At 34.4% G+C, this 144,179-nt stretch overlaps 12 protein-coding genes and 1 non-coding gene across 17 annotated transcripts; 6 read left to right on the top strand and 7 right to left on the bottom strand.

Moving 5' to 3' along the window:
• Nucleotides 1-20,181: 20,181 nt before the first annotated feature.
• LOC110611073 (NAC transcription factor 56) lies at nucleotides 20,182-22,292 on the top strand. Its single transcript, XM_021751185.2, has 3 exons — nucleotides 20,182-20,613; nucleotides 20,721-21,028; nucleotides 21,128-22,292. Exons 1-3 carry the CDS (start codon nucleotides 20,430-20,432, stop codon nucleotides 21,665-21,667), a joined length of 1,032 nt encoding a protein of 343 aa, XP_021606877.1. The 5' UTR covers nucleotides 20,182-20,429; the 3' UTR covers nucleotides 21,668-22,292.
• A 3,106-nt stretch (nucleotides 22,293-25,398) lies between these two features.
• Nucleotides 25,399-26,021, top strand: LOC110612112. Its single transcript, XM_021752787.2, has one exon. The coding sequence runs from the start codon at nucleotides 25,555-25,557 to the stop codon at nucleotides 25,873-25,875; it is 321 nt and encodes a 106-aa protein (XP_021608479.1). The 5' UTR covers nucleotides 25,399-25,554; the 3' UTR covers nucleotides 25,876-26,021.
• Nucleotides 26,022-29,884: 3,863 nt separating this feature from the next.
• LOC110610435 lies at nucleotides 29,885-33,777 on the bottom strand. Its single transcript, XM_021750356.2, has 7 exons — nucleotides 33,212-33,777; nucleotides 31,638-31,778; nucleotides 31,438-31,551; nucleotides 31,140-31,313; nucleotides 30,907-31,022; nucleotides 30,280-30,364; nucleotides 29,885-30,161 (listed from the first exon to the last, which is right to left on the bottom strand). The coding sequence occupies exons 1-7, from the start codon at nucleotides 33,698-33,700 to the stop codon at nucleotides 30,156-30,158; spliced, it is 1,125 nt and encodes a 374-aa protein (XP_021606048.1). The 5' UTR covers nucleotides 33,701-33,777; the 3' UTR covers nucleotides 29,885-30,155.
• A 3,292-nt stretch (nucleotides 33,778-37,069) lies between these two features.
• Nucleotides 37,070-43,274, bottom strand: LOC110610544 (peptidyl-prolyl cis-trans isomerase CYP37, chloroplastic). 3 transcript variants are annotated; one of them, XM_021750512.2, is made up of 12 exons: nucleotides 43,009-43,274; nucleotides 41,806-42,066; nucleotides 41,638-41,727; nucleotides 41,099-41,194; nucleotides 40,468-40,575; nucleotides 40,249-40,298; nucleotides 39,310-39,412; nucleotides 38,347-38,400; nucleotides 37,861-38,019; nucleotides 37,643-37,765; nucleotides 37,442-37,491; nucleotides 37,070-37,345 (listed from the first exon to the last, which is right to left on the bottom strand). In XM_021750512.2, the coding sequence occupies exons 1-12, from the start codon at nucleotides 43,201-43,203 to the stop codon at nucleotides 37,234-37,236; spliced, it is 1,401 nt and encodes a 466-aa protein (XP_021606204.1). In that variant the 5' UTR covers nucleotides 43,204-43,274; the 3' UTR covers nucleotides 37,070-37,233. The 3 variants fall into 3 exon arrangements, with proteins under 3 accessions (XP_021606204.1, XP_021606206.1, XP_021606205.1); XM_021750514.2 differs by having other exon boundaries at nucleotides 41,806-42,074; nucleotides 43,009-43,142; XM_021750513.2 differs by lacking the exon at nucleotides 38,347-38,400.
• Nucleotides 43,275-45,738: 2,464 nt separating this feature from the next.
• Nucleotides 45,739-74,815, top strand: LOC110610996 (trafficking protein particle complex II-specific subunit 130 homolog). 2 transcript variants are annotated; one of them, XM_021751087.2, is made up of 21 exons: nucleotides 45,739-46,069; nucleotides 46,896-47,125; nucleotides 47,339-47,520; nucleotides 55,926-56,103; nucleotides 56,461-56,560; nucleotides 64,735-64,895; nucleotides 65,751-65,840; nucleotides 65,956-66,117; nucleotides 66,454-66,515; nucleotides 66,734-66,824; nucleotides 67,307-67,470; nucleotides 67,595-67,805; nucleotides 69,305-69,850; nucleotides 69,965-70,177; nucleotides 70,439-70,832; nucleotides 70,937-71,027; nucleotides 71,194-71,278; nucleotides 71,482-71,671; nucleotides 73,413-73,717; nucleotides 74,118-74,208; nucleotides 74,325-74,815. In XM_021751087.2, exons 1-21 carry the CDS (start codon nucleotides 46,006-46,008, stop codon nucleotides 74,498-74,500), a joined length of 3,786 nt encoding a protein of 1,261 aa, XP_021606779.1. In that variant the 5' UTR covers nucleotides 45,739-46,005; the 3' UTR covers nucleotides 74,501-74,815. The 2 variants fall into 2 exon arrangements, with proteins under 2 accessions (XP_021606779.1, XP_021606780.1); XM_021751088.2 differs by having other exon boundaries at nucleotides 45,740-46,069; nucleotides 56,461-56,551.
• Nucleotides 74,816-75,950: 1,135 nt separating this feature from the next.
• Nucleotides 75,951-76,022, bottom strand: TRNAQ-CUG. Its single transcript has one exon. It is a non-coding gene; the product is annotated as a tRNA-Gln (tRNA).
• A 2,383-nt stretch (nucleotides 76,023-78,405) lies between these two features.
• On the bottom strand, nucleotides 78,406-79,680 carry LOC122723378. The gene has a single exon (XM_043955508.1). It carries the CDS (start codon nucleotides 79,485-79,487, stop codon nucleotides 78,819-78,821), a length of 669 nt encoding a protein of 222 aa, XP_043811443.1. The 5' UTR covers nucleotides 79,488-79,680; the 3' UTR covers nucleotides 78,406-78,818.
• Nucleotides 79,681-80,454: 774 nt separating this feature from the next.
• LOC110612361 lies at nucleotides 80,455-82,568 on the bottom strand. Of its 2 annotated transcripts, none has more exons than XM_021753128.2 (4): nucleotides 82,465-82,568; nucleotides 82,015-82,150; nucleotides 81,146-81,745; nucleotides 80,455-81,063 (listed from the first exon to the last, which is right to left on the bottom strand). In XM_021753128.2, exons 3-4 carry the CDS (start codon nucleotides 81,702-81,704, stop codon nucleotides 80,681-80,683), a joined length of 942 nt encoding a protein of 313 aa, XP_021608820.1. In that variant the 5' UTR covers nucleotides 81,705-81,745; nucleotides 82,015-82,150; nucleotides 82,465-82,568; the 3' UTR covers nucleotides 80,455-80,680. The 2 variants fall into 2 exon arrangements, with proteins under 2 accessions (XP_021608820.1, XP_021608821.1); XM_021753129.2 differs by having other exon boundaries at nucleotides 82,342-82,482.
• Nucleotides 82,569-100,010: 17,442 nt separating this feature from the next.
• On the top strand, nucleotides 100,011-109,945 carry LOC110611599 (probable disease resistance protein At4g27220). Its single transcript, XM_043955091.1, has 4 exons — nucleotides 100,011-100,747; nucleotides 102,939-105,000; nucleotides 105,098-105,151; nucleotides 106,793-109,945. The coding sequence occupies exons 2-4, from the start codon at nucleotides 102,941-102,943 to the stop codon at nucleotides 109,686-109,688; spliced, it is 5,010 nt and encodes a 1,669-aa protein (XP_043811026.1). The 5' UTR covers nucleotides 100,011-100,747; nucleotides 102,939-102,940; the 3' UTR covers nucleotides 109,689-109,945.
• Nucleotides 109,946-110,265: 320 nt separating this feature from the next.
• Nucleotides 110,266-114,731, bottom strand: LOC110611954 (PAP-specific phosphatase HAL2-like). The gene is made up of 4 exons (XM_021752540.2): nucleotides 114,215-114,731; nucleotides 112,045-112,732; nucleotides 111,037-111,397; nucleotides 110,266-110,623 (listed from the first exon to the last, which is right to left on the bottom strand). The coding sequence occupies exons 1-3, from the start codon at nucleotides 114,369-114,371 to the stop codon at nucleotides 111,094-111,096; spliced, it is 1,149 nt and encodes a 382-aa protein (XP_021608232.1). The 5' UTR covers nucleotides 114,372-114,731; the 3' UTR covers nucleotides 110,266-110,623; nucleotides 111,037-111,093.
• A 2,964-nt stretch (nucleotides 114,732-117,695) lies between these two features.
• Nucleotides 117,696-118,050, top strand: LOC122723186. The gene has a single exon (XM_043954597.1). The coding sequence runs from the start codon at nucleotides 117,780-117,782 to the stop codon at nucleotides 117,984-117,986; it is 207 nt and encodes a 68-aa protein (XP_043810532.1). The 5' UTR covers nucleotides 117,696-117,779; the 3' UTR covers nucleotides 117,987-118,050.
• Nucleotides 118,051-137,325: 19,275 nt separating this feature from the next.
• On the top strand, nucleotides 137,326-138,160 carry LOC110611211 (phytohormone-binding protein). Its single transcript, XM_021751389.2, has 2 exons — nucleotides 137,326-137,595; nucleotides 137,705-138,160. The coding sequence occupies exons 1-2, from the start codon at nucleotides 137,415-137,417 to the stop codon at nucleotides 137,986-137,988; spliced, it is 465 nt and encodes a 154-aa protein (XP_021607081.1). The 5' UTR covers nucleotides 137,326-137,414; the 3' UTR covers nucleotides 137,989-138,160.
• A 117-nt stretch (nucleotides 138,161-138,277) lies between these two features.
• On the bottom strand, nucleotides 138,278-139,420 carry LOC110612270. Its single transcript, XM_021753005.2, has 2 exons — nucleotides 139,189-139,420; nucleotides 138,278-139,065 (listed from the first exon to the last, which is right to left on the bottom strand). Exons 1-2 carry the CDS (start codon nucleotides 139,418-139,420, stop codon nucleotides 138,278-138,280), a joined length of 1,020 nt encoding a protein of 339 aa, XP_021608697.1.
• Nucleotides 139,421-144,179: the final 4,759 nt, after the last annotated feature.

A 144,179-nucleotide genomic window follows, 5' to 3' on the forward strand; every position in this document is an offset into this window, starting at 1 on the left:
CTGGGGGATTAGGGAAAAGGGGTGAGCTACTAGAGCCCAGTGAGCAGAATAATAGAAAACAACATTTAAAAATCTCATGCCATCATGTAATGCAACACATCACAACAAATCACATCTCGGATGGTATTGTCACCAATAGTCCTCTACATTCCAAAGTGCCGGGACGTAGAATGGGTACAACCTGGACTTTCTCTTACATAGTGCCAGGGACGTAGAATGGGTACAACCTGGACTTCCATACCATATCATGCCGTAACATCATCATACCATATGAGGACTAAAGGATCATCCAATAACCAATCCACATCAACATCATAAATGCAATGCAACATATTCGTGATTTCTAATGCAAACAACCTAATTCATCACATGGCATTCATGATGCATGAACATGCTCAAAACCTTATATTTTATTTGCTTTAAATCGTAAAGGTTTATTCTACTCACCTCTTGGCTAGCTCTGACAAAGACTGAAGCAGCTAACTCACTGCTGAGGTCCTCGGTTCCTCAGGTCCGAACCTACACAGGTGGACTCAAATGAGGGACCAACAACTAGAACATAACTCTAAAAACATCCCCCAAAGACCCCCTAAAACACCTCAAAACAATCATACAAAACATGCAAAGGAAGGCTGAACAGGGCAGGTTCGGCGGCACCTTCGGCGGTCGAAAGTCCCAGACAGAGACGAAAGTCTCTTTTCGGGGGCAACTTCGGCAGCCGAAAGGCCTGCCTCCCCAGCCATGTTCGGCGGCCGAAAGTTCCTTCGGCTGCCAAACCTGGTTTCTGCCAAAGGGCAGAAACTTGGCTCCTTTATGCACATTTGCCTCCCACAACTTCCAATCATGCATATAACTCATTCAAATCATGCAAATATACACACATTGGCTCCTAGGGGCTTCAAACTAACTTAAACCCCAATTACAACACACATCAACAACACAAATCCAACATACATTGCTCAAAACATAACATTAACTCAAAAACCTAACTATGAGCTAAACATGCATTCTACCCCATAGATCTTGCATAAAACTTACTTTAAACATGAAATGAGCTTAAGATCGGCTCTTACCTCTTGAAGATCGAGAGAGAGACGTCCTAAACTCGGAGGTGGGAGATTTTGAGTTCTTGAACCTCAAAGCTCCAAAACTTGCTCAAATCTCTTCAAAACGACATAAACCTTGTTAAAACATGAAGGATTGAAGGAAAATCATCAAAAACGAACCATGGAGGAGCAAGAACTCACCGTGGCCGAAAATGGGGAGAAAGCTCGCCCGTTTCGGCCATGGAGCTCTTATATAGGGGTTGGCCAGTTCACGTTCGGGGGCCGAACGTGCCCCCACATCTCATGCATGTTCGGCGGCCGAACATGAGGTTCGGCGGCCGAACCTGGTTTCTTTCAAACCAAACTTTCGGAGGCCAAAAGTGCTCCCAAAACCTATCCACGTTCGGCGGCCGAACATGACTTTCGGCGGCCGAACCTGGTAAAGGTTCCATGGTCTTTTTCATTTGAAAACTCAAATTCATTCTTACTTAAAAATCATTAAAACATGAAAACATTTGTGAAAACATGATTTTACCCTTCTAGAGGTCTCCGACATCCGAGATTCCACCGGACGGTAGGAATTTCGATACTGGAGTCTAGCCGGGTATTACACTTAAGGGCAAAAAGCCTAGAAGAAATGCAAGAGTAAAAAATGCTCGAAAGTAGAATTAGGGCTAGGAGCCCGAAAGACGTTTAAAGGCAAAAAGCCCGAAAGATACACAAGAGCAAAAATGCTCAGAAGTGGAATTAAGGATAAGAGCTCGGAATAATATAGAGATTCAAAAGAGCTCGAACGAAAATAAGAGCCCAATAAAGAAGCTGAAACACTCATGAAAAACACTCAAGGCTAAAAACCCCAAAGATGATATAAGTGTTAAAAGCTCGAAAAAATAATTCAGGCACTAAAAAGAATAAGAGGTCCTTTCTAAAAGGAGTGTGAATTAATAACATAAAAAGAAAAGGTGAAATATACCACGACCTTTCGAAATTTTTACAACATAGACCAAAGGTTCCATACATCAACTTACAATAGTTTTAATATGATCTTTATCAAATAATTTATCTATTACTTTTTTTGTTTATATAAATTTTAAGTATTGTCATCTCGACATGCCATCATGACAAAGACAAGTCATAAATGACCTGCCGACCTAACGAGACATTAAGATCTCATATAAACGACAAGGCTGACTATGCTCAATAAGAAAAAAAATTCAACAAAAGAACAAAAATGAATATTAACAATGAAAAGCGATCAAGAAGAGAAAGCAACTTGATTAATAAAAAGATGTGTTACAAAAACTAAAAGCTATATACTGGCAAGGGCAATGCAAAAACAAGCCTGCCATATATTTACAAATAAAAAAAAAAAAACTCTTAAGCTTCCTCAGAGGAAGCAAGTTCACCAGCTAGATCAGGCTCAATCCCGGAGATGGCAAGAGTAGCATGAGCAGCCTCAACAGTCGAGTCTATAAGAATAACATCTCTCAGAGGAGAAACTTGGGCATCTATGGCTTCTGGTGCAGTAGGATTGACAATCATCTAATCAGCTGCATCACCATCCTTCCCTAAGGCACCACGAGAAGAGATGGCAGGGGCTTTGGAAGTCAAGGTCTTCAAGACAAGGGTTTTGGCAGACCTCTTAATTGGCAAGTCGTCAAGACCATACTACACGTCCTCACCATCAGAATCACACTCAGCTAGTCGAAGAGAACTAAGAGGCTTGCTCAGTTCATCACGAGCCTTTAACCCAAATTATAGCCACTAGCATAAAAACGCACAGAAAAATTAAGAATCTTGGACTTATGCTCATTAGATTGCAAGTATTTCTTATACATGGTCCTGACGATGCCCTCGGTTTTCTTGCTCATATCCACTATCGCCGCCTCATATTCCTTACAATAGGCAGAGAGCTAAATTACCTCCAGTTTATACTGATTCTTCATAGTTTCACTGGTGCGAGCATCCTCTCGAGACTTTTTCAAGTGATGATGAGCCTGCTTCAAATCTTCAGACATCTTTAAAAGCTCACCCTCAAATTGGGAAGTCCATGAAAGAAAGCCCTTAACTTTCAGCTCTGCATCAACTTGGATCTGGGACAATCGAGCTGTCGCTTCAGGCTGCTCCTTCATTAATGGACTCTCCAATTGGGCAGCACGATTAGGGATGGCAACGGGTAGGGTACCCTCGAAATTGAGAATACCCAAATCCAAACCCGATTATATGTAAAATTCCCAAATCCGTCCCAAACTCATTTAGTATTTTAATTTTAATACCCGTACCCGTCCCAAATCCGTTTAACAATACTCGCACAATACCCGAACCCGACCGAACCCGATTTTTTTTACTTCAATTCAATGACAAAAAATTTAAAGATTTGGATATTATAACCCAAATAACAAACCTGAATTAGAAAATTTAGATATACTAAAACAAAATAAATATATTACAAATTCATAATAATACAACCATTAATCAATTATCTATCCAACATAAAATTTTGAACAAATGAAATGTTCCAAAAGTTCATTAAACTACATTGATTGAATATAAAATATATTCAATTGACTATTTCAATCTCCAATATCAAATTGTGCTTGAAAACCTTCAAAAAAATAAATACAGAAAAATTAGAATATTACAGTTGTAAAATAATACACATTATCATAAAAAATAATGGAATAAAAATCAAACTTACATATTAAAATTGTGAAATGCATGATTTAATTCACATCATCCTCAGCATCCCATAAACAAGATATACTCTCATTTGAACAACCAGCTATATAGTAATATAGAAAAAATTATTAACATTTATCAGCTTTACATTAAAATAAAATAAAATAAAAATAAGAGTTTATTGTTGTAATTACCTTCAATTTTTTACCATAACCAATTTTGTGAGCACATCAATGCTTCCAAAGTATCTTCATGGAGTCTACTTTTATGAATACTAACAACTCTACCTCCAGTACTAAAAGCAGACTCAGATGCAACTGAAGACACAGGTACAACCAAAAAATCTCTAGCAATCATTTGTAATGTAGGATATTTTATCCCATTTGTCTTCCACCAATTAAGAATATCAAATTCTTGCATCCATGGTAAAACAGGCTCTTCAAGATAATGATCTAATTCAGATTTCACATGAACACTAGTGGAAGAAGAGTTAAGAAATGCAACTAGATTACTAAAGTCTTTCTTCAAAGAACCTTGATTTTCTGAAATTGAAGTAGGTGGAACTGAAGATGAACTTTGAGATTTTGGCTTGAAAGCTCGAGATTGGTAATCATTAAGTAAGTTGTAACAAGTAACCTTAACTTGTTCAATCTCATTCGATGCATCATCACCATAAATCATTGAAAAATAGTATTCCACCACTTTTATCTTATATCGTGGATCCAATATGACAGCAACAGCCAAAACAATGTGAACCACACTCCAATATTTTTCAAAATTTTCAAACATTCTGGCAGACATTGACTTTATAACATCATCATCAGAACTCATCCATTCCACTATTGAATTTCGCAATTGGCAAATGGAAATGAAAAAACAATTAGAAGTTGGATATTTTCTCCCAGAAAATATTTCAGTGATACTATGAAAAGTTTCTAATTTTTCTGCAACTCTTTTTGCCATTTCCCAATCATCATAAGTAGGCACATCCTTGTAACTCTTTTCCCTAATTTTCAATCTAGGAAAAACATCTTTGTACTCAATTGCAGTTTGAAGCATATGATATGTTGAGTTCCATCTTGTTTTACAATCTAAACTCAACTTTTTTGTACAAGTAATCTTCAATTGTCTAGCCATTTCTTCAAATTTTTCTACTCGTTGAGGAGAAGCTACCCAAAATACTACACTATCCCTAATCCTTGAAAGTGAACTCTCAATAGTGGCTAACCCATCCTTAACAACAAGATTTAAAATATGTGCACAACACCTCATATGCAATACAGCCCTATCACATAAAAGATCACCAAACAATTTATTAATCACAATAGAAACCATACCATCATTAGTAGAACAATTATCTACAGTGATTGTAGAAATTTTGGTCTCTATATTCCACTTGCTAAAAGCCTCCATTAGATATTTGGCAAGCTCCTCCTTAGTATGAGGTGTTGGGACATACACAAATCTACATAATAAAAATAAGAAAAAATTAATAAAATATCAAGTTAAATCTTATTGAAAACAAATCTTCATAATAACAAAGATAGAGAGATAAGAAATTTACCGCAAAATCCAATTTTGTAGCACCCAAGAGTCATCAATATAATGTGCTGTGATAGACATGTAGCCTTTCTTTTGATTTGATGTCCACATATCAGTAGTGATTGCTATTCGAATCTTGAGTTTCTCCAAAGATTTGTATAATTTATTAAACTGAAGATCGTAGATATCCAAAACATCTTTCTTAATGGTATTTCGAGAAACCATTTTGAAGAGTGGTTGAAGGCTGGCAACAAACTTTCTAAATCCCACATGTTCAGTGATGGAAAGTGGATACTCATGTAATATAATGGCACATGCTAACTCCCTTCTTGATTTTTCTTGATCAAATGTAAATTTTCCAAAATGCACTTTTCCATCACTTCTTTTATCCATAGAAATCTGCTTTTGCTTCTCTAGACATTTGACTATGTCTTGATTGCCTTTCTTTGCACATTTCTCTATATGATTGTGCAAAGACTTAGTCCTATTTTTGCTATTAGCTTTGAGGCTTGCCTTACAATGATTACAAATTGCCCAATCATCCCCACTATGATGGACTTTTTCAAAATGATCCCAAACAATTGATGTCAACTTCCTTTTCTTTCCCAAATTACTAATTGGAGGAACACTAACAGTTGGATTTGTATTGGTTGGCAATGAATGAGAGGGATTGATTGGTGTCGATGGCTCTAATTGAGAATGGGTGGAACTATTAGCGGGCTGAGTGGTTGAAGAAGGTTGAGAGGGCTGAGTGGTTGAAGAAGGTTGAGAAACAGTAGTAGCTTTACAACTCGCTACAGTTTCAGAACTATTAAACGTTGACATTTTAAATATCCTAAATATGAAGAACAATAACATGTATTAGCAAACAATACATAACCACAAGAACAAATAACATATAGTAACTTAATCAACAAATAAATTTATTTAAGTCAATATATAACCACAAACTAAAATAACTACTCCAGTTCACCTAGTTAATTCTATTTACAACACTACTTGAAAAGTTAGTGCAATATTCATTGTGTTATGGAGGAGAAAGTCTCTCCTTGATTTGCATTATTATATCATTAAGCCAAGTTTTTACTCATTACTACTTGGACTCTTCCACAAATATCTGTGCAACATGATGTCAAATTAATGCAAATTTCTGATATTAGAATAATTGTAATAATGCTAGGTTATTCATAGTACTTCTTAATAAAACTACTCCATCAAACAATCTAAAACTAATGCAGTGAGTGCTATGATCGTAATTTAGTCCAATACTACTCTTAATTAAATCTGACATCTAGCAGAACTAGATCCAATTCATAGAATCACAAAATTCACTCAAAACTGAAGCCTGTTCCCACAGAAGCATAAGAAATTAAGAACACCCAAGGTCATATGCATAGAAGAACAAAAAGATTTTTCCAGAAGCCAAGGAAAACCAGATCATGGAAGCCACTAAGGTTCATTTGGGTAATGCTAATTGATATGCTAGGAAATTACTACTCCAGGTTCAGATATTAAGATTTAAGACCAAGCCAGTAACACTCTGAAGGAAAAATCAACAAGAAGAAATGAATAAACTACTCATAGAAGTTGCACAGATCAATACCTAAGCCTGTGATGTCAAACAATTAGCCTCCCAATCAATTTTCGTTACACTAGGCTGAAGAAAAGAAAAAAAGAGAGAGGAGGCGAGAGGACAAACAGCAAAAAACCAAACAGAAACATAACAAAATAGCTTCTCAAAGCACAGATGCCAGACTCAAATAATGGCACGCATCCAACAATATCCAGATGCCAGACTCAGGTAAAACAAAAAAACACCATATACGGGTTTTTTAAAAGCTAACTCTCTAGTCTCTATCCAAATGAAAAAAGCAATTTGCACCAACCCAGAGATAGAGCAAAATCTCATACAAGGAAACTACAAGAACAAGATTAAAAATGCTAATATCATGCCAATTCAATAATACACAAAGCGCACAAGTGATAAATAAAAAAAATAAAAAGAAAAAGAAACCTCACGAGCAGCTTGCAGACTCTGTATTTTTAGTTTGTGGGATTACTATTCCTATAGCTGAATGCTTATCCGGTCTTGTTAGAATATCCGTTGTTTGCCTTGGAGCTCTTCAATTAGACGCAGTTGCTCTTGCTTATTGGGAATTACCGCTGCACGTAACCGGTGTGGGAGTATGAGAATGCGCTCTTATCAATACAGGGATGCGAAAGGAATTCCTTGAAGGTAGTACTCAAGGGATGGGGAAAAGGGAGATATCGCTAACTGGGAAGGGAGAAGATTTATGGTAGTTGGGGAGAAAAAGGAGACGTCGCCGGTGTCGGGGCTGCTGGCAGTGAAGTGAGGGAGAGAGTCGATTGGGAATTATGGGAAGGGAAGCGGGAGAGAGGCGCCGACAGAGAGAGAGAAGTGTATGAAGTGAAATGAAAGAAGGAAATTTAGGGATTAGGGTTAGTTTTGTTAGTATAACTAACCGGGTTCGGGTAACGGATATCCGATCACCTAACTCCGAACCCTACCCGAATCCGAGACGGGTAAAATTTTTCAAATCTGAATCCGCCCAAATCCGTTTTGTCAAAACCCAAATCCGTCCTAATAGGATTTGAGCGGATCGAGTACCCGTGAAAACCCGCCCGCTTGCCATCCCTAAGCACGATCATTCTAAAGATGGCTCTGCTCAAGATGCTTTAGACCGAATCTCAGCTCATCAAAATATTGATATGACAAAATATTCATCTAAAGCATGTCATGCGTTGTCACCATATGATGGAACCACGTGGCAAAATCCTAATAACCCATGATCCTCGGTCACTCAAGTCTCACCCATAAGAAAGAAGACCCAGTTAGCATGATGGTTAGTACTTGGAACAATAGAAAACTCACCTCGTGTGTCTGATCTAGCCTCTCATGACATCTAGTTACCGTTAAAAGATATTATACAGCATATCCTTATTATATCTATAATCACGAGATCTCTTATCCATTAGCCAATACTAGTCGAATTCCCAGGGAAGTTACTAACTAACCCTATTTTATTACAGTATAAAAATAAAGCATGTACAGAGTTTAAAGTACACATTCTTACACACTATTTTTAAGGTCAAGCAATCTACTTACACTCACCCTCTTTGATAACTACTAACTTGAGCATTGGAGTGGCTGCCCATAGACGTTAACCATCTCGCCTTATTTTTTTTTTTTTATAAATTGACAGGTCATTTTTAGCTCTTTTTCGACTACATCATTTGGTTCCATTACCGAAATCCCATTGAGTTTTCTTATTCATTTGGGATAAATCCGGCCTGGTGTTTCCATTCACCTCTTTTTTTAGAATCTTTTTTTCATCCCTCACTCTTAAGATGGCTGAAAACTCATGAGTTGTTATAAAATCTGCTGTTAATAGGGGAGCCATTGTCTCCTCCATTCCTGGTAGTGGATAGGACACTCTTCCCATGGTCAATGAGGCAAACCTCAATAACTTGAATGACGAGCAGATGATGCAATATATCAAGAAGCTACAAGCAACTCTCGAGTAGTATAAGTCTTGGGAGGAGACCTCATTCATGACTCTTAGAATAAGGGAGGAAGCATCTTTTGAAACTCCAAAGACTCAGATAGGGGCAGTTCACACGCAGTCCAAAGGTAAAGCAAAAGTGGAGGATGAGGAATCATCGAATGAGGGCCCAAGAGACGTTGACTAAAAGTTGGTTCATGCCATACAAAGGTACCAAAAGGAATAGGAGGAAGATTATGACCTGGATAATGTCTCGCCTCTTTCAGAAGAAATCCTCGCAGAGACCTTTCCCACAAAGTTCAAACTGCCAGTTTGGACAAGTACGATGGGATGGCAGACCCAAGAGCCATCTGGCTGTCTTTCGGACTACGATGCAGCTTTAGGATATCAATGATTTCATGCTGTACCGATTTTTTCCATCGAATCTCACAGGTTTGGCCAAAAAATGGTACCAACATCTGAGTCCAAATTCTATCAATAACTTTATTCAACTTACTAATACTTTTTAAATCTAAATTTATTACTTGTATACCTCCAAAAAAGCTCTCATCGGACTTGTGTAAGATCTAACAAGGTGAGAGTGAGTCTTTAAAGAGTTTTATCTCACATTTTAATGTTGAAGCGATATAGATTGAAGAATTAAATCATGAAATAGTTTGTGAGGCATTGAAGAAAGAGACTCACAATATAAAGTTTATGAATTCATTAATCAAGAACCTAACGGCCACCTATTAGCAGTTGATGGACAAGACTAAAAAATATATATGATTAGACAATGAAGTCCAGGCACTAATAGAGGATAAGAAGATAAGTGAGAGTAAAATCTAGAAACTAGAAAGGTGAGATTATGAAGAAGATAGGAAGAATTATCTCGTATCATGAGGGAGGGAAGAACGAGATAAGTACAGGAACTACACTCCATTAAATGACTCACGTATACATATTTTGATGTGGATAAAAAAAATTACAAAAGGGTCAGATGGCCTTCTAAGCTCAACCCTAATAAAGCAACCATATAAGAGATAACGAAGTATTTTCGATTTTATGAAGATCATGGGTATGCTATAGAAGAATTCATGCAACTAAAAAATGAGATTTAAAGATTCATTAGAGATGGAACTTTGAGAAGATCTATTAGAAAAGACAGGGAAGAAAAGAAGTCAGAACCTAAGGTAAGAACACCGATTAGTTCTAATGAAAATGAACCCGCACTAGTTATTTACATAATTATAGGGGGACCAAGTGGCACTGAGGGAACAAGCATTAATCAACATGGTCACGTACAGAGGTAAAACGTCATAGATATTAACCTCCCAAGCCAAACTTTGAGACTTTAGTATACAGGATCTAGTACTTAACGGTTTGAGATAACAAGAGGGCATGCCGGGTTTGGTAAGTTGAGCGAGAACTGAAAGGGACCATACAAAATCTCTAAAGTTACTCGTTCTGATACTCATAAGTTGGTCAAATTAGATGATTGAGTCATTTAATTCATTCTTGGAGTATTTGTAATTCCTAGAGTCATTTTTAGGAGTAGTTATAATTCCAAAAATGTTTTTTCATATATATTAAGAAATACAATTTTCTTTAACTTTTCAATTATACCCATTTTAAATATATTAATTTTTATTAAATATTAAAAAATATTTTGAGAGATTTTTTGAAAATAAAATAATTAAATAGGATTATAATAATCAATTTATATGTTATTATAATTAAAAAAAATAATTTTAAAATAAAAAAATTGACAAAAATTATTACACAGAGGAGTATAAACTAAATCACAAACATAGTAAATAAGTTAAATGTAACTTGAGCTCACGACTCGATTTAAACTTAATAAAATATGATGTATGAGAGGTCAATTTTTACAGATCTCCATAGATTTTTAGTCTAAAGTCATAGATTTTATTTGAAACCACTATTATTTTATATTTCAAATTTATATAATCTGGTCTGTTCAAAATTTTTTTAATATAAACTATAAATGTTATTTTGACTAAATTTATATGATTTTATAGTGTAAATAAATAGATTTTATGTAGATTCTATTATTACTTTATACTGTGCATTAATATAAAGCCCTTCTAGCTCAAATTTAAGCGTAAGTTCAGCCAAAAAAATTGAAATTCAATAAAAAATTAACAAATTAAAATTAAACTCTTTAAATTTTAACTTGAGCAACTGAGTTGAGTCATTTACAGATCAGTTTCATCTCCTTGATGAATAAGACAAGCAACATGAGCAACTGAGTTGAGTCATTTACAGATCAGTTTCATCTCCTTGATGAGTAAGACAAGCAACATCGTTGGAGTCATAGGTTGTAGTACATGGGCCCATCCAGATTCGTTATTTAAGATATCTCTGTCTAATCCGATCAATTTAATATCGAATTTTTACAAGCCATGGGTCGGTGAGTTGTCCACGCTTGCAATTAATTACTTTCCACATCAATTTTTAAATGCTCATATTAAATAAATATTATTAAAAATGTTGAGTATTGATTTGATTTAGTGTTTTTTTTTTTTTTGGAATTGATTTTGATTACGTGTTAAGAAAGATGATCCTAGAAAGTCGACGGGTATTTAAGTTAGGGAATCCTATTACAAGTTCCTTGAATTTTAACATTATTTACAAGTGAATATATATATATTTAAAAAAAAAACCCAATGTATTAAGTTTTTCTATAGACTAAAAAATAAAGTTAAAATAATAAATTTCATATTATATTTTTTAAATATATTATCTATTGATATTATTTCACTATTAAATTAATTTTTAATCTAATAAAATTTAAATAAAAATATAGCAATAATGTGGTCGAAACGAAACGGTATTGCAATTGATCAGCCTGTAAGAAAGAGAAAGTAAAGTAGTTGGTGTCTACAACAACCACTCCGACGCTCAAGTCCGTAAAATGGAGAAAATGATGAAAGTATGGAATTACTTAGAATTCAAGAGAAAGTGAAGTGTTTAGCGCCTAGCGCTTATGACCGCCACTCTGACGTTCAAATACGTAAAATAGAGAAAAAGATGAAAGTATGAAATTACTTAAAATTCAAGAGTAGTTGTATAAGAATTAAACACTTTTATCTCTGCAATCATTAGCTTTTATACTGTAGGAAGATGAAGTAAATTATATTATTTCCCGGAGATCTAGTTGGTGTCGGCTAATTGATAGGAGATCCTACTAGCTGATTGATCGGAGATCCCATGATTACAGATGTAATGGAGATCTGTTGAATTATATCTGTTAATGGTAATTTGCGTGAAGACTCGATCTATCCAGGAGAGGGTGAGCCTTGATGAAGAACTGGGTGCTATGGTGTCTATATTTTTTTCCATCGGTGAGACCGCATATCAGCTTATCAAACATTGCTACATGACCCTATCTTATGGTGACACTCATGGCTTACTTTGGGTGATTGTTGTGTAACATCAGAGGTCTCCCTACTGGTCTTTGATTCTTCATATTGGAAGGTGGCAATTGTTTTCATGATCTGGGGCATGTGGCTCATTTAAATTGATCTTTTCCTGCTCACGTCGTTTTGCCTGCTTCTACCCATAAATGATGACTGTCTTTTTCTACGAGCCGCATTCAAAATCTGCCATCAAAGTCGTCATATAAAAATCTTACTTTTGCTTGCAACTGACTTCTATGTTTTTAGGAAAGCCTTGACCACTTCTCTCATTTTTACACTTAAGGTAATTCCTATTTGCTTTCAGCTTTATAACATGAATAGGAACACTTCTTCTTCTGCTTCTGGGGGAAGTCCTGCTTTAAGCTTCTCCTTTGATGGTCCCATTCGTGCTTTGGCTCCCATCATTCTGCTAAGGGCGGCCCCCATGGTGAAGGCAATCTGATCAGCAACATCCCTTCTATACTGATGGATAGAGATATAGATTGTCTTCACGACAACTATCACATCTCTTGAGAAATCTTTCGGGTCTTTGCTCCATCCTAGAGCATTCGCACAGATGACTAGATCCCTGCAGAGGATACTATCATAGTTTATGAAGAGCAGTTGAAGGTGGATCTTCGGTTCCCTTTGGATCCTTTTTTTACTAAGATCCTCTGATTCCATAAGTTTTCAATTGCCCAACTGCATCCCAATAATTGGAGAATCTTAATGGCCTTCTAGTTCATTTTTTCAACAACAACATTGAGTCGAGTGATGCTCTCTTCTTCCAGTTATACCAGCTGGGTACGCAAAGAAATGAAGAGTTATAGTTTTCCAGTGGGAGGAAATGCCAGACATTATTTGATCGGATACCTTTTTCCCTAAAGCGCTGGAACAACAAGTTTTTATCCTCCGCCACCGGGTGTTTGGGGGGTTTTGGTACACTTCGAACGGGTTGGAACATATGGGTGGAGCTGAGAAAGAATGGGATCCAACCACGGAAGAATGAGAAAGAGGCTCTGGACTTCCTCTCGATGATGGCCATATCCCAGAAGATAGACATCCTCAAGGCGGTAAGGAACTCCGTTCTGTCAACCCCAGGCGAGCCAAGCTCCGGATCCTCACTCGCCCAACCTTCCTTGCCTTGGGGAAAGCACCTCTCTAGCCAACGAGTATGGTATTTCTCTTTCTAGCACTTTTTGTATTTCAAATTGCCTTACTTACTCACTTTTTGTTTTGTGCAGATATGATTGGGTCAAAGAACAAATTTATGAGGCAACACGCATTGCCTGTAAGGGCAAAGCTGTTGTTGGAACGTCCACGCTCCACCCAAGCATGTCCATCGCGTCGAGAAAATCATCATGCTTCCTCCTCCTCCTCCGCCTCCTGTGACTAAAGAATTGACTCCCATTCAGCCCGAGTCTTCTATAAGGGATCTTCCTTCTACAGCCCCTACTCAAACCGATGCTCCACAAGAAGAAGTTGATGTTGGAGCCACATAGCCTCGGGGTATCCAGCACCTGGCATTGGCTTTGACCCATTCCACTTCCTTTCTAGAGGAGCCTCACCTATCTGTTCTAATCGCCAAGAGTGCTCTAAGGCTCGGGGACTGCCATCGATTGAATAAGGCCGAACCAATGACCACTATGACAACATTATACACTTTTCCATGAAGAGTGCTCTTTGTGCCTACATGGCTAAGGAGTGCAACAAGGCTCTGAGGCAAGAGCTTGGGGCACAGGATACAGACAAAAAACTCCCACTGGAGGAGTGCACGAGGCTGAAAGCTCGAGTTGAGGAGGTGGAGGTCACCATGAAAGAGACTTTGGAGTCGATGAACAAGCTCCAGGCGGACTTGGACCAGGCAAATACTTCAAAGTCAACCCTTGAGAATTGGGCAAAAGCAGCCGAGGATCAAATGGCCATACTTCAGCACCAAGTCTAGAAGCTACAGTTTTAGATTGAGGAGAATCGGGTTGGCTCCAACAGAATTGCTGAATTAGAGGCCGAGCTTCAAGAGAAGGTGGCCTGGGGAGGAGAGATGTTCCTCAAGGGCCAAGACTCTATCAGGAAGGAGCTAATGAAGTAGTTTCCTTCTGAGGACTTTACTTGGACAGATGACAACTTTCTGGAGGAGGAGGGAGAGGACGAGCAAGAGAAGAAAAGGATTGACAATATTGATTGAGTCTCTACAGAAAATGTAATAGTTATAGGACACACTGATGTAAAAGAGACTCGGGAAGAAAAACCTGAAGTCATCCCTTATCCTATGTAATCTTATGAGATTTTAATGAAAAATATCTTTTCTCATATCTTTTTATTATTTTTATTAAGTGCTTGTATGATCAGTACTTGTCTGTAACCCTCTTCCATTTATTGCCAAGCAAGACTTCAATAATTTCTAAAAAATTGCTACGCAGTCAACACCCAACCATAACACCCAGTCACTAGTCTAACTAGTGCCTTCTTCATGGCCATAAAATAAATAACTTGAAAATTTTAAAGATCGAAGCCAATACCCGGATATGTGGCCTGGTGGATACCCACCTTGTGGCCTAAGTATGAAATGCCTTATAGATTTTTTGTGAAATGGGACTAATATTTGATCGCGTGGCCTGGCAAATACCAGCCTTGTGCTCTTGGCATAAAATTTCTTAGAAACTTTTTATGAAGTGGAACTAACATCTAGTCATGTGGCCTAGCAGATACCCGCCTTATGGCCTAGCGGATACCCGCCTTATGGCCTTAGCATAAAATGTCTTAGAAATTTTTATATGAAACTAACACCTGGTCATTGAGTCTGGCGGATACCCATCTTGTGGCTTAGCATAAGATGTCTTGTTCAGAGGGACCAACACTCGGATTATGGTCTGACAGAATTCGCCTTGTAGCCTGGCATAAGATGCCTTGTTTAACGGGACTAACACTTGGATTATGGCATAGTGAAACCTATCTTATGGCCTGAACATAGAATGCCTTGTTTAGTGGGACTAACACCCGGATTGTGGCCTGATAGAACCCACCTTGTGACCTGGCATAAGATGCCTTGTTTAGTGGGACTAATACTCGGATTGTGACTTGACATCAAATACCTTGTTTAGCAGGACTAACACTCAGATTATGGTCTGACAGAACCCACTTTGTGGCCTGGTATCTAATGCCTTGTTTAGCAAGACTAATGGTCTAGCGAAACCCGCCTTGTAGTCTGGTATTAAATGCCTTGTTTAGCGGGACTAACACTCGAATTGTGACTTGACATAAAATGCCTTGTTTAGCGGGACTAACACCTAGATTATGAACCTAGCGGATACCCGTCTTATGGCTTTTAATGATCTTTTATCTTTTTGAAGAAGACAATCCCATCATTTCTTGTCACTGAAGAACAACACATAAAAAATATATTATTTATTATTGATAAAATTTCTTTAGATTACAAATATTTCAGGAGTGAAAAATGACTCAGCTATCTAATTTGGCCAACTTATAAGACCCTGGGCAAATAATCTTCGAGACCCTAAATGGTCCTTTTCAGTTTTCGCCCAACTTATCAGACCCGGCATTACCGCTTATTACATCTATTCTTTTAAGGGTTAAGTCTCCTACATTAGAAACACATGACTTGACTCTTCTGTTGAACATTCGAGATATTTTCTCCGGTTCGTTTATTTTTCCTTACCATCGCTAGGTCCTTCTGCAATTACATAAATAACCCCTATAGGTTCACGGTCAGGGGTAGTTTCAGGAGTTGTTACCTCGGGTTCGGACCTTCTCTCTTTTCTATTCTTTCTGATAAACTTTCAAAGTGTGTCGTCCCTTATTAATATCTCAATCTCGTCTTTTAGCTACCGACACTCCTCCGTTGTGTGTTTGTAGTCTTCATGAAAACGATAGTACTTGGTCCTATCTCGCCTTTTGGCTCCCTCAAGGTTGAGCTTGGGAGGCCACCTGACCTCCTTGTCGTTTTTTCTAATTCATATTAGAATATGTGTTCGTGAGTAATTCAATGGAGTACAATTCTTATACTTACTTTGGTCATCCCTTCCCCGGGAGACTGGGTAACTTATGTGGTCACCTTCATATGTTCGCCTCTCTGACTTTTGGTTTTATTTTTGACTCATCCTTTTATTCTCTCTCAATGCTTGGACTTCGTCATCCAGCCTGATGTACTTTTGGACTTTGTCCATTAGCTGTTGGTATGTAGCGGTCGGGTTCTTGATTAGGGAATCCATGAACTTGACATTACGTGCTCCTTTCTTTAATGTTTCACATGCTATCTCATGATTTAATTCCTCCACTTATATTGCTTCTACATTAAATCTTGAGATAAAGCTCCTTAAAGACTCATCCTCTCCTTGGCAAATCTTCTGTAAGTCACAGGAGAGCTTTTTAGGAGGTATACAAGTGATAAACTTGGACTTAAATAACATAGTGAATTGTGTAAAGTTTTGAATTAAATCTGGGCTCAGATGTTGGTACCATTTATGAGCCAAACCTGTGAGTTTCAACCGAAACAATCGGCACAACACGAAGTCATTAACATTCTGAAGCTGCATGGTTGTCCTAAAGATTGTCAGGTGACTTCTAAGATCTGTTATTCCATCATATTTATCCAAGCTTGGTAGCTTGAACTTGGTTGGGAAAGTTTCTGCTAAGATTTCTTCTGATAGGGGCGAGGCATTGTCTAGGCCATAGTTCTCCTCCTGCTCCTTTTGGTACCTTTGAATAACTCATAGCAGTTTCCAATGAATGTCCTTCGGAGCTTCATCTGATGACTCCTCTTCCTTGAACTTGGCCTTCCTTCGGACCGTGTCTGGATTGCCTCTGTTCGAGTCCTTGGAGGTATTAACGAAGGCTTCTTCCCTTCCCCTGGGAATCATGAATGATGCCTCCCTCCGAACTTTATATTGCTTTATAGTAGTCTGCAACCTTTTGATGTATTGGAGCATTCGCTTATTACTCAGATTTTTTAGTTCTGCTTCATTGACCATAGAAGGTGTGTTTTTTCATTGCTAGGAGTGAAAGAAATGATAGCGACCTCATTAGTTGCAACCTTAGCAACAGCTCGTAAATTGCCAGCTATTTCGAGAGAGAAAAAAGATAGATTTCTTTTTAAAAGAAAAGGGATAAGAGACTGATTTTAATCCAAATGAATAGAGAGAATTCAATAGATTTTTCAGCAATGGAACCAAATGATGTAGTCGAAACGAAACTGTACTGTGATTGGACAACCTGCAAGGAAGAGAAAGTGAGGTGGTTGGTGTCTATAGCAACCACTCCGACGCTCAAGTCAATAAACTGGAGAAGAAAGTGATAGTATGAAATTACTTAGAATTCAAGAGTAGTTGTATAAAAATTGTGTACCTTTATCTCTACGATCGTTAGTTTTTATACTGTAGAAAGACGAAGATAATTATAGTATTTTTCGGAGATCCGGTTGTTATCGGCTAATTAACAGGAGATTACACCGATTAATTGAATGAGGATCTCGTGATTACAGGCATAAAGAGAATCTACTAGATTGTAACTACTAACGATAATTCTATGTGAAAATTCAACCTATGTAAGAGAGACTTAGATAGAGCGAACCTTGATGAAAAATCAATACTATAGTATTTAGGTTTTCCTTTTCACGAATAAAACATATCGATTTATCAACCTTTTATCATGTAGTTTTGTTATATAGTAACAGGTCATGGTTTACTTTTTAACTATTTCTGTCCAACACAAACACAAGTAAGAAGCTAATAATTAACATGAAAAGGGTAAAATAATAAATTCCTCATATTTACTTTTATCGATTATTTAATTATTTTAAAATAATAATATATTTTTGCATACCTAAAATACACTCATCTCTTCTACTTTTATCAATTATTGATTTTTTTAATAAGAGATTAGCGAATTGAACCAAAAATCTTTCAAATTTTAATATAATATATTTACTGTCGAGTCAAATTTGTTAGTGCTTTCTCCCTCCCTGTTGATTAAACAGAACCTAAAGATTTGAATACCTAAGAATGCGATTTAAGCTTTTAAAAAACAAAAACTCCAAAAGGGACTAGGCAAAGCTCTTTTCAATCAACAGATTCTAGAGAGTACACTATATATAATCCCACATTTCTACAATTGCACTCTAATTTCAAACAGAATTTATTCATCTCCACCAACATCTTTTTGATGTAATTCAAAAATTAATTATTTAATTTTTTTATTTTTAAATAATATCTATTTTTTCATTTATATTAGTTATTTAGTCTAATTTATTAATTATTTGAACTAAATTATTATTATTTTAAAATTCTTAAAATTAAATAATAATTATACGGGTTAAGTCGTTGTTGTTTTGAAATTATATTAACACTAAATAGCTATGTTTAGAAAGTACAGACACTAATTAAAGATATTAGCATTTTATTTATTTTATATATATTAACAGTTTAAATAATCAGAATGATTAAATAATTAACAGTTGAATTATTGAGTTTTTTTTTTAAAATAAAAATCACCAAATAATTAATTTATTAAATTATATAAATTAAATAGTAAACTTCTCTTAATTAAATTGGTGTAGATTTCATTATAAAAAAAAAATACATACATGTATTCGTCAATTTGAATTGGAATTAATTTCAATTTTTTTCAAATATGTAAGACAAAATAAAAAAAATTATGGTAAAAAAATAAATTAAAATAAATAAATATAAAAAAATAAATAATGTGTTTTTTAAATATTGAAAAAATTATTTAACCTATTTAATTAATGGAGTACAAGAGATGACAAATAATGGGGTCCATTTGGTCGATGAGGGTAGCAGCAGTGGAGCCCGCACAAAATCTATGTGTATATTTTTGGCACATCCAACAACCCAACAGTTATCAGGCTACAGAGTTTTGATTCAGTGTTTCCAAAGCCATACTACCGCATCTTTTATTTCCCTACTTTTTTGTCTACCATGGAATCATAATCTTGGTTTGAAGCAATTTAATTCCAAAGTAAATAATTAAAATAAATTAATATTTAATTAAAAAAGAACTAAATTCTTTTATTTTAAATAATAAATAAAAAATATATAATTAAATTTTATTATTAGAAAATTCTGAATTACAACTATACTACCCACTTTCTCTCGAATTTTATTTCCATGAAATTTGTGTAGAATGGTTCTCCAAGAGAAAGTATACTATTATTAAAATTAAATTTTTATTTTTTAATAAACTTGAATCGGAACTTTTTAAAACTCCGGTAGAGTGACACGTCATCCGACCCACTCATATTCTATTGAACTCAACAAGTAAGCGTCTCTCCTATAATCGAATAGGATAAATAGTGCTATTTCATAAGAATGACTTGACATGACCTGAAATCTTTTGACAAGATTGACTTGCATTCATGCTTTGATGATTTATTTAATACTCCTGTCAAACAACAGCATGATGCTACGTACCTTTAGCATTAGATAATCACTTATTCAAGAGGTATTTGCATTCAATTAAATAATATTTAATTTTTTATTAAAAGCAAACTATAGAGAAGAAAGTTCGACCGTCACACTAAGGAGTCTCGGCAGAAAATATGATTGAAGATGGTCTAAAGAGGCCTCAAAAGATGGCTTTGATTAAGGTGGACAAAAGACACAGATAGAAAGAGAGGTGCGTAATGTATGGATTGGAGGGTCCCCTTCGCATTTGTGGGTTTTTTGCATAACAAAAGCATGACATCTGAAGCGTAAACCTTTTCGATCCCCACCTCACTCGTCCCCCTCTCTCTGCTTTTTTTGATTTTTTTTTATCTTCTTGTTGCTTTGTGTTGCTCTGTGGTCCTTCTCCCCACGTGTCCTTCCGTTGCACGTTTTCGAATTACACGTGTCACCCTATCAACCGTTAGTTTCCCACTTGGCGTCATTATCATCACCATACCTGTTACCTGATCACCTCCTCACCTTTCTCTCTTCACTAACCACTGCATCTTCTTCTATTCAACCTTTGCATGAATTTAGGCAGAATAGCATGGCTAATTAGGTAAAAATACAGTCTACGGAAATGACTAATATGCCCTTACTTTCATTACATGTCTATTGGTAACTTGTCTCTAGTATATAATCATCTCTGGTACTTTGTTATCAGCCCATCTTGGCCCCCATTTCAACAGATTTTAACATGCTCTTCTCTCAAAACCCCTCAAAATCGCACCTGCCAATCTCTCCGATTCAACACTTCTAAGGCTCGCCAAGTACCTAATGGAGAGCACTGACTCGTCTTCCGGCTCGCAACAGCCTAACCTCCCACCGGGGTTCAGGTTCCATCCTACTGATGAAGAACTTGTAGTTCACTACCTCAAGAAAAAGGCCTCCTCTGCTCCTCTTCCTGTAGCAATTATCGCAGAAGTTGACCTTTACAAGTTTGATCCCTGGGAATTACCGGGTGCGTTTGATGGCTAGCTATGTATAAATTGATGATTATGTTACTGTTTTTATGCTCTAGACTGTGAATAATACTAAGAGTTGTATTGGGTTGTTGTGGGTTTTCAGCGAAGGCGACTTTCGGCGAGCAAGAATGGTACTTTTTTAGTCCTAGAGATCGGAAGTACCCCAACGGTGTGAGGCCAAACAGGGCAGCAACTTCAGGGTATTGGAAAGCCACCGGAACTGATAAGCCGGTATTAACTTCTGGGGGTACTCAAAAGGTTGGTGTTAAGAAAGCTCTTGTTTTCTACGGAGGGAAGCCCCCGAAAGGGATCAAGACCAATTGGATCATGCATGAGTACAGATTAGTAGATAACAAAGTCAGTAACAAGCCCCCAGGATGTGACTTGGGTAACAAGAAAAACTCCTTAAGGGTAAATTACTAGTAACTTTTTGCGTTTATGGTTCTTGATTATACGTGTTAATCCATGGAAAATGATTGTTCTTTTTTCTTGTTTTTTCCGTCTGTTCAGCTTGACGATTGGGTGTTGTGTCGAATATACAAGAAAAATAACACACATCGACCAATGGATCACGACAAAGATGATTCTATGGAGGATATGCTTGGATCGATACCACCTTCGATATCAATTGGTACCCAACAGAATACGAAATTGCAGCTCTTAACAGGCACAAACTATGGAGCATTGGTTGAAAATGAGCAGAATTTGTTCGACGGAATGCTAAGCAACGATGGTATTAGCAACACTAACTCTCTCTCTCACTTGGCCTCTTCAACCGCTAGACCTGCAGAGCTATCTATGCTTCCTCTCAAAAGAACACTTCCATCTCTTTATTGGAACGATGAAGACGAGGACGGACCTTCATCAAGCAAGAGGTTTCATGGGGATAATGGAGATGGTGTGAGGACTGATGGGAACAGTTCCATGGCCCCTCTGCTTAGCCAGCTGCCACAAACACCACCGTTGCACCAACAGACAATGCTGGGGTCTATTGGAGATGGAATTTTTAGGCCACCATACCAGCTTTCAGGCCTGAATTGGTACTCTTGAGTCTCGATTCATTTCAAGATGGAGGAAGCTAGTTGTGATATTCATATGTAGAGTGTTTGATTAGCTCTATTCAGGATAGCAAGGACTCATAAATCATAATCAGCAAAATGACATGTTATATACTTGTTCATAAGTATACAGTTGCAACTAGTTGTATCAGCTTCAGATTGGGATTGTTGAGGTTTCAGTTGTTAGGGATGAGATCAGAGAGTAATTCATTGGTCTCCAGCATCTTCAAGGTGACACGTAGCTGCCGGTTTCAGGTGAGGCCATCGATACTCTCATTTATATGTGTACACTTACATATAGGTTCATGTATATAATATAAAGTTCATAAGGCATACATATTTGGTTGTTATAATTAGGAACTCAAAGGGAAAAGTTGAGATCTTCATCTTCATGTAGAAAATTAAATAAATTTGATAAATGATATATGTATATATTTTTTTTGCTTTTGGGTGTATACGTTTAACCTTGTATAACTGTCATTATTAGTTAATCAATTTAAGATATTATAATTCTTGGTCGTTTTTCATGTTTGTTCTGCATATGATGGTTAACAAGATCGTCTACTGAATTGCTTTTGATCAATCAATCATACTTGCATGTAAAGAAATCATTTTTTTTTTCTTTCTTTTTTTCTTTTCTGATCTGATGATTGCGCAAACCCTAAAAAAGAAGAGGATCTATTTGTTCTTTGAGTGTTGTTTTTTTTTTTTTTTAATTTTTTGGTGGCTGCTCATGTAGCATAACATGCTATGTGATTATCAATACATACATGCAATTTGAGTTTACTCATGATTATATGTATTCACTGGGATTTCAATATAAGCATGCATATGTATATATATATATATATATATATATATATAGAAATAGATTTTTCTTGAAAATTTTCTCTGGAAGATGAAAGATTTGAAAATAGATTGAAACAGCTGATCAAATCTTGTTTTCACACTGATATTAATCAGCATATAACTATTGAATCCAATAATAACATAATATTAAAGAACAAGTTCCAGTAGCATTATTTTTTTTTCTTGTTAATTTAAGAAAATCTCTTCATAAATGGATAACAAGGAACAGAAAAAAGAAAAAAAATATTCACCAATATGATTGAAACGGCCATTTATCTATTTATGCATGACATATTCTTGCAGTGTTACACTTTTTATTAGTTAAAGAAGTATTTTTATTTCGCGTATACCTGCCTGTATGCCTTTGATCTGCAAAATAGAAGTTGAATTGCTAATTCTTCCTTCTTAATTAAGACCATTAATTAATTAAATTTCATGCTTATTATCTTCTTTTCTCTTAATACACTTGAATAAAAGACTAAATATTTGATACCCCTATGGCTATATATAAGCACAACCATCTTTATATGCATGGATTCTAGAACCAAAGACCTAAATAATAATAATAATAATAATAATTTAAAACAAATGGGTATGTATTAATTTGCATCAGCTGATCAAGATTTTTCTACAAGCTTGCAATGAAAGGAAAAAAAAAAAAAAAAAAAAAAAAAAAAGAAGGAGAGAGATTCATGAGAGATGGAGGGATGGATGATCTAATGAACGATGATAGCCAAAAAAAAATCTCATAGAAAATGAAGTTTACTGACCACTTTTTACTGTTCTTGTCCATTAGTAATATTCATTCTTTATGGAAAATATCAAACAGGATATGCCTTGGGTATTAAGAGATTAAATAAAATTAAAATTTTTTCAAAGCAATAATAACGAAATGGAATTGGTAGAGACCTTGTTTTTATTGGACAAATACATATATGCATGTTCTCTTTGAAAGATACTCGTGAACAGTTCCCTTTAGGTTAATTTTCATCTGCTTTTAGCTCATGAAAACATAAAGAAGTGCACGTGAGTGTTCATGTGTGTATGCACTCTTCACACATGCATATATATATATATATATATATATATATATATATATTACCTCAAAAAAAAAAAAAAGATATTTGAAGGTGGGTGTCGTTTTCGTTAAAATTGATGATTGATAGGACATAGGCATAAGAGAAGGTATATTGGGAGATGAGGATGACACAGCAAGAGTCTCACAATACACAAATTGACAACAAGAGGCTACCTCACTAATCCCTTTTCTCCCTTTGCTGACTATGGGACCATCTTCATCTTCCTCCTCTATTATCATTAGGGAATCCTTATCTTAAAACCACACAAATTTAATCTCTCTTTTAATTTCCATTCCTTTCTTAGGAAAGCGTACAAATCTACTTTACCAATTTTCTTTATCATTTTATGCTTATTTTTGGAAAAATGCAATATCAAAATGATAATATCAATTTTTTTGATATTTATCCCACCTCTCTCATTCCCTTTTGTGGTGGATGCTTTCACTATGCCTATTAATTTTTTTCGATATATATATATTCCCTATAAATATTCTTTTCTTTTACATACTTTTATAAATTGATAGACATACGTATACATACACGTCTTATACTAAATATATTAATACTTTTATCGATCGCTCGAAGAGAAAATAAGATTCTAATTTCGTCATCAAAATTAATCAATTGAATTTGACTCAAATTGATGTGTAAGAGATTAATGGTGAGGATTATGAATTTAATGTCTAGCTCTTTCTGCCCATAGAACCAACCAAAATTAATTGTTGGTCTTGCTTATTTCTTTTCTTAAATATTGTAAAGAAGTATTCTTTTTATATATAAAATCGATAATTTAATATTTATAGATAGAGAAAATATTTGTTGTAAGATAAAGAAGTGGGTCTTATTGAGTGGGCACACTTTTGTTGAAGTCTCTATCTGCTAAAAGATGAGGGTTGTCAAGAATGGGAAGTGAAGATAGAGGAGGGAGGCCATGAAGCTACCAAAAAGATTAATAGGGTTTTGCATTGATGAACACATGCATATGCTCACCTAATATTCCATGCAATCTTTAGAACCCATAATTGAATTTAGAGATAGCAATTAAAAGGAACACAAATTGACAGATGGTTCAAGAGATGTTCCAGGTATAAAAGCACCACTGGACCATTTTGATTAGTGACAAGTCAGGACCAGACTGGCCCATAGCATATATAGATACCCCTGGTTGTGGGCATTTGTTGGCAATCACTAAGCTAATAATTAAAGATTTAGCCATCCCCATGACCCACAATTTTAATTGTAATTAAGCTGATTAATCATGTTTATTATATCTTCATCATGGTTGCCAAATAGAATGATTTGCTTGGCAATGAGTTGGGCCACATTTGTAGGCCTATCCAGCTAAGACCTCTTTCATCCCTTATTCTTCTTAAAGCTTTGGATTTGATTTTTTTTTAAAAAAAAAACAATCATATAAGTAATCAATATAAATAACTTATGCTGTTTTTTATTTATTTATAAATTAAATAAATATAGAGATATTTAATTTAATTAACTATTGAACTTGGTGTGATTATATAAATAACACTACTTTGCATTGTTAATAAATTAACAATTTAGAAGTGCGTGGGCCACAAGCAATTGGGCTGCGTGGCCGAATAAGCAACAGCACAACACCTCACCACAGAAGACTTTTGGCAGAAGGTTCCAGTGAAGTACAATGTGGCAGACAGAAGAGCAGTCTGAAAAGAATCCACTTAAAGATACCGACTAAAACGCCTCCGTTTAGACGACTCCCGAATCCCAACGGTCAAAATTTCTGTCCTTTCAATTCCAACTTTCCAAGGCCCAATCACTTACCAAGCCGTTCCCGTTGAGCTCGTCAACTCTTTCCACCTGTGTCCACTCACCGCAGAATAAGTCTTCCAATCTTCTTTCCAACACAATAAAACCCCATCACCTTCTCTCCCTTCTCCAATCTCCCATAAAAATTCCACAACAAGAAGAAAAAATGAATACCATCTCCCACAATCAAAGCTTTCAGCTTCCTCCCACCCCCTCGCTGTCCGGAAACTCCACCGCCGTCGCCAATCGGGTTCGTAGAAATTATCGTCATCATAATCATCGCCCGGCTTGTACTTGCTCCAATCGTCCTGGTTCTGTCAGGTGTAGCCGCCATGGGTATATTGTTCCTGGTGATAAGTTGAAAAGGCGTCAAGCAAATAAAGAGATAATTAGGAGGGCTTTGACACCGCCGAATCGGAAGTTGACCCTTCGCTGGTGGAATTTCCGGCCAACGCCTAGTCGGTTATCTAACATGTCAACTGCTTGAAAGTTGCAGATTTTTTTTTTAATATTTTTTGTTATTTTTTAAAATGTGACTATGGATTGGAAATCTTCTGGACCTTTTGTTAATATGTATGCTGTGATATTTTTTAAAAAATATTTGTTTGCCAAAATTTTATTGGCTAGACTGAATTGCCGAGCAATGTTCCGACAATTTTTCCAGGGTTAATTGATGGTTACTCTGAGACTAGGCAATTAATTAATCAGTATGTGGTATTTCGCAGTGAAGTTTTTGAAATTTCATAGTTCAAAACACTGGTTATGTATATATGTATATATATTTTTTTTCCTTTTAGGTGTTGTATTAATGGAAAGGACATATAATTCAAAATACATCTCCCAAGTCTAATGAGAAAGGCTTGAGATTCAAAACAGACGAAATTCAGATACAAGGTTAAAAACCCAACCTAAGGCCTAAGCCCAATACGTAACAATAATCCAGCCCATTCTGCCCATTCTAGTAACCTCTGGCTTGTTTAAGGAGAAGAAAACTCTGGAACAGCCACCACCGCCTGGATTCGATGGAAGAGACTAACATAGTTGTTGGGAACAGTGGCGGAGCCAGGCCCTTCTCTTTGATAGGGCACCACCGGCTGCAACTGCATTGCTGCGGCACCATCGGCTGCGCCGCTGCGGCACCTTCATCCCCCTCCCTCCGCCCCTGGTTGGGAGGAAGAAACGAATCAAATGAATCACAAAATCCAAAACAGTTGGAGATCCTTTTCATAGAAGAGGCACAGAAGCCCTTAAAAAAGCATAATTTATAATTATAGAGGGTCTATTGTTCAACTAAGAGAAATTAATTAATAGACTCTAATAAATTAAAATTCAACGCGATAATTAAATGTGGATATTTAGACTGTGGTTTGATTTAATGGGTAAATTAATGAATTGTGATTGGTCCGATGAGAAGAGAATACCTTTAAAACTTTATATGGGTTTTTTCATATTCGATTTTGAGGAAAATACAGAGGTTTATCGAGAATGCAGCGCTGAAGACAAGATCAGAGGTCTTTAGGATTTTTTAATGATCAATTATTGGAAAGTGGTGTAAAGAGAAATAAAACAGAAAAGAACTGAAAACTTAAGAGAAAAAGAGAAAGTGTGTTTGAAAGTTTTCGTGCAAGTGTAGGACAGAGTGAGTCTGATTTCTCTTTTGAGTTAGATTAGTGATATATATACCTCTAATTATTCTAACACCCCTTGTATCATATTCTATCGGACTGGACAATGATACTCTCTTGCAAGTATGTAAAGCGGCCTATTAATTATGGGTGATTGGATAATAAATGTGGAGTCAATTAGATCATATTTTATCTATTGTGTGTATCACGTCAATTTATTTTACCACACTTGCATTTTATAATCCTGATGATGTATTAAGGAGATGACCGGTGTATAGAAAATCAACATTCTATCCCAATCTCATCAAGTCGTGCTCGGTCACTAAAATCAGTAGTGTTCATATTTAATTCTCATTTATGGTACGAGATTTGAAGACAGACTCTATTATAGACTTTTGTAAAGTCAGGGGTATTGATGGTTTGATCTTTATATTCCATAAGTTGAACTTTTTTACTGTTTAGTGGATTAGATAGGAATATTTATACAATTCTTCTAAATCACGTATATATGTGTCATAGTTTTAACGAATTTTATTTTTTATATATTAAGATTTCGAAATTCATAATATCAAAATTAAAGAAGTAATTATTTACAAAGCCGCTACTAATCTAAAGCGGAGTGAGGTGAATGTAAGGAAAAGGAAGCACTCCAGGGGAGAATCCCTTGTTCCTCCCAAACTAGCAGGATCTAGTCTTCCAAGAAGAAGCCCATATGTACTTGCAAGCATGAAAAATCAATAACAAAATTATAGAAAGAAAAACGTAGTAGATCTAGAAAATTCACACGAATAAGTATAAATATATATTAAAAAATGATTTATTTATCTACCAACCTCATTTAAAATTTATGCTCTAGACAACGAAAGAATCAATTGTTTTTTATTTAGAAGAGGCAGAGGATGAACGTACTCCAATGATGGAATAAAAGCAAGCCTATAGAGAAGAGAGAATTGAGAAAAAAAAAAAAAAAAACAAAAAATCATAGTGGTATATACACACCTTTTTATGATCAATTAAATTTTCTAAAAATAATTTTAAATTATGTTAAAAATATCCCAAATAATAATAAAGTTAAATAACTAATTTGATCTGAATTAATTTTTATTTTAATAATAAAGATAAAGATTGTTTATTTGTTTATATTTAAAAATTTTTTTTGTTTTGATACAATTCAACCTTAATTTGAATTCAAAATCTCTAATCAATGAATCTTTATATCATTTTATTTTATTTTTTCGAGTACTTATTAATTATTTAAAAAATAAAATTTGGGGGTTTGACAAAAAAAAGTAAACAGACCTTAAAACTGTAAAGTTTTTATAAAAAATCATGCGCTATTTTGTAATTTAGGCTGCTATTTACATGTACGTGGCTTTCGATTCTACCACCGATTTATGAGGGTGATCAACATGGCCCTCAGATATTTTGAATTTTGACTGGAACATGTTGAGAATATGAAAAAGACAACGAAGAAGTGGAAAGTGGAATCCCATCTGGATTGAGTATCGTAAAAAGATTTTAAAATATTGCTTGAGTGATTAATCAGTAGATATTTATAAAATTAAGAAATTAATGAATTTTTTAAATTATAAATATAATGGTAAAATATTTAATAATTAAAATTAGTGTAGAAATTAATTAATTAATTTTTTAAAATATTATAATTAAGAGCGAGTAATATTTAATTTAAATAAAAAATAATTAAATTTTATTAATTTAAAATTTTAATTTGATTTTTTATTTTTTATTTAATTTAATTTTTAATTTTAAAAATTTTAATTATTTTAAATAAATTTAATTTTAATAAAAAAATTAGTAAAATCAAATCGATTAGTAAACGGTAACAAGAATCCATTTATATTGATCAAAGTCTAGACGAACAATTAAGCTCTGTGAATTTTGCATGAAAAATAAATTTAATATGTAAAATACTTTAATTGTAATATTAATAAATTGTTATTATATCATATTTACTAATAAAAGGTTACCAATAAGAATATTTAAAAGAAAATAAATATAATAAAGTTATATTTTATAGTATAATATTAAATATATTTCATATTACATTTAACTTTAATAAAAAATATATTTACTTTTATTTAAGAGAATAATTTATTTATTAATTATAAAAAACTTAATAATTTATCTATAATAGAAGTGAAGAATATAATTAATATTAAATAATATAAAAATAATCAATTAAATTTTAAAATATTCATCTATTAAATATTTTTGAAAAGTTTTAAAATTAAAAAATCAAGAACACCATCTGAAGCAAGAACCTTTTATCTCCAAAATTAATCCAAAAATTTAAAAATCTTTTCTTAATTAGTAATTATTACAGAGCCATGTTTTCACGCCATTAATTTTGAAAGTTAATAATTATCATGCTTTCCTTCCTAACAAGGCAAGGCAGCATTGAAAATATGACATGAACGCATTCCTTGTGCCACTACAAGAAATATAGATGATCAACTATTAGTATAGTTAACTGATTTCAATGCAACAGCTATCATCAATTCTAATAACTCAGGGCTGGAGACGAAAAGAAATCCAAGTTTCCCATTAAGAAATCCAAGTTTTGGATTGATGCTCTGATAAACAGATTAATATTCAAGTTTTTTTAAATATTCAATCATTTATTTTTAAAATTAATTAAGTTTTATATTCATATTTTTATAATCGATTTTTACTTTTATTTAGTTAATCATTTAAAATTCTAATAAACAGATTAATAATTAATCTCTTAATTATAATTAATATATAAATTTTAAAATATAAAAAAAATTATTTGAAATTTTAAATTCAAATACAAATAATATTAAAATAAAATAATCCAATTAATAAATAAGTATCAATAATTAAATATAAAAAATATATAAAGGAGAGGGAATATATTGAGAGTTGACTTGGAAATCTGCTGTAGCATTGAGTGATTTAGTCTGAAACAAAATTAGAATTAGTGATTTACAAAAAGCATTGTGTGTAGTATTTATGATATCCAGTCTGTCCAGCTACTTGCTGCACTGCAATTTTCGCATCAATGTCCTATCATCGCGTTGTGGATTCAGCTTTCAATTCTTACAACCAACTTAGCAATTCATCATTTTTTAATCTCTTCTTCTGATTGTTTGCTTCTCATCTATTCCTGTGAAGAAAAGAAGATGAAATCAATCATTTTTATTTTAAAAAAGCACATAGGTACTTGTCATGAACAGCTGATTGTGCATCTGTGATCATCAGCATTCAACAATTTCTTCGTATACCTCATGGGAGCCTTTCAACAGAGAATTGGAACTGGCTTCTGCTGGTGCCTCAGATATTCTCGCTTCTGATTTCTCATTTGAGTATCTGGTAAAGAGAAAAAGATCACCATGTTAGAACCCAGTAGGAGCAAAACTGAGATCAAGTGAAGCAACCAAGATCACTAAAGGACAAAGGATCCAATTTCCAAAGAATTCCAAGCTAGCATCACTGCAGGGACAAAAGCAGTATGCCATTGCCCGCTTAACGTGATAGCAAGGCATATATATATCGATCCCACTCCCCGAAAGTTTTCCTTCAATTGGGCTTTAAATGTTGTATGCATGGTAAAAAAAAAAAACAACTAAGAAAATCAGTATGCAGCGTGCGCTTTTCCAAACCAGAATTAATGGAGAAAGAATGAGGACAACTAAACAACCATAGGAAGAGAGAAAATTTTCCTAGTTTTTCATTAACAGGAGCTCAGAGACATAAACATCTGCATGTTAGACAGAAGAATTTAGCTTCTCTTTTTCTGTCAAAGAAGATTAAACTAAATCACTCTAGTCCCCAAAATCAGAGTCCAAAACCTTTCATTTTGAACCATAAAAGCACGAAAAAAAAAAAAAAAAAATCATAATACTACTTACGTTGAGAGTATTGTCACCCAAATGAGTTCTACACAATCCACCCAAAGAAGTCTTTGTTCGACTGGGATCACACCATAGGTAACAAGATGAGCAAAAGGCCAAAGCTTCCACCCTGCCTGCACAATAGACCATTTCAAAGAAGATAAAATTAAGCCTTTAATTCACTAGAAAGCTTCCCTGCCTGCACAGCAGATCACATCAAGTACAGATAAAAAGGCATGATGTTCTCTTACTGTTAGCATTGGCCAGAATGTAGCCTTTAATTCACTAAAAATGTTGACTGGGGATTCAAAACGCAGGAATCCCAATACTATATAATAAATACTGTTCCAAATTGCTGCCCACACAGTTTGGTCGAAGGCCACTTTCGCAGGAACCACCCACCAGTCTTGAAATGGAAAAAGCTCCTGGAAAACAGGAAATCTCTCAGGTAAACCCGAACTAAAAAATTCAATTAGTTAAATCCACAACTGATAAAAGCAATAAGTCACTGAATGGACAAAAAGAAAAGAGAAAAAAATTAGTAGTCACCTCACAAAACTGGTAATAGTAATGCGAAAGGGAGCCATGTAATGTAAAGCCAACGAGACCTGATCTAAACATTCGTGCTCGATCAAACTCAAAGAGCGGTTTACCTTCAAAGCACTGCCAATGATACAAATACATAAATAAAAGGAACAATTTGCAACAGAAATGAGATGCAATTAATTAATCTCACCACATTTTCTAACCTGTGCAATCCAATCCCCTATGGAATAGACCACTCCACTAATCATCATTTTTGCTAGAACAGGATTTGTCTTAAGAGCTTCCTCATAAGCAGTCCAATTGTGTTGAGGGACATATCTTAGAATCTCAAGAAGGGTCCACCCCTGAGAGAAAAGCAAAAAAAACAAGACATGAGATAAAATCTATTAACAATTATAGATTTTTAGCAGTCCAGTAATCAATCAAAACACATCCAAGCATGTTTGCTCTGCAATACTTAATATAAATGGAAATATTCCTGGATGAAATTCCCAATATTCCAATGAAAGCTTACAGTGGAATTTGAAAACAAGCAACTGCAAATTAATTCAGTCACTCTATCCCCATAGCATATGCTAAACCATTAGTCCTGGAGTTTCCTTTATTCCCTCAACCATATTATTGAAGCACTCTCAGCCTTCCCACAAGACCTTCAAAATCCACCAGATCAGTTTTCCAAACCGCACATTAAAGAATGTCATTTAGACAAAATATCTAATCTTATCCCCTCATATAACCAACATCCCCTCACAACCATTAAGTTTTCTGCCTGTTTCCAAAATCTAACCAACCTCACTCACTGGTATTGCAACTAATCCTTTTGAATCAATCTTTTTTCCAGCTGAGCTCTACCTTTGCAGCCAGTGCATGCCATTAATTCACTTATAAAACATACTAAGCATAGTTTTTTGAAATCTTTAGCTCCAATATAAAAGGTGAAAATCATATTTTTCCATGATGTGAAAAATTGGAGTAGATCACATCCTGGTGTAATCCTTTGTCTTGAGCTTTTGCTCCTTTTTCCACCCAAAAGTTCTGGGGAAAATAAAATACAAAACAAAACCAAATAAAACAAAAAAAAAAAAAAAAAAAAAAAAAAAGAATAAGAAGAGGAAGAAGAAGTGGATCACGAGGCTCTTCAAAAGCAATTTCCACTTCATATCATTTCACTACTTTATTGCAGATTATTAAAAGATAAACAATTTTGGATTTCAGCACTGCAAGTGCTCCAGAGGTATCAGTTAGACATCTAAGGCTCTGTAAGTTAATTTGCTCCTTTGGATTTTTCCATCATGGAAGCCAATAAAAGAAGGAAGCAATATTTGGTTAGACTACCAAAAGCAATCTTTAAACAACAGAGAACTCTTAAGTTCAAAAAACATCATAGATAAAAAGGAGAAAAAGTGCCATAAGCAAATAATGATAAAATCAACACGATTTGAATTGCTCCAGTGCAAAGGATTGACAAATTTCTTCATTTCTGAACAGAGATAGTATAATGAAGAAATTTCTAAAGAAAAGAATGCTACAAATGAGAAGCTTTTGCATTGTTCTAAACCTGAGAGAACAACATAACAGCTGCAAAAACAAGCCCATAAGAAAAAATGAAACTAATAAGCTAATATAATGTAAAGAAGCACCAAAAAGAATTTAACAGTAACACCCATAAAAATTAGAACAAAGGTATTAATACTTCATATATCAACTTCAACTATTACAACTTCAAATAATATTAGAATAGAAACAACAGATATACTCGTGAATTTCGTATACTTACATGCCAGTAATCATGATCAATTGTAAGCAACTTTGTTATGGCACAAGAACCCGCAGCAAGAACAATCATTGCATTTATACTCCTATCAATAAACCTATCCATTTCTAATTCGCTCTGTCTCCCTCCATCATCTCCGATACCGGAACTAGAAGCAGATGAGAACCCTTCAAGGGACAGCTGCCCCTCATTCGATCCAAACCCGGTCACTTGAGTCGCCAACTCGGTTCCTTCGCTCTCTACCTGACTCAGAACCACTCCTTCTTGTTGGTCCGTGCTGTCTCCACTCTGTACTGGAATAACATCAAGCTCTTCTTTGACAACAGAGTTCAAGAGCCAACTCTCAGCTCTCTGTTTGCTTCTAGAGAAAATTGGGGTCTGAGGAAAATTTGAGCCGAGGGAATAAGAGTTGGGAAGGGTTCTCGAGGTGGGTTTTTTGGATTTGGAAAGAGGAAAGAGACCATGGGGAGACATGGTGTGGAGAGAAGCCATGGGTGGCCACTGAGTTGAGTTGACCGAGTTATCACTGTAACTAACGGATCGTTTCTCCAAGTCTGAGTTTGTGAGCAGAGCGAGGTTATATTGGTTTGTTCATGATCTGCTGTGCTAATGATCATGCTAATATGTTGGGTACTCATTAAAAAAATGATGAACGGTGGAGATGATGTCTTGAGGTTCGGTGCAGAAATCAGTATCATCATTTTATGCGCATGGTGGTCAAAAGGGATGGATGGCGATTGGTTGAAGAAACTTATCGTTGGTAAATTGCTGTGAGACGTAACGTAGAAGATCTTTCTTTTTTCCAGTATTCATTTTAATATTAAAAAATTCATAACCAACCACATCGGAGCAGAACATTTTTTTTTTCTACACAGTGCATGCTTTTAATCACGGAATTAAATCATGGTAGGCGCGGGACTGTATTTTAATTATTCTTATTGGAATTTTCATAAGTATATATTTATAAATTTAAATATATGCATAATAAAATAATACTGAAATCCCATTTATAAATATTTTATATTTAAGTGGGTCTCATATTCCTTCCCTTGTCAAACCTGGGACTCAGGGTGGGGCCATTAGAACTCACTCCTGGATGAAGATCTTCCAAATCATCGGTGTGGGTCCCAAGAGGCTGTAAATCTTGACCTCTTAAGATAATAGCCTACGTAGTCCACACATCTCGGGTCTAAGTGGGCCATGGAATGAAAGCTACAATCTCTGTAAATGTAATATCTCTGATTGGGTGATTCTAGATAAGCTTATTACATGTCAAATTTTTGTAAGCCACATAAATATTCAAGGTTACAGTTAAAGCAGATAGATATTCTTATTTGTATTTAGAATAATAATAATTCATTCATGGTTTGGGTTTACATGCGCTCAATAAGAATTTATATCATAATAAATTATTATAAAAAAATTAAATAAATAATTTAAAATATAAAATAAATATATTATTAACTATTAGAAGAAAAATTAAGTGTGCCAAAATTCTTTTTAAATCTATAGACTTAGAAAAATACAAAAAATTTAATTTCATTATATATATATATATATATATATATATATATATATTATTGAAATCGATGAGATCGCCATGTATTTCTATCCCTATTTATTTAGTCTAAAATATTGTATGACCTAAACTTGATCTGACTAATCCGAACTGAAAATTGATAGTGGATTAATAAAGTGAATAAACTAATGGGTAATTTACGATTTAGTTTCTGGGTATTGTCATTATTAACAAGTTAGTCCCTGTATTTTTAAAAATCTATTAAAATGTCCTTATGTTTTATTTCCATCAACGAAATAGTCCTTCCGTCCTATTTTCCGTTAAAATTAAATAAAGAAGGAGAGAGAAAATTTTTAAAATCCAATTTTACCCTCAAATAAAACCATTTATTTAGTCCTTGTATATTGTAATTATTAACAAGTTAGTCCTTACATTTTCAAAAATTTATTAAAATATTTTTATCTTTTTTCATATCTATTAAAACGTCCTTATTATTTTTTTTCATCAATGAAATAGTCCCTATCTTTTCTCACATCTATTAAAACATCCTTATCGTTTATTTAAGTCAACGAAATAGTCCCTCCTCATCGTTTCTTTCTGTCAACAAAATCGTCTCTCCCTATATTTTTAGAAATATATTAAAATATCCTTATTGTTTCTTTTTGTCAACGAAATAGTCCCTATCTTTTCTCAGATCTATTAAAACATCCTTATTGTTTCTTTTTATCAATAAAATAGTCCCTATATTTTCTTTCCTCTTCCTCCTCCTCCTCCTCCTCCTCCGAAAAAGAAGAAGAAGAAGAAGAAGAAGAAGAAGAAGAAGAAGAAGAAGAAGAAGAAGAGAAAGAAGAAAAAGAAGAAGAAGGAGAAGAAGAAGAAGAAGGAGAAGAAGAAGAAGAAGGAGAGAAAGAAGAAAAAGAAGAAGAAGAAGGAGAAGAATGAGAAGAAGAAGAAGAAGAAGATAAAGAAGAAAAAGAAGAAAAAGAAGCAAAAGAAGAAAAAAGAGAAGAAGCAGAAGAAGAAGGAGAAAAAATAGAAGAAGAAGAAGCAGAAGAAGAAGAAGCAAAAGGAAGAAGAAGAAGCAAAAGGAAGAAGAATTGATGAAGAAGAAAAGGAAGGAGGAGGAGGAGAAAAATAATTGGGGGTAATTTAATATTTTATTATATTTTTAACGGCAAAAATAGACAGAAGGACTATTTCGTTGACGAAGAGAAAATATAAGGACGTTTTAATAGGTTTCTGAAAATACATGGACTGACTTGTTAATAATGACAATACCCAAGGACTAAATCATAAATTACCCTAAACTAAAATCAAATTGATTTTAGGCGATTCTTAAAATTCTGGTTCAAAATGGTTCAAGGCCAAGCTTAATAAAATTCAATAGCGATTCTAGTTTGAGATGGTTTTTATTTTGAGTGTTTTGGTCCATGTGATGATGCTTCCTTGCAGCCATCTGGCCATTATTATTATTATTATTATCAAAATAAATTATAGTATTTGCTCTGATTCAAGATGAAGGATGGGTTCAAACCAATCTCCGATATAAGATTAAGATCCTATTTGGATCCATGAACCGTTAACCATAACCAATTACTGATGTGACCAGGGATGCGACCCATTTCAGCGCAGAACTTGAACCCCCTTGACAAGGCCTCATTCGAACAAGCTGTAGATCTGTGTATTTCTTCCGTTTACAAAGTTTTTTGGTCCATTATATTAATATTTAATAATTAAACAAATACTACTTTATAATATAAAAATAAAAGCTCAATTTGTTTGCAAATAATCAATTGTATTTATAGAATATATATTTTTTTAAAATATTTTTGCGGGGACATTATTTTATAAAACAATATTTTTGAAGGAAAATAATTTATTTTTTACTATTTGATTATAAGCTTCAAAATAAATTTTATTAATAAATTTATATATATTGACGTGAATAGTATAATCAAAATCTACAGTATGACTTGCTTTATTTAAAGGAGGAAGTAAAGAAAAAATCATTTTCTTTAAAAATGAAATTTAATATTTCATGTGATAAAATAACATATATGAGCTAATTTTTTTGAATTTTTCAAACCTCAAAAAATATGAAGCACATTTTCTGAAAAATATTTTTTCTTAAACAGACCAGGGCCAAAATTTAAGTCTTTGACAGTCCTTTTCTTTTAAAATTCATGGAATCCGTATCAATTGTTTTATGATTTAGCAAGGAAGGTGGCAGACCTTGCGTAGAATGAAAATAAAAGTGTTTTTTTCCGTTCTTTCTTTCTTTTTCTTTCTCGTACAACACACTAATGTGGTTCATAAAGCAGTGGCTAGCAATTCCAGGGCCGTGAGCAAATTTAACTTCCAATAACAGTCTCAATTGAAAGTCTAAAACAATCATAGTAGACAGAATTTTGAACATCTTTAAACAACCTGCTTGAAGAAAACCAGGTTGATTGAATCTAGAAATGCAATAGATACAAAGAATGAAAGATTGTTCATCTATGACAGATCAGTTCTCATTCGGCAATACAAGGCGATCTTGACCCTCCACTAGCTTTGCAGATTGGATCACATCCCCAGTTTTTATCTGTGCAAGGATGTCTCTCCCAGCAGTTGTGTACCTGCTCGGTGAAACAATGTGGAGGAAACTGATGAATCAGTCAAAACAAAAACTACAATATGAATGATGAGAAGAAAATAATCCTGTAACGGCGTACCCAAAAACTGAAAATTGTCCTTCATCAAAAGATAACCCTCCTAAGCCAGCCTATAATAGAAGCAATATATGGAAATTTTAAAAAGAGCGAAAATGGAAAAGATTAATGTCACAGGAAACTTGTCAAGTGTAATTCTGAATCATAATTTTCTTCTTGATTTAGAGCTAATACATTTTGAACAGGAACTTGGACTGCACTTACATTTCTTTTATCATAGAGATAGAAGAAAAACTGATATGGTGCCGAGTACTCCTCAGAAACCTCGCTATGAGCCATTGCAACTGCTCCATACACAGATAATGGAAGCACTGGCAATTCTCCATCCTTCAATTTAGTAGCCAAAGAAAGTGAAAATTAGACATTGGGATATTACGCTTTGCTAGCTACATTTGCTAATAAAGAAGGAAATGATCCTATACCTGTACACTTAATGTTGTTCGGTACAGGGGCTCAAATTGCCCTGATGGCATTATCTCCAGGGGAGCACTGTAACCGGCATTCTTTGCAATCCCATTGTCAGTGAGAACAGCTTGGTTAGTGCTGCTGAGCTTAGCCCCATTATATGCCCCATCGATTACCTGAATCATTGTCAATTAATAGTTTGTTGTTCTGTCAGCAAGAGTGCAGGATCCGTATAGTCAATAACTAGAACACATTCTACATTGAAAATTTAACTTTAAAAAATCAACCCTTGAGCAAGCTATCTGAAGGAAATAAACAAACATGGATTGAACCAACAAGTGAGAAAATGAACTTCTACTTATTGGCCTTTCAATTTATTCAAAATGCATGCCAGCTTATCATTACTTTTCCATGGAAACCCATCACTATGAAGCAATAAAACCTACGGATGAGCATTGGAAACCAAAATTCCATGAGGCTGAAGTGAGGTTCAACTACCTTACCAGTTTTGCAAAATTCCCAGCAGTTAATGGTGCTGAATATCCATCTAGAACAACCTGAATACATGGGCTAACAATCAGTGTGTTTTAAATAGATATTAAACTGGCCTTCATTTATCCATAAACAGCTGAAGGTATATGCATCCAATTTTAATAATGCTTTTTCAAGAATTTAGACACATTGTTTGGACTGTAACCAAAAGTGTACTTGGTTGGATAATCACAAGAGAAGGAGAAAAATGTCATATCTGAAAGCCAGAAATGCAAAAATAACAAATTACAATCACAGTCATTCAAAAAGCCGTGCAAATGAACATGAATTGCATCTAACAGCTCCTGCAACAAGCCCCAGCTGGCTGGCTCAAATAACACAGGATATTGAATTAAAATAAATTTGTAAAAATGCAGCTAGGCACCAGTACAATTGAGAGATGATGTGGAAGGGAGAAGAGAATGTTTCTAGGATCCTCAAGTTCCTTAGACTGATTGAATAAAAAAAAGATGGTGCAGTAGTAATAATCAGGTTCATGAATTATTCATTAAACCAGTAAGATCTTGTCTAGCCATGGATTCCAGGAGAAACATAAAATCATTTAAATTATGATAGTCTTATAAAGAATATTATAAATAGATGGGACCGCACATTCTTTGCAAGGTGTTAAGGTCCATCAATTTCCCCCAACACACAAAACTGTTAATAGAATTTAATTTCCCACTCAGTTAGCCATGTTAGGCACCTTATTTCCTTGAAGGGAGGAGGTGTGTGGGTGGCATGAATACAAAGTAAAAAATGGAAAAAACAGTAATAACTTAAAAACCAGCAATAAGTTACACATAAATCCGTAAAATATATTTTAAGTGAGATAGGAGCTCAGCACTTATACACAACTTTCCTTGTATTTATTGAATAATACACAACAATAATTTATTGTCTTATTCTAATGAACCTAGTTAAATTTATCATACCTGAATTTTTGCAGTCTTCCTTTCTTCACCACCAGCTTCTGCAGAAAATGTTGAACCATCACCTTTCTGGATTGTAAATTCAACAGTTCCTCTGCCTGTTAGCCTGCAAAGTGAAATATTTGCATAGTTCCCAATTCAAATATTCAACAGTTGATACAAAGAAAAGCTTGCATTTTACAGATTAAATAAAGTCTGTAACATGTAGACCAGATAAGTCAACTGCATATCAAAGTAGTAAAATAAATGCAATAGCAGTAACATAGTGTAAAATTGATATCAGACAAAAATCAATCATTAACTATGAAACCAACATTTACAAAGAACAGTTGACCTACAAAAATGTGAAGGAGAGAAGAAATTAATAAACTCATCCTAAATCACATGTAAAATTAATGTGAACGTTCAAAATGCAAAAGTTCTAATACTCAAATACACGTACTTCAGTTGTTATGGTCATTAGGTTAACCTTCTTTTTTTATGCCTTGGTGATTTAATGAAGTTCTCAATTAGAAACTCAAAAAAGTTAACTTTCCTCAATAGACTCTGAAAAGTTAACTTACTCTTGCCAAGCAGGGAACTTCATGCACTGAAGACTGCCATGTGAATCGAAACTAATTAAGTTGTACGTCAAGAGTCTTGGACACCCATATTCAACACAATTATGACAGCTAAACATAGTTGCCACCAATGATGTAAACATATATGCTGAATAAGAAACATTTAATGAAGAATTAATTTTGTGTCCCCATAAGCTTATCTTTTTTTCTGCTGATAATATGGATGTTATATTCAGGTGAAGACGACAATCTAGATATCCTAAAACCATGCTCATCACAGTTATTTGTGAAAGGCACATGTCTAATCTTTTATGCATGCATGTGTCCTAGATATAACAACGAAAGAACTTGAGATGGATAATCCAGGAGAGAACTGACTGACCTTGGATATTTCAAGTATTGCTCAGGCAACAAAAAAGACAGCCCAGGCGCCTGTTACAAGAAAATATTAACATGTCCAGCATAAGGTAAAAATTGAAGGTTTCTAGTAATATAGCAATAGCATTTAAAGAATGTGGTCCAACTCTTTGTGATTGCAGAAATATATTGTAATGCATTTCGTATGGGAAGAATACCAATATTACTCAGGAGTCATGTTTACCTGCAACAACTCCAGCTCTGCAACTGTATCCAGTGAAGATGCAAGACCAACAGATACTTTATCTGGATCCTGATCCTTAATACATTGAATGAGTGCTTGCAAACCACCCTAGCAAAAACAGGAACTCCACTATCAGTCTGCTAAATTTTAACATAAATGATTGATTTGTATCTCTTTTCATTAAAAAAACAATGGATTTTTTTAATGCAATAACTTCTCCAAGATGAAGCATCTCTAAAAGTATAATTTAGAATTTGATGCCGTGACGTACTATTATTTTAATCTTTTCCTGCTTCACAACTATCATCAATGACACTGGAGCAACATAACATCAAGAGAAAGGAGCTTTCTCAGTAACGGGATTCTGATTTCTGGCCATGCTCTTATTCCTAGTATACTCACACTGATTATGTTTTTCTTAGTGTGTCCACATCTATATGCATAAACACCTACATACATACTTTATGTCCATATCTTCAGAGGTTACAACATATAATATGTCCTTTTTAAGAAAACCAACTCTTACTTTATAGTTAGTACATGCAAGTCAGAGAAAGAAAAGAAGATATGACACCGAGTGGCTCTCTCACCTATAAAAAAGCTAATAATCTTCCAAAGTGCCTTCCCATACCTTTCCATCAATTAGAGATTCATATAGCAAGGTGCCCCTTTCCTTCAAGTCTGCTGGTATACTTGCTAAAATAGAATCTTTTTCATCTTTGGCTATCTGAGATCAAGGAAGAAGCAAAAATTAGAAAGTTAGCTATATAAAGCAATTAATGTTTAATTTGGGAAATGAACAAGAGAGACTACAATGACTAATGATATCAAATGTAACAAGAAGTAGATGAAGTTTGAAATAAAACTAACAAGAAAAATATGGTGTTGGTAGCACACTCAAAAAAACAAAGCATTACATGCATGCAACAAGTTGTCTATGGGGAAGAAAAAAAAATGTCTGAAAATACTAAATCTGAAGCAAATATTTAATTGATAATGTCAACCTAGAACAATAAATAGAAGAAAAATTCAAGCATATAAGATGCACAAAATCCCATTTGATAATTGTAATAAATCAAACTAAGGTGCAAGGAGCTCTATGAGATTTTGACCAGCAACAATCTGATGGTATGAGCATCCCTGATTAGAGTGAAAGAATATAATACATGCCTTTAGTGCTTTCTTGACATTGCCCTCCATTGTTCCATAAGGCTTTCTCTGTGGAATCCTGAGCAGGAATGAAATATCCTCCAGAGAAGACTGGAAGCAAAAAGCAGGAGCAAACCAATTACTATCCAGGTTAATGGAAATAAGACAAATTCAAAAACTAAGAAGAACCTGTATGGCCTTCATATTTGCATTTGCAGGGATAGCCCTTCTTAGAGCAAGTTCCCCGGTTCTTGGGACCTTGGTGTCTGGAGAATAAAGCACTGCTTCTGCAGTAGAAATAGACCAAAAGTCCCAACCAGCCAAAGGTAGTGGTGAAGAGATTTGCACAAAGATAAGAATCAGAGCAATCAGACTCTCAAGTTTCTTCGCTCCATGTCCAAAAGTTGATGTGTATAAATTAGCAGGATTATCTTCCCTGTAGGCCAGATCCTGCATGGCTGAAAATCCATTTCAGAAAAATATCTCAAAGCAAATTATGATTTTGTTAGTTGTCTGATCCATGGGATGTCATAAGCTGTGTGTTAGAAGACCATAAAGAAAAGGTAAACCCGTAATCTCATTTCAATTCTTCTCTCAATAGAGGTGGAAGCAAGTTCAAAAAGACAAAATAATTTTATTGAATATCCAATAAAACAAGGTATAGCTCTTTAATAATAAGTTACAAGTTGAACTACCCCAGAATATGTCAGCAGGAAAATATCACATTTATCTAATATTCATCAATCGTCAGGGGAAAATTATGGGACATGACTCATGAGTATAGACGGAAAAGCAAACTTCTCGGAATCATGTCATATCTCTTTCATTTCCGGTCCATGACCTCATTCATGGAAGAGACGCAAAAAAGTGCGGTTTTCATAAGCAAAAGATTTCTTTGCAAGGAGTGAAATTATCCAAGACATAAAGGGAAGCTGAGTCTGTCCAAAAGCCAATCCCCCCATAACAATGGAGTACCACAAACATGGGACCTAAATTTATATAACTTCATAGCTGCAAATCCCTTGCTGCAAATTTATAAAAAATTTATACACTAGAATGCACTTTCAGAAAATCCTCAGCATGATAACTGGTTTCGAGAAACTTGAATTCCCCTTAAACTATCACCAGCTTCAAACACACCACATAGTTCGAAGCAGATACTGTATTTCTATATTATTCGCCCAATGGCAACCAACTGTACATTCTACATTCAATTTGATGCCATAAATGCACCAAAATTGGGAGTACAAGTAAAATTAGAACTCTCAACACGTAATTGCCAAAAAATACATCAAAATTAACAACAATATACAACCAAAAACACCCAAAATCACATAGCAGAACGCAGAAATAGCAGAATCAAAGACAAGATGCAATGTTATCAAACCCAACCTTTGCATAATTTTTGGTAGGCTCGCAATGAATCTTTAGGTGGCCTGGTCTTGGTGTGACATTGGCACGGGCTTGATTGAGTCGAAATGCGAAACTGGTAGAGAGAAAATGGTGTTTTTGAATCGAGGGAGCAATGGAGCCGGTAAAAGAGAGCTTGTGAGAGCTGATAATGGAAGAAGATAAAGAGAAAGCCATGACTTGAAATTGATTGTTAGTAGTTTTGCTTTGTAGGAGCGAGAAGGGGTTGGTTTGGCGCGCCCCATCTATCTACACTGTCCTATCTGGCTGTTTTCTATTAGCTCGTCTACTTATTCTTTTTATTTTTTTATTTTTTTAATTTTTTATTTTCTCTTGTTGCATGTCATATGAAGAGCTAAGGAAGAATTATATGAATATTCTCATTATTCACTAATAAGTTTTATATTTTTTTAAAATATATTCATTAGTTTTTACAGTTTGATTTATTTATAAAATATTCTCTTTATTTATTTACAACTCATTTTACTGGCTAAAATTGAAAGCAAATTATTTTTTAAACTCTATTTAAATATCCCACCTTAATTACCATAATTTGAATTCATATAAATCAAATCTACACAAATATTTCTTAGGAAATTTAGTATTTTATTTTCAAAACATTTTAATTTTTTATATACAATGAAAAAAGTCTGAGATATTTAGATTCATTAGATTATAATTTACAATCATTTTTTAAATATTATAAAATTCAACATTTTAATTGAGACTAGTTTAAATTTAAACTACTAAAATAATGCACTAACCTAAATATGAATCTCATAAAATTTTACTTAAATTATTCACAGAGATAATTGAAATATTTTTGCCATATATTTTCAAGTATATCATATATTTTCGATTGTATTGAAAAAAATGTATTATAATATTTACCATTTCATTCTAAATTATATATACAGATATAATGTCAAAGCAGTTTGGAAACAACATTGGGCCTAGTTGGAATTATAATGTTGGATATTCTTTCATAGAAGGTTTTTTAAAGTTAAAACATTTTTTACTTGCGTCTGGAGAGAGAGTGAAATTTTTTAAAATAAGATTTTTTGGAAATTTTTGAAATGAAAATTGAGTAAAAAAATCTAAATATTTATAGTAATTTATATTCAATGTTTTAAAATTTTGTAAAATATTATTAAATTTTTTTAATTTGATACAATTATAATCAATAAAATTTAATTAAATTTAAAAAAATTAATAAAATTATAATATAATCCCTAAAATTCTATTTAACTAATAAAATAGTCTTTAAATATATATTTTTATTACAACAATATCATTTTTTTAAATCTCATTACTTACTCTCTACAAGTTATTCTTTAAAGGAAGTTATACCAAGTTATTCTTTAAAGGAAATTGCTCTTTTCAGCGGATGAAGTTGTAGGCAAAGCTCAAATTTTAATTGTAATTAAATGGTAAAAATAAATTCAGATGCGAGCTGTAGGGTGACCAGTATTCGGTTCAAATTGAAAAAATCGATCGAATCGAATCGATTTAAAAATTTGATTCGATTTTTTATATATTTCAGTTTGATTCGATTTTTAATTTAAAAAAATTTAGATATTTCGGTTCGGTTCGGTTTTGATCAGAAAAAAATCGAAAAAACCGAACTGAATCGATTAGTGATAATAATATGTTTTTTTAATAATATAGAGAAATTAAATCATATTAAGATTAAAATATTTTAATTAAATTTTAAAATATTAAAAATAAAGTGTAAAAAATAAAAAAAATTATTAAAAATCGAAACCGATCAAACCGAACCGAATCAGACCGGTTCGGTTCGATTCGGTTTCTGATCAAAATCGGTTCGGTTCGATTTTCATAAACACTAAAATTTCGATTTTCAGTTTATTCAGTTCGGTTCGGTTTTAAATCGAACCGACCGAATGCTCACCCCTACTAGCCTCTATTGTAATGGTACTGTGAGTTTGGGAGTTATACATCGTGATGAGTATGGTCATGTATTGGTTGTTGTTGTTGTTAAGGGTGTGCATGGGGCTTGGGAATCAAAAGTTGCGGAAGCTTTTGCAGTTGTTTATGGTCTCTCTTTGACGCTAGGGTGATGTTTTCGAAATCTGGTGGTGAAGTCTAATTGTGAAAGGGTTATTCTCTCCTTGAAGAAGGATACATCTTTTCAGAGCAAATATTCGAGGGTTTCTTTAGGATTGTCGAGATATGGCACGAGGTTGAAGCTGTATATGGTCTTTTACTCGTGGTCTGATAATAATGTGGCTCATGAGCTCGCTAAGCTAGTGTTTTTGTATGGCGTGAAAAATGTATGAAATAAGAAAGTATATTAGGGACTAGTTATAGATTTCCTTCCTTCAAATCAAAATCAGATTCAAATCGGTTAACTTTAAAATCTTAAAATAAATTATTTAATATTTTTTTTATTTAAAATTGATATATAGATAAATTAATTATTAAATAATTAAGTTTAAATTTTTTTTATTTATAATAAATATTATTTCACTTTAAATAATTAACAGTTTAAAATTTAAAATTTTATTGAAAGTGGGATAGTAAAAAAATGTAATAGTAACCACTTTAAAATCACACTGAAACGGAATTAAAATTGGCAAAAGATCAAAACCATTTTAACTGTTAAAATCAGTCCGGTTTCAATTCGATCAGCAGAGCAAATTGAATCACCAATTTGAAATCGAAACCGACCCTTAGGCAGGCTACACGCCCCAACTGATAAAAAACCACCGTCACCGTTAGATTACACGACCCCGTGAAGGAACAGTGTATACCGCGGAGCAGTGGATAATCAGAAGCAGTGAATCCGAAGTTCGCAAATCACAGCAACCGAAGTGCACTCCTATATACTCGAAGGCTCGAAGCAGACCTTAGTTATAACTCACTCCACTCTTCTCTCTTTCTCTCGCTACATTCATATAATATATAACTGTCTATTTATCGATCTATGGATTATCGAGGAAATCTATAGATCGAGAAATGGCGAACTATTTAGCTCAGTTTCAGACAATCAAGAATTCTTGTGATCACATCGTAATTGCAGGTGAATCTCAATTTGCTTCTGTCAAAATGGATAGTTATTGTAGTTTCACTTTCCCAAATCCTTCTTTGGATCGAGCATTATTTTTCTGTTTCTTTCCTGATTGTAAATATTATAATTTCAGTAGCGATTTAGGAAGGTAAAGCTCTACTACTAGATTTGAACTTGATGGTGAATGTGATTGATTGAGAATGCAAGAAGTGTAGCTTTAAGATTAGTAATAAACTACAATTTGATGATCAAATTACTAACGTCCTTAGATTGCATTATGAATTGGGATTTGGACTATGACAGTTATTACTTTGTTAGTTTATCCCTTGGTTTTTGCCGATTCTTGTTTCTGCCGGCAAAAAGAAGTGAACCCTAATTATCTGGTGAAAATGGTTGGAATTTTTTACTCCTGCTATGGAAAATCTGTTAAATTTGATGTCAAGTGTTTTTCTGAAATCTGAACGGGAATAAAACTATGGTGTTTTGTCTAGTTCACGTTTATTGTAGACAGTCTTAACTGTGGAGCAGTTGCTAGCTCCATGATATTGGGTTTTGGAATGTTTTGTTCTGATGGTGTGTAAAGTTATGAAACTATATATTAGAACAGTTGCGTTGACCTTATTGCTGTATGGAATATTATGTGCTTTGGCATTATCATAATATTGAAGCATGGTCTGGACATGAGAACCTCCATTTTTTCTGTTAGTTTGTCCTAATTGTGTCACTATTGAATTCTGACATAAGACTCAATCCTCTGTTTTCTAATTTATTCATGATGTGTTTCTATACCTGTTTCATTTTGTTTGTATCGTGAATTTGTGCACCAAACTTCTTTCAGTGGAAGATGTGAGTGATCTTTGGCCCAATATCAAAGATAGATTTGAGGAGCATCTGCCATTCAAAAGAGCTTGTTTGAATAACAAGACACGTAACCTTGTGTTTGTGGAGAATCTGCCTGCTGAATTCATATTAACCACAGATGCAAGGCTTCGTAGTCGGTTTCCTCAGGAGCAGTCATTATTCTGGTTTCGAGAACCATATGCTACTGTGGTTCTTGTTACATGTGAGGTAGCTTGCCTTCACACTGACCTCATTCATATTTTCTGCTCTTAATTTTTTCAGCTGGCTCTATCAATTGGTTGCATTTTATCTTTTTAGAAATATGGATGTTAAAGTTTCTTATAATATTACTGTTATTTATGATTGGTGATTTGACTTTTAATGGGCATTTGTGTGCAGCGCTCTAACATTCTTTTTCTACTATGTTTACATCTTCTTTAGGATCTTGACGAGTTCAAAACTATTCTTAAACCACGCCTGAAGTTAATTGTCCAAAATGATGAAAGGGAATGGTTCATTGTATTTGTGTGTAGAGCTCATCCAAGTAATGATAATGCCACCAAAATGGCAAAAAAAGTATATGCCAAGCTTGAAGTTGATTTTAACACAAAGAAAAGAGAGAGGTAAGTTTGCACTTGGTAGGTATCTTGTGCTCAGTTGATTAGTTGATGAAAATTGCCAAAAATATGAATCCACTTTCTCTCTCTATTAATTTTATTTGCATGCTTTGTTTCAATTTGATGCTGGAATTTATCGTTGCAGTAGTAAGATTTTCTTGTAGTTTTATTGATTTAGGGAACTGTTGTATCTATGAACATCTATATACTTTTGTTTTATAATATTCTTTGAGTTTTTCATCATACCCTTAGAGTAGTTATTCTTCTATATTTTTTTGGGTCAAGACTTCTACTTCTTCATTATTTTTATGTTGTTTAGCATTTAGACGTAGCCACTTCATTATCCATAAATCTAAAAGTATAATAATAGGACAAAGGATACTGACAAGCAAAAAGTATGCTGTCAGGATGGGAACAAGAATTGTTATTATTTTTGCCTTTTCATTTATCATAGGCATCAATTTTTATTTTTATTTTTATTTTTATTTTTTGTTTCTTTTCAGCTTATTCTTCATGACAATTTTAGAAAGGATAGAGAAAAATGCAATCACGCCAAATTTCCTTAAATGTGCCCATATTTTTGGGTATATGTGACTATGTGTAGTTCTAGAAGCTTGACTGCTGCTGTGAAAGAGTAGTAGCGGGAAGAGGGACAATTATTTAGTTGGTACGTGGTGGGTTGCAGTGTAAAGATACATGCAAGAACATGTAGCTTCTTTGTCTGTCGAGTTTGTCAAGTCAGAGACAGGGGGATAGTTGGCAAGGTTTTATCTTGTCAGCATTTGCTGCATAGAATATAAAATATTGCCTCTAAAGCCAAGGTGATGAGTTAGGTGGGAAGGCCTACCAAAGTGATTTCGTTGAGGAATAGATTCCCCTGATACATCTTCCAATGAGATGGCAGATAATAAAATTGAGGATAGAAGTTGCATGGTGGTAGGGCCATCTTTGCTTTTGGATGAGTGGATTCTAGCTTTGAGATTGAACAAGGTGATGATCCAGTGGTAGGCCGTATCAAAATGCTTATGTTGAGGGAAAAACAAACCCTTGATAAATCTTTATCGCAAATGAGGTGCTTGTTAGTAAATTAAGGATGGGAGTTGAATTTTGGTTTGCAAAATGGATATGGAGAAATTTAATGACCATGTGATCAGGAAATTTCTAGTTATATATAAAAGAATGGGTTTAGTGGGTCCTTTGAAAGAAATGAACTTAAGTTACAAAGAATGGGTTGTGTGATGAAGGTTCGGACTTGAAAAGATGTTAAAGTTGTGCGAGTATCATACACTTTTCAATGAGAATATGATTTTGTGTAGGACAGAATTTCAAGCCTATAGAAGTTTAATAAATTTTATATTGATGGAAAAGAATTAAAATTAAAAAAAGTAAGATTAATGGGTGGGTTTAAATTTGGGAGGAGGCCACTTCTTTGAGAGAGCTTTAGAGAGAATCTGGAGTAGTTTGACTTATTCTATTTATTTTCCTTGTTTTAGAAGCATATAAGAAAGCCTCATTTAAATATTCTTAAAAATTTCATCACTTGTTCATAGATGCAGACCTTAGAGCTAAATATTTATTGATAAGTAAACATCATATTTAATGATTCAAATTGGTTTTGATTGACATATGACATAAGCTCCTTATGGACGGCAATTAGTGAGTTAGTGACTTAATTGATAAACTTGAATCACAATGCAAATCTATCTCATTAATAAAATAATTATCTATATTTAAAATCCTTATGTTGTAATATACAGCTGTAGATATAGAGAATTAAGATAATTATCTTACCTTGTATAGAGTCCATAATCATTGGAAGATTCATAGGATCAATTAAGGATTAAATGTAGGATCTCTTCCTTTTTAAGGTCTTTTTAAGGTCTTGTATATGTGTATAAACACCAACATTTAGAATGGAATAAACATAAAAACTATTTCCTACAAATCTAGTTTGTTTCGTGGTATCAGAGTCATCAATTTTTTGAGGTTTTGTGTTTGGGTATTGTTCATTGGTACTGTTCACGGATGCTGTTCATCGGTACTGTTCACAACATCCGGAAGTTGTGCCTGGTTTTTTGTTGCCTCAGACTTGTGATTCCAGCCTTGTGTGTTATTTTTTTGGCACATCTTTTTTTGTGGTGCTTTGAAGTGTTGAATTTTGTGAGATTTCTGACATTGCTAAATTGGGTCTTGTTTAGATTTGATTTTCTGTCTTCTATTAGTTAGAAATTTTAAAAATGACCATCGATAGTAAGTCTATGATTGCCAAAGGAGGATGGGGAAATAATAATCGAGTTGAAAATACTGTCACGATCTCGATTGAAGAATATACTTAGTATTAGAACCTACTCAACTTTCATCACTGCTATTGTTGAGATAGGTAAAACATGCATTATTTCTTCTTTAAACAAGTGGGTCATTGATTTTGGTGTCACGGATCATATGATAGGTAATCCTCATACATTCTCTAGTTTCCAATCAAGGCTATTTTTCCTGCTACCATAGTTGATGGGTTGCAATATAATATTGAGGGTTATAGAACTGTTAAGTCTACTTTTTCCATCACTTTTTTTCCATCACTTTATCTTTATCCAATAAAGCCTTTAATTTAATCTTTGTGAGTAAGCTCACAATAGACCTAAATTGTTCTGTGTATCTGATGGTCTCTATATTTTGGATGCATGGGTGCCTCAGTCAGTTACTTATTCTAGTGTGCTCTCTCCATTTGAAGCATAATGCGGGTTAGGGATATTCTTCTCTACCAATTTTGAAAAAGTTATGCCCCCAATTTCATGATGTACCTTCACTGGAATGTGAATCTTGTCATTTTGCGAAATACCATCGTATCTCGCTTAGTCCTAAAATTAATAAACCGGGGGAATATGCTTTTGATCTAGTTCATTCAGATGTCTACAACTAGATTAAGGTATTTTGTTATTTTTGTGGATGGTTTTTCTTAGATGATCTAGATCTACTTTATGAAGAATCGTTCCGAGGTGTTTTCTCACTTTTTTGCCTTTTGTGCTACAATTAAGAATTAATTTAATGTTTTTGTGCATATATTGAGGAGTGATAATGCCAAAGAATATATGTCAGGATCATTTTAGACTTATATGACTCAACATGATATTCCTAATCATCATGTGTTGATATATCTGCTCAAAATGGGGTCGCTAAAAGAAAGAATAGGCATCTCCTTTAGACTACTCGAGCTTGGCTTTTCCAACTGCAAGCTTCTAAGCAATTTTGGGCTGACGCTGTCTCTACTGCATGTTTTCTCATTAATTGCATGCTGTCTCCGATTCTTAATGATGATATTCTATATAGTGTTCTCTTTACTAATAAGTCTTGTTTCTTTTGGAACTACAAATTTTTTACAGTACTTGCTATGTTCAGGATGTCAGATCTCATGGGACTAAACTTGATCTTAAAGTTTTAAAGTGTATCTTCTTGGGATATTCTCGTATTCAGAAGGGGTATCAGTGTTATTCTCCAGGACTCTACAAGTATTTGGTCTCAACATAGTTTTTTATGAGAGAAACCCATTTTTTTTGTAATACATACCTCCACCAGTTAGGGGAGGAAGATGAGTGGCTCATCCATAGGGTCATATCAGATAGTGAGATCTCCACAATGTGTCTTCTCCGGCACAACCTGTTGAAGGTGTTCCTTCTAGTAATTAGCTTTTTGCCAAACCACCAGTGATGTAAGTTTACTCTAGAAGACATGTATGATGATACATGTCTTGTACCATAATCTTTTTCGCCATCGAATCCTTGATCTCTCCATTAGTCTTCGTAGAGGTAAACGACAGTGCAAGTCTACCTATGGTATTGCTAACTTTCTTTCTTATGATCACCTATTTTCTCTTTTAGCTCTTTAATTGCCTCTCTAGATTCCATTTCCTTGCCTAAAATAGTTAAAGAGGTTCTGTCCCATTTTGAGTAGCGTGAATGCGTGATGTGATACTTGAGGAAATCAAAGCTCTAGATGATAATCATATACGGGAACTGGTTGATTTATCCTAAGGCAAGAAGGTTGTGGATTGTAAATGAGTTTTTGCCATCAAAGTCAATCTAAATGGTTATGTGGCGAGGCTTAAGGCCTGTCTTGTTGCTAAAGGATATGCACAGACCTGTAGAGTCGACTATCCTGACACTTTCTTTCCTGTGGCCAAAATGATATCCATTCACTTGTTCATTTACTTTGTTGCTTCTCAGCATTGGCCTTTTTACCAACAAGATATCAAGAATGTCTTTCTGTGTGGTGGTCTCCAAGAAGAAGTATGGAACAACTATTTGGGTTTGTTGCTCAGGGGAGTATGGAAAAGTCTACCGTTTGAAGAAATTTTTGTATGGTTTAAAGCAGAGCTTTCGTGCTTGGTTTGGCAAGTTTAGTGAAGTTGTTCAAGAATTTGGATTAAAAAAGAGCAAGTGTGACCATTCAGTCTTCTACTGGCATTCAGATACTAGTATTATCCTTCTTATTGTGTATGTTGATGACATTATCATTACAGGAATGATTATGCAGGATCTTTTCTCTTAAATTCTTCTTGCATGCTAGTTTTCATACTAAAGACTTTAGTCGACTTAATTATTTTTTGGGAGTAGAAGTGTTGAAGAATAAAAAAAGAATTTTCTTATCTCAAAGGAAATATGTCATTGACTTACTTGCAGAAACAGGAAAGTTGGGAAGCTAAATTCTGTAGCACACCTGATTATGAATGTATGTCTCGCAATAGATAATAGAGACCCCTGTGATGACCCATAGTGGTATAGAAGGTTGGTTGGAATTTGGAAAGCTTGAATTACCTTACAATGATGACTAGGCCAAATATTACTTTTGCAGTAAGTGTTGTAAGCTAGTTCATGTCTGTACCTACAGGTAATCATTGAGCCGCTCTAGAACAAATTTTATATTTCCTAAAAAGGACCTTTGAACTCGGTATACTCTATAACGATCATGGCACACTACTGCTTTCCATATGTTGATTAGAATGGATCCAAAAGTGATAGAAGGTCTACTACAAGTTCCTGGCTTACTATGTCTTTGTGGAAGGAAATCTAGTGACTTGGAAAAGCAAGAAGCAAGGTATTGTATCGAGGTCCAGTGTAGAATTTGAATATAGAGCTATGGCTCAATCTGCTTATGAAATTTTATAGATAAATTATTTATTGGCATAGGTTGGTTTGGATGTCTTGTCCCAGCAAAACTATGGTGTGATAATCAAGTTGCTCTTCACATTGCCTCTTGTAGAAAGATAATATTTGTTGTTGTATCACAATAAAGATTACAATCTAGTTATACATGAGAGACAATATGTAAACTTGAAGGAAAATCAAGCCTATGATTATACAATCCCTAAGATTAAGTAACTAACCCATCTATCAATATTTACTACCTATATTAACATATTTACTTCCTATAACCTATAACACATCTAATCCGGTACATCATAAGCATACCAATCATATTGAAGTTAACTGTCACTTTATCCGAGAAAATATTCAAAAAAATGTAATTTCTACCGGATATATGAAGGCAGGAGAACAAGTAAGTGATTTATTCACAAAAGCATTAAATGAGCCTTAGGTATAGTATCTCTATAGTTAAATTTGGGCCAGACCTAACTCATCCCAAAACCTAGCTCAAGGGGCAGAAGTGCCTATGGTCCATGTAAGGGGCACGTTACCCCTTTTCCAAATTGTTGTGGGATTCATTGATGTGGAATTCAAGGCATTTCTCTCTCTTGAGCTAGTTTTTGGAGTGAGTTAGGTCTGACTCAAATTTGACATGGTATCAGAGCCTCCCCAACAACGTGGGCCTCTATAAATGTGTCACGCTCCAGTGTGGTCCTGGACGTGAGGAGTGTGTTGAATCCCACATCGGTTTAGAAAAGGGGTGATGTGCTCCCACATCGGTTTGCAAAGGGAAAGGAGTAATGTGCCCTTATATGGACCATAGACACTTCTCCCTTGAGCTAGCTTTTATGCTGAATTAGGCATGATCCAAATTTAATATTCATAATAACCTAAGCATGATTAACATTTATACTTCGGCTTGAGGGAGAGTGTTGTGATATACAGCTGTAGATATAGACATTGTTGTGAAAGGCGCAAAGCGCACTAGGCTCTAAGGGCAGCGCTTGAGAGCCTTCCAGGCGGGCGCCGTTGCGAAGGTGCACTAAGGCGCAAGGCCGTATCTAAGTACACCTTTGTGTTTCGAGCGCATCAAACCCCAATTCTTCGCTTCCGGCAAATGTGCAAGAGAAAGAGAAAAGAGAAGACAAAGAAACGGAAGAAACAGAAGAAGAAAAATAACTTACCTTGTCTTCTCTGGCTTCCTCCAGAAGATCTACAGGTAAGTTGTTGTTATTCTTTTTTTTCTTCTCCTCCTCTTCCTCCTTGACCACTCTTTGCTAACATAAAAGAAAATATGAAGCCAAACTCTTTCTTCTTCTCTTTGGTTCACTGCTGATTGTCATGCTGTCCATTTTTCTTTGGGTTGGTACTTGGTTGCCGACACAGCTGCATGTCTTTTTTTCATTATTTTCTTTTAATATTAAAACTGAAAAACAATTTATTTTTATTTAATGAGATTAGAATTTTTAGGTATTTTAATTTTTAATTAAATTTTTTTTATTATTATCATTAAATTATCAATTGAAATTGTAAGATATATTCTATAAATATGAGGGTAAATTAAATTTATATGATTCGTATTGAAATAATTATCATATTGTTTAAAATTATTTAAAAAAACTATTAAATAAATATAATTTGTAATAGAATTTTAATCATATCACCAAGCTTAAGTAATTATAAAAGTAGATAAATTTAAATAATAATCTAATATAATATTTGAATTTTGATAAATTATTCATATTTATTTAATTTTCATTTTTTTTTATTTTTGCGCCTTGAATTGTTTAGGCGCCTCTGCGTCTCGCGTCTAGGCTCTAGGACCCCTTGACACCTTAGTGCGCCTTTAATAACTATGGATATAGAGAATCAAGATAATTATCTTACTTTCTATAGATTCCATAATCATAAGAAGGTTCATAGGATCAATTATGAGATTAAATGTAGGATCTCTTCCTTTCTAAGGTCTTATATATGTGTATAAATACCAACATTCAGAATAGAATAAACATAAAACTATTTCCTACAAATCTAGTTTGTTACACCTTGATTCTACCATTTGTTGGCATATTACGAATTTGTGCACATTTGTGGAATCATTGGAGGTTCTATATTGAACACTATAACTTCTACATGAGTTGCGCCTCTTTTTTTGGCTTTCTTCTTTGCTTGGAAAGTTAACTAAAGGAGGATTCTGACTATTGATGGTATCTAGATAAGGAAATATGGGTCAGTTGGATGTGTGTTTATAAAGTACAGCTGAATTGTTCTTCATTCACTTCTGCATTTTGAGTGAACTAGGAAGCTGTGGAAATATGTCCTAGTGTTCATAATTCTTCGAGTATGAGCAAATCCAGTCACCAATATGTCACAGGCATGGAGGCTATGTGTACTTGTGATGGTAAGAAAGGACTTTTTAGGTCTCCCGCTAGTAGGTTTTGGTTCATTTTCAGAAGGCGCTGTGCTTCTCTTGTTTATCTAAAGCAGGAGAGTAAAAGATGATGCATTTGGATCATGGTTTTAAATCGCAGTCATGGCCATGAATAATGGAAATAGGATTGAAATGTCCATAACATAATCATAACATACAGGCGCTACACTTTTTTTTTTTTGAAAAATTTGCAAATTTTGTGAAATGAGTAAATATTGATAGATACAAGTAAAACTAAAACACACAACTTTATATTAAGTATAAATACATTAAATAAAGACATTATATAAATACAACATTATGTAATAAGTATAGGATACATCAAATGATGAAAAGATATAGCGAAAAACAGAAAATAAAACTCACTTTTTGCAAGAACTAGATGTGAAAAATGAAGATAGATAGAGATTTGTAGAAAGGAGGAAAAATTTGGAGTGGAATTTTGAGAGAATACAATAGAATGAAAAGAAATGAAGACAACATTACCTGCGTGTATTTGTACCATTTGCATTCCTGGAGGCAGTGGCCATTACCATTAGTTAATGTTAAATATTAGTTGTTACCCATACAACTCAGGAACATTTCTATTAATAGTGGACTAATGTGGCCTTGAAGAACTTTTAAATAATATGTAATTATTTAAAACCATGATTTGGATGCATGATTGAAAATGTAGTGTTAAAAAGCATTCGCGCAATACCACTTTTACAGCCATACTTTTCTTTTCTTTTTTGTTTGGGTTTTCTCCTTTTTATGTTTCTGTTAATAAAATGTTTTTATTCATGTTTTCCATATTTTTCCTCTTCTTAGATTGTTCTAAAACCTTGTGCTTTGACCAGGTGTTGTAAATTTGATATTCATGGAGCAAATTTTTGGGAAGATTTGGAATCCAAAATTATAGAATGCATCAAAAATACATTGGATAGGCGAGTACAGTTTTATGAGGATGAAATACGTAAGCTCAGTGAACAGCGCTTCATGCCAGTTTGGAACTTCTGTAATTTTTTTATACTGAAGGTTGTTCCTTTTCTAAATTTCTTTTAACCAAGCTAATGTGATACAGGGTGCTTTGCTACTAGGATAATTCATGATTTGGATTTTGGAATGAGAATTGTTGATTCCCAAGTTTCTCTCTCTCTCTCTCTCTCTCTCACACACACACACACACACACACACACCCACACACACACACAGATCACAATTAACTTGAAAGGCATTTTTAATTACTTTTCTGAATATCCATGAAATAGCAGTGTAATTTCCCTCAGAAATAGGTTCTCTACTTTCAGAACTTTCCCTAGTTATATATAATATTTACTGTAGTTAGTGCTGAAGGTTGCTTCTTTTGTTTTTTAAAAATGTGCTCTATCACAGGAAAGCCTGGCTTTTATGTTTGAGATGGCTTATCTTCATGAAGATGCATTGCGAGAATATGATGAATTAGAACTCTGTTATCTGGAAACAGGTACCAAAGGTGGACATTTATAATTATATATTTCTTGTCATTCTCTTTACCTTTCCAATTTTATTGGATTGCATATTAGGATGAGTATATCTGATGTAGGACAGATTCAAATGCCTGCTGACTGATATTCTTATGGTGGGTAAATCTCGAGCAATTGATGAGTTTTAGGTTCATATCTAAAGGATGAGAAGCTTTTAGGAGTTTAGATTAGGGTTGAATGAAAGAAGAAAAGGAGGAAATTGTTGTATGTGAAAAGTTGGAAAACTGTAGCATTTGTCCTTTTTAGGGAGGGAAATGAAGAATAGAAGAGTAGTAGGGGTGCAAGACATAAATCAAGTTCCAAAACCATGAAAAATATTTAGTTGCATAGATGTCTACTGACTTCATAATAACTAATCCTAATCTGATACCCAATTCCATGTAAAAGACTCATGAAAGTAGCTTGTCTCACATTACATATATAAGATAAGTAATCCCAAATTAGGAAGGTTGTAAACCAAAAATAAGTTATTAGCTAGCAACTTTTTAATAAGAAAATCTGTAGTGAAAATAGAAAATTTCTAAATAGTACTAAGACTCTAAATTCCATATGTAGGAAAATATATTAGAAAAATCCCTAATTCTATTTTTCTTGGATCGCATCAATAACTTATAATTTGGTTCTTCTGCTGTGAAAGTATATGTTGTCTTGATTTTTCAACTGCATGATCAAATGAAAGTGTCATAGTGCTCATATCAATGTATCTTTATAGCTGCTAATTGGCCGTATTTACTTATAGTGATTGGTAAGATGGTTATTATTGATTACGCATTTGAGATCCTGTGGTTGAAGCTTATGATGTAAATTCTAAAATTAGATATTTCATAGTTTATTGTACAAATGTAAATTTCTTTCTTGAGGTTTTCATTTTCCTTTTCCCTAAACTTAAATCTTATCATGTCATTTTGATGTTGATGGAGTTAGGAGCTTTTGTAAATTTAAAACAACAATGGAGAGAAAAATTACTACTGCTTTACTAATAGAATTGAAAAATCCTCTCTTCGGTTGCAAGAAAAACAGAAATCAAATCAATCTAGCTCAAGTTAGCCTAGCTACTACCGAGTGTCAACTATAAAATAACCCAGAAACATAAACCCTACACCCCAAACAGCTCTTATTTAAACTGTTAGCCATGATCATTCTCTGCATCAGGGACCAAATGGACTCTCTTCTGCATTTCCCTCTTAACTGCCCAACCTCCTGTCAGTTCTCTTCCAGCTGTCCCTTTTCTTGAATATTCTTCTTTTTCTAATTCTTCCTATAATATACCTTCAGAGAATGAGAATTTTGGCCCATCATACCTGCCACATCAACACTACTTATATCATTGCCGACTCCTTTATGAATAACCTTGTCCTCAATTGAAAAATGGAAATTGATTGATCACATCAGTATAAGACATCCATGTGGCTTCTTTATTTGTCTTGCCTTTCCACTTATCAGCAATAACACAGTTTGTTTGCCATTCTCGTTCACAGACTTTTGTTCCTACACCTCTTCAAGCTCAATGAGGTCTTCAGCTACCTCTAATTCTAATTGTAAATCAGAGTCAATCGGATGTTTTCCCACCATTTTTTTATGTTGAGAAAAATGAAATATTGGTTTTATCTTTGCGGCAGCTAGTAACTGTAATTCATATGGCACTTTCCCCACCTTCTTTTCAATGATAAAGGGCCCAAAATAATGAGCAGCAAGTTTAGGACAGATAACCTGCCTCAAGGAAAGGATCACCCACCTCAAATTCTACGCCTCTACTATGCTTGTTGGCTGCTCTAACCATCTGTTGCTGTGCTCTTGATAAATTAGAAGCTAGTTGTTTCAAGTTTCAACAGCTCATCCCTTGTTGCCAACTCCTGTGCCACAACTTCAGCCTTAGTTTGTCCTGAAAAAAGTTGTTGAAGTTTTGGATGGTCTTGAGCATAAACTACTTTAAATGGAGACATGCCAGCTGGTGTGGTACCAATGCTCTACCCAAGGAAGCCATTTACTCGAGTTTTGAGGTTGTTCTGAAGAGAAACAATGAAGATATTTCTCCAACCCTTTGTTCAAAACCTCAGTTTGTCTGTCTATTTCTGAGTTGTATGTAGTGCTCATACGCAATTGGTGCCTTCTAAACAGAATAGTTTTGACCAGAAATGGCCGAGGAAAAGTGGATCTTTGTCGCTTACAATGGATCTCAGTATTCCATGAAGTTAAACTATTTCCTTTGGAAAAAATTTAGTTACAACTTTGGTAGTGTATGGATGGTGTAATCCTAAGAAATGCACATTGGAGAATTTTAGAGTATTTTTGTATTTCTCTCTTGATTTTTACAAGGATTTATATGCATATTTATACATAGAGGATTACAACTAAAAAGGAAGCAAATAATCAAATAATTATAAAGATAATTAATGATTCTCATTTGTATCCAAAATGAGTAATCAATCAAATCATATCACTAGAAATAAGCAAATAAGTCAATACTACCCCCTCAAGTTGGTGCATAGATGTTGCACATGCCCAACTTGCAAATTAGATTATGATAGGATCCAATATCCACAGACTCACTAATTACTGCTTGCATCTTGTAATTACTTTCAATGGGAGATTCTGCTGGTTTACACCCCGACACACCAGTTTCCTCTAAAAGATCCAGAATATACTTTCTTTGAGGGATAAAGATTCTTTTTTTTTCTGATCTGGCCACCTCAATACTTAGAAAATATTGAAACTTTTCTAGATCTTTGATTTAATATTCTTGAGCCAACAACCCTTTTAGTTGTGTCATTTTATCTTTATCATCACCTGTCACCACTATATCATCAACATACATAATAAGAAAGGTGATCTTACCCTTGTGATGTTTTTTAATAAACAAGGTATGGTTAGCATTACTCTGTTGGTAACTAAAAGATATTATGGTTTTGCTAAACTTGTCAAACCAAGCTTTGGGAGATTATTTTAGTCTATACAATACCTTTTTTAATTTGCATATCTTTCCTTGTGTCTTCTCATTAGCAAACTAACAAATTCAGGAGGGATCTCCATGAGCACCTCTTTTTCTAAGTATCTATGGAGGAATGTGTTCTTCACATTAAACTGCTGTAAGTCTCAGTTCAAGTTGGTTGCACAAGATAATAAGACTCTGATTGAGTTCATTTTGCAACTGGGACAAATGTTTCTTGATAATCCACTCTATAGAGTTAAGTGAAATCTTTAGCAACTAATCTGGCCTTAAACCATTCAATTGTGCTTAGCCTCAGCTTTGTGTTTCACTATGAATACCCACTTACAGCCAACTAGTTTCTTCTTAGGTGGGAGAGAGACAAGCTCTCACGTCTCATTTTTTGTCGGTATTTTCATCACTTCAATCATTGCTCCCTTCCATTTAGGATTTCCTATAGAATAGACACAAAAGAAATAGACAAAGCAAACGCTTTATAGAAGGGAGACAAGGAATCATAAATGTAAAGTTAGAAATAGGGTGTTTGGTACATGATCTGATGCATTTTCTTTGTGTGATGGGTTTATCTAAATTATTAGAGCATTCAAGAGTTGAGGATAACTCATCAAAAGAAGAGGAGGAAGATTATTGACCCTGAGTAGACTGTATAATGGCTTCTTTTACCCCATTTCTCCTTGAATATTTTCTCAAATCTGGCTTATCCAAACGTCCAATTCTTTCTCCTTGATCAGATGTCTCCCCCTGTTTACTAGAACTCTCCCTCTGAACCACATCATTCAAAATCATAGAATTAGGGATTATCTCTTCTTTCTCATTGTTCCCCTTCTAAAGAGCTGAGTGGGTGGTACTGAAGTAGGATTTAATTTATCTGAAGGTAACATCCATAGTGACAATAATTTCTAAATAGAGGGTGATAACACCTGGATGCCTTTTGTGTCGCAGAATACCCAATAAACACACATTTGGGCTTTTGGATCCAACTATACTAGCGAGAAAGCAAACACACCCAAATACTTTTGGTGGAACAATGTAGTTTTTTCCTTACAGAACCTCCGAAGGACTCATAAAGTTGAGGATCTTGAGAGATATTCGATTGATAAGATAAGATCGAGCTATCTCCATTAAATGTAGCAATTCCATTTTATACACTAGTATAAGGACAACTTGTCTGGTGTACTATCCTATTGGACTCTAAATAAGCAGAAAATTGACTATTCACACATTCTCTTCCATTATCAGTTTTCAAAATTTTTATCTTAGCATCAAATCGAGTACAAATGAAAAGATTAAAAACAAGAAAAAACATCACTTTTAGCTTTAATCAAATATACCCAAGTCATTCGAGTGCAACAATCTATTAACCATCGATTACCAGATAAGGAGACAGTTTAAATAGGCCCCCAAATATTAGAATGAATAGTCACAAAAATGAATTTGGCTTTTATTATGACTCAAAAGATAGGAGTTTTTAGTGAGCTTAGCATACTCACAAGCAACATAAAATAACGAACCAAATTGAGTTCTATCAAACAAATTGTGATAGAGTTTTCCTAAGACAAAAAGGATGGATGCCCTAACCGCCTGTGCCACTGTATTATTTCCAGGTTGACATTCTTATTCTCTCCAAAACAGACTTGAGATACCATAGAACTTGTATCACCTACCAACATGTATAAGTCATCGTACAGTCTACCATTGCCACCAATTCTCTTCTTTGTGTGAAGGTCCTGAACAATACAATAATCAATAAAGAATTCAATTTTACAGTTAAGAGCATTATTGATAGCACTGGCAAATAAAAGGTTGACAGGAAAATGGGGAACATGGAAGACAAATGCTAATTTAACATTACGTGCATAAATAACAGAATATGTTCCAGATATAGGAATAAAAGAGCTATCAGCAACACTGTCTTTGGTTAGAGAAGGGAAATAATTGAGAAAATTTTTAGAAGAGCCTGTCAATTGCACCAGAATTAATAATCCATGGGATAATATCAAGAGAACGGTATTACCTGACTTTACAGAGTTTGAATTTTATTAGAGGAAAAAAACTCAGTAACAGTTGTCTCTTTAGAGCAAATTAACTTGAACTCTGGAGGTACCTCGTTTCTCCCATGGCCTCTAGTGGGACGACCATGTAACTTCTAGCAAGTCTCCTTAGTATGTCTTGATTTTTCATAATAATCACAATGCAAGTGATTTTTCTGAGAATTAGGAGGCTGCGGGGTGCTTAAACTAGTAGCTAACACAGCCTTTTCAACTGGTACAATATAGAGTATAGCATGTCGATGACATTTCTATTATTGAACCTGGACATATGTCTCTTTTAGTGAAGGAAAAGGGTCTTTATCCAAAACTTGGACCTAAATTGGATCATATTCATTAAACCCTGCAAGAACATCATAAATCTGCTCATTTTTAATCATTTTTTGGAATTTGACCGTATCTCTAGTACAGTCTACTTGAAAGTGCTGATTGTAGTTAAGTTCTTGCCATAAGCTGGGAGATGGTCATTTCTCTCTGCTTAGTGCCATGAATCTTGTTCCAAATATCATAAATTTAGGCATCATTTCCAATCTTCAAATAAGTCAAGGATAATACCTTTTATATCTTTGCAGCAGTATCAAGCAATAAATAGGATTTAGAGGTATGAGATTATATAGCGTTAAGCAACCATATTATAACAAGATAATTATTTGAGTTCCATTGAGAGAAATCCATATCACTCTCATATTGTTGCTTCTTCTTACTAGTGATATAACCCTGCAGTCCTCCAGTTTTGATAAACAATAAATAACACCTCGACCAAGCAAGGTAATTGTTTTCATCATATTTTATTGGACTAATTTGCAAGAAAGGGTTATCAGAATTAGGAATTGAGGCCTTTTTACTTTCTGCCATGGTAAAAAGAATGAATAGTGACCCAAGATTGTGGGCACAAGAGAGCCTAACCAAATCACCAAAGAACCAGCTAGCTGCAGGAGGTGGCCGGAAACAAGTCGGCAACAGCGTCGAAGCTTACTGTGCCAAGAGGCAGCGTTGGACAGAGCCTCACGCACTGGAAAGGAGCACGTGGGATTCCAGCGTCAAAGCGGGACAACCAGCCAACGACTTTGCTGGTGGCAACGGTGAGGTGAAAAGAGGCCCTAAGTAGCGCAGTACCAAAACAGTAGATCTAGGATTTGTAAATCCTAAAAGGAAAAATTTAAATTAAAACTCTAAAATTAGAAAAAAGCTCTAATTCCATAAAGAATTTTGGAGAATTTTAGAGTATTATTATTTCTCTCTTGATCTAAACAAAGATTTATATGCCTATTTATACACAGAGGATTACAACTAAAAAGGAAACAAATAATCAAATAATTACAAAGATAATTAAGGATTCTAATTTGTGTCTAGAATCAGTAATCAATCAAATCATATCACTAAAAATCAGCAAATAATTCAATACACATATTTTGTAAGACATCCACTACCAAGAAAATAGCATCCTCTCCATGAGACCTAGGAAGAGCAGTTATAAAGTCTAAGTAAATATCTTCCCAAACCTGAGATGGTATAGGCAAAGGCTGAAGCAGGCCGTCAGGTGAGGCTGTTTCATATTTATGCTTTTGATTGATTAAGCATTTGGCCACCATTTGCTGTGAAGTCTTCGACATTTCAGGCAAGTACAAATTAGAAGCTAACCTCTTGTAAGCATGAAAAGGACCCCAATACCCCCCCAAAGTAGAAGAATGAAATTCATTTACTAATAGTGGAATCCAAGCTGAAGTTGTAGGAATCACCAACCTGCCTTTGTAGAATAGTCTTCCTTGAATCCAAGAATAATTTGGATGTGTGGATGCATTTGACTATATATCTTGAATGATTTATGCAATTATGGGTCAGCTTGGATCTCCGTTTCAATTCCTCCCCAATCAATGCACTGAGGCAAGCTTATTGAATTTCACTCCATTTCCCCTTCCTTTCGAGAAAGCGCATCTGCTTCTGCATTGGATTTTCCTGGTTTGTATACAATTTTAAAATTGTAACCCAGTAGCTTTGCTACCCACTTCTGCTGGGTTGGAGTACAAATATGTTGCTCTAGAAGATTGCTTTAAGCTACTCTTATCAGTATAGACAATGAATTTCCTCCCTAACAGTTAGGGTCTCCAGTGCTACACTGCTAAAACCAGAGCCATCAACTCCATGTCATATGTTGACTTCTTTGGGGCAATGCTCTGCTGAAAAAGGCAAAGGCAATCTGGCGTTTATCTTTCACAACATTCCATTCGAGTCCTTGGACACAGTGATCTGGCAGGTTGGACCAAAAATGATAGAGTTAGGAGCTTTTGTAAAGTTAAAACAACAATGGAGAGAAAAATTACTACTGCTTTTACTGGTAGAACTGAAGCATACAGCAACCAAATCCTCTCTTCCATTACAAGAAAAGAAAAACAAGAATCAAATCAATCTAGCTCAAGCTAGCCCAGCTACTGCTGAGTGCTGACTATAAAATAACCCAAAAACATAAACCCTACACCCCAAAAACTCTTATTTAAACTGGTAGCCATGATCATGCGCTGCATCAAGAGCCAAATGGACTCTCTTCCGCATTTCCCTCTAACTACCCAACCTCGTGTGGATTCTCTTCCAGCTGTCCCTTTTCTTGAATATTCTTCCTTTTGTAGTTCTTCCTATAACATACCTTTAGAAAATGAGGATTTTGGCCCATCATACCTGCCACATCAGCACTGCTTATATCAGACGTTATGTTTGACCTCCTTTCCATTAAGGGCCTCAACTGGAAACGATAGGTAGGTTTGCTTGCTACAAGATAATTAGTAGCAATGTTGTACGTTCCTGGGAACATGTTTCTGAACCTTTCCATTTTCTTATAATGAATTCAGTTAGCTAAAGCAACTTGGATATATCTGGTCACTGGTTGAATTATTGATTATCAGAACAAACTACCTTTCATCCTGTGCCCCCGTTCTAATTGACTAAACAGTCTCGGCTAATCTTTGTTACTTTGTTTCATGATGTCCATCACAATTTCCTTTTTTTCATGTTTTGGTGTCAAATAAATTGTTTTCACTGGAAGTTTCTTAGTACTTACTGTCAGTGTTATGCTTGTATTTAGTGTATCAATAGTTGTCTTTGCCTCGCATTTTTAACGAATAATGGATTAATAACTTATTATAACGTAATGCAGTTAATACGGGTGGAAAGCAGAGAGAATTTGGAGGAGTAGACAGTGGTGATGATCAGGCAGCACTGCTCAATCCTGGAAACAAACCATTGACACATGTCGTTCATGATGACTCCTTTAGGGAATTTGAATTTAGGCAGTATCTTTTTGCCTGCCAATCAAAGGTGTGGGAAACTGATAATCATTTAATAGGACAGTTAGTTCCAGAAGGCAATGTAGGTGTATTTTCTGTCAACTATTGGGATCTGCTTATGTAGGTTAATTATTGCTGCTTCCTTTTCAGGGGTTTATGAAATTGATTCCAAGCCATTTAGTGACTTTAACTGAAATTTGAATGTGTCAATAATCAATATGCATAAGTAGAATCTGTTCCCAAAATAAAAAAACACTCAAGTGAATCCTGAATATCTGGCTGTATACATTTATTAAATGATTAAATATTTATGATCTATGTGTGTATGTTTGTATGTTTGTGGCTTTATGCTTGTATCTGTCCATACATATAAAGGAATTAGTGTTTTTTTCTGAATTCATGAGCACAATACTCAGAGACATGGAGGTATTCACACTCACAAGTAAAGCTAATTGTGGTACAAACTAATTCTTTATCTGCTTGTATAGTTACCTGTTTTAGCATTGTTTGCGGATTTGTACACAAAGACTTCATGGGCACAATACTCACAGACATGGAGGTGTTCACACACTCACAAATAAGCTAATTGTGGTACAAACTATTTCTGTATCTGCTTGTATATTTCCAGTTTTAGGCTTTTCAAAATTTGTAACATCCTCTAGTGTGCATTGAAGTAGATTTGAAATGCCAAAACTATTTGCTAGAGATGCCTTTGAGTAGTACAGTTAAACTGCTCTCGCACTAAACATGAGAGACTACTTATTATTAAATGTGTTAAGCTGCTGCTGTCTCTAAAAGTTCACATTAGTATTCATTGATTACCATTAGATTTTACTTTTCTCAGAGTACTGTTTGAGCCTGATGACATTTTATATTTGCATTGCAGCTTTTATTCAAGCTGAATCGACCCTTTGAGGTTGCATCAAGGGGTTATCAATTTGTAATCACCTTTTCTAAGGCCCTTATACTGCACGAGGTATTTGATGATGATTTCATGAAAGTCTTTTCATTGCTTACTAACATGGTATTGCTTCTGATCTATTTTCCTTCTACCTTTTCTCCTGTTATCATCTTCTCTTGAATTCTCTTAGAGTACATTGCCTTTTTGTCTGCGAGAAGTTTGGGTAATAAGTGCTTGCTTGGCTTTGATAAATGCTACTTCATCTCATTACAATGATGGAGTTGTGGCACCAGACATCGAAAAGGAGTTTTACCGTCTTCAGGGTGATCTCTATTCATTATGTCGAGTTAAGGTATTTCTTTTTCCTTGGATTGTTTAATAATTTATTCTGTTAAATTTGGGTCAGGTCTAACTCCCCCCAAAAACTAGCTCAAGGGGGAGGAGTGCCTATGGCCATACAAGGGGCACATTACCCCTTTTCACAACCGACGTGGGATTCAGCATATTCTATTATGCAGCTATCTTCATGTGGACAACTGCTGATTAACAAAAATCCAAAAACAAAATTATTTTCTTGACTCTATAAGAAACTACTATATCAGACACTTGCTACTAGGATTCTTCTTTCTCCATTATGTTGCCAGCTAGAGAAAGGGCTTTTAATGAAATGAAATTACAATTTTGGCAGTTCATGAGGCTTGCATATTTAATTGGATATGGAGCAGATATAGAAAGAAGTCCAGTCAACAGGTGAAAATCCAAACTTGAACTGCAAACTCACTTATGGCCTCTTGTTTAATTGGTCGCTTGGTCATTTATTTGGAAATTTAAACTTAAATATGTCAAATGGTATAATGACATTTGGTTGTGGGATATCTTACATTGTCTCTATGTTGTATTAATGACATTTGGTTATATGGGATATCTTACGTTGTCTCTATGTTGTATGTTCTCTTTCTCTTGTACAGTGCTTCACTCAGCATGCTTCCTTGGCCCAAACCTGCAGTTTGGCCTTCTCTTCCAGCAGACGCTTCTCCTCAGGTGCTTGCGAAAGAAAAGGTAAATTTTGATGTAGTTATTCAGATCTGGAGTTACAAAGGATAATGTGTCTGTATAATGAGGACCACATCATCAATATGCTTTCTTTTGTGGGCAATTCTTGTCGAGACCCAGTCCATGATGGACACAATACATAAACAAGTGGGTCCCATTTATTTTACATATGGGTCCCATCATTTGTTTGTGTCTTGTGTCCACTGTGACTGTGGACCGGGTCTAACCGTCTAAGTAAGTTTTTCCCTTCTTTTATATGATGAATTATCTAACTTCTGCTGGTTTTTCATGTGACAATCATGAAGTTTCTATACTATGGATGAATTTAAACTTAAGGGCCTTAAATGGCATGGCTTAGGTGATCCCTATTGGTGGCCAAACCAAATGGTCCGGACAATTAGGATGGGAATTTTATTTCTTCCTATTGAAAGTAATTTTTTCTTTAAATTTCTAGAAAAGTGTCATTAACCATTCTTATCTTTGTGTAGGTGATCCTTCAAGCTACTCCTAGAATTAAGCACTTTGGCATTCAAAGGAAATCATTGCCTCTTGAACCATCTATACTTCTGCGGGAGGCAAACAGGCGGAGGGCTTCCCTTTCTGCTGGGAACATGTTTGAAGTGTTTGATGGTCGCTCAAGCTTGATTGATGGGTAATGATTTCAAGGATAGAAGTCTATATTGATATTTGTTATTAAATAAATATTTGATGCAATAGTAACTGTTTTCCTTTATCTGGGTGTTTCAAATTTTAATGTATTTGATGTCTATTGACAGATCAACTTCAGATGCTTCAAGGACATCTCCAGTACAAAAAGCAAAGACAATTTCCATGTCGCGGACAAACTCTTCACCTGGCAATTTTGATGGGGCAATGGATCGACCTATGAGACTTGCTGAGATTTATGTTGCTGCTGAGCATGCTCTTGAGCATACAATTTCTAATGCTGATCTATGGAAATCCTTGTCATCTTTAGAGGAATTTGAGGTATCAAAGTTAACTACATACAGACACACATCTTCCCTAGTTCCACATGCAAGACTTTCTTTTTTTTGTTGTTGATATCAGCACTGTGGGATTTCTCATGTTCAAGTTTCATCCTTCATCCAATCAAATTATTTACACTTGTAAAAAAGTATAGAATAGCCTAACTAATAACGCATCCTTGACATCCTAACTCCTATGTCCCTTTTTTTTTTGTGGAGGAGTGCAATTGCTCATCGGCTTTTTTCACATAGAACCCTAGAATTCTTTTTTCCATCTACCCAGAAACCAATTTTTGCTTTGCATTTGTGTTGTGAATTGCTCAAGCTGAACTAGAATCAATTAACATAAGATTTTTGGATACTAGATGATCCCAAAATGCTGAGGGAAAAATAATAGTAAGCAATTTTTGTACAAGATTTTCAAGCTGTAACATTCTTAGAATTTCCATTCATTTTAAGTAGAATACAACTTCATCAGGTGTAGAAAATTTGGATGCCACCTTAGAAAGAATCAAATGGCAATTGCCGTTCAAACCTAATTAAATGAAGGAAGAAAGGGGAAAAAACTCACTCGAACTAATCAACTGCAGTAGCAGCAAGATGGAAAGACTCAGCTTAATACAAACTGTTGAGGATTCTAATTTTTTGACCAAAATGTTTTCAGTGGAGCTCATAAGTGCTTTGGGCTTCCACAAGAATCTCTAACCTTGACATGGAAGCATCGGTCTCTGCAGGCCATGATTTTGAGAGGTTATCTACTTTTGATTAAAGTTGTTGTTCATTGATGTGTGGTGACCTGTTTATGTTATTAGTTGTGAATATCGATGTTAAGGGTTATAATGTTATATTGCAATCACACTTTTGTCCTAAAATTTTATAGGCTTCCAATCCAATGCCATCCCTCGGGAAATTTGCTTGATTATTTGGATTTTTTCAAGGCATTTGATATGTTCTGGATATTTGGAACTCCATCACAAAGTGGTTGTGTATGGTTAATTACTGGGTGAACTTGGTCTGTAAATTTTTTTCAATGGATTTCAGATTGTGAAATAACTTGTGTACATGAGAGAGGGCCTCTTTTTGGGTCATTTTTAATAGAAATTTACCTGAGAAAAGGATGAAGAAGTTTAAGTACAGCTGACAGACTATAGTTTTGCTTTGCTAAAGTTGAATTTTTTTGCTGCTAATAATATCCCACCAGTGTCAACTGGCTTTCAGAATTTGAGTAGAAATGAAGAGTGGTACTTGTAGTGCATGAGGGATTAAATTCATGAAGAATTTAAGTTATTTTTAGGTAGCAACTCCTTGTACTTCTATGATTAAAGTGGATGTGCTCCTTAAACTTGACTTTTTTTCTAGGAGATTGAAGTGTTAAACTAAGCTCTTCACATCACAGCTTTCACATCACTGTTTGAAGTTATTCTTTGTGGTTGAATCTATTACTTCTCTGTTATGTATTACTTACCTTTGTAGAGTTTATTTTTCTTGTCATCATCGCAGCAAAAATATCTTGAGCTGACCAAAGGGGCTGCTGATAATTACCATCGCTCCTGGTGGAAAAGGCACGGGGTGGTCCTTGATGGTGAAATAGCTGCAGTTTGCTTCAGGCATGGAAACTTTGATCTGGCTGCAAAGTCATATGAGAAAGTTTGTGCGCTATATAATGGTGAAGGATGGCAGGAGTTACTGGCTGATGTCCTGCCAAATCTAGCCGAGTGTCAGAAGATGCTGAATGATCAAGCTGGCTACTTATCATCCTGTGTGAGACTGCTGTCTCTAGACAAAGTTTTATTCTCAACCAAGGAGCGTCAAGCATTTCAGGCGGAGCTTGTTCGTCTTGCGCACAGTGAGATGAAGGATCCTGTGCCTTTAGATGTCTCATCGCTAATTACATTTTCTGGAAACCTTGGACCTCCTTTGGAGTTATGTGATGGGGATCCTGGTACTCTCTCTGTAACTGTTTGGAGTGGCTTTCCTGATGATATAACTCTTGATTCTCTTAGCCTGACTTTGATGGCTACATTTAATGCTGATGAAGGTGCTAAGGTATGATTTTCCCAGAGTAAAACATTCTCATTTCTGTGGAATTTCAGTATTAGTATGTTGTTAGCTATACCATTTTCATAACTCATCATTTAAGAATTTTGTCTGATATTTTAGGCATTATGGAGCTCTACTGCCATTGTGCTAAAGCCTGGTAGGAACACAATTACCCTTGCTTTACCTCCACAGAAGCCTGGTTCCTATGTCTTGGGTGTTCTTACTGGTCGGATAGGGCAATTGAGGTTTAGATCACATAGTTTTTCCAAGGGTGGCCCAGCAGACAGTGATGATTTTATGAGTTATGAAAAGCCAACTAGGCCTATCTTGAAGGTAATGTTTCTCATATAATCCAGGAAACATCATAGGTAGAGCCTAGAGGGGTTTTTTTTTCTTGGTAATTGGTCCTGTGATGATTTATGCCAAGAGATATCCTTTTGCCAATGATTCTGACACTGCTGTTTCTTTTGTGTGGTATGCGAATTGAACAGTCACATTGTGATGCTGTAGATGACCAAGGACTAAACTGGTCATCCATTTTGGCTGGCATGTGTGCGTCATATTAATCCTCTAATAGCGCCTTTCTTTTCTTAGGTTTTCAAACCGAGACCTTTGGTTGATCTCACTGCAGCTGTTTCATCTGCTTTGCTAATAAATGAAACTCAGTGGGTTGGGATTATAGTGCGGCCCATTGACTACTCTCTCAAAGGCGCCGTCTTGCACATTGATACTGGTCCAGGGCTTAAGATTGAAGAATCACATGCCATTGAGATGGAGAGCTGTGCTAACATATCACAAAGTGCTCCTGGCATTTCAAACTTGAATGGCTCTCAAAAAAATTGTCCTTTGGCTTCTAGTACAGAGCCTGAGCAATTAACCCTTCATGATGGTAGAATAGAATTTTCAGATTGGGCAAGTGATATAAATTCTGTTATTTGGATCCCAGTTCTTGCTATCAGTGACACTCTTCCAAAAGGATCATCTTCAGGTCATTAATTATAAGCTTTTGCTGGTTTCCATCTTTGTTGTATGTATGTCTTCATTTCCATCCAGTTATTTTCTTACCAGAAACATATTGTTTATCATGAGCAGTCAACCCTCAGAGACAGAGCATTGTGGATGGTATGAGAACAGTAGCATTGAAACTTGAATTTGGAGCATCTCACAACCAGATATTTGAAAGGTATAGTCCTCAGCTATAATCATTTATACAATGAATTCTCTTTCCCTTTCTTTCTTCTTTTAATTTCATTATTTTTCTATTTCCCTTTCTTTCTTCTTTTAATTTCATTATTTTCTTAGCCATTCTGTCTGATTTCTTATTAAACGCGCATGGACCTGATATGCAGAACTATAGCTGTTCATTTCACTGACCCTTTCCATGTGAGCACACGCGTTGTAGATAAATGCAATGATGGTACTCTGCTGCTCCAGGTATGACAGACATCCTGAGCTATAAGAATTTAGTCACCTATATGATCTATATTTTCTCAAACTGGTGGCATCTGATATGGTGACTATTTCAGTGGGTTCTAGATATTGACAATGTATACCTGCCTACGTGATTATGATTGTTTGCAAAGTGTTTGTGTCATATTTTTCATATTGCTTTCATTGTCCATAATGCTTGCTTCCAGGTGATACTACACTCCCAAGTGAAGGCCTCATTGACCATATATGATGCTTGGCTTGAACTTCAAGATGGATTTGTTCATACTGGACAAGGAAATGGAAGACCAACATCAAGCTTCTTTCCACTTGTGATTTCTCCAACCTCAAAAGCGGGAATCTTGTTCAGTATTTGCTTAGGGAGCACGACTGGTGAAGGTAAAGATGTTTATCCCATTAATAAATATGGGCCATATCTGTCCATTTGATGATTGATCGAGAAAGAAAATTGTCATTATTCTAATGATTTCTGGTTCTGGGCCATATCTGTTCATTGATTCACAGAACTCTATAAATTCATATAATTGGGATTCATATCAATTCATATAATTGGCCCATACAATTTAATGTTCTTGAGCAATTTGGTAACTATAAAGTATTGTTGTTTGAAGTCTTAAGAAAGGTTTAGAAGTGACAACAATCCAGGTGCTCAGAGTGCGACTTCTTGTTCAATATGGTGTATTTGGAAGAGGAAGTGCATAGCATTTAAGCAAATGAAAAATACCCATTGACATGCTAAGGACGTCCTTGTTGTGTATATTTTCTTATGCTTTTCTTGGCCGTGTTTTTCCTAGGTTTTATTTATTTATTTAGGTTGGGTTCTTAGATGTTATTGGTTCTTCTGTTTATTTTGCTACCAAATAGCTTGTATTTGGATAAACTTTATGGGAAGTTATATTATTTAAATTCAGTATTAGGTAACACCTAAGTGGATCTGCTACTAAGCTATAACTGCTGAGAGAGAAGAAATAGCAAGAGTATTAGGATAGAAAGAAAAGAGTAATTTTAGTGGAGATTTTGAAATGAACCGATAATAGGTTTTCCAGCTTATTTATACAGCCACCAACTCCTTGACAACTATTACTTCTGCAGATACTAGTAACTGCTCTAATCTAATAGTCTTTCCTTTTCTTCTTTAACTGCTTACAGTTCTATTGACTGAACAACTCTAACAACTTTTATCTTGTCTGCTGATGACTTTATTGATTCTTCAATTTCCTCCATATGTGACATGCTGTCTGCATCCCTAGAGTTTATTTTTTGGCATCTGGATTGCATTGAAGAAGTAAAATTTCTTTTGCTGAATGAGACTATAGTTAGATTTGTGGACACTTTAATACGTGTTTTTGCTTGAATTTAAATACTTGAATTGAGTGAGAAGCTCTTCTTTCTAGAGCTTTTAGCTCAGTAGTAGAATTAGCTTAGCAGTTAGCAGTGGGAAGAGTCTATTCTATAGAGAAGCCTTGGGCCAAGACAGTGTTCGGGATTTTCCTGTTAGTCCTGATATAAGCATTTTGTCCAACTACATAACTTTTTCTTTTTCATTACTTCCATGGTGGTGCTTCGTGGCACAGCAACACCCAGAGAGAGAGAGAGAGAGAGAGGGAGAGAGAGAGAGAGCATTAAAAAAGTGAAGCGATTGTTGGCCCCCAGCTGCTGCTGGCAGTGACTGGTGAATGGTGATATTATATTGCTACATGGCAGTGGTTGGTACTTGCTAGACCAATGGATATGTGCTTTTTTGGCTTTGTTGGGGGTCATCTCTTTATGAATTGCAAAAAGGCAGAAAATAACTTTCCATTTTAAGATAAGAAGTTATTTTCCTTGCAATATCTGTATTTTTCCTTTGATTGAGAAAACATTTCCCTTAGCTAACTTTTCCTTATTACCCAAACACTGTAAAATGCAGAAAGTGTTTTGAGGAATAATATTTTCTCTGAAATAAATATCTACAAATTTTGGTTTCTTTTCCCTTCTCTGTTTTTATTTCCTTTCCCAAACTACTGGTATATACTATGCATACTTTTATGGTTGTACATTCCTTTTGGCTCCTTATTCCTTTTGGCTCCTTTTTTCAGCTTAGGTCACTATCACTCATAAGAGCTCATTTGGTTTACAGATGAATTAGAGGCACGGAAGCCAGAGACAGAAAGCATATTAAATATCAGATATGGAATTTCTGGTGAGAGAACAATTGGAGCGCACCCTCCTGTGGCCGTGGGATCAATTAGAGCTGAGGTTGCAAGGCAGGACTTGATCTTCAAGAGTGCTCTGGTTTTGCAAAGGCCTGTGCTTGACCCTTGCCTAGCTGTTGGTTTTCTTCCTCTTCCATCTGCTGGCCTGAGAGTTGGGCAACTTGTTACCATGAAGTGGAGGATTGAAAGATTGAAGGGTTTTGGAGGTGATGAAACGTCTGAAAACAGTGTAAGTTACCAACCATTTTTCCTCTTTAGCCTAATGCTATTTGGTTTGACTCGATACACTAGAAGAGGAAAAGCAATCTTCGTCTTTCTTCTTCTCTTTTCGCCTGTATATCTGTGGAAGGCATTAGTGTCAAGCTTGTGATTCAACCTTCTGTTGTTCTGTGTTCCTGCGAACTGAATCAGAATTTAGCTGAAGTGGAGGAAAAGTGGAAAACTGTAGTAATATCATAAGGCCTATTGTTTTGGGAGGTTCTGGGTGCTGGGCCTATATATCTAGGGACATGGATGCCAATTATTCTTTAATTATGTGGACTAGGCAATTCTCCCTAGTTATTTGAATTACTTGGTTGCTATAATTAAATCTTTTAAACAGAATCTCATACTTGTGACCTGTGCAACAGGGTGAGGTTTTGTACGAAGTCAGTGCAAATTCAGAGAATTGGATGATTGCTGGAAGGAAGAGAGGGCATGTTTCACTCTCCACAGAGCAGGGTTTGTAAATGACTTGGGTTCTTTTATGAATTCTATTACATGACAAGTCTCTGGTATCTAACACAAATTATTTGACATTTTCGTCTGTGTTTTTTTCCTTTTCTTCATCATGACAGGTTCAAGGATAGTTATATCAATACTATGTGTGCCCCTGGTAGCTGGTTATGTTCGTCCTCCTCGCCTTGGGCTGCCAAACGTCAACGAATCGAATATAAGTAGCAATCCTCCAGGGCCTCATCTGGTTTGTGTGATGCCCCCCGTTTTGAGCTCCTCCTTTTGTATCCCAGCATGAAGCGTCTCGGCTCTGGATGGCCAAGATTTTCCACGAGAAATGGTTGGATAGGTTCTTTGATATTCAAGAAAATTAAAAGACAAATCTATCCAGTTTTTCTTACCTTTGAAATCTGTAAATTTTGTATGTTCACCTATTGTAGAGAATGAAGAGAAGTTAGTCAAAGAACTGTTCGAATTTAGTTGGAGCTTAGGTAGGTTTTTTGAGTGCCGCCATCTGCTGTATAACACTATATAAGTTCCTTGAACATGTATAGTGGAATTCTGTATTCTTCATGTACAACAGAATCGAAACCGAATTTTATTTTTTTCATCACCCTTGGAAAATTTTTTTGGATGACATTTATTTTTATGCAAAATTAAGAAGGAGAAAGATGCAGGTGCTTGTGAATTTCATATCCCGTATTAATTTGTATGCCACGAATCAATGCATTTATGAGATTTGATAACCAATTTACTGATTCAGCGACCCATTACTTGTGTTGTCCTTTGAATAGTTAGCGGACACTGGAAAATGCATTAGTAATTACTTTTTCATCTGTCAACAACTGTTGGTGGAGGGGGAGAGGGAAATTCACCGACCAAGTACCATCTAATTAAGTTTGTGCATCTCATTAAGTTGGTGTGATGCATTTAGCCAGCAGAAGTAAATATAGGCAAAAGGTTTATTTTGGTCTTTAAAGTACTATCCAATAGTTATGCAAGTCCTTGAATCTAGCTAAGACTTTTAAATTTTTAAAATAAATTAAATATGTCTTTTAGGGATATCTATGCCCTTTCAAGTTTTAAAATGGAACAAATAAATTCTCGAACTTTTAAAATTAAATCAAAAGACATAAAGCTATAACTTTCTTCTAGTTAAAATCTAGTCAAAGTGATGCAAAAAAACTTTCCAGTACATACAGATTTTCATCAGTTTTCCTATCTATTTGATTTGGCACATCGTGATGAATCTTTAACATATCTCAATAAAAATTGATAACTGCTGTTTGTTGAATGGTTTGAAAAATTCTTTTATGAGTTTATTGTCTTCAACTAGTCAACATCACTTATTTTGTTATATCTAATGTTATATGATATTAGATTATTTTGTTAATGAGCGAATAGATAATATAAATTCATAGACAATTGAAGGATGTTAATCAAGAAGTAATAAGATAGAATATGAAAATATATATATATATATTTAATGCAAGGTTATTTTAAGAGCCTATATAACTGTTACCTATTCTTTAAGGTCAAAATAAATCTTTTGCATAAATATATCTACTGATATTATTAAAAATAAAAACTCAATCGATTTAAGTTTATTGAAATTGCCATGTAAGCCAACAGTCTGTGGTGATGTAAGTGTTGATAGCTTAATTTAAATTAATTTAAGTTGATGGGATGGTAAGTGAAAAAAAAAAACAGAAAAGAAAAGAAAAGAAAAATGAACGCGGATAAAAAAAAGGTCCCACCGAGATTTGAACTCGGGTTACTGGATTCAGAGTCCAATGTCCTAACCACTAGACCATGGGACCTCGGATGCTTTATTTTATCAATTTACATATTTCTTACTTGTCATCCAGAACTTTAGGAGATATTTCATCACTGTTCCTCAACTTCAATACAAAAATCTCCAACTTTAATTTAAGTCAATTAAAAACCCCTCTCCTTCATTTTTAATGAGATTTTCCAACTAATTACTAATATAGAGATGCAACCATGAACAATTATCATTTTAAAAATAATCTCTATCACATCACAAATCCAAATTTCAATTATATGAGATTTTTTATATGCTTAAGCATAACTCTATCTAAAATCCTTTTTCCTGTTCTTTTGATATTTATTTTCCATTTTTCTTTGCTCAAGAAGTTGAATTAAAAGTAAAGTTTCTAGAATTAAAATTATCAAAAGAGAGCGTAACTAAAGTTCTTACACTGAAAAAAATGAGATTTCAATAAAATTTATTGAGTTTAAAAAGGGAGTTAAAAAGATTTAGTTTTTAGGGAGTAAAAATGAAAGATTTAAAATAAAATTGAGGAAGCAACGATTCAAAAATCTAAAATTTCATATTTTTTATTTAGAAATTATTTTTTAATTAATTTTAATTATTCACATTGTATTTAATTAGAAATCTTACCAAATATAAATAAGAGAGACTTTTAGTTGATTTAAATTAAAATTGAAAGTTTTGGTAATTAAAAATAAATTTAAAGAATAGTGATAAAATACTTTTTAAGGGAAAGTGAATAAAAATTATCCATAGTCTATTTCAGCTTTTGGAATATTTTTAATATAATTCTATATTATTAATTAATTTAAATGAAAATTTAATCTCTAATTCTATTTGGTTAAATATTCGAACCACTAATATCTGAAATATAATTGGTATTGTAGAGATTTTTTTTTCAAATCACCACAGAATATTTTTTTTTAAAAGAGAATTTCATGCTTTTAAATGGATTGGAATTTTTTTTTTTCTCTGTTTTCATACACTTTTTAAACATTATTTAAAATTTTATGTTTATATTGGGCAGACGAGACTAATTACAGACAGAGCCTTTTAACCCTAGATAGTTAGTGTTGATATGTAAATGGATGATGTAGATGTATGCAATTGCAATTGCAATTGCAATTTAATAGAAATATTAATTGCAGAAATTTTTAGCTCTCAACTAAGTTTGTCATTCCCATTGCTCACCCACAAATTCTATTCTGCTAAATGGGTCTACCATGTGGACTACACAACTACTCTTATTACCATAATATCATCTTCTTAGAAATCCACACTCAAGATCTTGTGGCTGCTGTGTTGAGTTTTCATTCTCATATTTCAAACCATTATTAAAATTGGTTCACTAAAAATTAAATAATTTATATTATTAAACCATTATTAAAATTGATAAATTATATTTTTTAGTGATCACTAAATAGTGATATATTTATAAATTAAAATTAAACTTTTTCCTTCAAAAAATATTTATAATTAATTTAGTATAAATAAAAAATAAAATAAGAATATTTGAAAAAAAATTTCTTTCATATAAAAATTATAAATAAATTTTTATATTGAATATATAAATCTGATTTATATAAAAATTTTCCATCCAATCCAATGAATGTTAGGAGATATTATCCGACATGAAAATGAAATGATCCCACAACATATTCATATGTTCACTTCATCTCCCTTTCATTTTTAGAAAGTCATGACCATATGGTGAATGATAGCGAAATTTCATTTGCTTTCTAAAAAATTATTTATTTGAATGTTTTTACTTTTGAGTTGTAAATTTAAAAATAATTACAATTTATTTCTTTTATTTAAAATAATTATAATATTTTTCTTTTATAAAATAAAAATTGAAATTCAACGAATAAATCTCTCAAATTTATTTAAATACACTTACCATCAAATTAAATTTATAAATATAAATAATTATAATATATTAAAATTAAATTCCTATGAAAATGTTTAAATTCATCAAATCTTTTTATATTTTTATTTATTATTAAATACGAAAAACATTTACATAAAAAAATTGTGATAGTCATGGGCCTTCATAATACTACTGATAAAAGGGCTAGCGTTGGTTACACCGTCAAATTTTAATTTTTAAGTAGGGTAAACTGTAATTTAGTCCCTTTGGTTTAGTGAAATGTAATCTTTCGTCCCTCTGTTTTAAAAAACCTTCAATTTAGTCACTGTGATTTTTAAAAACTATGCCATTAGTCCCTCCCGTTAGATTTTCAGTTAAATCACCGTTAATTTTAGTTAAAAGACTAAAATACCCATATCAGTTTCTTCTTCAATACTTTCCACGACTTTGTACATTTTCTTTCTTTCTCTCTCCAGAAAGAAAAAAAAAATTCTTTTTGCCTTTTTATTCTGTGATTTTTAACGCATCACATTTTTGCTATGGTGTTGAAGATCTGAGTTTTGCATATTCCGCTTATTAACTTGCAGGTACTTTTTATTTTTAATCTTACGGTGGTGTTTGAACTGGGTTGAATCAGGCAGAGTATTTAACGTGAACCGATTATCAGCAGAGGAAGCAAAAGAAGAGCAGCAATGTCAAACGTCTTATTCGTAGAGAAGAACCCAGAAGCCAAAATTTAGTTAGCAAGCAAAAATCCATGCCTAGAAAAGAACCCACATCCAATTTTTCAGAAACTAGAACCAAAATTAACTTAGGGAAGAGGAATTATAAGCCAAAATTAGAAATGAGCAATGTTGGATATTTAATGCAAGGTAAAGCCAATCTTAGAAGTAAAAAAGAAAAGCTGATGCTGAAAGATAGAAAAGAGAAGAAGGATGGCTAATGGCTGACCTAGACTCCAGGTGAGAAGTCTACAACACGGATCTTAGCACCAACTTCACCCAGAACACGAGGCTCCACTCTATCATTCAGTGAAGCATCCCTGATTAAATCAATAGCATTGGCCTGGATCAAGCTATAGCGATCAACGGAGATGGTGGCTTCCACCTGCCGCTCGCTATGAGCCTGCTGATAAAACCCAGGAACCGAAGCCTTCCCCAAAGGAATCCCATGATACATGACAGTGAATTTAGACTCGCTGTACTTGATCCCTACCTTGTTGGGATTAACGGCAGTGAATAGCATGTGGATAGTTAAAGAGAGTGAAGTGGTGGTGGCGCCAGTGGTCATGGTGGTTGTGCCGATGGTCGGGTCAAGTGAATTGAGATTAGAAGCGGGGATGCCCATGTACTGGACCCCGACTTGTTGGAGATCGAACTCAGGTTTCTTAGGCTTGACGGTGAGAATAATGATAAGAAAGATAGCGAGAACAAGGAGAGCAAGGAAGGAGAAGAGAAGGAAGAGACAACAGCAGCAGCAGCAGCCTTTCAAGGAGGCTGACTTGGAAGACGACGACGTTGGGTAGTAAGGATGGTGGTGGTGGGTGTTTGAACTCTGCGGTGGGCGTAATGGTCTGTGGTCACCATTCAGGCTAGTGCTTGGTTGTGTAGGTGGCGGCATTTCGAGGGATTAGTTTCCTCCGCCTAAAGCTGCCATTCAGGCTAGTGCTCATTTCTAAGTTTGGGATGTGGGTGTAAAGAAGAAGAAGAGAATGATATTAATAATGGGTATTTTAGTCTTTTAACTAAGACTAACGGCGACTTTAACTGAAAATCTAACGGGAGGGACCAATGGCATAGTTTTTAAAAATCACAGTGACTAAATTGATGATTTTTTAAAACAGAGGGATGAAAGGTTACATTTCACTAAATCAGAGGGACTAAATTATAGTTTACCCTTTTAAGTAAGAGTAAATTGAATATAAATATATTTTTATTCTATTAATTAAATTTTTAATAAAATTTAAAATATTAATTTTACTTATTAAATATTATATCAATAATAAAAAATAATAGTGAATGAATGAATTAATGTTATTTTATAATTTTTATATTTTTTTATTATGTGGTGTGAATAATATGATATTTTAAATTAAAAAATTAAAAAATTTATTATTTTATTATTTAATACTACTAAAATACATTTATATCATATGGTATTCTACTGTATTGGATAATTTTTGCCCAATTAGTTTTGAGTAATAGACAGGACCATTACTTACATGGTTTCCTATTAAAGATAAGGATTTTGACTCCTCAACTACCGGTTAGCACAATATCAATTCTCTCATATTTTTTTTTATAAATAAAAAAAGAAAATAAATAAATAAAATAAAAACAAAATCTCTCAGCTTTCAAAGTCGAATCCCACCAAAATAAATCACTTTCTTCTCATCTTTTTCTGCCTCATGACATGAATTTCCAAATTGACATCTTCTATTATTCAGCTTTTCAGGACCAGTTTTTTTTTTTTTAATGTCATTGTAATTAGGGCAACCATAGATCTTACGAATCTGTTATGTTAGGTTTTACAGAAAATATTTTTTATAATTTTTAATTTTTAATATTCTCATAAGTCATCAACAATATTAATAATAACCAGATAGTAATTCATACGATAAATTACATAAACTACATGTACACCTTCAACAAGACATCTGGATCGACTTCGTCTCTCCAAATCTTTGAAAGCAAGCTCATCATTTCATCTAATTTTCTATATTTATATTTATTTTTATATATATATTTTCCTAACCCTTTTCTTATTTTTTTTTTATTTTCTAAATTTAATAACTATTGCATTTAAATAATTAATTAGCATCTCCAATCCAGCCTAACCTCGTTTAGTCCCCACACATGGTGATTAGGCTTTCGAAATGATACAATGTGGCTGCTCACCATGAAGGCTGTTACACGCTTCGAAACTCTGATATCTTCCATTTTTAACTCCTGCAATCGTCGGACGTATTCCGGCACATGTACTATGTCCCAAACCACTCCGATTCCACCTGATTTCAATACCCTAACCATCTCACCTAATGCTCTCATTCTCTCCGCCGCTGCCTCCACCGTCCGATGGCCGTACTCTTTTCCTACTGTGTGAACGAACACGGCTGATACCACCACATCAAAATAGTTGTCTACAAATGGTAAACTCCTCACATCACCTTCTCTACATGTAACATATTCTCCTACTCCTGTAATTCATAATTAATCCATTTATTGCAATTTCTAAATAAATTAAGAAAAAAGATTCTGATAATAAAGATGAACAACTACCTTCTATGTTGGCTGTTCGGAGAGTAGACAGAGTGGTCCGTTTAGAGCGGTCCAACCCGACGACCCGGCCGGAGCTCCCAGTTTTCTTCAACTGGGTAGCCACCGTATTCAACAAAATCCCTCGACCGCACCCAATATCAAGAGCCAATTTAACCGAAGACCAATCATTCACATAACTGACCATCCTCTGCGCCATGTCATGATGCAACGCCACCGAGCTGTAGAAGAAGTTCCCGGCTGCAAAGAAAAGGCAAACTGCGGACAACGCTGTCACTGAGCCAGTGAATCCGGCGGCGAAGCGGGCGGCGCTAGTGCTGCTGGTACTGGTGGTGAAAAGAAGAACACCGGTTTCTAAGAGGTTGCAGACGGGATCGAAGTAGAAGAGGAAGAGAATTGATAGGATAGAGAAGAAAATGGCGTGACACAAGAGGAAGAACAAGGTTTGCCACTGGTCCATGCCATAGATTGCATAGATCTGTGTCCAGTCTTTGCTTGTTGTTGTGGGTTTGCCCATTTTGTTCTTGTAATGCTGGAGATGTGGTTTCACAGTGAGTGACATTGGCAGGGTTCTGCGTTTTCTACAAGTTGTTCACTTTCAATCTGTAAATTAAAGAGAATCATATTAGACTTGATAACGGAAAAAAAAAAATTCTTGTGAGAGGATAAAGAACAAAAAAGTATCAGCTAAAAAAAAAACAGCAAACTAAAAAGAAATTAGAGAGTGGGATTGATTAAAAGTTAGGGGCTCTGAGAAGAGATTTAATGATTTCAAAACTGATAATTTCTTTTTCCCCAAGCAGTACTGCAAGAAAATGTATTAATGTAATGGATAATTATTTGGCCGAAATTAAGTTGAGCAATTTACTTACCCAAGAAAAAGGGGAAAAACAGCAGAATATCTACTTTTTTCCAGAAGCTGTAAAAAGAGCAGCAATTTGGGCACACTCAAAGCCTTCTTTCTTGGAAAACCATCAGATCCAGTGACTGAAGATACAGAGAATTTTCCTGCTCAATCCCAAAACGGCAAAAGAGAAATCAATCATAAGAAAGTAACAGAAAATCAGAGCTTCAGTACCAGAATCTCCTCCCCAGAGCTATTTTCGAATCAAAACAGTGAGTACAAAAAATAGAGATAAAATCAATGGAATGAATCTGTTATGGAAGTAACATTGATATATCATCTATGTTTCTATTACAAGCATTAAACGCGTTTCTGGATTCGTCGTTTTGTGCTACCCAGCTTTAAAAGGGAAAGGAAGGGATTGAAATTCGAGCCCCTTTTCTTAAGTATAAAAACAAGAAAAAGAAAAATTTCTCACTGGTTTCAAATGGTAGATGTGTACGGACTTTTTGAGAGAGAGAGAGAGAGAGAGGAAAGAGAATGATTAGCGTGCGCGGTTGTGCTGTATGTATTGGCTTCAGTGGAAGGGGCAAAATGGGAATAAAATTAGCATTGTGATTCCTTACTAAAAAATTTTAATTATAGGAAAATTAATTATAATATTGAATTGATGTAAAAATAGAATAACTTTAGTACTCTCTTTCATTTTAGATTTTTTATTTAATTATTTTAAAATTATTTTTTTACTATAATTATATATAAATTATTTATTATAATTTTATTTTTTTAAAAACTCTCAAAATAACTTTAAATATTTAGTAAAATTTAATATAAATATAATTAAAAAGTTAATAAAAAATTTATTTTTATTAATATATATAGAAAAGCATAGTAAATTATCAAAATAAATATTTCACTTTAAAAATAAATATATATTTTTTAAATGCTATTAAAAATAATTAATTATAATGTGCATCTAACATTTACTCCTATTTTTAGAGGAAAAGAAGTGTTATTTGCATGGTTTTCATTTTTAATTTTATTCTTAAAATAAATATTCCAATTTCATATATTTTTCATTTATTATGTTATTAATAGTCATTTATTATTTTTTTCCTTAATTATTAATTTTATATTATAAATATATTTTAAATTTAGTTAAATCATTAAATAATATTTGCTTTATTTTTCTAAAGATTAAAACCTTCAATTTGTTTGTATTATTTTTACTGGAAAAAACTCAAACAGAAACGGATAATGTTGGCTGCAGGGAATTAATAATAGAATTGTGCTTTCCAGTTGTAATTAAAAAATAAAATAAAATAAAATAGAGAGAGAGAAAGATGAAGAAGGAGCACTATCAAAGAATTTCAAATCAACTGTGGGATACAACACTCAAAACAAAATAGACCTACTGTACTGTATTTTGAAATTTAATAGGGTAACTTGAAATTTAACAAAACGCAATATTTTATTTTTATTTTTTAATAATAAGTAGTTTGATTTATAATTTTTTATTTTATTAAATAATTAATTAACTATTAATTAAAAAGTCAATTTAATTAAAATAAATAAATTATTATAATCTAATAATAAATTTTAATAGAATTATTATTTTATTAATATTATAAAATTTTAAAAATAAAATTTTTTTAATAAAATAGTAAAAGAATTTATTAAATTTTAAAAATTATATTATAAATAAAAAAATTATTATTTAGTTCTTATAATTTGAAAAATATATTAAAATATTTTTAACATTTTAAAAATTTAACTAATTAGTATTCTTATCACTGTTAAATATTATAAAAGAATTGGAAATATTTTTTATATAAAAAAATTAATTACACAATTTTTTAAAAATTTTAAAAATTAACTAATTATTTTTTAACTGAACTTTTTTTAATAAAATTTAGAAATAAAAATATATATTATAATTTTTTAAAAAAATTTCCCTAGTGATGTTTGGGGTTTAATTATTAAAATGTTAACAATACAAAATCACAAAATATATTCTGCAATCCAAAAAAGTTAAATAAAAAATTTTATATTATATAATACTTCATTTATATGTATATATACTTTTTTATGTATATGTATGTGTTTTATTGTTGGTTATATCAACAATAAATTTATTAATATTTTAAAAATATTAAAATGTAATTATTTTGAAATTTTTTTTAAATAAAAATGTAGATTGATAAAATTTACAATTCGCTACATGAAAAATATATTTTTTTTAAAAAATATTTTATATAATTTGAAAATCTTATTAGAATTTATATATAAAAATTTTTAATATATTTTATTTTTTAAATTAAAACTAAATAATAAAAAATAAGTTAACATTTTCGTCCGATTTCTAATTATAAGTTACTTTTAAGAAATAAATCGAGACTTATACTCTATTTATTTGCAAAATATAATTTATATTTTTAAAATATTTTTTTTATAAAATAATTTTTTTAATTATTTCAATTTAATTTAAAGTTTTATTTATTTATATAAAATAATTTATATTTAAAAAATATTTTCTACCGATATAATTTATTTTTTATTGTTTAATTTTAATTTAAAAAATAAAATATTTTAATAAATTTATATAAAGAGATTTCAAATAAAATATTTAAAATATAAAAAATAATTTAATTTTTCTATTAATGGTGAAAATTTTTTTTATTAACTAAATTTATAAGTGTCTCATTTGTTATAAAATATAAAAAATATATTTTTAAAATATTTTCCATAAAATAAAGAAAATTTTAGTATTGAATTTAAGTATTAATAAAAAATAATATTAAATAAAACAATCTAAATATTACGATAATTCACATTTATATTTAACAGCTTAAACTTTATATGATAAAACTAAATATTTTTATTTTGAATTTATCATGATTATATTTAAAAAATTAAATTAAATTTAAAATAATTAATAATAAATTATAATATATTATTTAAAATTTTATATTATTAATAAAATATATATTATATTTATAAATGAAATATTAAATAAATGTATATTTTGTAAAATATTACATATGAATAATATATATTAAATTATTTTATTGAATATTTATATTTAATATTATAAATTATATTTATATTATTTATATTTAAAAAATTTTACTTTTTATTAATAATATTTTAAATAAAATAAAATACTATATGTTTTAAATTGTAAAATTTTATTTTTTTTCTCTATATTTTAAGTTTTTATTAATAATTTATAATATTATATAAAAATAAAAATATGGAGTAAATAATAGAATTAATAAAAATATGTATTTAAATATTATTTTATAGTCAAATAAAATTTTAGAGATTATATTATAATTTATTATTAATTTTTTAAAATTCAATTTAATTTTTTAATTATAATTATAATAATTTTATTTTATTTTATTTTATTATTTAAAATTTAAAATATTATATATAAATATAAATTATACGCAACCATTTAAAATTTTTTTTATTTAATAGCCTAATAAAAGAATAATTAACAAAAGGATGAAACAAAATTTGAAGGCATAGAATAGAAAGTGGAGTGGACTCCGCAAATCAAGGGGATGGAAGATAATTGAAAGCCGTACATGAAGTGCTAATTGAAATTAATACAAGTCTTTATCATTCTATCTTCATTTCACACCTCCACTCTGAATTTTACCGTTACAGAGTCTATAGTTTTAACACTGCCACGTGGCTTTCTCCAAGTTGTTGTCTTTTAAAAAAGTACTTATTTTGACTTCTAAATTACATGCTAATAATTATATAAGTCTTTAATCTTTCATTTAAATAAACTTTTTAATTATTAAAAATAAATTAAGTAAAATTTTTAAATTTTGAATGATATATGACTCCATCAACATTTTAAAACATAAAAATAAACTTGTATTTTAAATTCACATATTTTTGTTTATATTTTAACTCGTTATTTTATAATTAACATTCTTTTCGATAATATTTATGAATTTATATTATGAATTAATTTATTAATAAAATACTTAATAAAGAAAAATTATTCATTTATTATAAAATACATAAAATATTTATTATAATATTACAAATCAAATACATAAATTAACTTGAATGGCACATATGTCTACCAAGTGAGGTATTTAGTTTACTTTAAAAATTTAAAAGATTTATTTTAGCTTATTTAACTAGTTGAATGACCATTTCAACCTAAAAAAGTTAAAGAATTTTTATGATTATTATCTAATATTTTAAAATGCAAAATATACTTTTTGCTCTAAACTTTTCTCACTATTATTAATAATAAAAAATTATTTTAATAGAGTTTAATTGAATTAATAGATGTAAAAACCCAACCCATTCTCATTCCTTTTTGACCAGCAATTCATTTTAATTCCTAATGATAAGAAAAGTGTCGTAGCAAAAGTTAAATCATATATATATATATATATATATATATATAAGAAAAAGCAAAATGAAAAAGAAGAACGCGGTATGTTCACACCTTTGCATCCTTCTATTTTAATATTTTAATTTTATATATATGATATAATAAATAATCATTTAAAATAATATATAAATTAATATTTAAAAATAGTATTACGGAACAACAATCGGACTACGGATACAAAAGATGATTCAAAGACAATAGATTTTAGTTCTCTATCAAAAGATCGCTCTTTCAATTATAAAACAAGTTTTCACAGAATATTACTATTGAAAATATAATTTATAAAATCTTATGATACTTATAATCGTAGAATTATTTATGTACCGATCGATTGTTAGTTGAATTTTCAAGATATATAATAATAAACTCTATATTGTTACAGTAAAAAAAGTTAATAATCACAAAATTCAAAACACGTATTTTTATATAATTATTTTTAAATTCAAAACATTTTATTATATTTATTATTTTTTTTAGGTTTATTGAACGTTAAATTGACTGATATAAGCGTTAATTATTTTATATTTTTATATAAATTAACTAATCGCCGCACAAATTTGTTTCGTCACATTAACATCATTTTAATTTAGTATATGCATGTTACTGATAATTAACAATGACCTCTTGTATTAACAATATTTTAATTTTAATTGATGTGATTTTATTAATTTTGATATGAATAATTCATATTAAGTTTACTATCTAAAAAAGAAATTTTAAATGAAAAACCACGACCTATTTTGTTTTTAAAAAATGTATATTAAAAAATGTATATTATATTATAATAACAAATAAATAAATACAAAATATGCCTTGCTTTCATTGGTTTTATGAAGAATCTGAGTTTAATATTATTACTAAACTTTACATTAGTTTTTAATTTAATAATATTAAAATAGACATCCTAGGTTTCAGTTGAATCAAAGTTTCTCTTTTGTTTTTCAAAAAAAAAAATAATTTATATATATAGAAATATAATTAAAATGGAAGCGGAGACTTCACAGCTTTAAAGCACCTAAGGCTCATACTAGGTCTCTTTTCTGACGCGTATTGTCAGAAAAGGTGGCTTGAGTCTGCACGGCACCCTTAGCTTGATCGAGAGTAATTTAATTAAGAAATTTTGAGGATTAAATTATTTATTAAAAGTAAAATTTTTAGAAAGCCATCCATTTGAGGTTAAAAGTAAAATTATTTTAAAACTATTTTAAATTTAATTATATTTTTTTTAATTAAAAATTGAAAATTAAAAATTAAGAGAGTAAAATTTGAAATTTTTTAAATTTATTTAGATGAAAATTATGAGCGCTAAATTAAATTATATTTATAATGGAGAAAATAAAAATTTAATTTGGCAAAGGAGTAGCAGTAATAATAATAAATTAATATTTACATCACTATTGATGACTCGGAACAAGTTGACACCATGTAATGAAAAAGCAGCAAAGCTAATTATAGATGTCCAAAATTAATAATGCATGGATTCCTAGATGGACATATTACTACCAGTCTTGTAGCCGTTGATTTTGCTTTATCTTTAATTTATATCATAAAAAAGCAGGTTAACGCGTGGAGGTAATTTAATTATTATATGATGGGACCATTTTTATAAACATTTATTCTTACTTTATAAAAAATTATCAAATTAATAAAAAAATATTTTCTCTATCCAAAAAAAAAAGAAAATATTATATGGTTATATGAAGAGAGAGTATTTATTTTTTGACATAATTAATTTATAAATAAATTATAATTACTAATTGGAAAAGAAATTTCATAAGATTCTGTAAATTATTAAATTTAAAAATTAAAATATTTAATTTTAAAAATAAAAAATATATCCATTAATTATATTATATCTGATGATCTGAAATCCAGAAAATAGAGTTTTACAATGGGTTTATAAACTTAAAAAAACTTAGTCTAGAGGAGGGTATCTCCTTCCTTTTATGAGGGTATCTCCTTCCTTCTATACTCTTTCCTTTTCTCACGTGAGATGGTCATTACGCTACAGGACCCCTACTCCTTGTTGCAGGTTCGTACGTATAGATGACCTCAGGACCATGCCTGTATCAGGCAAATATTTAATTCCCTTCGGTGCGTGAGTGGACAAGGCTACGAAATGACTGGATTAGCAATCATTTCTTCCTGTGCCCGGGTTTGAGAAAAAAAGACCAGAACCCAGGAAGGTCTGGCTTTAAGGCTGAATTGGGCTGGGCCGGTCTGATTAAATGACTTAAATAGGAGTCCAGTCTGAATGATGAACGGGTTGAGCCCGGTTTACTCGAGAGCTTAGAAGTCTCCTGGTTGTGGACTGCTACTATCGGTCCGGTCTCATAATGGGGTGGAGAAGTCCAGTGATCATCAATACCAGTATATTTTCGGGATTTTGGCGTAACATACAAATATATGTAAAGCTATTTTAAATGAATGGTCCAATAATAAATAAATAATTTTATAGCAAGACTAAAGAATAAGACAAAATTCCAAGAGTCGTGAAGCATTATTCATAACCAAGAATGGAGAAGAGGAGCACTTGGAATATGTAATAACATATAGAAAATTATCCTAATTAAGCTAAGATCAACCTAATCTAATCATCCAATAGTAATCATCTAGAAATCAACATATCAAACCCAACATTGACTACTTATGGTATATGAACCAAAAGTCTCTGAGTTCCATAGCTGGCTCCTGTTGTTTTCTTGAAAAAAAAAAACTACGTGCATGGTTAATTTTAAAATAATTAGGGATTTTTCAAACAATGATACATTAATTTAATTAATGAATTAGATTCATAGAATAGAAAATAAAATAAAATAATTTATAAAAAAAATTACACGTAATTTAAGTGTTGAGAAATGAGGATTTTCAAAACTAAATTTCCGGTTGTTTTTGTTTAATTTGATTAAAATTATTTTTAAATGTAAAATATAGTGATAATCTTTTTTTTTAAATTAAGTCTTTTTTTTTTTAAAAAGCATTTTTTTATCACAAATATTTTATACGGACAAAATTTTAATGCTTCAAATGCTAAAAAAGGAATACAAACAATGTTTTTCTAAATTCTTTTTTCACAGAATATGCCTAAGTTATAAAAAAGTACTTGCACATTGGAGATGAGTATCAAACACAAAAAATGGTAGAAGATAAGTTTTATAAAGCATAATAATAGAAGTTTATTAAAACCTTTCAAATCCATCAATGATGACGAAAAATAAAAATTTTTTTATTTCACTACCATCACCGATTCCAGATTCAAACAGCAGGGAAGATGGAAGCTCAAACACTTGAGTGTGCTAGAAAAACAAACCCTAGGCACCAACAGTCCATCAAACAAACTCAACTTCACTGCCATAACTTCAAGAGCGTTCAAAAGTACACTCTGCCCCAAAGAGCAAAAGAGCTCAACATAATAGCATGCTGACTTGTTATGGTTTTAGATTTTAGTACTTATTTGGAATCGTGTGGTACTTGTTTTGAACTATTTTCAAACCAAATCAGTTTAATAAATCACCTAATAATCTATAATAATAAGTAATCATATTAGCCAAGATTATATAAGCAAACAGCAAGCTAACAAGCAATATACACTCATAAACCTCACAAGAGCCAGCAGAGAAACAATTGGACGTGAGAATTCATGAACAGACAGTATATTTTATTCTGAGGACAAAATAGTAATTATACATTATCATCAATACAATCGTTACAATAATCCTCATCTCCCTTGTAAATTGGAAGATGGTCTATAAAGAGTAAAGACACAACTCAGGAACTCTGTAGGCCTACAGTAGCCAATTGGCTCAATCCTTTTTAGTGACCAACTAGTCATTCCCCCTAAATAGTCTTACAAACAACTAGGCTTATAGCAGGAAGAAACATCAACATGTCTTATATGACACACTTTCCAAAATAAATATATGAAAATGAATTATAACAAATTGTCTTGATCCTTAACTTCTTACTAATTTATATTAATTTATCCCAATATTGTTTTTTGAAAATTTTAACATTGGAAAATTGTAATTTTAGTCCGTGAAAAACTCTATGACCTTGATATTTGCCCACTTAAACGGTCGATATCCTTGTCATTTGAGCTTGTTAGGGTTCTTCAATCTTCGAGTTTGATGCTTTTAGACTTGCTCGCAATCCTGCTTGATTAGATTGTTGGACAGTCTTAATCTTTGGTATGAACTCATTCAACTATTGTTGTCTCCCCCGATTAATCTATGTGAGCTGCTAGTTCTTAATAATGATAAAACTACGAAAGCTCTGTTCTCGATTGGTAAAAGTTCTGACCATGATTCCTTAATCTACTGCAAATATTGCAGGAAGTTGGTACTTTACTCCTCTGTACGAACTTAATGCCTGAACTCGTTGATAGCTGGTCCTTTTCTCCTTAACTCGTCTCGCCATTACTTGTCTTTAAATATTGACCTTACTCTTTGCCTCAAAAGCACAACCCAATTATACAGTAAATCTATCAACCTGCATAAACTCATGCCACATATGATATCATGATTAACCTGTAATAGTCTCATAAGAAAAGTTAGTATTAACCATGTTAAATTCAAATAATTGTTAATATAGCAAGTCATCTAGAATGCAATACAATATGAATCAATAGGTGTGTCAATAGCACTTGACCACTAAGACTTAAACTGTCTTTACCTATCTCCTCAACACAATGCAACCCTATTCCACTTGTAGTGAAACTCGACGAATCCTCCTATGAAAACGGTGTCCCCACTTTCAAAAGAACTCACTTAGCACTCTCTTCCTCTTTTGTACGTCTTACAATTCTCCCCCTTCGTAAGCTCTAGCATTCTGTACACTTTATTTTTTTTCTCTACCTAAGAATGTAGTGTACCAAAATGTCTACAAAAAGACATATATTACATATAAGATATCCAAGATAGCTGACATGTGGCATTCTCTTATTGAACCCTATGAGCAACAGAAATATATTCAAAACAACTATTAAGATTGACTATACATGAAGTAATTAATACCATCATTATGACTCAACACTATGAAATTACTAGAAGATACTCCCTTTATTATGCCGCTTTCATTGTACTCACAACGTCGACTTGCTTCATCAACTTGCTTCAAGCAACATGTACTTCTTGACCTATCTTGGCCATAAGATCTCTTTCCTACTCAACCATACAAGTAGGACTAAACTTGTCTTTTAATAATATACATTATTCTCTAATTCCTTCTCAAAAAAGTTATACACTATATGTTCCAATATCTGTTAGCACAAATTTGTCAAGTCCAACATCAAGAGAAACCTAACTCAACAATATACAAAATATCTTGGATTAAATGAACAAATAAATAAATAAAGATAAAGAAATATATCAGGAAAGACGAGAAACATTATACTCATTTGATGCGAGAGGGTTCCCTTTCATTAAATATCCTTCTTTCGTAGTGAATTATCATTGAGGATCTCAATCTCTCATCACTATCTTGAGCACCACACTCTTTTGACCGGTTCAATGGTTCTCATTTTTGTCAGTTTTCTCTTATCTTCTTCCTCCTTTTGTTATAGGATGAGTGAATTGTTTGCTTTCACAACATTGTTGCTCCCAATGGCATTTGATATTAGGACTGTGTAATCGGTCGGTTCGGTTCCGAACTGAACCAAAAAAACCGAAAATCGAATTATAAAAATATTAAAAATTGAAAAAATCGATTATAAAAATATAACCGAACCAAATTGAACTGATAAAAATTGATTCGGTTCGGTTACTTCAAATCGAAATCTATAAATTTTTTTAATTTGCTGCTTTTAATTTCAGTAGAATAATTTAATAAATATTTCACATAAATTTACCAATAAATATTATCTAAATACATAATGATAATACTTAAAAAATTCATATAAATTCATGTAAAATTTAAAAATATGTATAAAATCAATGTTTTACATATTAAAAGTATGTATAAAATCGGTTATTTGGTTTGTCGGTTATTTAACACGTTTAAACCGAACCGAATCAAAAATTGAATAAGCTGAAAAATACTAACCGAACCGAACTGAATATTTCAATTAACCGAACCATTAAACTGAAATTGATCGGTTCGATTTGATTTTTCGGTTCAAACCGATTTATGCTCTCCCCTATTTGATATAGCTCCCGCGCCAATATTACTCTACATTTCTCTTAGTTGCACTGTCAAAATGTTTACTTACTTCAAAGAGAATGAGCATGTGCTCAACAATCATGGTTGGTTGGCACTATCACATATTGTTTGATACTCCTGTAATTGTTGTTTTCTTTTTCTATCCCCTCTAATCTTTTTTGAATTATTCTTTTATTCGGTTATCTATCACTATAAGTTGATTTAAGCACGACCAATAACATCATTCTCTTCCTAATCTCTGCCCTTTGGACTTCCACTTATTCTTTTTTTTTACTCATTTTTATCATTGCGAAACTCAGTCTCATTTTTTTTCTTTTATACTTTAGGATACACTCATTTCTATTCAGGTGCTCGTTCTCTGTATTCTTGTAAGGGATATGTTTGAGAGATAAGATAACTGTCACCTTTAAACTATCATCATCTCATCCATAACAGTGGTTAATATGAGTCTTTTTAAAACTTTTCTTCTGCATTAACAATGCTACACAGTACAATAAGAATTATAAAAGCAACAACTTGCTCACTAGTTATACATCAGGATCAAGTAATTCACAAAAGAAAAATCATAACAGTTGATAACCAATTTACTTGTTTCTCATAATTACCACATTTATTATTATTATTTTTTCACCTATGCACGGATAGACAATACTCTGTCGAATGCCATTTATGTTGAGTTTACTCCTGTACCACCTTGAGTTAGATAACACTAGTTTCTTCTTCACTACTCCCAACTACCTCTCCTTTATTAAGGAACCACTATTGGTTGAAACAGAGATAACTCGTGTCGTTCTGGGAGATCCCACATGACGCGGAACCCTATGACATAAGGCTCAAACCCACACGCACAAATAGATATTGAATCCAAAGATTTGATAAACCCACTTCCTATGGCACTCCACACTTAGAGAAGTTGAAACACCAATGATCAAAGGATTTAGATGAGAATCCGACAAACACCACAACGAATAGTTGATAAGTTAGCCAATATTCTTGGTGCAATTGATGAAAGTAAATTCTCACTCTCACTCAAAGCAATACATGCCAAAGGCATAAAAAGAATTCTGAAAATTTAAATTCAAAACTACCTCTTACAAGTGTTTCTTATCCTTATATAGCAAGGAGACAAAACAAAAATCCTAAGACACTCTTTTTAGGTCTGGTTGAACTACACACAAGACCCAAGCCCAATCACACGCTAAAATAATACATTAAATACATAAGTATTAAAATATAAGCCCAAAACATAGCCCAACATTCTAAAACTTAAAAGATAAAATATGGCCAGAATACAAGCCCAAACAAAGCTAAAATAAAATAAGTATTTAAATAATAAAATATAATAAGCCTATCATAACAAAGCTCAATCTTCACAAAAGCCTTTTTTGATCTTCACTTTAGGCTTCTCTTTGTGTAGTTTTAACCCATAGGTTTGATTAGGCTCCCTAAGCCTATGATTGCAAGTATTGCATCAAATTTGCCCCATATGAGTTGAAGCACGTCCCAAATATATATGGATCATATGAATATGATTTTGAACTCCTTTTAGATCCATTTAAATGATATAAGTTTACTCTATACCATTGTTAGAAATTTTTCATATTGGATCCGTATCATTCCCTCCTTCTTTAGAAAAGATTTGTCCTCTAATCTTGCTGATATTTATGTCAAGAAGAAAAGTTTTAGGAACCCATGTATCTTCAAAGACCTCCTCTTGAATAGGTAGAAATAGCATAAAATTTTCGTCATGGATGTTTTCATCAACAACCTGCACATCAAGAGCAAATGAACTAGGCATAAAAATATTAGTCATAGAAAGATCCTGTGGATATGACCCATTCTCCTCTACAACTTCCAAAGCAATCTCATTCGCCTCCTCCACCTCATCAATCACGTGCTCCCTATATCCACCTTCATTCACAACCTCTTCTATAAGCTCATTGATGGAATTTTTAACAACAACTACATTAGATTCATGCATTACAACTTCCTCTTTAATTTCAATCTCTATGGAAGTTGAGATTTGAACTTTAGCCTCTTCTTTTTCCTTTTCTTTCTCCATCTTCCCTCTTTGAACTAGTCTTGATTCTTTTCCAGCCTCTTTACCCTCAAACTCACTCTTTTCTCTCATTTTTTCTGCAAAACTCAAGCTCTCACTCCCCTTTGTGGCCAAGGCCGAAGCCTCCCTCTCCCTCTCCAGCATCTGTATTTGATCAGCATATACCTCTTGAGGTGATAAAGGAGCGAGTATAACCTTCTGTCTTTCATGAGTGAAGGAGTACTTGTTATTGAATCCATCATGTTGCACCTTTCTATCATATTGTCAAGGCCTACCCAATAACATATGGCTTGCCTGCACAGGTACCACATCACACAAGATCGCATCCTTGTACCTACCAATAGAAAATGGTATAACCATCTGGCGTGTAACCCTAACCTCACCACAATCATTCAACCATTGCAATCTGTATGGCTTAGGGTGTTTAATAGAAGCCAAGCCCAATTTCTCCACCATATATACACTAGCCACATTTGTGCAACTACCTCCATCAATAATGAGAGTACACACTTTTCCATTAATCAAACACCTAGTGTGAAATATATTTTCTCGTTGTTCTAGGCTTTCTTCCTTAACCTGCATATTCAACAACAAGCATCTCACCATGTTCGGCAAGCAACACATTATCAACAAACACATCCGAATCATCACAGTTATTATTGCAATTAAGAGTTCTTTGAGGTATTCTTGTAGAAGTGGAAGCTTGTGAGACATTCAAACTCTTCATAGTTTCAGTCGACCTCTCAAGAGTCTTATAAATCCTTCTAAACTCACTACTAACTGACTTTTTAAAGAGTTTATAATCACTAGCCATGTCCCATTCACTTTCATTATCACTATCCACCACATTTTTATATTCACTCATTCTACCTTAAATCAATAAAGAATAAAGAGAACTAGCAAATATGGTGTCGAAAATAAAAGCACTTAAGTGTTTGCACTTTACCACTCTTTTGCTGATTCTTCAATTGCACTTCAGAAACTAAAGTCAACAAACCAACCACAAGGTACGTTTAATGAAACAAATAAGAAAACCTAAAAAAAGAAGAAAGCGTCTAAAAACTAGAAAGAAGACACTGACAACTTGAAAGAAGACACTGACAACTTGAAAAGTAACACATGAACTAGGTTTTGTGTTACTGGAAAAATATCACTTAGAGTATAGACACAAACAAACAGTACTCCAGCAATGTCAAGGAAGTAAAAGCAAGCTTAAACTAAAAAAGAAACTTAGAATTCAAATAAAAATGAATTTGGACAAAAGTTTGAATTTAATTCACTTCAACGCAAATTAAATATGGATCTATTTAAATCTACCTAGAAAGGCAAGTATCAAAACACTACAAATAGAATCAGAAAAAAAAATAAATTTCACTCAGTTCAGCATCATGGACAAAAATTCTGGTATTAAAAGAAGGATTTGACATCAAATCAATTTAGATGCAATTGCCTTAAATGTGCATTTTAGGAAATAGGCAGAATATCTTTTGTCTCTTAATCTGGATTCAACTCAATTCAAAATTCAAAATTGATTCCTATAAATTACAGCCATCAATTGAGATAGTTAAGGCAATACACATGAAAAAGGAAGCAAATCACAATTTCGGCCAGATTAAGATAAATAAGGCAAAAGCGATTTTTATTTTTTTTGTTTTTGGATTTGGAATGTTTCTTCCAAAAGAGATTATGTGATGATTAATAATCAAGAAGGTGCAGCCATGGACAAACAAGCTTTCACCGAAATCAACAAGGAAGAAAAGGAAAACTAAAAAACCCTAGATCCTAAGATAAATCAGAATTTACCTCACTTTGACTCTGATACCAACTGACGCGGAACCCTATGGTACAAGTCTTAAACCCATACGCACAAATAGATATGAAATCTAAAGATTTGATAAACCCACCTCCTATGGTACCCCACACTTAGAGAAGCTGAAACACCAATGATCGAAAGATTTAGATGAGAATTCGACAAACGCCACAACAAATAGTTGATAAGTTAGCCAAGATTCTTAGTGCAATTGATGAAAGTAAATCCTCACTCTCACTCAAAGCAATATACACCAAAGGCATGAAAAGGATTCTGAAAATTTAGATTCAAAATTACATCTTACAAGTGTTTTTTATCCTTATATAGTAAGGAGAGAAAATAAAAACCCTAAGACACTCTTTTTAGGTTTAGCCGAACTGCACACAAGACTCAAGCCCAATCACACGCTAAAATAACACATCAAATACATAAGTATTAAAACATAAGCTCAAAATATGGCCCAACACTCTAAAACTTAAAAGATAAAATATGGTCAAAATACAAGCCCAAACAAAGTTAAAATAAAACAAGTGTTTAAATAATAAAATATAGTAAGCCCATCATAACAAAGTTGAATCTTCGCAAAAGCTTTTCTTGATCTTCACTTTAGGCTTCCCTTTGTGTAGTTTTAGCCCATAGGTTTGATTAGGCTCTATAGGTTTGATTAGGCTCCCTAAGCTTATGATTGCAAATGTTGCATCAAATTTGCCCCATATGAGTTGAAGCACGCCCCAAATATATATGGATCATATTAATATGATTTTGAACTCTTTTTAGATCCATTTGAATGATATAAGTTTGCTCCACACCATTGTTAGAAATTTATCCTATTGGATCCGTATCACCACATCTATTGACATCTCAGGTTTACTAAAAGGAGAAATCATGAAATCCACCTTGCCTTCCGATGTCTTCGATTGAGCGAGTTCATCAAAGGACATACTCACATTAGTCTATGCACTAAAGTTGTCTGTTTTATATCTATTTCCTCATATCATCCACTTTAGTTTTAGTCGTGATTGTAACAATTGTGTAAACAGTCCACGAATCTTGTATTTGTGTCCGCTATATAGCATTAACTCTGATATACACGACAATGTGCAATGATATGTTGTTCTATACTAGCTTCGATTCTCATTTCTTGTCTTAGAGTTCTCAAGGAGATTTTAAAGATCTCCTTCTCCATCCCATGTCCCTATTTGATACAACTCTCTCTTTTTCTCTCTCTCTCTCTCTTTATATATATATATATATACATATGTATATATATTTCCATCGTGCTTGATCTCTTCACACATACAACACTACCTTGGACAGGAGGAACAAGAAAGCATGAAAACCTAGAGTTGACAACTTGGTAATTTATAGTGTATGTTCCCTCCCTTACTCAAGTTTCCTCACAAGGTCCTTTAAGGGTTTCGAAGCATTTTCGCACAAGCAATTTATAGCAAAATGTGGCTTTCTTCACAAAGAACACTTCATAATACTTAATTGTGCCACTTCTATGTCGAATCACTCCCCCATTTACTGCTTTGGCCCATCTTCTTGGGCGGCTATCAATCGGATACTGAGAGTTGAACATCTCTTTTAACTCCTTGATAATATAACCAACTCAATCTTGGTCATCCCCTTGCTCTACACCATATTCCTCCAGTTTTCAACCTTCTTCATGAAGGTTTTAAGCTCAGTCATATCTCTTAAATTTATTGTCACAATCCGCTTACTCTATTAAACGTCAAATGCCACATTCTTTTGTGTCAACCATAGATGTTGAAAAATTATTTTATGGACTTTTCTTATAAATATATTGTTGGAGTTTACCAATTCTCTTGAATAACAAATGCTATATTTTTATAGTAAAATTGAAGCTTACCATTTCATATCACCCTTTTCTCATGTAACGTGTGAACATTTTCTATCCACAGAATTTTACACTTCCATTTTTCGAATAGATTTAGCTTTACAGTTTGACTACATAAATATTATTCTCTATATGTCTGCACAGTCACAATTCTCAATATTATTAATAAATAAGTTCATATTGAAAAGAAAATTATTTACCTCTATCCCACGACAAGGATTGAGGTTTTGGGATTCCACCATTACCTACTTCATAGGCATTAGCTTGTAATTCATACCATTGATAATTGCTTCTCCGATTTACTTTCGAAGTACTGTTCATAGTCTCCCCTATATTATATTTAACATTTTTGCACCATTCCTCCAAAAATAGATGAGAGGCCTTTGCCTCAATTCTGTCTCAGGAGACCTTTTGCCTCAATTTTGAGTGAAATGATCTTGGGATTCTCAGATGGCCTCAAGCTCTATTGGCTCATCCTCACTCTTATCACTATACCATGAAATCATTACTCTCTCTCCAAAGGTCACTAAAAAGGAGTATGTAGTGCCTAGTCATTACCCTCTCTCCAAAAGACAAATCAAATGGAGTATGCAAAAATAGGTCATTACCTCTCTCCAAATAATATCCCTAGTGGAGCGTGCAACACCTTTAGTTGATATGGCTACTATAGCCAGAATGCTTACGCTTTTGTCTTCTCTGCTTCACAATTATTCGTGCTATTACTCCTTGTAGCCTTTCAATTGATAGGCCATTACCTCCCATTCCATCATTTTAGACTCAAAGGTCACCCCACCGAGTATCATTCGCATAAAAGAGTTTTTGGGTGGCCTCAATCTGTAGATAATTTGGCTATCATCTGCAACAAACGTTCATTTTCCTTCTTTAGTGCCTCAAGGCGCTCATTAACAGAATCAATCTCCAACACTATCCACTCTTGAGTAGCATAGACATTCAACAGGGCAGCCGGGTTCCCAACCCTTCTCTCAAGGGCATCAATGCGTGTGCCAAACTTTGTTATGCTTTCACACTATTCACCCAATATCGTTCTTGCTCTAATACTAAATGTCACGATTTTAGATTTTAGCACTTACTTGGAATCCTGCGGCAATTGGTTTGAACTCTTTTCAAATCAAGTTAACATGAAAAATCACCTAATAATATGTAATAACAAGCAATCATATTAGTTGAAATTATACAAGCAAACAACGAACCTAACGAGTAGCATATACTTATAAGTTTCAAAAGAGTCAGCAGAGAAACAATTGGACATGATAATTCATGAACATACAATTTATTTTATTTTAGAGATAAAATAATAATTACACATATATTATCGACGCAATCATTATAATAATTCTTATTTTTCTTGTACATAGAAAATGATCTATAAGAAATGAAAACACAACGTAAGAACTTCGTAAGCTTACGGTAGTTAACTAGAACCCGTTATTGTTGATGGCCAACTAATCACTATCTTCTAAAGAATTATAGAAATAAATAGACTTTTAATAGGAGAAGATATCAATATGTTTTATATAATATAGTCTCAAAATAAATATGAAAAGAAATTATACCAAATTATCTATACCTTTAATTTTTTATTAATTTATTTTAATATTACTTTTTAAAAATTTTAATATTAAAGAATTATAATTTTAATTTCTGAAAACTCTGTAACCTTGATACTACTCCCAAACTGAAAGAAAACTCAGGTCTCTAGAAAAAAAAAAAGGAAAAGTCTCTGTACCGTTTTTGTGCGTTGACTGTTCCTCTCTCTAATTCTCCTTACCTTTTTCATCCTTCCGAGTCTTATTTACCTCACTTCGATTGACTGTATGAATTTTTTTATTAATTATCAAATCAAATTAATAATTTTATGAAAAATAAAACCAAACTGAAGCAAATTAAATTATTTAGTAATTAAATTAAAATCTTAATTCCTCCTCCCATAATCATTTGTCTCACTCGGACGCTCACCGGTTACCTCCGGCCTACCTCTTCCGACTGCCCTGAAGTCCTGCCTTCCCGTAAAGCCTTGATTCAACCTCCAACGAATCCAAACCTTCCGCAGAATCGCCAGAGTGAGAAAGGAGAGATAGCCGAAACACTCCCCTCTCCTTTCCCCCTATTCCAGCGCCTTCTAAGCTCCAGAGACCCATCACCAAACTTGCGCAGTCCTTATCAGCTGCCCGTGGTGTTCTGTTTCACCTGAATCACTTCTGGGGCAATAGATCGAAAACCTTGGTTCATAGATTTCTCCCCTTCGATTCGCACAAACGACAACACTCCACGTGGCCTGAACTCCTCCACGTACTTTCTCTACTTCCTGGCGTCCTTCATTTTCATTTTGGGGAACCCCCTCCGGTTGCCGGTGCAGATAATTTTCGGCAAGTCCAGTGGTGACAGCATATTCGTCTCACCTCCTTCGCACGTTCCTGAAGTGTTGATGGTAATGTGTTGTTGATGTTTGTGGATTCTTCATTTCGATATTGAATTTGTTGGTTTCTGTTTATGATGAATTTGTTGATTTTGAATTGGTTGATGTCGTTGCTTGATGAAGACTTGGTGGAATTTGAGGAGAGATTGTAGGAAAGAGAGTTTAAAGTAGAGAGACAGATTATTGGGAAAATTAAATGCTAACAAAGAAGAATAGAAGAAAAGGTTTACATGCTAAGATAAAGATGCAAATGTACTTCTATATTTATCAAGGGATTCGGTTATTTAAGAAAACAAGTAAAAATAGAATAGTATTATAGATCATTCTATAATAGTATAGTTCTTTTTCCTCATGGGACTTCCATTTATGATAGAGTAAATATTATTTTTCTTTCAGTAATATTAACACTAACACTCGATGGATGAGAGACTTTGCGTGGGAGAGAAGAACTATGGATGAGAGACTTCGTATGGGAGAGAAGACTCGGGTCAGATAACAGGTTTTATTTGTCGGAGGAGAGAAGACTCGGGGAGGTGTGGAGACTAGGGATGTAAACGGGTAGGGTAGCCGTGAAATTGAGGGTACCTAAATCCGAATCCGATTATATATAAAATTTTCGAACCCATCTAAATCCGTTTATTATTTTAATTTTATTACCCGTACCCGTTCTAAATCCGTTTAACAATACCCGCATAATACCCGACCGAACCCGATTTTTTTTTTAATTCAATTCAATAATCAAATATCAATAATAAAAATCAAAAGCAGAATCCATACAGTATCAAAGCAGTGAACTGTTACAAAGAAGAGAAAGCAACGCATAACAGCACATCACCAATACATCATATTAAATATCACCGACTATCAAGAGTCCTTAAAAAGTCAATTCATAACTGCAATTAAATTTTGTAACAGTATCTAAATAATCAAATTAATAGTTCATAAATTCTAAAAATCTTTAATAGCAATTTTTAGTCCATACACCAGATTAATAGCCATAAATTTTAAAAATCACCAGTGTTACAGTAATCAAATAGTAAACCTGAAGAGAATTCCAGTCAAAGGAGATGTCGCAGATGCCGATTGGGGAGAGGCAAGAGCAGTCGGAAGAGAGAAGGAGATGTCGCCGATGCCGACGGAGGAGAGGGAAGAGTTGTCTCCAACGAGGAAGTGGGAGATGTCGCCACTAGAGAGAAAAGATTTATCGTCGACTGGGGAGAGAAATGAGACGTCGCCGGTGCCGACTGGGCTGCCGCCACTCATCAGTGAAGTGGGAGAGAGAGGCGTTAGACTGGAAAGTGGGACTGTGGAAGATGTCACCGACTGGAGAGAGAAGGAGATATCGCTGACTGGAGAGAGAAGATTATCGTCGCAAGGAGACGTCGCCGGTGCTTATTGGGCTGCCGGCAGTCGTCAGTGAAGTGGGGAGAGAGGAAAGGGAAGCGGGGGAGAGAGGCGCCGACGGAGAGAGGGATTAGGGTTAGTTTTATTAGTATAGCTAATTGGGTTCGGGTAACGGGTACCCGATCACCTAATCCCGAACCCTACCCGAATCCGAGACGGGTAAAATTTTTTCAAACCCGAACCCACCCAAATCCGTTTTATAAAATTTTAAATCCGTCCTAATAGGGTTTGGGCGGATCGGGTACCCGTGAAAATCCGCCTGCCTGACATTCCTAGTGAAGACTCGAGACGGAATTCTTCAAGCAGTGGGAGCAATTATTGCTCTGATACCAGGACAAAATATTATTACTCTATCATAAATATCTGGAAATGTCTCATATTTACTAAGGAAAGAAAAGAATTATACTATTCTAGAATGATCTATAAGAATTAACTATATTATTATTCTATAAACAATTATTTTTCCTTATTTTCTTGAATAATTGAATCCCTTAATAATATTGTTATTCAATTCATAAATTGGTGGCCTATTTATAGGCTCCTTACAACTAACTAGAGAATATTTATCAACAACTGGGTAAAAATTCTGCAATTCATTAATCTTTGACTAAATGTAGATAAAATAGAAAGATAAATCAAGTGTGCATGAGAGGGAGAGAGAGTACAGTAAGAAACAATACCTAATTTTGGCATTAGAATATCTAATTGAATCCATACATTTGGAAACTTCCTATAACCTTTAGGATTGTGAGTTAAAATCTGAAGTGTTGCGTTTGCTCATGATACTTTTGTATTATAGGTATGGAGTTGTTGGGCAAAGTCAAGGAAATAGCTGGACCAACTGTGGAACGAATTTGGAACTTTGAGGAGAGAAGGCAAGCTCTCAAAAGAAAAGTGCAAGAGCTGGAAAGCATGGAGATTGACATAAACTGTCAACTTAAAATAAAGGAGTCATTATCTGGAAAGAAAATAAAAAATGAAGTTGAAAATTGGTTAATGAACGTAGAAAGGATAAAAAATGAAGTTAAGAGAACAGAACAGGCAGTGGAAGAAAGTAGATGGAATAGACTCATGGGAGAGGGCATGGATAAAATAACAGAAGAAGTGATGGAGCTCATTGAGAAAGGTAGGTTTCAAGGGGAGCTTGTGCTTGATGTACATGAGACAGGTGAGAATTTATTTATTGCAGCAAAAGTATTTAGTCAAGTTTTTCAAATAAATAAGGATAAGATTTGGGAATATTTAACGAAGGATGAGGTTTTCAGCATTGGCATATATGGGATGGGAGGAGTGGGTAAAACAACACTGGTGACACATATCCATAATCAGCTTCTAGAAAGTCAGAATACTTTTCATCATGTTTATTGGATTACTGTATCACAAGATTTCAATATTTATAAGTTGCAGAATCTTATTGCTAAAACTATACATTTGGATCTATCCAATGAAGATGATGAGAAGAAAAGGGCTGCAAAACTGTCAAAAGCTCTAGTCCTGAAACAAAAAGTTCTCCTTGTTCTAGATGATTTGTGGAATCATTTTAGTCTAGAGAAATTGGGTATACCAGTTGGAGTGAATCAATGCAGGTTGATTTTCACAACTCGTTCATTAGATGTATGCCGGAGGATGGGTTGCCAACAAATTATCAAAGTGGAGCCTCTTTCTGAAAAGGAAGCTTGGACCTTGTTCCTGGAGAAGCTAGGGGAAACACATCATCCAGAAGTTAACCGGATTGCGAAAGCCATTGCGAGAGAATGTGCTGGCTTGCCACTTGCAATTGTAACTATGGCAGGAAGCTTGAGGGGAGTGGATGATGCATGCGAGTGGAGGAATGCATTGCGGGAGTTAGAAGAATCAAAAGGTACACAAGGTGACATGGAATCTGAGGTGTTCCGAATATTGAAATTCAGCTATGATCGCTTAATTGATTCAGCTTTGCAACAAAGTTTCTTGTACTGTGCATTATATCCTGAAGGTCACCAGATCGACAGAAAGGAGTTGATAGAGTATTTGATTGTTGAGGGAGTGATAGGAAGAGGAAGTAGGCAAGCTGAATATGATGAGGGTCATACCATTCTCAATAGACTTGAAAAAGTTTGCTTGCTGGAAAGTGTTAGAGAATTGGGGAGAAGATGTGTGAAGATGCATGATTTGATTAGAGATATGGCCATCCAAATAATGAAAGCGAAACCATTAGTAAAGATTAAAACCAGTGCACAATTATCAGAAATGCCAGATTGGGGATATTGGATGGCCGATCTTGTGAGAATTTCATTAATGAATAACCACATAAAGGAAATTCCTTCTGGCTACTCACCGAAGTGTCCCAATCTTTCAACCTTGTTGTTGTGTGGAAATGAGCAATTGAGATCAATTGCTGGTTCTTTTTTTGAGCAACTGCAGGGGCTCAAAATTCTTGATCTTTCTGGCACAGGTATAGCAGAATTGCCCAAATCGGTCTCTAACCTAGTTAATCTCAATGCATTATTACTTAAATTTTGTTACAATCTAAGGCATGTGCCGTCAGTAGCAAAGCTTAGGGCATTGAGGAAGTTGGATCTTAATATTAGTGGACTTGAAGAATTGCCTGAAGGCATGGAATTGCTGTCCAATCTCAGGTATCTGGGTCTCCTTCGCACTAAACTGAAGGAGTTACCACCTGGGATATTACCTAAGCTTTCTAGTCTGCAAGTCCTACTACTTGACCCATCATTAATAGTTAAAGGAGAGGAAGTAGCATCATTGAGGAAGTTGGAAACTTTAAACTGCCGTTTTTATGATGTTGCTGCTGAGTTGAAACCCATATGTTCAATATTTGAAAGATCATCTTCGGCTTTCATTGATGAACCAGGTCAGAGTTAGCTTATATGCAAATATCTTCTTCATGTCAGAGAAGACAAGGACTGGATTTGACCAAATATGAAGAATTGAAATTAGAAGGTCAAAAGGTATCTGCAGCAGCTGCAGAGGAGAAGATGCTCGACTTGAAGAAATTCTTATCTTCTTCAGAAGGTGCTTGCTGATAAAACATTCAAAACCTGGAAGAGAATTTTGTGTTTGGTCATTTTTACAAATGGAATAGCTGATAGCCGTAGAAGAACTAGAAGATTCTTGTGTTCTCTAGTATTTAATTCACTCATCTAAGGTATGGTCTTTAATTTTGAGTTGATAGAACTGAAGAGCAGATGTTGTGGAAAATTTTTTTGCTATGCTCGCCCAGAAATATTGGCATGCATTTGAAGTCAAAGGATGCTGTTCTCTTCTCGTGCTGAACATTGAACAATAACCAACCATACCCTCTGCCTTGTGTTCGAATGTGTACTGCTTTTATAACATATTTTTCATTATTTCTTACAGTGGGTTTTATAGGAAAAACATACTTCCCTGTACTTTTTTATGCGAACCCAAATGAGACTCGAATAAAAATGGAATTTGTACATTTGTATTTTGAATCCATTATGGATTTAGTTATATCAAGGATTCGCTTATAGAATAACTTAACAAAATGGTTGTTGAGATTTGAGAATCTGAATATGTAAGCAAGTATGCAAAACATTATTAAATTACAGGCAATGCTGCGAAAGTTTCTGTTATAAATTAAAATGTATTATTTCGAATTTCAATTGATAATTTATAGATGGTGGAAATAAGAAGTATTCCATTTTCGGTATTAGATGTGGTTCGGGCCCATCTTTTCTCTCACAAATGTGACCAGCATTAGGCCGGGCCTGCAATCACTTATGAAATATCCTACCGTCACGCGCTCGCCATTCGCAAAGATACGATGGGGTTTGAAGTATACGCTGACTTTCAATGTGGTCTAATGAATTATAGATTTTGAGGAGATCTAGGAAGTAAGGAGGCACACTGCTTACTTTCTTCTATCATAACCTCACAGGTGTGTCATAATTTCGTCGTCCCAGTTACTGAGTTTCATTATTATTTCTTTCCTTTTTTCTTCCATATGGGTTTGAGATGTTTACTGCTGTAATATTTTGTTGAAATGATACCATTCAGAGATCTATTTTAAGATTTTTTTTTTGCAGAGCAAAAAAAGTTGTCAGTGTATCCAAATAAAGAGGGGGGTTATCAATCGGTATGTTTTTTCGTCCAAGTAGCTCTGAGCCTATGACTTGCTGAAATCAAACTACAAATGGAAGAAGGGGGTGGAATCATTTCTGGTTTAAACCTTCTTCACTTTTACCGCTGATCCTAACACACACACACACACACACGCAAACATGGTTAGTGGAATTGCCATATATTAATTTTGATAATCTCTAATTGAGTAAATTTTTTTCATGACTTCTGATTGGCTAAGATCTCTTTTCCCTTTTTTCCTTCTCTGCTAGTTAGTTTGGTTGCATCTTTATAAGCTAGTAGGTATGAATATTCATTTTCTCTTGAAGAGAATATGTAACTTTAGTGAATTTCATTTTGCTTTGCTGTATCTGAGGAGTTGAATGTTACATATCTTGGGAGTCCATAAGCTTGGGGAGAATTTGTAAAAGATTATGGGATTTACATTCAATCCACAGCCTGCCTAAGGCTCTGAGTTGAATGTGGTGCAAGTCTATGAATGTGTTATTTCACAAAGCCTATCTAAAAGTATACCACTGAATACAGTTTTGGGCTTTCTGATCTCGACTTATAATATGGTGCTATTTTTATTTTAGGCATGGAGAATCTGGGAAAAGCCATAGAAGTAGCTGCTTCAGTGGTGGATTATACTCTAAATTTCAAGGAAAAGAAGGAGGTTCTTGAAAGAAAGTGGAAACAACTGGAAAGCATTGAAGCTGACATAATTATAGAACTAGAAAGTGCAGAAAATAGGTCTGGTAAGAAACGAAAGAATGAAGTTACAAATTGGCTGAGTAATGTAGCATTGATGAAAAAAGAAGTTCAGGACATAGAAGAGATAGCAGTGCAAGGCGGATGGAGCATACTGTTAGGAAGGCGTGTAGAGAAAAAGACTGAAGAAGTGAAAGAGCTTATTGATCAGAGGAATAGATTTCAAGGAGCACTTGTATTTGATGTGCAAGAGGATTGTGGAGATCGATTGCTAGCCCCAAAATTAGCGGGGCAAGCATTTCAAAAGAATCTTAGTGAGATTCAGGAATGTTTAATGATAGACGAGGTCTCCATCCTTGGCATTTATGGGATGGGAGGCGTTGGTAAAACAGCACTGGTAATGAATATTCATAACCATCTTCTACTAAGAAGGGGAAATGCAAATGTTTATTGGGTTTCTGTATCACAAGACTTGAACATTTATAAATTGCAGAGCCGTATTGCCAAAACTATTGGTTTTGATCTTTCCAATGAAGACGATGAAAAGAAAAGAGCTGCAAAACTGTCGAAAGCTTTGAGTAAGAGAGCAGAATTTGTTCTTATTCTTGATGATTTGTGGATCCATTTTCCTCTGGAGAAAGTAGGGATACCTGTCGGTGTGAATAGATGCAAGTTGATTCTTACAACTCGTTCATTAGATGTTTGTTGGAGGATGGGTTGCCAAAAAAATTTCAAAGTGGAGCCTCTTTCCGAAAAAGAATCCTGGGACTTGCTCAAGGAGAAAATAGGTGAAGCAGTTTCAGTAGAAGTTAAACCAATTGCAAAATCTATTGTGAGGGAATGTGCTGGTTTGCCACTCGGAATTATAACAGTAGCAGGAAGCATGAAGGGAGTGAATGATGTTTATGAATGGCGAAATGCATTGAGGGAACTGGAAGAATCAATAGTTTGGCAAGTTGACATGGAATCTGAGGTGTTCAGAATATTGAAATTTAGTTACAATCGGTTGATTGATTCAGCTTTGCAACAGGGTTTCTTGTACTGTGCATTATATCCGGAAGATCATAAGGTCAGAAGAGCTGAGTTGATAGAGTATTTGATTGTCGAGGGAGTAATAGGAGGAGGAAGCAGGGAAGCAGAATTTGATATGGGTCATACCATATTAAATAGACTTGAAAAGGTATGCTTGTTGGAGGGTGTTGTGGAACGGGGAGACAGATGTGTGAAGATGCATGACTTGGTTAGAGATATGGCCATCCATATAATGAAAGTGGATCCACGAGTAATGGTTAAAGCAGGTAAACAGCTTTTTGAAGTGCCAGATTGGAGGAATTGGGCAGAGGATCTTGTGAGAATTTCATTAATGTATAACCACATAAGGGAAATTCCTTCTGGCTATTCACCAAGGTGTCCCCAGCTTTCAACCTTATTATTGCGTGGCAATAATTTGAGATCAATTGCAGATTCTTTTTTCAATCAATTGCATGGGCTCAAGGTTCTGGATCTTTCTTATACCCACATTGAACAATTGCCAGTTTCCATCTCTCTTTTGATGAATCTAAGTGCCTTGTTGCTCAGAGGGTGCAACAGGCTAAGGCACATGCCATCATTGGCACAACTTACAGCGGATATGCATTATACAAAAGTTAAACATGTGCCTCAAGGCATGGAATTGCTTTTGAATCTCGAGTATCTGGATCTCAGTGACACAGAAATAGAGGAGTTACCAACTGGAATATTACTGAATCTTTCCTCTCTGCAAGTCCTCATACTTGACCAAGTTAAAGCAGAGGAAATAGCATCCTTGAGGAAGTTGGAAAGATTGCAATGTCGTGTCTATAACGTTGGTGAGCTGAATGCATACACAACTTCAACACGTACGCCCAATCTAATCCAATACTATCTGCTAGTAGCTCAACATAAGCCCCCAGACAACTTGTTATCACGAGGTTCGAAAGTTGTATATTTTGATAATTGCAGTATCAGTGAAGGTGAAGATGCTGTACTTCTCCCAAAAGATGTCCAGTGTCTGGATTTTTATCGTTGCAACATCAAAAGAAGCAGCTTATGCTTGAAAAATGCAACTGAACTAAGATCTTTCACAATAGCGTCTTGTCATGGGATAGAATGTTTGTTCTCGTCAGCCTCCTCTTCATCTATATTTCAAAGCCTTGAGGATTTGTATGTTAGCGATTTAAAGGACTTGCATTTCCTCTTTGGTAGAGAAGCAGATATGGCATCGCCACCAGCAAAATTTATACCACTGTCACCACCACTAGGTAGCTTTTCCCTTCTGAAGAAATTTGTAGTGTGGGGATGTCCAAGTATAAAGAAGCTGTTCCCTCCTGGCTTGTCTTCAAACCTTCAAAACCTGGAAGACATCTCTGTTCATTATTGTAAAAATATGGGGGAGCTGATAGCAATGGAAGAGCAACTAGGAAGCCATAAAAGAAAGGGCATTCTTCAATGCCCTTTCCCAAAATTGCAGTCTTTTAGTTTGAGTAATTTACCAGAGCTAAAGAGCATTTATAGTGGAAAAATGATTTGCAATTCTCTGCGTACAATTTATGTAAACAGTTGCCTGAAGTTAAAGAGGATGCCGTTCTCTCTTATGGCGCTGGACAATGACCAACCGTCTCCTCTTCCTTCTCTCCAGAACATCAAAATATTTCCCCAAGAATGGTGGGATTGTGTTGAATTGGACCATCATGATGCCAAGAGTGTCCTCTTGCCCCTTTGTCAGTTCAAGCAATTCTGAAGAACAACTGGTGATGGAATGTGCAGCAAGTAGAGGGAAGCCACTTCATCTTCACTGATCGATGTTCTATTCACTCAACAACCATTCCACCACTTCACGTTGTCTGGGCTTCATTTCTTCAATGCAGGAAGTATTCCCACTTTGAACCAAAGTGAATTTTCTTGCCGTGTACTTCCACTATTACTGTATATGAATTTCTACTTTTAATATACTTTATATAACCCATGCTTTGTTATGAAATAATCTTCTTTATAGGATTCTTCTAGCAGGACATATTTCTATTCCAACTGATTTGGTTGCTGGCATGATGTTGAGTCTTTCATATATATTTTATTTAACTTTGAGCTTCCCTCCACCATTTTGTGGAATTTTCTCTTTTGATTGATTTATATTTGCACATCATCCAGATGCCTATTAATGCAGCTTCTCAATAAACATACTTCTCAGGATCAGATAATGCATGTTGTCTTATTCTTCAAGATGATAGTTTTGGATCCATAGACTTGGTAGATTGCCAAGTAAATAGAAAGCCCCCTCTTCCAAAAATACCAGAGGAAAAAGAAAAGAAAAGAAAATAGCAACGCACTTCAACTGTGTAATAATTTTTGAACTAGAATAACTATTTATAGACATTGCAAATAATAAATGGAAAATGGCCGAGCGTTTTTAAGTGACAAATTCAGCATAAGATGTACTCTAAAGCCGAAACTCTCCATCAAAACTGTTCAGTATAACAGCAATAATCCAGGTCATGGGTGGATTATCAGTTATTACTATATTTGAATAACATGAAAAAGGTGCAAAGTAGTTCTTTATTGTACAACACCTTGAAAAAGGCTTGTATCCTCGACCCCATGAATCTACTCTTTGACACCGCAGAGTAAAAATCAGTCTCTTTGTATTATGAGGCAATCTTTTTCAGCAATTTGCTTGACCTGAACATAGTTTAGTAAGTTCAAAACAAATATGAGATCTAAGAGAGACAAGCTTAATAAAATTCCGATTCAGTAAAGATTTTTTACTCAAGTGCATGTGCATAGAATGATGTGTCCAATACAAACACCAAATGAGAATGGGGGTCGAATGAATTTGCACCAGCAACTTAACACGTCAAATAGGAAACAAAATTTTGAATCTCGTGACAATCCAAGAACCATTGTTAGAGATATAACTATCCTTCAATCTTCACCTATGAGTTTGAGCTTTTAGGCTGAATGATTTCTCATTATCAATATAATTATGCTTTTTAGTCTAATCTCAGGATATTTTATCTCAACATGCTTGATCAATAAGGGAGAAAAACACATTTTCACTAATGCAAAATACCAATTACAGAGATGAAACTTACCCTGCCAATAGTATGGAAATGGTGTTGTATAAGTCCATCATTGAGATTCAGAAGCCGTCATAGATGAGAAGAGTCCCAGCTAGCATAAACAGCTCCAATGAGTTTATCATGCAGTGAGGCCCCAGAGCAAGCTACTATACCTCGATCAAGACCCTCCAAATATACCCCCTTTGAAAAGTTTAGGCACCTTCCTCCAGCATCAGTTACCACACCACCAGCTTCTTCCACAATTACAACACCAGCAGCATGATCCCATATCTTCTCTTTGTACCCACACGACGCAAATTTCATAAAAATCTCAGCATCTCCTCGAGCAATGGCTGCATACTTGACCATGCTATGAACACGTAGGGGTTGTTTTCTGCCATTAAAGAGCGGAAAGAGATATATGAGGACCAAAACCAAACATGATCCTAGCTGGCATCCAGTGAGGGGGCTTGCCCTCAAGTTCAAGTCTTGCCAATGTAACCAAAAAGGAAAGCAACTAAACTAGTGAACAAATGACTGCAAATGAGAAAATGAACAAGCACATAAAGCAGTTAGTTGGCAGTACTGGCTCTCAGCATAGTAACTTGCCAATGCTTTTGGATTCTCTTATTCCTCTTGCATACCCTAGATCATGCATATATAAACCCAAGGTCATGTTCCCAGGATTATGAATGAGTCCACGACTAAAGTTACAACCCTGAATCAATTATGCAATTATCGTACCACAAATATATAAATTAGAACTAAGCAGAAAAAATTCTTGTAAAATTTCGCCTAACCATTACCACATGTTTCCTTAATTCTTCAATCAGAACCACCACAATGAAGTAAGATGGTAAACCCTCCTCTTTTTATCCACAGAAGAGTTTCACAAAGGAAATGGGAGTTCACTACCTCTTTAACCCTCAAAAATATGAGTTTCCTCATCAAAATTGTCTTTTTAAAGCAGGCATTTCAAGCATCCACATAAAAGATTAGGTTGAAATATGCAAGGATGGGAAACGAAAAATCATAACGTACATAACCCCCATGCTGTGAGCAACACCAGCTGTGAAGGAATGATTTGAATTAGCTTTCTCCACAGGTTCACAGAAGGTTGCCAGCTCAGGATCATCAATGGAAGAAACCCGTATGAGTTGTGCAGAATTTGACCATTCAAATTTCTTATTTACTGGGATTAATGGCTGCATCCATGCTTTGCCGCTGCCCCGCTGTGCATACATCACACATCCTTTCTCCCGTGCATCAAAGGTAGGTGAAGATAATTTTGGTATGCTCTGATGATACTGATGACGATGATTCAGCAATTCTTTCTTCATAGGGTAATTTGGACATCCAAGAACTCCAATCACCACTTCTCCTTCTTCAATCAATGCGAGAGCTATAGCATACTGATCTCCACGCACAAATCCTAAGGTTCCATCAACAGGATCAAGTACCCAATGCCTTCCAACAGGACCCCCCTTTGAGTTGCATCGACCAATAGCATCCAGAATTTGTGCACCTCCAAGGGCCTCCTTGGGACACTCAAGACCATATTTTGATGCTTCAGCTAAGATTTGATTCACAGTGTTTGTGACCATTGCCAGTAAGCCTGCTGAGTCTGCTTTTGAGAGAGTTTTAACATCTTCTTCAGCAACGATGGATACACTTTGATCTCTAAAAGATTCTGAAAGTACCCAGCTAACAGTTGCTTGAACACTCCAATCTGTTAAACAAATAGAACAAGAAATTAGTAAAGGATTGCAAAAAATATAGACACAACCTGCCAATATATTGATATACAGATTATCCTCAGGTGGCCGAGGTTACCATCGTGATTCCTTGACGTTCCAGATATACAACATACAGTAGCATCCTTATCATATGTGATGGGTGTGGAACCTTAATAACAATGTGTCAGTTATTCATACAAAGGGCTTTCGCTATCCACCCATATCAAAACCAGAATCAAACAATACTTCCAAGAAATCTAAATTCCAAAGACAAGGTGATGCATTGACTATTCACCTAGAACTGAAGCATGTTACTCCAACCATTAATATTGTACCATCCAGCATGGAAGCGTCCAACAATTCTTCAACTTATTAAAAAAAAAAATCTGTTCTTACACATTCAATTTTTTCATTATTCACAACTGCCCAGTTTTGTACAACGCTAGTGATGAAAAGTAAAATTATAGATAAAACTTGTTTCCTTTGTGTTTATTTTGTATAACTTACACTTGATTACTTCAACAATCAAAATCCACTGCCATTTTACTCAAATGTTTATTAACTAAGCTCCAAATAGCAAAAACAAAGAACAAAACTTTCGAATGTTCCCTAAATTCATAATAATACCTTATTCTCAAAACACCGACATGTATGGCCAGTGAGGGGAAACGAAACCCTTGTACACATGTTTGTCTAAAGAGGCACAACAGCTTGGACCATAGCAACACATTCACTGGCATCTTATAAATTCTATCATGGTAATCATTGCACATTGATAGTGTTAAGCACAAGTAGCATAGAGCACATAACAAGCAAGCACCATGATTGTATTATCAACAATGCCGCTCAGAATGCTAAATTAATCATACATAAGGAGGGGAAAAAAAGAAAGCGCAATTTTTTATGAGTTAAAAAGAAACGGGAGACCCAGGGAATGAAGAAATCCCACATTTATGGGCTCTAGGAAGGATTGATATACCTAGCATTTCCCCTGTTTTGCAAAGAAGCTATTCCGCAGCTCAAACCAATAAACTCAAGTCACACGTGAAATAACTTTACCATTACACCAGAGCCACCCTCTCCATAATGGAGTAAATTTTAAGCATTAGCAACAGTAAAGTTTAAAAGGTATAATGTATGAGTTTTATTTTTATCTCCAGAAAGACAAAGCACGACAATGAAATGCCAGATAGCTGCATTAGCCATAAAGCACAACAAAGTAAATATTACTAAGCACTTAATTTGAATAAATTCAATTTCCTTCTGCAGTTTCATCCTAATACCACACTTCCTCAGCAACCAATAATCCAGAACCCCTGAATTAACAATAATCAGACGACACATTCGAAATGCTGATTAACCCCATCCCATGAACCCAAAAACCAAAACACACGCGTAAATGAACATCCAAATCAAAGCTCAAAACTCCCCGAATCACCATTAAAAGATAAAAGCACAATCCAAAAATGAAGTACCTGCAACGGTAACCAGAGAATCATCCTCCTTAGACTTAACCTGGTTACGACTCGCAGTAACCAGCCCCTCTTGCACTCTTTGACAAAGAGAACAAGCCATATGAACAACTCTAACTGCCACATCCAATTCCTTAGCGTACTTGTTCCCATTTTCCATGATTTGATCTCGTTAGGAACTTTTAATATACCCAGATGCAGAAACCAGGCGTACAACAAATACCCACCTCAGGGTTTATACCAAAAACAATAATTTCATACCAGAAACCAAGGCTCCGACGTGGCTATACGACTGGGATTTTTCAGGTTTGACAGGCCCATGTTTGCATTTCTGATGCAAAACGAGATCTTGTTCAGTGACATCATGCGCGGTGGAGGAATTGTTTCGTTTGTTTGTCTAAAGAGGATCAGAAAATAATCTCACAGTCAATCTTTGAAGGTTGAGTCCACTTTTTTGGGCGCTCGGCTTTGGCCTTTGAAGATTTTGTGTTAAAAAATGAATGCATTCAGATTTTTCTTTTTTAAAATTTATTTTTCTTTTTTCGTTGGCTGAATAATAAGTTTGCTTTATCCCTCTCTAGGTCGGCAAAAATATTATTTTCACATAAATTAAAAGAAATAATTAAAATGATAAATTTTATATTAGTTATATTCTTAATATTATTTATGAAAATTAAATATTTTATATTATTATATCATTATTTTTTTATAATTAATAAATTTAATTTTAATATATATTAAAAATTATTTAATTTTTATAAATATTAAAATTTTAATTTTTAATTTATTAAAGCGAATGCCCGCTATTATTTAATTTTTTATGAAATTTGAAGAGACATGCAAAGAATCTTCCCCGAGGAAAAGATATGTTTTTTGAAACTTGCACAAAGCTTTTTAAGGAAAGCTCCACCTTTAGATCCTCAAGGAAGAAGAAAAGCAATACAAATATACTCTATGTTGGTCTGGAGAGAGCAAAACAACTCTATATTGGTATGGAGAGAGCAAATCCATCGCCAGGTGGAGCCAAAACAGTGGATGTCTACTTCAGTTCAAAATTAAATAAAATAAATAAATAAAATATATTTTTGATGGGATCTTTCCTTTCAGAAAAGATTACACTTTCTTAAATAATAATTAAATGATATTTTCTTTACAGCTAGAACCATTTATAAATCTCGTCTACCATCAATTAAAGATTTTTTTATTTATGAAAATATGAATCAGAGGATGATTTATTTAATTACATTTTTTGGCCTTTAAAATATTCAATTAATTCGATTTTTTTATTGGGTCTGATAAACTTTTGGATGATGATTTCACTTTTTATATAAGAATTTAATTTAATTTAATTTCTTTTTAATAATTTTCTTATTTAAAATAAAATAATTTTATTATTCTGAATTTTAAAAAATAAAATTTTACGTAATTTTATAAAAATTTATTTATTTTTATATATTATCACACACTTAATAATAGTAAATTTTTATTGTATATAATTCTAAAATATCTTGAATAAAAAAGAATTAATTAATAATATTTTTATAAAATTAAAGGATCAATTAATAAATTTTTATTTTATGGAGATTAAATAGTAGAACATTTAACAATTAAAACTAATTAAATTATTAATAATATAATTTTTTTAAAAATTTTAAAACCTTTTAATATATGGGTGAATAAATAATTACAAAATTAAGAAATAAAATTGTAATTATGCAATTAGACAAATGATTAAATATTAATTTATCTATGAATTAATATCTTGTTTTAATCTAAAATGAAGAAATTTAAAATAAAATATAGATTAAAAATTTTGTAAAATTGTAATTCTTCTTTTCCTACAAAAAAAAATTGCAAAATAATATCATATGATAACTCAAATAATAATATTAAATAAATAGTCATTGACAATGTCACAGGCATTTTTTTAAGAGATAAAAGTATAGTTATTTTAGGATAAATTATAATTTAATTTTTATATTTTAATGAAATGTAAAATTTATTTTTTATATTTTTAAAATTTTATTATAAAATTTTTTACATTCAAAAAACCTATATTTTTTTTATATGTAAAAAAATAAATAATTTAGTCTCTGTTATTCAAATCAAATATCCTTTAGTATATATTTTCATATATAATAATAAAATCTTTCATGTTTAATTAAATTTATAATATAATCTTTTAATTTAAATTTAATTTTTTTAACTTATTCTAATATTATATACTTAACCTTAAATATTTTTTATTTATAAATAAATACTTATAATTTTACTAGATGATTCCAAATAATATATTTATTTATAAATAATTTTTTATATTTTTATTAATTGTCCTTAAATATTACAGTTATTTATAAATAATTTTTATAATTTTATATATTAATTTCCATATATTATAATTATTTACGAATAAGACTTATATTCTACAGATTTATCTTGAATATTTTTAATTATTTATAAATAAGTCCCATATACTTCTATGAATTAATTTTAAATATTATAATTATTTAATAATATGTTTTTTTATTTTATAAATAATTTTTACAAGGCCCTATATTTTTATAAATTAATCTTTAAATATTATAATAATTTATAATAATTTCTACAATTTTATAAAATTAATCTCTAGTTATTATAATTATTTAAAATAAGTCATTATATTTTCTATTTCAAAAAAAAAAAATAAGTCATTATATTTTATAAATTGATTTCTAAATATTTTACATGATTCTGTGTCAGGATTTTAACTCTTGTCCAACAACCCACGTCACGGTCCATTTAATCTTTTACTGTTGCGACAATTCGTGCTCAGGGAGTGCATATTTCGGTCTAAACCGAAAAATCGAACTGAACTGGTTGATTTCGGTTTTTTGGTTCGGTTTTTCGAAATAATCGGTTTGATTCAGTTATTATATTTAAAATTATTTAATTTTCGGTTCGGTTCGGTTTAAACATGTTAAATAACCGATCAAATCGAAAAATCGATTTAGTGGCTAGGCCCAAGCCCAAGCCCGAGCCCAAGCCCTCCTCGTACCCAACCCAGCACCACAATCCCTCCCTCCCTTTTGGCCCCAAACCCAACCCAGAAGATTTCGGTTTGAACCGAACCGAATCGAACCAAACCGATTTTTATCAATTCGATTCGATTCGATTATATATTTATAATCGATTTTTTCGATTTTTAAAATTTTAACATTTCGATTTTCAATTTTATCAGTTCAATTCGATTCAGAACCGAACCGACCGATTCCACAGCCCTATTCGTGATCATGATTCATGCGGCAGGTTGGTAACTTATTAATTTATTTTTTATAAATTTATAGCTGTCGAATGAATTTTAATTTGAATTTAAATATTCAATGTGTTAAATTCAAAATAATATGATGCATGTGCAAGTATATATTTGAGAGAAAATTATACATCCAACTACTTATTTATAACCTTCAACGTGTCAAAGATCTAACGGTTAGTATAATCTCCGCTAGCAGGTCCAGTCTATGTATTTATTTTGCAGCGGAAGGCTTCACAATTCACATAGCATTTAGAATTTGAAGATCTGGATCACCTAATGGTTTGTATGTGTTTCATGGTGGACCAAAGAAGGAAGATGAGGGGAAGGAAGCCGGTGGCCGGATCATGTTCGCGGTGCAGCAGGGGAGCTAGCGTGGCTGACATGAGAACTTACACAAGGTTCTGTTATGTTCCATTTTACTGGAAATCTTGGAAAGCTATCATTTGTACATTTTGTGGAGCTGTTCTTAAATCTTACAAATAGAAACTCTCTTCAAATGCTAGCTATCCATATATATTATCAGAATATAATTAATATATAGTTCACATCCATCATTTTGTAAATTCTTAGTTTTTTTTAATTTTCTTCTTAATTTTAGTTAAAATCAAACGATTTTATTACGAATCTAAATAAATATTTTATAATAAAATCTCTCTAGATTCGTGATAAATTGGATCTAAATAAATATTTTTGATATTAGAATAATATAACTAATTATGCATTTTGGAAATTTTGCAGAACAAAAAGCGTGCAAAGATTTTAGTTAGGCATGCGTTAGAATAGTATTATGTTAATAAATATGCGTGAATTGGTGGCCTGGCTATAATGGTTTGGTACGTCCACAACGGAATCAAAATGAAAAGGTCGTTTGGGAAAATTATGCACACAACTTAGGCATTAAGCAAATGGTGGTGGGCAACCTTACGTGACAATGAGGTTGACCATTAAATATTTCCATACGTATTGTATACATCTTAATCATCAAATCTCAAAATATATATTTATATTAGGAAGAGACTAAAATAAAGATGTGCCCGTATGAGTATTAGTTTTTCAGATATTGATTAGCATGAAATGAATGAAAATATTTCTTTTATTATTTTTATTTTATAATAATTATTTTATTTTTTTTTAAAAGGAAGGATATAGCCCTTTAATTTATTATACGATCATGAAAAACATTCATACAGTCAGCATTCAAGAGGAGCTTAATACTAAATGAAAGCAAATCAATAAGACTCATACCAAAAACTCCACCATGCGCACTATTCGCAAGATAATCCGCAACCATATTAGCTTCCCAATATATTTTCACGACCTTAACCTCCCATTCCCACCGGATAAGAGCTCTGCAATTAATAACTAAAAACTGCAGTATATAAACACCACTGCCTTGACCTTGAAGAAGCTGAACAGCAACTTGAGAATCAGTTTGGATAACAATTTTCCGTCATCCCCTACTCTAAGCCACATTCAAAGCATGATATATGGCCCATAATTCTGCCTCAACCACACCACAAACTCCCAACACACAACGAAAATCAAGTAGCCATTTACCATAACTGTCTCGAAAAGAACCCGTACAGGTTGCAGCTCCTGAATTTTGACGCACACTACCATCTGTGTTGATTGTAATCCACCCCATAGCTGCTGGGGTCCAGGCCACTCTAATCACTCGACATTGATGTTGAATAGAAGAAGGAAAATAACCATTCCAGGCTTGATATATTTCCTTAGCCTTGCCCAAGATTAGTGGGCGAGGAACTGATCTTTGGACCCCAAGATTGAAGGACCGTTCATTGCAAAATTTCCATGCCCACCAAACTGTAACCATAAAAACCACAGGCCAGGGAAGCTCACCAATACAAAAAGAGCTTTTAAGACACCAAGACAACCATTCGCGGATATCAATGAAGCCAAAAAAGGTTTGGACTTCACTAGCAGGTAATAAATTAAGCCAGCAACTCTTAATAAAGTTGCAATCTCTTAAAACATGTAGCACCGACTCAGACTGAGTACCACAGCTCATACACAAGTCTGAATTAATCCATCCTCTCCGAAACCGCTGAACATTGACCATAATTTTCTCATGGGCAACTTCCCACAGAAAAACCCGCATCCTCTGCGTGCCAGTTGCTTTCCAAATAAGCTTCCATAATGGTAAGGCAACTAGTAAACCACATTTCTCCACCAGAAGAGAGTACCCCGTTTTAACTGAATACTGTCCACTAATGGAATGTCTCCATATTATTCCATCCCTTGAGTTAACATCATCATGTAGGCAAATGGGGAGTAAAAATGCTAAAACGAAATCAGGTAGCCATAAAGACAACCGATTCCAATCCCATCCATATCCAGGGATCCAATAATATCTCACAACCACCTCTAATTCCAAAGGATCAATAGGAGCAGAAACCAATAGGAAAAGAGGTCCAACCGAAAGCCAATCATCTTGCCAAAACTTAACATCAGTACCACTACGAACGTCAATAGAAACACCGCTAGAAACTAATTGGAGGCCCCAGCATAAAGCCTTCCAATTCATGGAGGCACCAGGAGGTACTCGAAGATTCCAAGAAATTCTACCATTATTATATTTCCAAAGAAGACATGAGATCCATAAGTCAGATGGGTTCATAAATGCCCGCCAACATAATTTACCCAACATAGCTTGATTCATTAATCCAAAATTTTGAATGCCCAACCCACCATTTTGCTTTGGATATTGCAAAGTTTGCCAATTAATCAGATGAACAGCAAAATTTCCACTGTTACCATGCCAAATAAAATTACGGCAAAGCCGCTCCATTTCCTTACAAATAGACACCGGCAATTTAATAGATTGCATAGTATAAATAGGAATGGAGTTCAAGACTGATTGGACCAGCATTATTCTCCCTGCTCTAGAAAGTGCACTCGCCTTCCAACCAACAAGCCGGCTTCGCATATCATCAACCAATCCACGAAATTGTACCTGAGATACTCTACCATGAAGAGATGGTACACCCAAATAACGCCCAAGGTCAGAGACCAAAGGAATTCCTGATTTAGAGGATAAACGAGAGGCTGTAGATGTACTCACATTCGGAGAAACAAAAAGGCTTGACTTTAAAAAATTCACCTTTTATCCAGAAGCATTACAAAAGATAGTTAAACAATTAATAATAACATCCAGCTGTTCTTTCGTAGCTTCAGCAAACAATACCATATCGTCGGCGAACATGAGATGTGAAACCAACGAATCATTGTTGGAAATAGGAAATGGATGTCACGCCCCTTGTTCCACCGAATGTTTAATAATATTGGAAAGTTGCTCCACACAAAGCACAAAAAGATAGGATGATAAAGGGTTGTCTTGCCGAATCCCACGAGTGGGCAAAAAAGACTCCAACTTCTCATTGTTCCAAAGAACTGACATAGAAGCAGAATGAACACAATGTCTCACATTCGTTCTCCATAAACTGGAAAAATTAGCTTTCTCCAAGCTCCATTCCAGCCTATCATAGGCTTTTTCTAAATCAATTTTCAAAGCCATAAATCCATTGCCACCGTTCATTTTCCCTATAGTGTGAAGAGCCTCTTGGTAAATGACTACATTATCCGTGATTTGCCGACCCGGAACAAAACTATTCTGCTCTGGTCCAATTAAAGAAGTAAGGACTTATTGTAACCTGTTCACCAAGACCTTCGTAATAAGCTTATAAAGCACATTACAGAGGCTAATTGGCCGAAATTGAGTAATAAATTCAGGGGTAGCCACCTTCGGTATCAATACCAAAACCGTCTCATTAATCATGCTTGGGAGCTCATTGCCTTGTAAACAAAAAAGAACAAAATCAATCACCTGAGTCCCAACTATTGGCCAAGCCTTCTTATAAAATTCAACATTAAAACCATCGTCACCAGCCGCTTTACCACTCGCCATCTGGTCCAATGCAAGCTTAACCTCCTCTAGAGAAAATGGTCTATCAAGTTCTGCAATTTGTGTCGTGGAGAGCACAGGATGGGCATATTGGAAAGGAATATCCAAAAGTTCACCCAAATCGGAAGTATACAAATTGCGGAAAAAATTGATGGCCGTACCTTTAAGAACCGACGGATCAGTAACAACCTCCCCCCAATCATTCTTTAAAGCAGAAATACATAATTTTTTCCGTTTGATAGTGTAATACCCGGCTAGACTCCGGTATCGGAATTCCTACTGTCCAGTGGAATCTCGGATGTCGGAAGCCCCGAGTAGGGTAGAAACATGTTTTCATAAAATGTTTTAATGTTTTTCATGGTTTTAAGTAAAAAGGAAATGAGTTTTTGCATGAAAACAACCATGGAGGAAAACTCAGGTTCGGCCGCCGAACCCCAGGTTCGGCCGCTGAACATGCTTGCATTTCGGGTGTGCCTTAGGCCTCCGAAGGCACAAGTGAGGGAAGTCCAGGTTCGGTCGCCGAACCTCAAGTTCTGCCGCCGAACATGGCATGCATGCGGAGGCACGTTCGGCCCCCGAACGTGGCCTGGCCAGCCACTATAAAAGGGTCCCTTAGCCGAAAACGGGCGAGCTTTTCTCCCCATTGTCGGCCAAGGTGAGTTCTCCGCCATTCCTCACCAATCTTGAGTCTTTTCCTTCAGATCTTTCAAGATTTTCACAAGTTTTTACTTTCTTTTGAAGATTTTCAAGTTTTGAGCAAGTTTTGAACTTGGAGACCCAAGGAGCTAAATCTCTCCCAACTCCAAGTTAGATCGCCTCTACTCTCGATCTTCAAGAGGTAAGAGTCGATCTCTAGCTTACATTATGTTTTAAACAAGTTTTATGCAAGTTCATGGGGTAGAAAATGCATGAGTAAGCTTATGTTGAGTTCATGGGTTTTTGATGAGTTTTTGAGCAGTGTAGCTTGTAAATGTATGTTTGATGTGTTGTAGTTGGGGTTTAAGGTAGTTTGAGACCCCTAGGAGCTTGTATGCATGTTTTGGTTGAGCTAAATGCATGATGGTATGAGTTTGGAGGCATTTGTGCATGTTTGAATCAAGTTTCTGCCCTTTGAGAGAAACCAGGTTTGGCAGCCGAAAGGACTTTCGGCCGCCGAACCCTCTTGTGGAAGTAGCCTTCGGCTGCCGAAGCTTGCCCCCGAAAGGAGACTTTCGTCTCTGTCTGGGAGTTTCGGCCGCCGAACATGCATGAGTTTCGCCTCTGTCTGGGAGTTTCGGCCGCCGAAGGTGCCGCCGAACCTGCCTGGGTTTCGGCTCTAGAGGGACTTTCAGCCGCCGAAGGTGCCGCCGAACTTGCCCTGTCCAGCCTTCCTTTGCATGTTTTCTATGATTGTTTTAAGGTGTTTTAGAGAGTTTTTGGGGGATGTTTTCAGAGTCATGTTATAGTATGTTGGTCCCTCATTTGAGTCCACCTGTGTAGGTTCGGACCCGAGGAACCGAGGACCTCAGCAGTAAGTCAGCTGCTTCAGTCAGTGTCAGAGCTAGCCAGAGGTGAGTAGAATAACTCCTTATGTTTCAAGTAAATAAATCAGTTTTGAGCATGTTCATGCATCACGGATGCCATGCGATATTTTAGGTTGTTTGCATTAGAAATCACGAATATGTTGCATTGCATAATATGTTGTTGATGTGGATGAATGTTGAATGATCCATTAGCCCTCATATGTTATGACATGATGATATGGCATGGAAGTCCAGGTGTGGCCTGCACTACGCCCCTGGCACTATGTAAGAGAAAGACCGGACGTGGCCTGCACTACGCCCCCGGCACCATGGATTATGTATGTTATGTTATGTATAAGAGAAAGACCAGGTGTGGCCTGCACTACGCCCCTGGCATGATTGGAATATGTAGAAGGCTAAATGGTGACAAGTTCATCCTTGATATGATTAGTTGTGATGTGATGCATTTCATGATAGCATGTGTTTAAAATACTTTATTATTCTGCTCACTGGGCTCTAGTAGCTCACCCCTCTCCCAAATTCCCCAGGTTTGCAGGTACAGGGTAGACCAGGGGTCAGCAAGAGTATTGAAGTCATTTGTATGTAATAGATAGAATGTGGACATGACAAAATGTAAAGTTATGAATAGTTATGTAATGTAATGATATTGAGGATTAGAGGTTGTGCTTGACCTATGTGTAATGTATCCCTTTTAATGCATGATCCTAGATCTTTTATGACGTTTATGTAAACCAACTCAACACATGTTGTATTTGCCCATTGGGGCATTGTTGAGATCCCACAGAGGGGTCGATGTTTATGATTATGTCTATGTTCAGTGCATGCACAGGTTGAGTTTGGTGTTTGAATGAAAGGAAAGTTTTAATTTTTATGTATGTTGTTGATCATGTATGGGATTAAACAGGTTTACAGGTTGCATGTCAGGCTTGCTACGGGTCCCGGCGGCCTTAAGCCGACCTGGATCCTAGCGCTGGTAGCGGTCCGATTTTCGGTTCGTTACAAAATGGTATCAGAGCTCTAGGTTCATATGATCGGACCTAGAGTGTCGGGTCATAGATATTATAGAAGGTCAAGCACAATAGGAAAGGTCATGTCCACTAGGATAGGATGTGGAGTTCTGTCTTGTATGATGATGTGAAATGCCATGATTATATACATGTGCATTAATGCTATGATGTGAATGATATGTATGTGATGCGGGTTCATGTGTGCCCACATGAACCATAAGATGCTAACGTTTATGTGATGTGTACTATTTTTTTTCAGAAAATAGGATGAGAGGAACTCGTCGATCTGCACGATTGACTGGAGTGCCACCTGAGGATGAGGGCATGAGCGCCCGTCCTCCTACATTGCCTAGGGCAATGTCTAGTAGGTCTAACAGAGAAAGAGCAGTAAGAGACCCTAGAAGGTCTCTGGATCTAGGTAGGAGCAGATCAGTGAGGGGAACAGTTCAGGGAGGAATGTCAAAAGACATGGGGGATGATATGGATGTAGAGCAGAGGAGGGATGGCAGTCTGGGAGTTAGCATGTCAGAAGAGGGAATGGGAGAGTCCCAAGGAGGCACTCAGGCCTCGGGATTTGTTCAGCCACCCCACTACCCACACTTCTCACAAAATCCCGGGTATTCGATGGGAGGTACATCGGATTACCCTAGCTTTATCCCTTATCCCACACAGATGCCATACCCACCTTATTATCCACCATACCCACAGTATCCAATGTATCCACCCCCACCTTACTATCCAAATCCAGCAAACCCTACCTCAGAAAATGTTGCACCACCTCCACCACCTACAGAACCAGCAGCCCCAGTTGCTCAACCTTCTAGACCTAGCTCAGTCAGTGGGAGCAAGGTCAAGATGACCGACTATATGAAGTTGGGTGCTCCCCAGTATGAAAAAGGGGATGACCCGTTTGTGTATCTTGAGAGGGTCAAGGTGATCACAGATGAGATTGGGGCTGATGATAGTAGAGCCATTCAGATGGCTGGGTTCACACTTAAGTGCAAGAAGGCACGAGAGTGGTTCAAGAATTATGTGAACCCGAAAGTGGATAGCATGTATTGGGAGGAGTTTGCAAACGAGTTTGCAGGATGGGCTTTCCTGGATAGTTCAAGGGAGTTGAAGATGATTGAGTTTGAACAGTTAAGGCAGACAGAGGAAATGAGTGTAGAGGAGTACACCGACAGGTTCTTGGAGCTGTTGCCGTTTGCAGGGCAAACTCTTGATACAGACCAGAAGAAGTCAAGGAGGTATATCATGAAACTTCACTCCAGGTATTCCTCCTTGATTCAGTCCGCAGATAGGGAGAGCTTCCATGCCATAGTGGATATGGCTAGGAGGATGGAGGCTAGTGCTATCATCGAGGGGAAAGTCAAGCAGTCAGTGGCACAGCCTTCTGGTTCTAAGACCCCAGGCTCTTCTTCGCTGAATGCAGCAGCTTCAGGTAGTAAAAAGTGGGACAGAGGCTCTAGGAAGTCCAAGAAGAACAAGTTCTGGAACAAGGTTAAGTCCAGTCTGGGATTTGGAGGTGGCTCAAGCTCTGGTGCGGATAATGCAGTTTGTGCAAGGTGTGGTAAGCCACACAGGGGAGTATGTCGGTTTGGGACGACAGCCTGTTACAGATGTGGTCAGGAGGGGCATATGTCTCGAGAATGTCCAAGAGCAGCCCCGATGGCACAGTCCCAGCAGACAGCTTCAGGTAGTGTAGCGCAGCCAGCAGCTCCAGCCACGACTCAGGCCAGTGGCAGAGGTAGAGGGAGAGGGGCAGCCTCTTCTTCAGCGGGTTTCAGAGGTGAAGGTCCATCAGCTCCAGCACGAATCTTCACGATGACACAGTAGGAGGCAGATGCATCTAACACCGTGGTGGCAGGTAACTTAGTCATTGGTTGTTCAGATGTGTATGCCTTGATGGACCCTGGTGCATCTCATTCTTTTATTGCACCGAGAGCCGTTGAGAGGTTGGGGTTGATGATCTCTGGGTTAGAGTGTCCTCTCTGGGTCAGTGGACCCAAGTGTGATCCATCAGTGGCAGAGTCAGTCTGCCAGTGTAGTCCTGTTTTTATTGAGGGAAGATGCTTGTCCGCCGACCTGGTGGTTCTAGATTTGACAGATTTTGACGTCATTCTAGGGATGGAATGGTTATCTACCCATGGTGCTACCTTGGACTGCAGGGACAAGGTAGTCAGGTTCAGAGGTCAGGATGGGTCAGAGGTGGTCTTCAGAGGAGACAGGAGGGGTACACCTAGAGGTCTGATATCAGCTCTTCAGGCTCGTAGGTTGCTTAGGAGGGGATGTCAGGGGTATTTGGCTCATGTGAGAGAGCTTAGCAGTCAGGTTAGAGAGCCCGCCTCGGTGCCGGTGGTCAGAGAGTTTTTGGATGTGTTCCCAGACGAGCTGCCAGGTTTACCACCTGCTAGGGAGATAGAGTTCGAGATAGAATTGATGCCTGGAACCCGATCGATCCTATCCCTCCTTACAGGATGGCACCAGCAGAGTTGAAAGAGTTGAAAGAACAGTTGCAAGAGCTGGTAGAAAATGGCTTCATCCGACCGAGTACCTCACCTTGGGGTGCTCCAGTCTTGTTTGTGAGAAAGAAGGATGGATCCCTTAGACTTTGTATCGACTACAGGCAGTTGAACAAAGTCACTACCAAGAACAAGTACCCTTTGCCAAGGATCGACGATCTATTCGACCAGCTAACAGGAGCGGGTTGTTTCTCCAAAATAGATCTAAGATCTAGGTACCATCAGCTGAGGATCAGGGATGAGGATGTGCCAAAGACAGCCTTCAGGACCAGATATGGGCATTTTGAGTTCCTGGTGATGCCGTTCGGGTTAACCAACGCCCCTGCAGCATTCATGGATCTCATGAACAGAGTGTTTAGCCAGTACCTGGATCACTTCGTTATTGTCTTCATAGATGATATCTTAGTGTATTCCAGGAATGCAGAGGAGCATGCCCATCATCTGAGGATGGTTCTGCAGACCTTGAGGGAACATGGCTTGTATGCCAAGTTCTCTAAGTGTGAGTTCTGGCTGAGGAGCATTTCATTCTTGGGGCATGTAGTGTCAGAAAATGGAATAGAGGTGGACCCCAAGAAGACAGAAACTGTGGCTAACTGGCCTAGACCCACTTCAGTGACAGAGATTAGAAGTTTCTTGGGTTTGGCAGGTTACTACAGGAGGTTCGTTCAGGACTTCTCAAAGATTGCAACTCCTCTGACCAGACTAACCAGGAAGAATCAAAAGTTTGTGTGGACCGACCAGTGCGAAGAGAGTTTTGATGAGCTTAAGAAGAGGTTGACTTCAGCACCAGTGTTAGCTCTGCCATCTAGTGATGAGGACTTTACAGTCTTTTGTGATGCGTCCCGTGTGGGACTGGGTTGTGTACTAATGCAGAATGAGAGGGTGATCGCTTATGCTTCTAGGCAGCTAAAGAAGCATGAGTTGAATTACCCCACACATGACCTTGAGATGGCAGCAGTAATCTTTGCACTCAAGATGTGGAGGCACTACCTCTATGGGATTAAATGTGAGATCTTTACAGATCATAAGAGCCTGCAGTACATCCTGAGTCAAAGAGATTTGAACTTGAGACAGAGGAGATGGGTAGAGCTGCTGAGTGACTATGATTGCAAGATTCAGTATCATCCGGGTAAGGCGAATGTTGTGGCAGACGCCTTAAGTTGAAAATCACTCGGCAGTTTATCCCACATATCGGCAGAAAGGAGGCCAGTGGTGAAAGAGTTTTACAAGCTCATTGAGGAAGGTCTACAGTTGGAGTTGTCTGGTACAGGTGCTTTGGTAGCCCAGATGAGAGTGGCACCCGTGTTTCTGGAGCAGGTGGCTCAGAAACAGCATGAGGAACCAGAGTTAGTGAAGATTGCCAGGACTGTTCAGTCAGGCAAAGATAGTGAGTTCAGATTCGACAGCAAAGGGATCCTCCGCTACGGGAGCAGACTATGTGTACCAGATGACATAGGGCTAAAGGGAGACATTATGAGAGAGGCTCATAATGCAAGATACAGCGTTCACCCCGGAGCCACCAAGATGTACCAAGATCTGAAGAAAGTTTATTGGTGGCCAGCTATGAAGAAAGAAGTGGCACAGTTTGTGTCAGCCTGCGAAGTGTGTCAGAGGGTGAAGCTGGAACATCAGAAGCCGGCTGGAATGCTTAACCCGCTACCTATTCCAGAGTGGAAATGGGAGAATATAGCTATGGACTTCGTAGTGGGGTTACCGGCGGCGTCCAACAGATTGGACTCCATATGGGTGATTGTGGACAGACTCACTAAATCTGCTCACTTCATCCCTGTCAGGAGTGGCTATTCTATGGACAAGTTGGCGCAGGTGTATGTCGATGAGATCGTCAGGCTGCATGGGGTTCCTGTTTCGATAGTGTCCGATAGAGGGCCCCAGTTCACCTCCAGATTTTGGCGGAGTCTGCAGAACGCCATGGGTATCAGGTTGGATTTTAGCACTGCTTTCCATCCACAGACGGACGGACAATCAGAAAGGACCATCCAGACAATAGAGGATATGCTCAGAATGTGTGTGCTGGACTTTGGCGGTTCTTGGAGGCAGCATCTACCCTTGGTGGAGTTTGCCTACAATAACAGCCATCATGCTAGCATCGGGATGGCTCCATATGAAGCTTTGTATGGGAGGAAGTGCAGATCACCTATTTGCTGGGAAGAAGTTGGAGAAAAGGCCTTGGCAGGGCCTGAGCTAGTAGAGATTACCAGCAGGGTAGTACCCATAATCAGAGAAAGAATCAAGACTACTGCAAGCAGACAGAAGAGTTATGCAGACATCCGCAGAAGACAGGTAGAGTTTCAGGAGGGGAATCTGGTATTGCTCAAGGTGTCTCCAATGAAAGGAGTGGTTCGCTTTGGGAAGAAAGGTAAACTAGCCCCACGATACATCGGACCCTTTGAAATCTCGCAAAAGGTTGGGAATGTGTCGTACAAGCTGGATTTGCCTGCTTCAATGGAAAGAATCCATCCGGTTTTCCATGTTTCCATGTTAAGGAAGTTTGTGTCAGATCCGAGCAAGGTTCTTAGTGAGCCTGATGTGGAGATCCAAGAGGATCTCACCTATGTTGAACAGCCAGTACGGATCATAGACACCCAGATCAGGAAGCTGAGAAACAAGGAAATTCCGATGGTGAAAGTCCTATGGAACCACCACAATATGGAAGGATGCACTTGGGAGACACGGGAGTCCATGCTCCAGCAATACCCTTATCTTTTCTAAGGTTAGTTTCTTATATGTTTCATGTGTTTTATGTGTATGATATGTTGTTTGCCTTGCATGTGCTAGTTGAGGAACATTCGGGGACGAATGTTCTTAAGGGGGGGAGAATGTAATACCCGGCTAGACTCTGGTATCGGAATTCCTACCGTCCGGTGGAATCTCGGATGTCGGAAGCCCCTAGTAGGGTAGAAACATGTTTTCATAAAATGTTTTAATGTTTTTCATGGTTTTAAGTAAAAAAGAAATGAGTTTTTGCATGAAAACAACCTTGGAGGAAAACTCAGGTTCGGCCGCCGAACCCCAAGTTCGGCCGCCGAACATGCTTGCATTTCGGGTGTGCCTTAGGCCCCCGAAGGCACAAGTGAGGGAAGTCCAGGTTCGGCCGCCGAACCTCAAGTTCGGCCGCCGAACATGGCATGCATGCGGAGGCACGTTCGGCCCCCGAACGTGGCCTGGCCAGCCACTATAAAAGGGTCCCTTAGCCGAAAACGGGCGAGCTTTTCTCCCCATTGTCGGCCAAGGTGAGTTCTCCGCCGTTCCTCACCAATCTTGAGTCTTTTCCTTCAGATCTTTCAAGATTTTCACAAGTTTTTACTTTTGTTTTGAAGATTTTCAAGTTTTGAGCAAGTTTTGAACTTGGAGACCCAAGGAGCTAAATCTCTCCCAACTCCAAGTTAGATCGCCTCTACTCTCGATCTTCAAGAGGTAAGAGTCGATCTCTAGCTTACATTATGTTTTAAACAAGTTTTATACAAGTTCATGGGGTAGAAAATGCATGAGTAAGCTTATGTTGAGTTCATGGGTTTTTGATGAGTTTTTGAGCAGTGTAGCTTGTAAATGTATGTTTGATGTGTTGTAGTTGGGGTTTAAGGTAGTTTGAGACCCCTAGGAGCTTGTATGCATGTTTTGGTTGAGCTAAATGCATGATGGTATGAGTTTGGAGGCATTTGTGCATGTTTGAACCAAGTTTCTGCCCTTTGGGAGAAACCAGGTTCGGCAGCCGAAAGGACTTTCGGCCGCCGAACCCTCTTGTGGAAGTAGCCTTCGGCTGCCGAAGCTTGCCCCCGAAAGGAGACTTTCGTCTCTGTCTGGGAGTTTTGGCCGCCAAAAGTGCCGCCGAACATGCATGAGTTTCGCCTCTGTCTAGGAGTTTCGGCCGCCGAAGGTGCCGCCGAACCTGCCTGGGTTTCGGCTCTGGAGGGACTTTCGGCCGCCGAAGGTGCCGCCGAACCTGCCCTGTCCAGCCTTCCTTTGCATGTTTTCTATGATTGTTTTAAGGTGTTTTAGAGGGTTTTTGGGGGATGTTTTCAGAGTCATGTTATAGTATGTTGGTCCCTCATTTGAGTCCACCTGTGTAGGTTCGGACCCGAGGAACCGAGGACCTCAGCAGTGAGTCAGCTGCTTCAGTCAGTGTCAGAGCTAGCCAGAGGTGAGTAGAATAACTCCTTATGTTTCAAGTAAATAAATCAGTTTTGAGCATGTTCATGCATCACGGATGCCATGCGATATTTTAGGTTGTTTGCATTAGAAATCACGAATATGTTGCATTGCATAATATGTTGTTGATGTGGATGAATGTTGAATGATCCATTAGCCCTCATATGTTATGACATGATGATATGGCATGGAAGTCCAGGTGTGGCCTGCACTACGCCCCTGGCACTATGTAAGAGAAAGACCGGACGTGGCCTGCACTACGCCCCCGGCACCATGGATTATGTATGTTATGTTATGTATAAGAGAAAGACCAGGTGTGGCCTGCACTACGCCCCTGGCATGATTGGAATATGTAGAGGGCTAAATGGTGACAAGTTCATCCTTGATATGATTAGTTGTGATGTGATGCATTTCATGATAGCATGTGTTTGAAATACTTTATTATTCTGCTCACTGGGCTCTAGTAGCTCACCCCTCTCCCAAATTCCCCAGGTTTGCAGGTACAGGGTAGACCAGGGGTCAGCAAGAGTATTGAAGTCATTTGTATGTAATAGATAGAATGTGGACATGACAAAATGTAAAGTTATGAATAGTTATGTAATGTAATGATATTGAGGATTAGAGGTTGTGCTTGACCTATGTGTAATGTATCCCTTTTAATGCATGATCCTAGATCTTTTATGACGTTTATGTAAACCAACTCAACACATGTTGTATTTGCCCATTGGGGCATTGTTGAGATCCCACAGAGGGGTCGATGTTTATGATTATGTCTATGTTCAGTGCATGCACAGGTTGAGTTTGGTGTTTGAATGAAAGGAAAGTTTTAATTTTTACGTATGTTGTTGATCATGTATGGGATTAAACAGGTTTACAGGTTGCATGTCAGGCTTGCTACGGGTCCCGGCGGCCTTAAGCCGACCTGGATCCTAGCGCCGGTAGCGGTCCGATTTTCGGATCGTTACAGATAGTAGCTGCTAGATGATAGAAATGAGTATTCCGTTCGCTGTTCGCTATCCATTCCTCTTTTGATTTCTGAAACTAGTACATCTGCTCTTGGCGTAGAATCTCTTCCAATCTGCGTTTCAATTTAAATTCAAGTTTTACAAGGCTCCTTGACCGGCTTTCAACAAGATCTCTCTGAACACCACCTAACCTGCGTAAAAGCCTTCTCTTGTTATCAAAGATATTACCGAACTGAGTCCTATTCCACTCTCCAAGCTGAATTTTTAATGTGCTCAGATTATGAATTAGGGAACGATTTGGGTCCCAAGAGCATGCAACTACTTGATCAAACTGAGCATGTAGTGTCCAAGCTGTTAAAAACCAAAAAGGACGAACTCCAAAAGCTAGAACCCCTCGACATTTAATCACAATTGGAACATGATCTGAATGCAATTTAGGGGGATGTTCAACAATAGCATCAACATAATCCAGTCTCCAATCAGTAGATACAAAACATCGATCTAACCGAGCAGCTTGATAGGGGACATTTTCGCCACTTCTCTGCCATGTAAAACCACTCCCAACAAACCCCAGATCAATAAGAGAGTGCTTGAAAATCCAGTCTGAAAAATCTTGAGCTCCTGGAGGATTAGAAGAAGAATATCCACTTTGTACAGATGAGTCCACTACAGAATTAAAATCACTCGCAACAATCCATTTAGAAATGGATAGACTATTTTCTCCAGAAAGAGATTGCCAAAGCTTCCTCCTTAAATAAATATCAGGGCTTGCATAAACTACACTAAACAACCATTTCTCTCCAGTAGAAAAATTAATTGCTACCGTAATGAATTGAGGATCGGTAACAACTAATTCAATTCGAAAACTATCTTCTGACCAAAGCAACCAAATACCACCACTAAATCCGACTGCCTCAACACAGATCCAATTCTCATACCCCAACAAACCACAAACTTCATCAGCCGTTTCTCCAGAAATACGAGGTTCCACTAAACAAAAGATGTTAGGATGATATAACCTCTTGTATTCCTGAAAAGCGTTGCGAAAAGTAGATGATGCTGCACCATGACAATTCCAGGTTATAATTATCATTAAAATAAATATTAAAAAGAGCATCATCAGATTAATCTCACAAGGGTATCACATACGCTGTTGGTGCTCCAAAGGAGCAACCAAACTAGCAGAATTCGCCTTATTCAACTCATTCAAAAATGTCTCAGCCACAATCAACGTGACATCATCCTCACTCCCATTGACTGTCTTCTGACCAGGGATAATATTCGGGCTAGACGGATGAGGGAAAGATAAGTTACGAAAACCTGGTGGATTTGGAGGCACATGATTCAAGACACTCAACCCCACCTGATCTTCAGAAGAAACAACCCAAGATTCTACCCTCTCCTTCCCATTACCAACAACTACAGTATGCTCAACCTCTGCCGCTGCTTTCCTTGATAATCTAATTCTAGTATTAGGTCGTACTTCCCTAGAAGTCGTAGTAGAGGATGGAATTATCTCGACATTAGCATTATTAGCCACAGCCTGACCTCCTCGTCCTCCACGAAACAGCCCTCTACCACCACGACTCCTTCTCTGGATTCCACCTCCTCTAGATACTACATTATTTGCCCGGTTGCTAGGACGCTCATCATGGACAGCCATGTGAATCTCCTGAGTGTCCAAACTACCATTATTTTGCTCCTCTGGTATGACCTCATCCTCTAAATTAAGTAAAGAGTCAAAACGATTTCCCGTAGACCCATCTGCAACTACCCTTCGAACCTCATCTCTGTCAACTCTCTTAGGCCCAGGCCTGATACTCTGACAATTATCTCTACGTCGATCCCTCCAAACCAACATCCAATCCCCAAAATTCTCAGTAGCAGCGGGATTGACAGGCAAACTCTCAGGCATTTTGTAAGTCTCACGGTTCAGCTCATGACCAATAACAGCACCTTGCTGATTAACCGAATTAGGCTGATTAACCTGTGTTGGTTTAATACTAGGACAAGTTTCCTTCATATGTCCATACTTACCACACTCAAAGCACACCATATGCAAACCCTCATATTCAATCCGGCGAACTCTACGGTGCAACTTGAATTTAGATAGAAGGGGCTTAGTCAAATCCAATTTCACACAAACTCTGGCAAAATGTCCTCGAGTCACAAGGCTAGTATTAGAGTCAACTTTAACAGGCTCACCTATTTTACGGGCAATGCGTAACAAAAGTTCCTCATCATAATATTCAATAGGCAAGCAGGGGAAACGAACCCATACAGTTAAACGTTCTAACACATCCTGAAAAGGGTCAAACTTCGGGCACCATTGACGAATAGTCAAGTAATGGTCAGCAATAATCCAGAGTCCCTCCGATCTAGCAAAGTCCAAGTCCCCAGAATTAGCGAAACGGACCAAAAAGAAATTGTTATCCAAAGCAATAACATCCATTGGAGCAGAAGGTTTCCAGAGTTCTTTCAATCGTCTACACAAATATGTATAGCCTATTGAACGTCCAAAAAGTTTCACAATAAGGGAATTTTTTCAAGGTCGACACAATCGACGTTTATCCACACTCGAAAGTCTAATCACAGGGCAACGATGATCCTCATCATCCTCCTCACCATCTGAAACAAAATAAAACTCATCATCTTTAGGAGCCATGTCACTCCCAGAAGCTCCCTGCAGTCCTAGATCGTTTCTATTCGTCAGTACATCCTTAAAAGAAGGTCCATTAACAAAACCAAGGTTCACAGGATTATTCTCAGTCTCTATCATCGGATGGTCAGGTGAAGAATCAGGATCATCACAAATCTCATTCAATGAAACACTCATCTCACCATCTTTACGTTTCCTGCGTACACTAATTATAATTTTTCATATATATCTTAACTATTTAAGTTATTTAATATTAATGTTTGAAAAAATATAAAATATTTTAGATAAATTATTATAAGGTTTTTTTAAAATTAAGAATATTAATTAATTTTATAGATTTAGTTATATAAACTTTATTAAACCACAGTTATTGTGGGATAGAGTTAATATTAAATACACTCATTTTAATATATAATTAATCACTAAAAAATTAATAATTATTTAAATATATACTTTTCTTAACCTCATCTAATGTAATGATTATAATTTATAAATTTTATTCTCATATGAGATAGAAACTATATTAGATAAATCAAAATGAAAGAGAAAGAATAATAATAAGAATAGCTAAAAGGAGTTGGATCACCGGATGTATGGCGAATTTCCGAGATTAGTAAAGATACATATAAAAAATAAAAATTAATGTTATTTTAGAATTCTAATATGAGGTAATTTTATTTTTAAAATGATAATTATTGTGAGATAGGGATAGTGTTCTATATTTTCTCTATTTATAATTTGTATTCATTTTTATTTTTTTAAATATTTTAAAATTATTTTTTATGCAGTAATTACATAAAAATTAATTATTATAATTTTAATTTATTTTATTTTATTTTTAAAAATTTTTCAATATATTTTTTAATATTTAATAAAATTTAATATTTTAAAGATGAATATATTTAAAAAGTTAAAAAAATCATTTTTTAATATATATAAAAATAAAATATTTTAATAATTTAATATATAATTTCTGACTGTTTAGATATTTTTCTGGCCTAATTATACTCTATCCCAATATATAATAAAATAAAATTTATGTGAAATGACAAATCAAATAAGTCAATTTTGACCTTTGGGATGTCCCATATATGGTAATAAATGCAATATTTAATAAGGTAGTTTGGCACTCGAATATTTCTAACAAAACCTGCCATATTTCACTGCCATGGCTTTTCTTTTCCAATGACCTAACAAATGGGTTTTCTTAATACCTAAGATAAATAAAGCAATACAGGTTCTGAAAATATTTAAATTTATCTGTAATTTTATCATAACTTAATTTAAGATTTTTGTTGAATAAATGAAAATATTTTTGATATATTTAAAATGATAAATTTTATATCTATTTTTCTAATTGATTTGCATTCATATTTCTATGTTATTAAATTATTTTTAAACTTAATATATTAGAAAACTAATAAATAAATTATCAATTCAAAATAAAGTGACTTGTAACTTAAAATGAAATTTAGGTTTAGTTGAAAAACGCAAATTTCTCTTTTGTTTTCCAGTAACTCGATACTTTCGCTTTTTTCTCTTTCTTAAATTTAACTCATTTTTTTTCTTTTTCATAAAAGATAATATGCGTCAATTAACTATCGATGAATAAGAAGATGTTATTGTCCCTATTACGCAGACCTCTTTGACAAATCTATGACATCCTAGAGTATCTATTATGAAATTAGAGGTAAAAAGATATCTGTTTCGGTCCTTCCTTTCAACAGGATGATGATACTACAGGTTTTCCTTACTCTTAACAGGATGCCTCTAATCACACCCATGCGAATGTTAATTTGACAGGTAACAGTGAAGCGGCTCATCCCATCAAAGGTCGGGATAGCCGAAAGCAATAATCGTCTTGTGTTAGAACTGTCAAGGACTCGGCAATTCTCGGACAGTTAATGCATTGAAGAATTTTATTACTAGTTACAAGCCGGACATTTTATTTTTGATGGAAACAAAAATTTTAACTATCCGTCACTGCTTTTTAATGACTGCATCCTTATGAACTGTTTGTAAGTGATTCAATTTCTTCAGTATCTATATTTAAATATTTTTAAACTGGATTTGATTTTAAATTATTGTAAATTTTTATTAGACCCTAGAACTGATATTTCTGTTAAATAGTTTCGTCATGCCACTCTAACGGCTCATATTTTGACTAGAGAATCTGTTAGGTACAATTGTCTCTCCGTTTGAGATGATATCTCTTTTTATTTGATAAAATTTTATTAATACAATAAATAATTTTACTTAAAAAAAAATTTAAAATGGAGGAAAAAGAAAAACAATCATATTGAAAATATAAAAAATAGATAATAAATATTTAAATTTTGAAAATAGAGAATGATCAATCAGCTATCTCTAATTGGAAATTGGTTTAATTTTTAATTATTGAGTTTTAATTTGACTAATATGCCAAATATCACATAAATATTTTCGGGAAAAATTTTGGAAATGGAAGGTGAATCTTTTAATAATAACATTTACTTATTAACGCCTGCTATTTATAAAAATATTAAAATTTATAATTATTTATTTAATTTATTAAATTTAAAAAAATTACTATTATAGAAAAATAATCAATTGACTTCTTAATTTTAAAAAATACATTCAAACGTTTTATTTAACCATTAAATATTTTACTGTTTAGTATCTATAGTTTTTATAAATTTATTAATTAATTTTTTAATTTTTAAAAAATTTATTAATTAGTAGCATTTTAGACGTTTTATAATATTTAACCGTTAAAATTAATAGAAGGATTGACTAATAAACTTTTAAAAAATTAGAAATATTTTAATATATTTTTTAAAATAAAAAAAATCAACTAATAAGTTTTATCATATCATAGAATTATATACTAATTTTTTCAATTTTCGGGTAAAATTTATTTTGATAATTGAAATTGATAGAAAATTTTAATTATTCATATTCATGTTTATAATATTACCATTATGGTGCTTTGGTGGAGAAAAACAACAAGGCATCTACCTTGCACTTTGTCCCATATAAAGGAAAGGATCCCAGGAAATTTGTCCAATATTAGGATTATTGTATAATTTAAGTCTTCATAATTCCCTTCTAATTTCACTCTTCACATACTTTTCTAGCTAGGTTGGAATTATTTGTATCCTAAAGCCATGATAAAAGAAGTGAAAACTCAGGCAAAAATTGGTGTTGGCTTAGATCTCCTGTGGAAAGCTTTAGTTAAGGATTTGAAATTTACCATTCCAGACATGATCCCTAATTTAGTGAAGGATGCAGATGTGATTGAAGGTGATGGTGGCCTTGGTACAGTCTATCTCTTCAATTTTGGCCCTGGTGAGATCATTTTTCTTGTTCAGAATCATTGAATTTCCTCTTTTTTTTTTTTTTTTTTTTTTTTTTTTTTTTTTTTTTTTTAATTCTCTGTCATATTCACAAATTACAGAGATCAAAACAATGACCTACCAGAAGGAAAAGATTTCAGAGCTTGATGAGTCGCTGCACCGAATCGCTCTGGAAGTAATAGAAGGCGGCCACCTGAATCTCGGATTTTCATACTACAATACAATTTTCCAGCTAACTGCTACTGGAGAAGTGGAGACTCTAATTGATGTTACTGTGGCATATGAGTCTGACACAGAAGATGATGCGTTGCCATCAAAGACAACATCATCTACATTGGCTTTCATCAAGAACCTGGAAAATTATTTGCTCAAGGCTGCAGCTTAGATGTTTTCCTTTACTGGGTTCTGCTTCTCTGAATTCAGAGAGATGCCTATCTCGTAATGCAAGAAATTACTGGTTCAAATATGTATAATATGGAGCAGTAAAAATAATAAGTTTATTGCTTTTCTGTGATTGAACATTTTTTCAATATAATTATTTTTCAATACATTTTCAACTGGAATCCAAACATTTTAAACCACATAAACTAGCAGCCACCATTACTTATCGACTAGAAGCAACCTGAAGCTTCTATTATTCTGTACTTGGCAAGCCACAATTTCTTTGGCATTTTTTACTTTCTGCAAACAATTCCATAACCTGCGGAAGCCCCGTGGGTGCAGTCAAGGATGCCAGAATCAATCACCGATGAGGTCTCTTGGTCTGAGTCATCTTGAGAGAAGATGCAAGATTGACAATCGGCAGAGAGAAGGGATGAGGTTTTGTACTTCTTTTCATCTCCCAGAACTGGCATCGCCACACCAGGCTTTACTGGATTCTCAAAATCAGGCCTATAAGTTCTGCCCAATACTCCATCAACCTTAGGGGACAGGTTGAGGAACCTAAATTGCACTTCCAAGTGGACAAAGCAATCATTAGCAGGTACTTGGTAGTTATGGACTCTGTCATCTTCTTTAGTCACTGGCACCACATTCACCAAAATCTCTGCAGTGTCTTTCAAGGTGACTATGACTCTGTTCTTGCTTGACACTCTCTCCACTTTGACATCTTTCTCTGGGGAGTACCAGGTAGAGAGGGAGCCTTCAGGAATGTCCAATTCCTCCCCATTGTAGGTAAACTTCAGGTGGTCAATTTCACCATCCCAAGTGGCTGCCTTTTTTGCCTCTAGAGAGAAGACGTGAGAGTTTAAAAGGATGCCCAGGGCTTCAATCCACGTGAAGTCCCTAGTTCTGCCTGCAGGTCTATGGCCAATGAAGCGTCCATTAATCTGAAGATTGGAATCTGAAACTAAGCTGAAATGTTCATTGCTCTTGCCATGGAAATAGAAGACAACACCGTCACCACCAATGAAACGGGGGTCATAGCATGCCGATCCTGGAGTGTTACAATAGGCTTTACGGCCTGAAAATATCAAACTCACGTTTCAACATATTAGTTCAGCATAAATGATCCCTAATATCCTGAACTTTTTAGTCACATTCAATCTGGAGACAGAAATTAATGAAAGATGTATAGTTATCTTACGCTTGCACTCGGGCTTGCAATGTGGAGAATTACAATTGACATAGCAAACTTTAGCTTTGGGATTTTCTGAGGAAGTGTTGGGGCATTCGTCTGGGCACTTTACATACTTCCCGTAGCATCGGCTTCCTGGGGTGTTGCACCAGAAATATTCTACTGCTGCATTTGCTTGTATGAAACCTGAAACCAAAGCTAGAAGAATGACAAGCATGGAACTGCTGATTAAGATCTTCATACTTCTATTTGATGATAGAAGAAAGGAGAAAAGAAATAAGCTCAACCGATGCCTGAATTCACCTTCTGCTGGTGCTATATATAGAAATCTCCAGGCAGACACACTTGGACAACTGATTCCAGTTTTTATTTTTAAAACAATTTCTTAAGCTTGTGATCTGATCTTACTTCAGCTTAATTATATTTGAAGCATGCATGAACATGGGATTAGTTGGATTATGGCATTGCTTTGTATGGAAAGGGAGCCAGAGGGGATTATAGATGCCTTCATACTGCAAATTTCAAAATGGTCAAGCTAAATTATCAAGGACACATTCTGCCAATCAATGAGGATATGGATTTTATAAAGCAAAAAAATTTATAGCTAAATTATTGTAGTAATTAAGATTCTAGCTTGATGCTGAATCAAAATTGAGTTGCTGGTTCCTTACCCAAAGATGTAAGGAGAAGCAATTTAGAATCAATTTGGAGTTGAAGTATTTTCGTATTTTGTTATGCATATTTGATGGAAGAAGCAGCTTCTCTATACAAAAGCAAAGCTTAGATGCAAGCGACTCTTTGGATTTAGGCAATTTGCTCATATTCCGTCACAACGTTTTAAAGGTTAGTTTGGTTGACATCCCAACTTTAAGATAAATACTACATATTATAATATTAAGAATTACTAGCTTTATTCATTGCACGTTAAAATATTTTATTTATTTTTTAATTTTTTTTATATATTATAATATTATTATAAATATATTAATTTATAACTGACTAAAAAATATACTTAGAAATCCAATTATCTTTTTTTTTTTTAAAAAAAAATGAAACTTATTACTATCCTAACCTATAATTTTCTAAATAAATAAAAATACTACTTTTAAATTTGATATGATCTATAAATATTTTTTTTTGTATTAATTAAAAATAATATGCAAATTTATCTAATCATGGCATATTTTATTTTATTTTTTATTAAAAAAATCAATTTATGCCACCCATTAATTTATAATTTAATACTATACAATATATTTATAATATATTTTTCAACTATAATGTAAAAATTTTATAATTTTATTTCTAAATATAATATATCATAAAATTTTGATTTTCAATAGAAGATACTAAGTTTTTATATATGATTTTTTTGTTTAATTCATTATTTTTTAAAAAATAATTTAATTTATGATAAAATTTCAATAAATAGAACTTAAATGTAAAAAATCCTCTGTAATAAAATTTAATCAAGAATAACTTCAATTAATTTAAATTTAAATAGACTAATAATATAATTAAATAATTAAATTAAAATTTTTTATATAATAAAAAATATAATTTTTTTAAAAAAATTACAATTTAACTTATAATAAAATTTCAATACAAATAATTTAAATATTAAGAGAGGGGTAGTTTAACTTCTATATATAGTATAGATTATTTCTTCCCACTTCTATATATGGTATAGATTATTATTTAATAAGGCGTCAACTATGTATATATATTTCAAGTAGGAAGAATCACTTACATTTGATATGAATAATCTTACAAAAAAAAAAAAAATAAATTTTTATAAAATTATTTACCATTTCATTTTTCTGAAAAAATTTTAAGTTAAAAAATTTTCATTTTTTTCAAATAAGAATTTTATAAAAAAATTCAATTAAAATAAAATTTTAATTCAAAAAAGTGTATAAAAAAGTTTTTACAGAATGTTTTATTTCAAACGGAAGGTTATATATTATAATTCAAAAAGTGTTTCCTTATTTATTTTTTGATAAAATTTTCTTATTTATATGAGATAATTATTATTGTGGTAACTCTGATTAATTAAAATATCGCTATAGCTTTAGAATTATATTTAAATGCATTTATATTTTTATTTCGTAATTAAAAAATATATCCGTTAGTATTTATCGATTTTATTGTTAGTCTATTAGTCAAAATTGAAAAAAATTTAATATTGTATCTGTCATAACTAATTAGAATTACATCTTTATTTTATTAATTAAAAGGATGCCAATTACTTTTTATTTATTTTTTTTTTTTGAATCAACTTTTTATTTATTTTTATCATTAGTCTATTAGTTAAAACTGAATTTTTTGTATGTCTAAATTAATTTTGTATTAATTAAAATTTATCATTCCTCTATTATTGATTAGTCTCATTAGTCAGCTCGCGATTATGCACGCTATTAATATTTTATTGTCGGTTATAAATTTTTATTTTTTGTAAGAAATATAAATAAAGAAAATGCAAGAGAATATAAGGAGGGAGAATATGAAGACATATCGAAAGACATGGAAAATGTGGGTGATAAGTTTTAAGAAAAATTATTATTTAATTCTTGAGAAACTCCCAATTTTTTACTCAATTTTCAAAAAATACATTAAAATGTTTTCTAATGTTTTAAAAAGTTTATTAATTAGTTTATCCGTTATTTTTTTTAAATATTTTATTATTTAATTTTTATAATTTTAAAAGAATGTCCCTTAAATTTTTAAAAAATTTACTAATTAGTCTCTCTATTTCAGGGTATTTTAAATTTTTTTTGATAATATTTACCAATTAAAATAATTAATTAATAGATTTTTTAAAATATTAAAAATGTTTTAATATATTTTTTAAAATTGAGAAATTAATTAATGAGTTTTTCTATATTATAAAAACTAAATAATAATATTTTCTAAATTTTATTTGATGAGAAAAGTAATATGAATATTAAAAAAAAAACCTTTTTTCAGCTCTCACTAATAAACTAATGGTAAAAATGGATAGAAATTAATAAGTTTGTTTATAATTAACACAATAAAAATATGATGGTATTTTAATATAATTTTAAAATTATATGGTCATTTTAATTAATTAGGATAAACTAAAAAGATATAACATTAATTATTTCTATTTATATTATAAGTAATTAAATTATTCTTTTTTTAATTATTCATTTAATCAAACTTTGTGTTATAATTATAATTAACCAAATAATTTTTCTTTAAATAATTGAGATAATACCTTAATTACAATGCAAGTTATAATTAATATAATCTTATCTTGAATATCAAATTTCCATTAAGTTTTCAGATTTATTATGATTGTTTTCTTAATTTTCTTGTAGTAACAAAATGGAATCTTGCCAGCTGAATTTGATTTAGTTTTGATTCAAGATTTGAAGGGGAGGACAATCCTTGAAATAACAATTATTCATCCCTTATCCTTTCATTAAATATCATTTTATCTTTTTAAAATTTTATTTTGTTTTATTATTCAATTTTTTAAGTTATAAAATAATTAGTTTTTTCTATTTACCATTATTCACAATTAAAAGTTGATTGGATGATAGGTACTTATTTTTATATTATAATAATTAAATCATTTATAATTTAAAAATTAAAAAAATAAAATATGTATTTCATGAATAAAATAATTAATCCATTTTAATTTTTAATTTTATCAAATTAATTTTAATTTACTTAAAAGTAACCACGATAATTTTTTTTTTCGCCTTCATTTAAAGATTTGAAATAAGAATTTTTCGATCTTTTATTTTGGAGGCCAAGATCGTTAAATTTACTATATAAAAAGCACCTCTATTTTTTAATATAAAAAGTGTGTAAAGTAAAAAGTAATGCGATTATTATTTTTTATGTGTTGTAATTGAGTTTGTGGTCTTGTGTGATTGTTTTCTTCTTTTTTAATAAATGATTTACTCTTTTGAAAAGTAGAATGATTCCTCAAAAGATTAATTCCAACTTGTAAAACTCTTTGTATTTTTTCTTTTGTTTCTTTAATTTTCTTATTTTCTATTCCATTACTTGCCGAAAATCAGAATTTAAACCTCCAGCATCAACAAAACCCAAATGAAAGAATAAACAGGATGAAGAGCAATGGCAATAGGAAAAACCCTTCCCTTCCCTTTTTCTGCTCTCTCTCTCTCTCTAAAGAAGTTCTCGAGAGCTTAATGACTCTACTTTTAATCTTTCTTAATGCCAATCCCATAGTAACTAATAGTTAAGACTTGTATTTTTTTTTTTTTTTTTTGAAGTATCACTTGCAAGCTAATATTAGTCTAATTGGACTTTAAATATCTTTTACGGATATGATAAGAGGCTCTTATATGCACAAAACATAATAATAATAATAGGGCTTGCAAGAATAATTACAATATTGATTTAATTGATGAAAAGGTAAAGAGGCAATTGATAACCGCTGGATTTCATTATCCCGTTGCGAGGCCAGGCCCATAATGACAGCCCATGATCTGAAGACTTCTAAACTCCGAACGAACTGGGTCCAGTCCGCTCATTTGGAGACCGGACTCCCTTTAGATCTCTCAATCAGGTCGGTCTAACCCATTCGGCCCCGAGACCAGATCTCCTCTGGGTTCAGTCTTGATCTCCTCTACCAGCCCAGCCCGGAGGAAGGAAGGTGGTTAGCCCGTCCACCTGGTGGGTCCATTCGCATGCGTGCCAGGGAGAATTAAATGGCTGTTACGCATGGAGCAGAGATCTGATATTCTCGTACGTCCGTATCAACATGGCAGAGACGGGTGGTCCAATGACGAGAAGTTTGTTACACGTAGCTAGCAGATAAAAAGGAAACAAATAAAAAGGGGAAGGGCATCCTCATGGAGGACTAAGTTTTTCTAAGCTTACAGAGCCCTTTGTAAACCCTGGATCTCATATTATCAACTATTAATTATTTTCATTAACACCATGAGTTGGATGCTTGAAATTTTTTTTTTTTTCAGGATAAAAGATAAAGATGTGTAATCTAA

The sequence above is a fragment of the Manihot esculenta genome, chromosome 3, assembly GCF_001659605.2.
Source record: "Manihot esculenta cultivar AM560-2 chromosome 3, M.esculenta_v8, whole genome shotgun sequence".
Taxonomy (NCBI): Eukaryota; Viridiplantae; Streptophyta; class Magnoliopsida; order Malpighiales; family Euphorbiaceae; genus Manihot; species Manihot esculenta.

Bases quoted from the DNA above. Each gene is read 5' to 3' on its own strand.
- LOC110611073 (XM_021751185.2), top strand. From the start codon at position 20,430: ATGGAGAGCACTGACTCGTCTTCCGGCTCGCAACAGCCTAACCTCCCA. The intron at 20,614-20,720 runs GTGCGTTTGATG...GTGGGTTTTCAG, and splicing joins TGATCCCTGGGAATTACCGG to CGAAGGCGACTTTCGGCGAG. The intron at 21,029-21,127 runs GTAAATTACTAG...CCGTCTGTTCAG, and splicing joins ACAAGAAAAACTCCTTAAGG to CTTGACGATTGGGTGTTGTG.
- LOC110612112 (XM_021752787.2), top strand. From the start codon at position 25,555: ATGAATACCATCTCCCACAATCAAAGCTTTCAGCTTCCTCCCACCCCC.
- LOC110610435 (XM_021750356.2), bottom strand. From the start codon at position 33,700: ATGGCTTCTCTCCACACCATGTCTCCCCATGGTCTCTTTCCTCTTTCC. The intron at 31,023-31,139 runs GTAAGAGAACAT...TCTATTGTGCAG, and splicing joins CATTCTGGCCAATGCTAACA to GCAGGGTGGAAGCTTTGGCC. The intron at 30,365-30,906 runs GTAAGTAGTATT...TCTCTTTACCAG, and splicing joins TGGGTGACAATACTCTCAAC to ATACTCAAATGAGAAATCAG.
- LOC110610544 (XM_021750512.2), bottom strand. From the start codon at position 43,203: ATGGCTTTCTCTTTATCTTCTTCCATTATCAGCTCTCACAAGCTCTCT. The intron at 40,299-40,467 runs GTAAACATGACT...TTCTTGTAACAG, and splicing joins CAGAGCTGGAGTTGTTGCAG to GCGCCTGGGCTGTCTTTTTT. The intron at 38,401-39,309 runs GTATGATAAATT...CCATGTATTCAG, and splicing joins GGAAGACTGCAAAAATTCAG to GTTGTTCTAGATGGATATTC.
- LOC110610996 (XM_021751087.2), top strand. From the start codon at position 46,006: ATGGCGAACTATTTAGCTCAGTTTCAGACAATCAAGAATTCTTGTGAT. The intron at 46,070-46,895 runs GTGAATCTCAAT...AACTTCTTTCAG, and splicing joins TGATCACATCGTAATTGCAG to TGGAAGATGTGAGTGATCTT. The intron at 47,521-55,925 runs GTAAGTTTGCAC...TGCTTTGACCAG, and splicing joins AACACAAAGAAAAGAGAGAG to GTGTTGTAAATTTGATATTC.
- LOC122723378 (XM_043955508.1), bottom strand. From the start codon at position 79,487: ATGCCGCCACCTACACAACCAAGCACTAGCCTGAATGGTGACCACAGA.
- LOC110612361 (XM_021753128.2), bottom strand. From the start codon at position 81,704: ATGTCACTCACTGTGAAACCACATCTCCAGCATTACAAGAACAAAATG. The intron at 81,064-81,145 runs GTAGTTGTTCAT...TATGAATTACAG, and splicing joins CCGAACAGCCAACATAGAAG to GAGTAGGAGAATATGTTACA.
- LOC110611599 (XM_043955091.1), top strand. From the start codon at position 102,941: ATGGAGTTGTTGGGCAAAGTCAAGGAAATAGCTGGACCAACTGTGGAA. The intron at 105,001-105,097 runs GCTTATATGCAA...AGGTATCTGCAG, and splicing joins GATGAACCAGGTCAGAGTTA to CAGCTGCAGAGGAGAAGATG. The intron at 105,152-106,792 runs GTGCTTGCTGAT...TCTCGACTTATA, and splicing joins ATTCTTATCTTCTTCAGAAG to ATATGGTGCTATTTTTATTT.
- LOC110611954 (XM_021752540.2), bottom strand. From the start codon at position 114,371: ATGGAAAATGGGAACAAGTACGCTAAGGAATTGGATGTGGCAGTTAGA. The intron at 112,733-114,214 runs GTACTTCATTTT...TTTGTTTAACAG, and splicing joins TTCTCTGGTTACCGTTGCAG to ATTGGAGTGTTCAAGCAACT. The intron at 111,398-112,044 runs GTACGTTATGAT...CTTTAATGGCAG, and splicing joins GCTCACAGCATGGGGGTTAT to AAAACAACCCCTACGTGTTC.
- LOC122723186 (XM_043954597.1), top strand. From the start codon at position 117,780: ATGGTTTGTATGTGTTTCATGGTGGACCAAAGAAGGAAGATGAGGGGA.
- LOC110611211 (XM_021751389.2), top strand. From the start codon at position 137,415: ATGATAAAAGAAGTGAAAACTCAGGCAAAAATTGGTGTTGGCTTAGAT. The intron at 137,596-137,704 runs GTGAGATCATTT...CACAAATTACAG, and splicing joins TCTCTTCAATTTTGGCCCTG to AGATCAAAACAATGACCTAC.
- LOC110612270 (XM_021753005.2), bottom strand. From the start codon at position 139,420: ATGAAGATCTTAATCAGCAGTTCCATGCTTGTCATTCTTCTAGCTTTG. The intron at 139,066-139,188 runs GTAAGATAACTA...TGATATTTTCAG, and splicing joins TTGCAAGCCCGAGTGCAAGC to GCCGTAAAGCCTATTGTAAC.